Here is a 102,174-nt window from a genome sequence, read left to right as displayed (position 1 = left end):
GGAGTTTTGGCTTTTTGGCACGTCTGTGTGAGGGGTGAGCGGTTTTTCGTTTGTTGTTCCTTGTTGTGTTTTCACACTTCCGCGCGCGAGGGGCTGTTTCGTTGAGCGCGCCCCCCGCCCGAGTGCGCGCGCAGCCTCCCGCCCCGCCCCCACCAAGTGTTTGTTGGTTGGCTGGCTGGTTAGTTGTTTTGTTTCCCGCGCGCCGACTCCCTCTCACACCCAGGGGCGGGCGATGCATCTTCGCGTTGCGCGCGCCCGCCCGCGCGCGGATCCGTCCCTTGCTGTTTCCCGCCTTCCCCCGCCGCTCTCTCTAGCAGGGCCCCGCCCCCCAGCGGGCCGGGGAAAGGGTGCTGCGTCTTCATGTTTCACGCGCGCGCCGAGTCTGTGCGCGGGAGCGGGCGGGCGCACTCCTACTCCTTCCCTCGCCCGCGCGGGAGACCGGAGCCGTTGGCCGCCCGGGGCGAGGTACCGGGCCGGGGAGCCCCGTGCTCACGAGCTGTCCCCGCGATCAGGGCTGCACCCTGGAGGGGGAGGGGGTTGCCCTGCAATGGGGCGCCTTGGGGTGGGTTTGAGCCCCGGGGGGGTGTATCCCCCCCTCCCCCAAGGCACGTGGGTGCCTTCAGCTGGAGTAGAAGCCACCTTCAAATGTGTCTTGAATGAGGGTCCCTTAGCGTCCTTCTCCCCATTACACAGCAGGGAAGACCGAGGCACAGCAGGAGCAAGGGATTTGACAGAGGCTTGTTGGTGGCCCGCCTGGCCCAGGGTTTGGGAAGGCCTTTTCTGCCGCCCACCCCAAGTCAGAGGGGGGTTTGCTTCTCTCTATTAACCTTTTGCAGGAGCAGCACAACCCCCACTGGGGCGAGTTTAGGGGAGTGTTGGGGGTGATGGGAATTTTACAAAGAGATGATGGATTATATCCGTAGCAGGGTTTGGACGTCTCTGGCCGGTTCTGCCTGCGTGGGACGGGGGCCGTGGCTTGTGGCACTCGCCTTTGCTGATGCGCCCTCAAATGCGTCCGGTTGGGACATCTCCCTAGGAGGAAAAATAACCTGGGTGTTACATGGGCCCGGATTTGGAAAGCGGTTGGCAGCTCGATTCGAGACCGTTGAAACTGTTGTCGGACGTGGCAGGAAAAGACTCGTGTTTTATCTGCGAAATACCGTTTGGGCGTGATAATGGTTTTTCCCCACCCTCTCGTTTACTCTGGTGCCAGTCACTTAGCATTATTATTACCTGCAATTAGTACTGGTCACCTGTTTAAGGTACTAAGCTGCTAAGACACAGGACTAAAAGGACTTTTACTATATAAAGCCTTTTTTTTTTTTTTTTAAATAGCCTAAAATAGAATATCAACCACATGCTTTATTTAACTGAGCAGCGAGAGACATGCAGCCTGACGCTCCTGCCTACGGGACGGGAACCGCCTCGACCTGGAGTACCTTGCACGGTGACCCCGAGGCAGGAGGCACTTTGTGTCTGTCTTGCAGTGTTCGTGCAAATTGGTTATAGATTTTTTTTAAACTTAAAGATGTGCCTTGATCCTGTTTCTAAGCTGCTAATGGCGGTGCATTCCAAGGCATAATTGACAACTTTGCAGCTGCACGTGGGTGGTTAGCAGGTGGTTCACAAATGCCAAACTAAATGGGATGTCCTCAAATCAATCTGAAGTTGAGCGCGCCTTGCCATGTTAAACGGCGTGCTTCCCTGAGCAAATGGGGGAGCTTCATTTTAATCTTAAACATTTCCCTCACATGAGTAATGTGCTTATTCAAGCGGCATACCTGAAACCATCGCGCTTCCAAAAAAAAAAGACACTAGACTATTTTCAGAGCCATGTGTATGTAATGATTTTGCTTCGTATTTTTTGTTTCCCTAACAAAAACTTAATTGTTTGTATCGTCGAATGATAAAAATCTTGTGCTCCCAGCAACCCTTTTAGCCTTGAAGGTTCGGCGTAAATATAATTCTTACCCAGATTAGCAGCAAGGAATTATTCCAGTTTTGAAGTTGAGGAATTTGTTAGCAGTAGAAATGCAAAAGATGTTGCTGGAGGTGGCCCTGTGAAAGGTTTAATTTCCTTATAAATACATGCCACTTCCCTATATCGCACAAGAGCATCTATCCATTGGCAGATAGAAAATGGAAATCTCTTTGCACCTGAAAGCTTGTAAAGAACAATTTTCCCAACTAAAATAGTTGGTCTAATAAAAAGAGATCACATCTACCCAAGCAGCCTTATTTGCCAGTGGAAATTGTATGCACGCTTGTACTGTTCTTCTTCATACACAGTATATTCTTTTATTTCTTATAGCTCTAGAGAGAGAAACATGTAAAAGCTAAGTTCTTCCAGCCCTACTAGTACTGCCATTAATCCTTCTAAATTAGAGAGGGTGATTGATAAAGTAAGATAATGCTTGGTGAATGTGAGGTTTGGAGAATATGGCCCTGTAGAAAAAGACAACTTTATGATCTGAGTAAGTAGAAAGGCTTCAATTTCAGGTCATTTTACTTGTTTGCACTGCTGCTTTCTTGTCTTATTCTGACATGGGGAAAATATCCTGACTTGTCAACCCAGGAGAACTTTTACAATCTTTTCTCCAATGCCTGATGAAGGGTGTTTGTGCCTGAAAGCCTGTAATTAAAGAATTTTTATGCAAATATCTTGTTGGTCTAATAAAAGACATTGTCTCTACTATGAGTCCTGATTGTCTTATACATACTGTATTCTTATATCTCCAGTAAATTAAGTTTTTATTCTCAAGATGGAAACACCTGTATTTGACAAATCAGCATCACCATGCAGTACTCTAGAGGACCCTAGGACACCAGCCCCTCCAAAGACAAACTCAGGGAAACAGGTATGAAAATCTACCATTTCCTTAGAGAAGCTTTCCCACTGGGGCTATGTGTAGCAGTACCAATTTCATGTAAAATTGTTTCCTGTGGTCTCTGAAATAGTATGGGGGGGGGAAAAAAATCTATGCCCAGAATGTCAATACCTGAGACATGTTCTTTGTATTCTAGATATATTTACGTAGTGTTCCAGGTGCTACGTGCCCTAATTATTAAGAAAAGTAATACAGCTCTATAAATACCTGCACAAATATTCAGGGTATTATTTAAACTTACTTAATTTTTTAAAAATCTTTCTTTCCACCTGGACAACTTCCTCCTGTCCCAGTGCTTCAGGCTTCAGTTTATGCAGAATGCTGCTGCTGCCTGCACATGTACAAAGAAATGCAGCTCCCTAACCCATGCTCTGTCCCACTCCTCCCAGACCTGGTCTCTCCCTTTGCTCCTCGTCATTATATTCTTCCTATGGTCCTAGCTGAACCCTTTGTAGTTCCTCCTGATGTCTGTAACAGCTTTCTTAACTAACTTTCTATTCTCTTGGCAAAACTCGCCTAAAATCCAGGTTGTCTTGTTTAATTCTTTGTTTGGAACACAAATTATTTATACATTTTAAAAAAAAAAATCTCTATGCACAATGGAAGCACAGTATGTCTTCAGGACAGGATCAGAGCTCTATTTAATATCCTCTTTCATCTCTGATGTAATGTCAAATATATACTGTGTCATTAGTGTCATGCTGACCATGCCACACTATTAATGTGTGGTCTACGTAGGGTCTGATTAAAAAGATGTGTACAGCTATGCTGTTTGGATTCTTCCCCCAAAGTTCCCCCTAATATTTTGTAAATATATTAAGTATTGGATAAAGATCTTCAAAAATGACTTTCTGAATTACATTTTTTTCCTAAAGTTTATATACTTTTGCAAATCGCTTTTATTTTTATATAATACCTCTACTAGTTCAGGATCCTAGAAGTAATTAAAATATACAATTATGCACTAAATACATGGAGATAATGTCAAAAACTTTTGCAGTGGGATACAGTGCTTGGGATGGGGAGTAGAAAAACACCTTGCTTGCTTGGGACTACCAGTGAAGTTTAGGTAGTTACATTCGACTTAACTGAGTTGGAATATGGCCCTCACAGGCAAAAAAAAAAAAATGCCCTGGATTTATCTACCAAATCATAAATGGTCCAGACAGGTGCATTTTTAGTGGCACGGTATTCTCCATAGTAGAGGGGAATTAATGGACCTGTCTTCATAGGGAAGAGTATGGTCCATAGTGAATTAACATCTTTTTTTTTAGTAATTACTGAATCTAGAACTCAACAAATACAGTTTTTGGAGAGTGCTTAGCACACACCCTTTGAGTTTTAAGTCTTCTAAGATGTGTCAAATTGTTTGAGGCACTTAAAACCAGTAAACAGTTTGAAAAATCTCTGCCCTGGGTTTTTAATTTAAAAGCAATTTAATATTCTTGGCCTCAGGCTTGTTTCCTTTCACGTCTGGTGATGCTTAATAATGTTTCTACTGCGTCAGCTAATTTTCTTTTTAGACAAAGCAGGAATCTGAAGATTTGGATGCACAAGATAACTATGACAGCTGGAGAAATGAAGTAGGATGCCTGTCATGTACATTAGTAAATTCACATTACTTCAATTTAAATTCATCTTTACAACCTAGTTTGGCCACCATAGTCCTCTTAGTGGCACCCTCCTGCATTGGGAGTCTAATTTAAGATGTAATAAGAGTATACATTTAACTAATTTTCAAACCTGTATATGGAAAAAGTAATTTTTTTCTATTCAGTCAGTGATGTGATCTTCCATGCAGAGTAGAGCTGGAAGAATTTTTCTCATTGGAATGGTTTTTAAACATGTTGCAAAGCTACTGTAAATAGAATTTTATCATTTGCACTGTTTTGGATTACTTTAGGATGCATGTTGTTCTAGGAAAACAAAAAAAATAGAGAATCCTATAAATAACTTGAAATCCTTGTCTTTCAGCCACAGTTAGTCGTGGGAAGAGTTCCTTCATTCCTACTTTGCTTCCATAAAAACAAAGAAGGGTGTTTCTTTCTATCTATATATCTACCCACCTATGTATCATCTTGGCTTTGCTTCCCAAAATGTCTATTAGTTGTTCTTCTGCATATAGTGATTATACTGTCTTTAATAGTTAATTTATCTTTGTTCGTATGTTCTTGGGGTATAAGAATCATGGCTTTTACATTTGGAAAGTGTTTAATGCTGTTGATCATACCTGGAACAAAACAGACTTAAAAAAACCAACAACCCAGCATTTAGTCAATTCTCTGGAGCAGGTAGGTATCCTGAGTTGTAGCTGTGCAGCTCCTGCATTAGGTTTCCAAGCTGATATCTTACAAGTAAATAAATTATCGTCACCATGAAAGAGCCTTCCAACAGTAGCATGCTGCAGCTCTTCTTGATGGCTAAGAGAGTTGAACTAGAGTAAAACATACGAGTCAAATCCTATGGTCCTTAATCCAGGAAGATTCTCCTGCTGTCTTTAAAGCCTGTACTTCAGGGGAAAATCCTGCTGTCCTTATTTAAACTAACATGCCAATGAAGTCTAAAACACTGGAGACAGAACTCTTCCTATGTCCCCTAGCTCTGTCAACATACACACAAGATGAAGAAGAATCTTTCACACCCAGTCACCAGTTGTGAAGTTCCTATATAAGTGATGTTTTATATCATATGGGAATGGAGCTGGTAAATCCAAAACCTAGAATGACTGGCATCTCTGCTTATTTTTTCGAATACGATCAGTGTCTTTGCTAACACAAGCTATTTGTTGCTTTGGTGTTTTTTGTTACTGTTTTTCTTTAGCCAATGAGTGCGACACTTAGAGAGCGATTGAGGAAAACGAGACGCTCATTTAATTCCAGTTCCATTGTGGCAAAGCGTCTTAAGGTTGATGCTGAAGGAAAAGATTGTGCTTCTGAAGAAGTGGCTCAATCCATAAAGGAACCTTGTTCCACCTTACAAGACAGTTCTCAAAGCTTGGAGGTGAACTGCACCAAAAGTAGCCCTTTGCAGAGTCCTTTGCAGGAGGGCCATTCCTGCAGATGTGTTCAGAATTTGCCACGCACTGTGTCACTTGGGCCTGGCCTAAATCAACAGGATTTATTGGAGGAGAAGAGAAGACTTATGAAGCAGCTCCAAGAGAAGGAAGAACTGCTGCGTAGGCTCAGACTGGTCAAGATGTACAGATCCAAGGTGAGGAGAGTTTCTGAATAGGTCATAGTTTCAAAGTAGCTAGGGTCAGGAGGGACCTGAACAGATCATCTAGCCTGACCCCCTGCCATAGGCAGGAATGAATGCTGGGTTCACAAGACCCCAGACACGTGATCATCCAACCTGTTTTTGAATTTGCCCAAGGTAGGGGCGAGGACCACTTTCCTGGGAAGTTGGTTCCAGATTCTGGCCATCCTAACTGTAAAATATTGCCTCCTGATCTTAAACCCATTCTCCATCAGCTTATTACCATTGTTCTTTGTCACCCCGGGTGGTGCTGGGGAGAATAGGGCTCTTTCTATTTGCTTATGATCTCCCCTGATGAATTTGTAGGCAGCCACCAGGTCCCCCCTCAGCCTCCTCTTGCTGAGGCTGAACAGGTTCAGGTCCCTCAGTCTCTCCTCATAGGGCCTGTCCTGCTGCCCCCTCACCAAACGGGAGTCACATTATCTGGACTCTCAATCTTTAGTTTTCTGGGGAGTGGAAGCAGGCTGGCCCTTCCAGACCTGACTCAGCCTGGCCCAGAGCAGTTGTTGCTGCTTCTCCCTGGCTGGGCTGGGGCTGGGCCAGGGCCACTGCTGCTGCCTGCTCTGGAGCAAAGCTGCAGCAGAAGGTAAGTAGGGAGGGGAGTTCAGGGAGAAGGGTGTAGGGAGGGGGGTAGCCACACATGGGTGGAAGGTAGCAGGGGGCAGATGCAGGGGAGCAAGTGGCAGGTGGGACAAGTACAGGCATGGGGAGGACAGGCAGGGAGGGCAAGGGGTGGTGATCTGCACCCCCCCCCCACCACTGCTTTCCCTGCCACAGCGGAAGGGAGGAAGGGGCAGCCAATTTAAGACCCCCCCTTCACATTCTGTACATAGAAAATTATAACATATATTAATTTTCCACATATAGAATCTAATTATTGAGGGGAGAGGGAGTTATCTTAAAGTTGAAGTCCGTCTTGGATTTGGATAAATGTGGTAATTTTGTGTAACTCTGTAAATGTTCCCATTTCAGAACAACCTGTCCGATCTGCAGTGTTTGATAGCTAAATGGAGGAGTAGCACCCAGTTGATGCTTTATGAGGTTCAATCAGCTTTCTCTACAGATGGAAAGAAAGTGAGCCTCACCCAGTTGATAGACAGCCTTGGATTAGAAGACCAATTGCTACACTACAGCAGAACAGAGGAAGACTTTATAGATACATAATCAACAAATGCAAAGCTCTCGTTCCAAAAATGTGCCCTCAAAAACAACTGCATAAACTGATTGCATCAGATGTATTAAATCATCATAGTCGTCTGCTTCAGTACTGGTTTATTCTACTAGACTGTTCATAGAGCCATGTAATTAGATACAGTATGTGCTGTAAGAGGCAGTTATTTTCTGGGAAGATTTAACACATGTTGATGATTTGAGAAAATTACCATTGAGCGTGAAGAAATATGAAAATGAAATTAGTAATATTTTACTTAAACAGCTGGTTGCATCTTTTTCTGGTGATCAGTTTGACACATTACATAGCCTTGTTTATTATGAAATAATGGATTCAAGTTATCTGCTGCTTCTAGTTAGATTAAAATGTGAAGGAGCTCAACCTTTTGTTTGTAGTATGCATCCATTTTCCAAGTTTCTTCCTACTGCCAATCAACTGATGCAAGTGTTCTGAGCATTAAGTGTCTATTTGCATATGCTTAATTAGTAAAAACAATTATACTACAATAGAACTAGTTCTCAGCAGTACATAAACTCTAGTGTTTAAAAACAGAATAATTTTTAATAGAAGCCTTTAGATGTCTCGCTAACCTACCTTTCTGCATGTACCTGATGCTACAGGTAACCCACACTTCTCTTTGATATTTAGTCTTAATTTGAATGGTATTTTATTAGTTATCCTAGTTTCTCTTGCAAAGCTTCAAATTAGAGGTGCACTGATACGTCATTCCCATATCAGCTCAGCACCGATATGAGGAAAACTGAGAGTATTGGCAATCGGCTTTTTTTGGTCAACGTGGCCGATAAATGCCACAGGTAGGAGCACAGCCCGGCAATGTGGAAATCAGCGTTGGGCTGGTAAGTCTGTTGTGGGGGAAGGCACGGGGAGGAAGGAAGTGGCAGGGGAGTGGGGGGACAGATCAAGGCCCCCTCCCCCAGTGGGGGAGTGGGGTAGGGGCTGGGGCAGGCGCTGCACAGCTGGGGTGGGCATGGGATAGAGCCGTGAGCTGCTTGTCTAGGGAGCACGAGGAGGTGTGGCTCCTGCTGCTCTCTGCACCCTGGGAGGACATGGGAGGGTGTTCCCTGAAATCTGCGTATGGGGTGAGGGCAGAGTAGAGCTGGGGCAGTTCTAGGCTCTTCCTGGGGTGGTGGACAAGGCTGCACTTGGGGTGGGTGGCACTGGGATGGGGGCTACTGCAAATTTTGTGGTGGATGAATCCCTTCCCATAGCCCCACTCTCAGCACTGCCTCTGCCTGCCCAGAGCGCAGCCTGGCCTAGCCCCCAGTTCAGCCTTGGTTCCAGCCTGCCCTCGCCCTACATGCAGTGCAGATGGGGGCACACAGCTTCCACATACTCCTGGGGTGCATGCAGCAGCAGGAGCTGCCTCCATACCCCGCAGATGAGTCGCTTGCAGCTGTGTCCATCACCCCACCCCAGCTGGGCAATGCCAGCCTCAGCCCCACTCCCTCCCTCACTTCAGGGGCCTCAATCTGGGATAAAATATGGGATTTTAGATCAGGACTTGGCTGATGACTCAAGTACAAACATTCCTTTTTAATCTTTATGAAAAGTATATTTAAGATGCCTGGTATCATGGTATCTTAAGTACATTTACTAATATATCAACAACAAAAAAATCACCTCCATCTCTGGGCTGTTTTATTGATTTGGAATTTTTTTTTGAGTCAAAATGCTAAGTAGTTAAAAAACAAAAACAAACACACCTCAAGGCAAGACAGATTAGTTCATTCTAAAAAGATGCAAGTAAAGGCCCTGGGTTTTCTGAGCTGCTTCCATTCTGGAATGTCCCAGGATTGGGTACTGTAGATCACAAAATGCACAGAAAGAAGATGGTATTCAACTGCTGTATAACCAGACTTGTGCTTCTGTCAAACAATAACATCATTATGAACTGAATTAACAAGATTATATATAAAATATACAAACCAAACAAACTTGAAGGTTTTGTCCACTGGTGAAATTTTTTAAATAGTAAATTAAGGAAGAAATATTGAAAGCTCCTTTAGTTGAGAATTTTCTATCCACTCATGCAGGCTGCCTTGCTGCTTGTGTCTGTGGCAGCTTTTCTTGCTAATACTCTACTTGGTAAAGGGCAGGAAACGTTTTCATTCTCAGCCTTGCAACTTCTGCCTGAAGAATTGCAATCTCTTGGGCCTGTCCCTTTGCAAGATCCACTAATTGTCGTCGCTGCACAATATCCTGGTAATGCTCCTTAGCAATCTTTTCAGAAGCTGGTTGTGTGTCTGTATAAAACATAATATCAGGAATAGCTCATGTTAGTGAATGAATTCATTTTATGGTAGGTGCTGCCCCAGGGTTACAAACATTGTAGAACGTGGTTCATTTCAAAGAAGCTCGTGCTAGGGTCATTATTTAAAGAGAACTCAGTACCAAGGGAGAAATCCATTGCCAGGTATTCAAAATTGAACAATACCTACATGGAGTTGGCTTTTGAAAGCCTGTCTCTAGCTACTTTATTATGGGGAAGATCTGTACAGTGTTCCTAAATAAAGAAATACTTGCTTTTGCAACCTGATGTTGTTTTTCCTTTTCCAGGAACAAATGCTAAGGGGAGTGGGTTCAGTAAATCAATTTTTGCTGCTTTTTTTGCCCTGTTCTTTGCCAGTAAAAGTGTGACTTGAAGAGACACCAGGTTTCACTTGCAATAATCAATTGTCCTGTTAATACAGAAGCAAATCTCTAGTTCAGGCATAACCTATACACTGAAATTGCTCTTTGGGGCAGCAGTACCTACTGGATGTGTAACAAATCTGCTCTCTTAATCTCATGCTCCTGGAGGGCTCCCGCAGCAGCACTCCAACCTTGGAGATGTCCTTTCTAACTCTTCTTTACTTGAGACTGAAAGAAGGCTGCAGAATGCGACTCACCAGCTGCCTCAAAGATATGTCGCCTTTCTGAGACAGACACGAGCATTTCTTGCAGCTCCCGGCTGAGTTTGTAGTTTGCTTGCTCCTTCAGACTGATGCGCTTCTGCAGGTCCTTAATTATTTTCTGACATTTCTTCACTTTCTCCTTGTGCAGCTGTCCATTTCCAAAAGAATAAAGCAAATGTATGAGATGCTATTAAAGCTGTTCAGACAAATGTTATATGGAAATCCATCATCTGCAGCATTGCATTGTAGCTCAACTCATTTTTAGATTTGACTGCCAGTACACCATGACTTTGTCTTTCTTACAAGATGCATTCCAATAAGCTTTTTGTCTTCTGATATAACAAATGGGAGAGACAAGCAACTAAGGAGTACAGGCCTGAGAGAAACAGATTTTAAAATAAGATTTGAAATGAAGAAGCCAATGAGACAGTGAGAGGCAGGGATGCTATTAGCAGGCACTGCAGTTTAGGAAAGCCTGATAAGAGGGATAAAAAGAGGTGGAAAGGAAGGCAGCAAATGCTAAACCTTTGAGAAGAAAGAGGAAGAGGAGGAGGATATCGGTTACTGGGTGAGAGGGCAAGTCTACTGGAGTCTTATAAAAAGTTTGTTTGTTCAGTAACAGCGCATTAAAAATTTACCTTATCCATAACACCAAGGGTCTGCTCCAGCACCGATACCTGGTGGTTCACGCGGCTGTCGTAGTTTAGTACATTTAGGAACTGTAGAATTAAAGACAAAGAAATCTGACTGCTGGGTTTGAGTGTTCCAAGCTCCTTGGTTGACGGTTGCTACAGGACTCAAGAAAGCATTTATTTTTATCCTGTACAGTGCTAAGTGCTTCCAGAAACTATTAAGCATACTGTTCTGAGACAGTGCTTCAAGTAGAAGGAAATCTGGATGCTTGACTAGAAAGTTCTTTATAATGCCTTGGGTTGTATACATTAGAACTGGAGTTGGTCTAAAAATCTATAGTTTTGAGATCTCTGATTAAAAAAATAATAGCTAATTATTTTGGTGCAAATGGGCTTAAGTTCCTCAGGCTTTCTCAGAATGATGCAATCAGCTGCTAGTTCAGGCAGTGTCCTCTTTATACTTCTTTTGTTATGTCCCCTTCTCCTTGCTTCTCTCTCAATTAGATATCCTTATTCAAACAACCCCCAGCCAACCCTTTCCACCCAGAGCGCTCAAGTACCAAACATTCATGTATGTGTCTATTTTGGGCAGTGATAAATTCAGGTATCTCTTACAACTACCTTCAATGAAGGGCAGCAGCAACTACCCCTATCAATCAATGAAATTTCACCCTCCCTACTACCAGTTGTTGCTGTTTGGATTTTGCTGCACCTTTTTTGTGCACAGGCAGCATTTTTGATAAGCTGCTTTAGAAATAAGAGTCCTCTTGCTGCCCCTTCTGAAGTGGAAAAAAAAATTAGAGATAGCCTACTTGCCTTAAAAAATTGTAGGTGATGTGTTATTTCTGAGAGATACTAGATAGGGCCAACTTCAGAACTTTCTTGTAAGATCAATGTTTTGTTTAAAAAGAGTTCCTTACTTTAGGAAAAACACCATTCCTTATTTGATGTACCAGTATTGCTACTCCAAGGCTTAGGGCTAATTCTATGTGGCATTAATAACTTTAGCTTTGCACTGAAGAGTCAGAAGCAAATGTTTACCCCCTAAGGTTGAACTGTGGACATAATTTGAGCTAGGTTCACCTGCAGATGCAGGAAAATAAAGAACACAACTTTTCTCAGGATAAAAACAGAAGTTCGAGAGAGTAACGTACAAGCTGACGATCTTTTGACACACGCAGGGTTTGAATATCTCGAGCCTTCTGGTTTAGATCTTCCATCTGCATCTTCATTTTCTTATGTTCCCATTCCAGTTGAAATATCCCTTTAGAGAAGTCTTTACATTCCACCATACTAGCAATTTTCTTTTCTCCTTGAGCCTGAAAAAAAGCAGACAGATTAATTTTAATTAGCACAGTTTATGGGTTATGGAATAGTTATCTATGCAACAGAATAGGCAAGACTGCAAAGTCATAATCTGAGCAGGGCGAATGTAGCTTATTGCAATGACTCTCAGAGGCTTTGATCCAGACAGTAGTCTTATCGAATCTGCTGTTTTTTGGACACACTGCCACAGCCCTGCATCACAAAGAAATTGCAATCAACATCCGTTCATTCATGACCTCATAACAGCACTAATCATTTTACCTATACAATATTTGAGCTTGCTTTGGTATAAGAAATTTTGCTTCAATCAAAAGCAATAAAGCATTTTTGTATGCAGGTAGGCTGCCTGAGAAAATAATCTTTAATAAGCATATGAAAAATGAAATGCATTATGTATCATCCTAGACTCTCACCTTAAATGAGAAAGAGGTATTTAATTTTTGCAATGCTCAGTATAACCCAACATTCAATTGCCTATTGACATGATTGTACATTTGAGCTTGAGGGAGCTGTAGGATTGGTGGAAAAGATATTAAAATTCTCCATTTAAAGCAGGTGCATAAAGGATGTAGCACACAAGAACGCTGCCTTTCCATCAATCAGAATTCCTTTGATCAGACCTGAGGACAGCGGCCTATTACAGTAAGAGATGTTACAGGACTCATAATAGCTTCGAGGACCACATATTGGCAAAGTCTGAGCCCACTGGTGTAGGGTAGTGAGCTGAAACAGACTAGCCACATATTAGATGTCAAACTAGCGAAAAACTGCAGTCTTCAAAGGAAGATTATTCATTGAAAATTAGTAATTTCCTTCAGAAAATGTAAATTACCCGGATAGTGCAATTCAGTTCTTCAATAACACTCTTATTAATGAGAATAGCATCAGTGTAATCTGGTATTAGCTCACTGCTTTCCAATTCCACCTGTCCTTGTTTAAGCAGAAATTGGACAGTCAAATCCAATTGAAACCTCATCTTCTGTTCCTGTAACCTAAAATTGCAGAAAACCAAAAGCAGTTTTTAGTGATTGATAACATCCTCGTAGTTTAAATTTCCTCTATGAACATAGGGCAAGAGCAAGATGATAAAGGATGCTGAAAACAAGGAGAGGTCAATGCATTTTTGTATGTGTCAATGACTACTTTTACATTTGTGCGGGGGATGCCTGTCTTCTCTTTACTCCTACAGCGAGTGCTGAATAGTGCCATCCTACTCATTTCCAAACTGCCGTTAAACCCTGGATTTTGTTTTCACTGCAGATTCTAGCAGACGTTATAAGGGAGAGATGTCCTACTGAAAAGCAACACTAGGAATAATTGAAAGAGTGTTGAAAACGCCTTTGTATCAATTCTTCTCTTAGAGTTGGTTCCTCATTTCCAATGGTAGTGAAAAGTAATGCTGACTAAGTGATGGCATCAGAAAATAGAGCATTCCGGTCTGAACCAATGAAAGCAAGGTCCTTACAAAGTTGAGCTCCACACTGTAATCTGGAAGGGTAACTGCACCTGACCTGGCACACCTGAGATCACTTGAGTAACAAAAGCCTTGAAGATGCAGTAGCACATAGTGCAGCATATAGTGGACAAGCTTGCTGGAGACACAGGTGCTTGGGCAGCTGGCCTGTGCTGAAACCCATGCTGCCACATTTTTACTACTGCTGCTACCTGAGCCTTTTGGATTGAAACGATCTCGGGCATGCCTACACATGCCATAGTCATAACCTTCTAGTTTCAGCAGTCACAGCCTGCATCTTTTAGATAAATTGGGATACTAAAGTCATCTGTACATTTTTATGCGAGTGAGGTGCTAAAATGTGGATGAATGTGAACATAAGAATAACAAGTAAAATTACAGGTTGACTTCACTGAAGATGTTGTCAATGTCCTTCTTTATCTTCTCATCATCCTCTATTCTTCTCTGGAGAAAAGCCTGCATCTCCGCTAGTGTCAAAGCTTTCCGTTTCACCTGAGCAAACAACATGACAGCTCCTTGAACACATTCAGATTCATAACTGTACAGAGTCAAACCTTGTTTCCAAGAACAGATAGAGACAGATTTTTAGAAGAGATCTATGGAGAAATAGGCTGCTTGTATGAGTGTCATTAAAGTCAGTGAGTCACATGGTTACAATCACAGGATCATAGGAAAGTAAGGTGTGTGAAACAGGCATATTCAATTTGGATTTGGCCTGAATCAGGGACAGCGATTCGATTAATTGATTCAGATCACTGTCCCCGATTCAATTCAGCCAAATCCGAATCTGAAGATTTGGAGGATCAGCGATTTGGCCAGAGACACAGGTTTAAATGTTTTTTCTACATACCTTGAGGTACCAGGTGCAGCTCATGCACACTGTGATGCTGGGGCGCATGGAGAATCCCACAGGAGTGCAGGCCCCCCTCTCCCCCCTTTTGCTTGGCAGCAAACTTAGAACTGCACTGGAAGTACTTCTGGTCCACTTCCAGGTCCTCCAGGGAGCTCATGCGCCCCCCTGGCTGAGCCATCAGCCATGGGGGGACCCCCCCCAGACCCAGGAGGCACCAGTCACTGAGCCAGAGGGGTGCAGGGGGCACCCTGTGTGTTCCTTGGTGGGCCCGGAAGTGGATCGGAAGTGCTTTTGGTCCACTTCCAGGTCTGCTGCCCGAGCATGCTGGGGAGCCCCCTGTGCTCCCATGCGGCGTTCCTTCTGCTCCAGAATCACAGCACTCACACACCCCTGTTACCTAGAGGTATGTAGAAAAAAACATTTAAAGCTGTGTCTATGTCCAAATCTCTGAATCTCTCCAAATCGAATCAGAACTCTCCAAATCAATTCAGAGAGATTAAAGGGTCTCCTGATTCAATTCAGATTTGGAGATTCAGTCATTGAATTGAGCTGAATCTCCCTGAATCAAATCAGGGATAGAAGCTTTGCAAAGTCCTAATAAGGACCTCACAAGGTCATCTAGTTTGTCCCCCTATTCAAGGCAGAATCATCCCTGACTAGGATCATCCCTCAATAAGATCTTTAGCCTCTCTGTGAAGCTCCATCCCCTTTGATGCGTATTTGTTCCCATGTAAGGAAGCCTGTGTTTCCTTTTCTCAGCAATGCAAAATGGATCTGGGCTACATATTTGAATAGTTAAAGTTTAAATCTTGATCATCTTAAACTAAACCAGTAGCTTAACAGAACTTTCTATCAACAAACGGCATTAGGATTTGCTCTTGCAAGGGAGGAACATGCAGAGTTGTAAATGCAAGTTAAAGGTGGAGGACAGCATAATATTCCTTGATGGTTTGCTTTTGTTTGGAGGATGGGGAGGGGAAAAGGAGTCTGAGGAGAAATCCTATGAGGCTATTCCAAATCTCCAGTCATTTTTAGTGTCCTTTCTCCCCTTGTTTTCTCCAAAGGAGAGCTGGGCATGGTTTCTTTTGAACCTATTTACATTACTTTTTATCTGGTGCTAGAGAAATTAAGCTAAAGAGTGATGAGTATTTTGCTGACTCCCAGAAGCTGAGTACCTTGAGAATCAAATACAAGTCACCTATACTATACTATCATTTTGCTACCATCCTCTTTGCCTCCCAAAAACTGATCTACATAAAAGGTAACAAGAAACTATATTCCCAACAATTAGCAACAAAATAAATCTGTTGGAAGGCACTTTACATACCAGCTGTTCACTCTCTACTTTTGTTCGCCGAGCAGAACAGAAACGTTCCCAAACAGGCAAGTCTAAACCCTCAGGCATGTTCTCAGGGTTATCGAGTTCATTCATGGCTCTCATTAAATGGGCAAGTGCATCTTTGTAAGCTTTGGCTGAGCCTGGTCTGTCCCCGTAAGGGTTAGCAGTGTCAAGGTGCATCTTCATCTTCTGGGCTCTAGCATCAAACACAGCACAGAAAATACTGACTTTTAATTGTGTGGAAAAGCAGCATTTCATGGTAGAAAGAACAAGGCCAGGTATACTAGAGTCATTTCACACCCCATCCTAACTTCCTCTGGTGAGCTACTGTAAAAAACTCTTTATGTTATAAAGGATAAAAAGGCAAGCTTTATTAGATATTAATTATTTTGGCTACATTTTAAGTAACTCAGTTGGTGTGAAGTGAAGAGATGGTTCATCATCCCAAAGGTACCATTTTAAAAGTTGAGAAAAGTTGTCTCTTGCTTGTAGGTAAAATACCTTGCATATTTTGGAATTTATCACAAAAGCAAAGGTAATCAGCTGTAGGATATGGTCCAAATCAAAGGGGGATTTTACCTTGGTCGACGTTTGTAAAGTTTGAAAAGCTGATCTATAAGATGCATAGGAACATCAGAAAATTCTTTTCTAAAGCCACGTTCCAGAATCTGGCAAGAAAATAAAATGCCTCTGGTCACTGAGATATTATTTTACAAAGCATCAGCCTCCATATCTCCCAAAAATACCAAATTATAAGAAGGGAACGTGTTAGGAAGTCCTGGGATCTACCTTCCAATCCATTACTTAGGTGAGTTTAATTTTATTTTAAAGCTGTCAGTTCTGAGAGAGGCAAGTTTACCATGACAAGCATACTTTCTGAGACCCAAGAAGTATCAGTGCAAAGAGAAAGACCATCAGGTTAAGGCACTGGTTTCTGTACTCTCCAAGAAAACCATCCATGCTCCCAGAAGCCTTTTTTCAACAAAGCATTTAAGCATGGCTTAACTTTTAGCGGGTGTATATTCTCATTGCCATCATATTCCATTAACCTAAATGGAACTTCTCACATGCTTAAAAACAAGTGCTTTGCTGAACTGGGACCTAAATACTACATATTCTGGTGGGTGGTTATTTTGTACTGAACGCCACTGTTTTCTGTAATTCTACCTGCTTGAACATAGGTCTAGAACTCTTACCTTGTCTTCAGCTACCAAATTGTCATAGGTCTCTCTGTAAGCATCAACCTGTCTTCTTGCAATCTGGACTGCTTCTGCGGTACTGAGCTGTAACAAAGACTGATTTCAGTAATGGCACTAAAAAATAGCAGAAGGGTATAGAGTAGTATTCCAGCATATGGAAGTGTACTTTTGATTTACTCCACACAAAAACAATTAAGCTAATTTATTTCCAGTGCAACTGCCTCCTGAGCAGGTCCCACACTGCAAGCAGTGAGCACAACACATCTTTGTGAAATTTAGACAGGATCCTTGCAATGCTTCCTACAGGTGGCCACATGCAATGACCCTTCAGAAGGGTCAGCAGGTGTAGAATTCAGATACCCAAAGTGCTTAATGAGGTTGATCACAGGAAGCACCTTACACCAGTGCACATAGAGAGTGTGATGGCTTCTTATGCAATTCTGGATGCGATGCAGTATCACCTGGATGATAATTTAGTGTACACTTATTACATCTGTAGCCAGTAGCATCCTGGGTTATATTAACAGGAGTGTCACTTGCAAATCAAGGGAAGTGATTCTTCCTCTCTATTCAGCAATGATGAGGCCTCCCTAGGAGTATTGTGTACAGTTTTGGGCCCTACACTTCAAGAAGGACATGAGCAGTTTGGAAGGAATCCAGCACAGAGCAACAAAAAGTATCAGGGGCCTGGGAGACAAGATTTATAGGAAAAAGCTGAAAGAACTAGGATTACCTAGCCTAGAGATGATTGAGGGGGGATTTGATAACAGTCTTCAGATACCTGAAGGATACAGAGAGGATGAAGATGGGCTTTAATCTGTGGCAGTAGGGGCTAGGAGCAACGGCCTCAAGCTGCAGCAGGGGACACAGAGGATGGAGATTAGGAGGAACATTCTGTCTGTGAGGGTGGTGAGGCATTGGAATAAGACTACCTAGAGAAGTTGTGGAATCGCCATCCTTGGAAACTTGCAAAAGCAGGACAGGCATTTGTCAGGGATGATCCTGTCTTGATCAGGGGCGCTAGACTACATGACCTAGCGAGGTCCTTCCCAACCCTACTTTCCTGTGATCCTGTGGCACCAAGATGGGTGATGTAGCAGGAAAAGATGGAAAAGTTGAGATTATTTACTCTAGAGAAGAGTAATGAGGATTTGATATCAGTCTTATTATAAATTTGAGGGGGATCATTTGTTTTCTGTCTCCACAAGCAATAGGACAAGTAATGGGTTTAATGGGCAATAAGGGAAATTTAGGTTAGACCCTAGGAAGAACATTCTAATTAGGAAGATAGTTAAACACTGGAAAGGATTACCTACAAATTGTGGAATCTCCATCAGGGAAGGTTTCAAGTTCAGGTTAGAAAAACACTAATTCTGGATAGCTACACAAAAATGATCCTCTCTTGAGCAGGAGCTGGCTTAAATGCAACTTTCTAAGGTCTCTTCTATCCCTAATCTTTTATGATACTGGTTCCCAGTTAGGTAAGAGACTGCCTCTTTCCCTGGACAATGTGAAAGGTGAGATCAGCTAGAGGTGTCTAAGTGTCATCAGGCTATCCTCAGTGGAAGGTTCTTGACTGGAATTTGATTTCCTTATGGATCTGATAACGTGAATTTGCCACGTCATGGTATTGTGGAAAGCTCACCTGTTTTACCCAAGCTTTTGTCTAGCTAATAAGGAAGATTTATACTCTGTTTTTCTCTGAAAGCAAGGCTTGTTTGTTATATTTTAATTTTAATGTGGGCAAACAAATATAATAAAGGGCTACTTTTAACAATAGAAAAATAAAAAATATTTTGAAAAAAATGGGCTAGTATAGAGCTGGTTACATGACATCTTAACAGATGAACTTCCAGGGAATAGGAATCAACACTTTCATTGTAGAACTGTTGTAAGCCTGTATATACTTACATATAGCTCCAGACATGTTTGTTTTGATCTCTGGTTACTAATCCACTCATACGTGGCTTATCGGTTATGGGCAAACCGACAACTGCAATTTCAGAAGATTTATTCTGCATTTGTCCTAATTTATCATTTTGTTTTCTAAAACAGACAGCAATATTCACTACCTATTTGTTCAGCTTCTTCTAGCACAGGCATCATCAGGACCACGAGAAAAGTTACAGTGGATACTAATATATGGTGCATTTGACAAACAGCAGCATGCTTTTCTCAGTACTTGGATATTTACAAAATTATTTCTGAAAGAACTGAGATGAATATTCATCCCAAAATGCACACCTTTCTAATATTGGTCAACTGCAACCGGCAGTGGTTGGGGAAAAGGTGGGGAGGGTTATTTGTAGAACTTTGTATCTTTGTGTGTAAATACCAGCTTCTGTAAGAAAATGGTTGGCACTTCATCATCCAGATACTACATTCACCTTCTCTTTCCGCTTCTTCTCAAGAAAATAATGCAGTCCAGCTTCTCTGGTGCTCAGCTCTTCATCCAGGAGTAACGAATAAAGGAGGCTGTTTATTTTGAGTTCTTCCTGTGGAAAGATTGTGAAGTAAAAGATTAACAGTCCTGTTGCATGGAGTTGGAAATAAGCAGCACAGAATCCTTCCCTCACCTGGCATATGACCATCTCCGACTTCACCTTCTTCTCGAAGAGCTTGCATACAGTGTCATCGAAACTTTGCGTTGTTTCCTGAATTGCTGTTTGCAGTTTTTTCAGTTCAGTTTCTAGTATCTGGTGGAGGAGAAGAAGTATTAAAACTTCAGGGAAACAAGTAATTTAGGAGTTTGTGTGGTTTAGTGGTGGGTGGGCGACTGCCCAGGAAGTGAGCTTTTTGGGGCTTTTTGTGACACTATCTTGTTTTGTATTTGTAGACTGCTGGCCTCATTCAGAACTGGGGTCCCCAGGCACTGCTGCAGTTCAATTAATAAGTAATACACACACACAAAGGCTCCTAGATAGGGTCTTATATCAAAATAGGAAATAGGGCTGGAAGAGACCTTGATCATATCTAATATATCATCTCTATCCCAAGACAGGATCAGCTATGCCTAAATCTAAAGAAGGGGATTTTGTTCCCAAAAGTTTATCTAACAGCTCTCTAAATTATACAATTAATATAATAAAAAGACATCATTTAAAAACCCCTTGCTTCTTGCATATTTCTTGGATCATCATGCCTACAACAACACTCCAACCCTACTAAATCATTTCTGACAGATGTTGTTCTTAAGACTTGCATAAACAGAAACCCCTCTCTTTTTATCAAAGTGGATAATATTTCATTTGGTATCCCAACTGAGTGAAGATCATTTCCCTTCAGAGGCCATCTTGCCAGCTTTACTACATTCTGCTCAAGTGGAAACTCAAGACCTATAAAAACGAAAACATTTCATATGTTTGTCTAACAATATTGTGTAATCAAAGGAAACATCTTTTCCAAGTGCTGAGTTCCTTCAACCCCTTTCAAAAGTAATGGAAGCTAAAAATCAGACAAGAACACACCAATTTAAATGAAAGTGTTTGGGTCTGGATATAATTTTTGCAATTATTTTCTTTATAGCTCCTTTAAAAATAAAAACTGCTTTGATCGTTGACTGTCAATAGGAGTTACAAACCTAAGGGTGTGGGCCCATGAACAAGCGCCGTGAAGTAAGCTACAGTGTGATCTTACAGAACATCAGTTACTCTGCGCTAGCCAGATGCAGCTGAAAACGCTTATTCCTCAGTGAGAGCAGGATAAGGTAAGAGCATGCACAGAAGCAGTTACCACAGGAGGAGCTGATGTGCCATAAATTCACATCCTGGCTTTCCTTGCAATAGCTTAGCACAGACTTGTTCAAACCAGCTCTGACAGCGTAGGGGGGATTCAACCCATCATGGGGAAAAGGCTATATTTCTACCATCAGATAAATTCTGTACTTGGATTCAGGCATCACAAACAATGTTCTACATGGGGTGATGCTTTCACCAGATGCCAAACAAGCTCTGCATTTGAAATGAAGTTGCAGCGAAGCTGATAGGTCATGCTGCCCAAATTTGAACTGAAGGATACAAAATAGGATGTTATGTGTCTAATACCACTGTTCCTGGCAACTCAAGCAAATGAATTCTAAATGGTGTTTTAGAAACTATATGTACATTTGTGCTGGTAACCTGGGACCATCACAAATGGTTGGTGATGGGAAGTGAAAACAATTTTGTCAAGAATGGCATGTCCGAGTTATCACCGGTAAACATCGCTGTTTCTGTTCTAAATTGGACACCACTGCAGCTCACCATATTCTTAATTTACCACACTTGTTAGAATTTCTGATCTGAAAGAGATCAGAAACTTTGTGGATGAAGACAGCAAAGAGAACTACCGTTTCCCATTTTATTATACCTTTCTATGTTTTTCTCTTTCTTCATTCAGCTCCTTGACTTTTTTCTCATACTCCTTAAATATTTTCTTTTCTTCTTCATTCCAAAGGGTGTCGGGTTTGGATATAAAAGGAGGTGGGGGTATCTCCTGAAAACATTAAAAGAGCAAGATATTTCAAGAGCAATGCCAATTTTCCATTTAGACAATGTTAAAAAGAAACTACAGAACTCACAAAACTGGAAATGCACCTTCAGAGTTTATTGAAAGCTTTCTCTTCAGGACAGGTTGAAGTAGTACTCTGACTTGGACCCAAGGAACATAACATATTCTAATCAGGCACTATTTTATGTTTCCTCACTTCCTGGAGTGATGCCAGCATTTCCTCCAGAGCAGTAGCTCTCAACCTTTTTCGGACTCAAAGCTCCCCTCATGGGACTTGAGGCCCCTCCACAACTTCTGCAATTTGAGTGGCATCCGATTTCAAAAACGTATTTATATATTACAGTTCGAGCTTCCATGCAGACAGGCCCTGCCATAGGGATGGAGGATCATCCAGGAAAGAACAAGCCTAAGTCCATGTTATCTATCTGCTTAGTTCACCTGCTTATCTTCTAACATCTCACTTACCTCCTCACACCTCACAGCACCTGTCAAAAGATCTGGCAACACCCCCGGGTACCCCATCACCCTGATTGAGAATCACTGCTCTAGAGCATGTGCCATGAACAGAACAAAAACTGCATTTTCCTGCGGCACTAATGGTTGTCAATATGGTCATTTTTGTTTTCACTCTTTCATAGACAATCATTATCAGATGCAATAAAATGCTGGTGTGACTTTACGGTGGGGTTTAATAGTAATACTTTGACTAAAAGATGAGGCAGTTTTTTCCATTGCAAATCCCCAAGGAAATTTAATTCCTGCTTAAACTAAAGAAACCAGCTTCAGTGAAAGCATTTGCTCTACCTTTACATCCTGGGGCAGCCTATGAAAACATAGGCCTCTATCTTCAACACAAGTCTTCTTTCTGACAAAAAAAGCCTTATTTTGCCATGTCCAGCCTCGGGAGAGAGTGGTTGGCTGGGACTGGAGGGAAAGTAGGGGCTAAAGGAATTTGCCACCATTCCTGGGGGGGTTTTGGGAACATCTGGGAATTCTAGTTACATTGTAAACTACTGAATTTTATTCAGTTCTTGTCAGTGCAACTTTTACTTAAATCCTATGACAGAAACAAAACTCACCATTTTCAAGATGTCTTCCTTTTTGACCTCTAGGACCCCGTCCATCATGTCATTAAGAGCACGCTGTCTTGCATTGTCCTGAACAAGAAAAGGGAAGAAAGGGAAAATGCTGTTGAGAAACAGGACTTAGATGCTTTGGGGAACCTAACAGGGTGTATCACCTCTAAGATTCCAGTTTGAATCCAGTGTCCTACTAGTGAATGAAACACTTTTCAGTTACCTTATTTATGTAAAATAAGCTAATAGTTTTAGCCCACTTCCTAGTGGGCAGACACTCATATGCCACATTACTATCACTATAATTGGAACAATAGTGGTTTGGGGTTGGGGGGGGAGGTGGAAAAGCAAATACTACTGTCACGGTGGTGTTCCATAAACACTGTGGTTTTCAACCTTTTTAGACTCAAGAGACTCTTCAGAAAATACCAGCTCTTAATTTTCACTTGTTTTTGACTACAGAAAAATAACAGAGTAATTTTTTTGTAGCAAAGAACTCTGAAAGACCACAACTGATCCTAAAGGATCTCAAGGCACCCCGGTGTGCTACAGCACCCTGGCTGAGAATCACTGGGTTAGCAGAAGAAAAGCAGCTCCCATCATCATCTGTGTCACATACATTTGTTCCATGGTCCAGTCTTTCTTCATGGCTTTCATAGTTGTATAGTTTCAGAGTTTTTAAAACTAGACGCGGTCATTATGATATTCTAGTCTGACTCCAGCAGAATACAAGCCAGAGAATCTTATCTGGTAACTGCATGGAGTTCAAAACTTTTAGTTGAGTTATAGCGTGTTTTTAAAATGATATGTAGTCTTAAATCTGTCAGTCTGGCCCCTTTCACCAGCACTAGGCAAATATAAAAGAGCACCTCTAACTGAAACCTTATTTGCCCTAAAAAGATCTTTATAGTTCTGATCACAAAGGATTATAAAAGAAGATGGTACTTCAAAAACATACCTGAGCAGCAAGACGCCTTTGCATTTCAAGCTTTGCCAGCATTTCTGCTTTTGCTCTCTGCTGTGGGGTTAGGTATTTTTCCACTTTAATCTGTGGAGGAACAAAAACAGGACAGATCAGCTTTCTTCTCTAGACAGTTCACTTGCAGAACAGTCAATGAACTTTTGGAAAAACATAGCAATAAAGATCTAGAGTGCTTATTTTCTTTTAAACTCTGCTGTACGATAACAATCAAGAAGGAAATTTGCTTGCTTGTTAATGCACAGATTTCTTAACATATAGACCAAAATCCACATTCTAAGCTAGTAAGCATTATTTCTTCTTATTTTTCTGCTAAGGGTCATATTTTATGTGTTATACCTCTGGGTTTTGCAGTATTGGAACAGTGTAGACTGGTATACTGGTATTTCCCTCCCAGAAATTATTTATGACCAGATGGCTAACATAACTCTTTTCCTTGCAGGTCTTCACCAATATCTTCTGTTGCAGATTTAGTTATTTCGCTACATGTACATCAGATAACAAGTTCAAATTTTGTTTTACATATAAAAACCAATAGGTTTTGAGCAGGTTCAACATTTGGTGAAGAAAAAAAAGTTTTATTACCTATACTACAAACTTGGCACAAAATGATGTGTGTGTTTCTAGGAGGCATGTGTTTTAGAGAAAAATGTAAAACAGAGGATTAGGCAATGAGAGCACATTTTGAAAGAGCAGGAGTAGGAGGAAAATTAGGAAGCCAGAGAGAACAGAAGGGAAAGAGCAGGTCAGATGAAAAGAGCTGCACGTGCTAGGAACTTGGTTGATATATAAATTACCAATTGAATTTGGAGGTACTATAGTATCAATGTTCTGATACCAAGGTTATGGATGCCTTAAGAGTGGAGGGATACAAGCACCAATTAATTCTTCCCTTTTGAGATAAATTCAGATACTGTACAGAAGGCAAGTGACTGCCAGGAAAGATGTTCCAGTCTAGAAACTTTTGCTACTGGCAATTTAAATATCAGATGCTACAGATTTCTTTCCATCTCTCTATCCAGAATTATTCAGAATGTTCCACCAACACATGGAAAGATCAAAATCCAAAAGGTAAGGCAAAGCACGAAAAAGAATGAATTTGCATACATATAACACATCAGTTTTATAGTTAGTTTTTTATGCTGACTTGAAGAGGGAGAAGGAGAGAACTAGGTTTGCACAAGTAGCAGATGAAAGAGAAAGCTGTGTTCTCCAGCACCTCAGAATCCTGGACAGTGAGCACACGCTCTGGTATCTCGTCATCTGTAAGAGTCGGTTCCCAGACTTCCTCTTGGAGATCAAGCTGTGTTAAGATTTCCTGGATCCTCAGGTTCCTTTCCTTGACCCTTGCTATCTCCTGCTCCTTCTGTCGAGCCACTATGTCAAATTCCTTGTTAAAGGCAGTTTTCACTCTGTAAATGATGTCCTGAAATACCATACGAGGAAATGGTGACAGCATTATGTTTCTATTTCATGCCTGTACACTGCTCACCAACCAACCGCAAAATGAAAAACAAAGCACATGTGTGAAAACTAGTAAACCTCTTTTAACCCTAAAAGTAGAATTCTGGTTCTGTTAAGCATGTGAGTGCAAAAATAAGGAGGACATACTGGCAAACTCTTTTATTATTTCTTTCTGTTGTTATCCTAGAAATAGTCCATTTCTTTTCTGGTATTTCCTTTTTGTCTTTTCCAAAGTTCCCTATGAAAAAAGCATTCTCTTAGTTTATATAAATTAGATTAAAAAATTAGTCACACTTTGCTTCATAGCATGAACTCTGAATGAAGTAGCTGTCCTGAAGAAAAATATATAATTAAAGATGGTATCATAATGCCAGATACAAAGAAGCAGAATTAAGGTCATGTGGGCAACCTTTATTTAATTATTTCTTGGATTTTGATTGCTTCTGCAATCTTAATGTTCTGGCAATGTGATTGTCTGACTGGAACAGCATTATATTGCACATATTTAATGTACCAATGAAATTAATAAGTATGGCAAGATACAAGCATATGAAACAAACCAGAGCCCTGATAATCATTTTATAAGGTCTGTAATTTAAATAGGTATATTTTTTCTTTAGTCTAAATGATTTCAATAAGGAGAATTGGATTATTGAAAAAGAAACACATGCACCTGTTCTGTTATGTCTATTAAAGAGAATGAAATATAACTGGGTTGAATTAAGTTATTAAAGTCCATCTTTCAAGATGTCTACCTGCTTACAATGTGTGTCACAATAAGTACTTGTATGCATGATTGCTTAACCTATTTCTGAAACCACTGGTAATAGGGCAGATGAGATGTAATGCAGCAGGAAGGGGGAAAATGGCTGTACTCATTTACCAAACTCCTATAATTCATGTTAAACCCACTATTTTCTAATGACAGCATGCCAGATTCATATATTGGGGTGGACTGAGCTGGAACTGCTCTTCCACTGAATCTTTTTGGTATACAAATGCCAAGGTTAAAAAATGCAATGATGTTTGACTTCACACTGCTGTCCAGCCTCTGCTCCAAGGCTGAATTCAGCTTCAGAGAAAATGAACCTCAATAAACAGAAATGCATAGTGTAGCATGCAGGATACATAAGAGGCCTATCTTACTGCAGTGCCAAATGACAATGGGAGTTCATCCATATTTTGCATTAATATGGCATTTTGCCGCACAAAGGATCCAAAAACACCTTATAAACAATGCCTGAGATCCTGCAGTTTGATTCCCTGCAGGCAGGGTATCAGACTGTGCCGAGATCTACATAGCACAGCACAGCACAGATGCAGGGGTATACTTATGCCAATAGTGTAGGGATTCTGGACCTTTGCTCTACTCCCATGAAATGCAGCAATGGCACTGATGTTGGGAGGAAAGGACCAAGGACACTGCATCACTTCCAACTTAAAAAAATACTAACAGCATCTTGGAAGCCCATATGTAGCAGAAAAGGACTTGTTCCTTCAAAGGGCTGGTGCCAGGGATACATATTCCATGTTTCTTCCCCATTTATTTTAAACCCCAGGGATATCTGCTGATTTTATACTTCTTGTGCGATTGAAGAGCTCTGCCTCCTTCAGCTCTGGGTAGACAAAATTGAAGGGCTCAGTTACCCTGTATCGCTCTGAGGATGTGCTGAACCCAGTACAGTATTCTAACCAACTCCAACCTGGCACAATGCAGAACATCCTCAGACACAAAACTATTCTGTAACTTTTGTTAACTTTTATAAAATGGCTGTGATAGCAGGAATAGACCTGATGGTAGGGAGAGGAACTGATGTTTTTACTAAAAGATGAAGATAGGGCTTTAAGCAAGGAGAGAACAGTGAGTCAAGAGCAATGGGATACTGTGGGAGGGTTTATCCTTTCTTTCCCTCAGCAGGACAGTACACTGCTGAAAAAAAAATCCAACAACAATTCTGACTGGCCAAGAACCTGTATGTGCAATAGTATCAATGTAGCAATGAACGTTTATGGAGAGATCACCTGCAGTAAAATTATCTGATTAATCTTCTGCTCTCGGGTGTGCAGATCCATTTGGGGATACAGGACAGCTGTATCTCCACCATACTGAGCACTCAGGCTCCCTATCAAGGCAATGGGTGTAGTCTCATCAGCCACCACGTCTTCTTCTACTTTCTCCCCTTCCTCTTTCGATGATACTGTTGGAAGCTGAAACTCAATAATCTCCTTCCGAATCTGAATATCCAAAAACACAGTAGATTAATCACTTAGACTAATACTCCTATCTCTTTAGGCAGCGTTGTTCAGCTGGTGGCCTAAAGGGGTTAAGTTGTGGCTCTGGGCTCCCAGCTGGCTGCCACTCCTCCTATTGTTGCAGCTGGAGTCTTCAGGTTTTCTCTTCCTACTCTGGTGTAGCCCGGCCAGGGCGCAGTGCAGTGTCACTGGCACAGGGCAGGGCTCTCAGGTTGAAGTCATGGCTCCACAGTGTGCAGTGCTGTGTTGGAGGGGAGCACCCATGTGGGCGCATGGTGTAGCACTGGGGAGCCATGCAGGGATGCACTGCAGCACTGGGTTCAGGAGCCCCCACGGGGTTACTGGTGTGGTGGGTTGGGGAATGTGTGCAGGTGCCTGCTGCAGCATGGAGAGGGGCTGCGGGTGCATGGTGCAATGGGGGTCATCCACGTGGTATAGAGCCCAGAGACCTGTGACCCTCAGTGGTACAGCCTGCAGGGCTTGCAGCCCATGAGGTATGTGGCCCCTGGCTGCTTAGAAGTTGGACAGCCTTGTCCTTAAGTCTGGCTAAGATATCTGTGGAGAAGACCCCAAGCTAAAATACACTTCTACAGAGCAGGAATTGTTGGACACATTGCACCTTAAGATCAGCACACTCAATCTTCTTTAACTGCAGGACCTTCTCCAAAGTCTCCAGCTCTTCTTTACCACGTTCCTTCATAGGATAATTCTTTACCTCATAAGCTGTATGGAAGGACTTGTAGAATGGGAAGGAATTAAATAAAAAGTTATACTTAAACATTGGCCACCTGATTGTTCTGTACCTAGACAATAAATGGCTACAGTAAGTCCCTTTATTGTTATGAATAAAATTGAGGAATAATCATGAGTAGGACAATATTGTAAGGTCTTCAGATGTTATCAGACACTTTATTTTAAATATTTTGAAATTTAAAAAAAGGAAAACCTTTTCTGAGTGCATGATCTTGTCCACCTTAGTGAAATTAGGGTGCAGAACTGAGGCTGGCATTATCCTTGGGGTCTTTCTGGGTGTTTCTGACACTCCCTTCCTTGTATTTTTGTGCAGTAGTAGTTACACTAGCTGCATTTAGAAATATAATAGATTTTTGCTTTGGTAAATACTAACCTGAAGGAAAGGCCAATATGCACCTTTAGGGACTAACTAAAAAAGATACATATCTAGAGCACAAGCTCTCATAAAACCAAGTTCATTTCATCAGATGACCAACACTTAACGTGAGAAACTCTGTATGAAAGGATTTTGTAACAGCATGGTATTACATGGATGCTTTTTATCAGAAAGAAACATTTCCCTTGAACTCAGAGCTATCAGGGTTCCAAGCTCAGGTTGCTAAATGAAAGGCTCATATGTGCTTTGCGAAGCAACAACTTCTTTCCCAGACACTCTGCAAGCTAGAATTGTAGTAACTTTTCTCCATACTGAGCTCCAGTACTTTTATGGCTCAAACTATTGTTGGGAAAAGCAGGAAATGAAGTGGTGGTAGAAGTTACCTTAACTGCACGTCCTTTGACAGACATGGAGTCCCAGCACTGCTGCTTGAGAACGTCACGCAAATAGCAGTTGGCAAGGTTCTCCATCTCAATCTCCTTCCTTACCTTTAAGGTATATAGGAAAAAAGGAGGGGATGTAAAATAAAGCAGTTTTCAGTGGGTCCCCCAACAAAATCCCACAGATATAACACATGCTCCTGCTCTGCACACTACAAAAGGGGAACAAAGGTGGAGAGTACAGAAGTTGAATGTAGACTTTGCCATCTTGGGCTTGTTGAGACATGTGCTCCAAGCAGTCTCTCCTGTGGATGGACCACAGGGATATGGACAGACAATCCAGAGAAGGTTCCACCAGGGGCACCTATTACCTTCAGTAATGGTGGTTGTGAGGGCTCACAGAGCTCAGGTCCAGCTCCCATAGACACTGTCCAAAAGGAATTTGAACTGGTGCACACTGGGATATGCTCAGCTACCATGGAATATGTATGGACAACCACTTGAGGAAGAATAATTGTATTTAGTACAACAATAAATAAGGATGTCAAAATATAGTTGCTCTGCAGGTGCTCCACTCAGAACTATGACCCTCTATTCCACTGATGGACATTCATAAGTAAACAACCAAATTCATTCTAGTGAGATAACTCCAATTATTAATATTTTAATGGTATTCAATCACATTTGAACTGCTTCTCAACTTAATGTACTGCAAATATTTTTGGTCTTTTCTTATTATTCCTTCTCTTTATTTCACTTTTATCAATTTAAACTTTTCCATCTTATTTAACCTACCCTGGCCACTTCCTGTTCACTCTCCAGTTGCAGCCTTTCTTGTTCTTCTGCATCCAGATTGAACTCCTGCTGATCTAGTTTCTCAATCTCAGGCACCTGTTCATTTTCATGCATCATTTCCTGAATCTTTTTTTTCAAAGAAATGCAAGGCATAGAAGTTATTATTTACAAAAGTAGGAGAAATGTCTGTCAGAGAAAAGAGGTTCAGTACATTACCAGATTTTTACTTGCCTTCATGTGAGTTTCAGTATTTCTGGGTAAAGGCCTTGTATAAAGATAGGGGTTTAGGGGTATGTGACTTTTTCCTCTTCTCTTTTTAAGCTGATTTGGTTGCGATATTTTAAATTAGTCGCTGGTTTTCTTTTAAGAATAATGATACATTATATAGCATTTTTAGTCCTCTGTTTGTACTTTTGTATGGTTGTCTTAGTTTTCCTCTCTACCCTGGGGCCTCTCTGAATTTATAAGATCATAGGATCATAGGAAAATAGGGTTGCATTTATAAGACCATAAAGTAGAACAGGAAGAGACTTCATGAGCTTATGTAGTCCAGCTCCCCTAAGTCTTAATTTATGTAAGTCAAACACCTTCCATAATGCGAGTATGAGTTTGCTATCTTTCTGTAGAGGGAGTTGTTTCATTATGTTACATTAATGCTACGTGTGTAAATGTGATCAACAATAAATACCTATTTAAAGACACTGTAAAAATGACAGTCCCAAAATGTAACCTATCTAAAAAGTAAAACACCTTTGCTAAGAGTATGAACAGATGAACAAGTTATGTCAAGTTAAAAATGGGGACACTTACTACCTGTTCCTATCCCATGCTAAACAGAAGGTTAACCAGGACAATGACTAATTCTGTGACTTTGGGAAAGCCACTTCTGTAAAATGCAGATTGTGGTACTAGTGATTCAGGATCAAAAAGCTACATCATGGACAGAAGAACAAACTATACAGAATTAACAGACCTCCCACTCAAAGTCTTGAGCTTGACCAGGAGTTCGCCCGGGAACTGACTGAGGCCGCTTGCTCCAGGATCTTGGTCGTCATGGGTGTCTTCAATTACCCGGACATCTTGTGGGAAGATCACTCAGCAAAATCCGACCGGTCGCAAAGCTTCCTCTCATGCGTGGATGACCTCTACCTGACTCAAGAAGTCTATGGGCCAAAGAGAGGCAAAGCGCTGCTTGACCTGGTACTGGCTACGGGGGACGACCTAATCGGCGACCTAGTGATCGATGGGAAGCTGGGTGACAGTGACCACGAGCTGATCACCTTCACCATCCGCTGTAAAGCTGGCAAGCCAGTCAGCAACGCAGAAGTCCTTGACTTCAGAAAAGCCGACTTTGACAAGCTCAAGAGGCTAGTCGGTCAGGCCCTCAGGGACCATGACCCCAGGGAGATGGGAGTTCAAGAAGAGTGGTTGCTTCTCAAGGAAGTGATCCTCAGTGCACAAGCTAAATCTATTCCAACATGGAGGAAAGGCAGCAAGAAGGCACAGCAGCCCCCCTGGCTCTCCAGGGACCTAGCGGACCTCCTGCGGCTAAAAAGGAAAGCCTACAAAGGATGGAGGACGGGATTCACCTCCAAGGAGGATTATTCTGCACTGGTCCGGTCCTGCAGGGAGCAAACCAGGAAAGCCAAGGCTGCAACTGAACTCCAACTAGCTTCAAGCATCAAGGACAACAAAAAGTCCTTTTTCAGATATGTGGGGAGCCGAAGGAAAAGCAAGGGCAATGTTGGACCCCTGCTAAACCAGATGGGGCAACTGACAACTGACGCCCAGGGAAAAGCCAACCTATTAAATAGGTACTTTGCGTCAGTCTTTCATCAGTCCCATGGGACGCCCATGCCTGCTATGGGACAGGGAGATCCGGGTGATGGGGATCCCCTACCCTCCATCAATGCTGACCTCGTGAAGGAACAACTTGAGAAGCTGGATACCTTCAAGTCAGCCGGCCCTGACAATCTGCACCCCAGGGTACTCAAGGAGCTGGCGAGCGTCATAGCCCAGCCCCTGGCACGGGTCTTTGAAAACTCCTGGCGCTCTGGTGTAGTGCCCGAAGACTGGAAGACGGCCAACGTGGTGCCGATCTTCAAGAAAGGGAGGAGAGTGGATCCGGCTAACTACAGGCCCATTAGCCTGACTTCTATCCTGGGGAAGATCTTAGAAATGTTTATTAAGGAGGCCATCCTTGATGGACTGGCCCAGGCTAACATCCTAAGGGATAGTCAGCATGGGTTTGTTGCGGGTAGGTCTTGTTTGACCAATCTCATTTCCTTCTATGACCGGGTGACCTATCACCTGGACCAGGGAGAAGAGATTGATGTCATATATCTTGACTTTAAAAAGGCCTTCAATGCGGTATCTCATGATCACCGCTTGGCAAAACTGGGTAACTGCAGCCTTGACCTCACCATGATCCGCTGGCTGGGGAATTGGCTCCGTGGTCGGACCCAGAGGGTGGTGGTTGACAGAAGTCACTCATCACAGTGTCCTGTGACCAGTGGGGTCCCTAAAGGCTCTGTCCTAGGGCCTATACTGTTTAACATCATTAATAACGTGGACATTGGAGTCAGGAGCGGACTGGCCAAGTTCACCAATGATACCAAACTCTGGGGCAAAGCATCCACACCTGAAGACAGGTGGGCGATCCAGGCTGACCTGGACAGGCTCAGCAAATGGGCAGATGAGAACCTGATGGTGTTTAACACCAAAAAATGCAAGGTGCTGCACCTTGGGAGGAAAAACGTACAGCATGTCTATAGGCTCGGCAGTGCTACTCTGGCTAGTACTGCAGAAGAAAGAGACTTGGGGGTCATCATTGACCACAAGATGAACATGAGCCTACAATGCGATGCTGTGGTTAGTAAAGCGACCAAAATGCTGGCATGCATCCATAGATGCTTCTCGAGCAAATCCCGGGACGTCATTCTCCCCTTGTACTCGGCCGTGGTGAGGCCGCAGCTGGAGTACTGCGTCCAGTTTTGGGCTCCACAATTCAAAAAGGATGTGGAGAAGCTTGAGAGAGTGCAGAGGAGAGCCACGCGCATGATCAGAGGTCAGGAAAACAGATCTTACGATGATAGGCTGAGAGCCATGGGACTCTTTAGCCTGGAAAAGCGTAGGCTCAGAGGAGGTTAGAAAACCTCTTCATACCTTGAGTGCCTCAAAGTACTGCTTCCACTTCCTGCATAGTAAGAGCTGACAGAAAACAATTACTTTTGGAACAACTAATGCATGGTAACTCCCTTCTCCTTTAACTTGATATAATTTGGGCCTATGCTATTTGACAGTTCAAGACCAACATATTTCAGGGTGATCATATTGATCTTAGTCTCTGCAGGGCACTAAGTTTCCAGTATCTTCAACACTCATATACTTCAAGGAGAGGTGAGGGGAGGTATACACTTCCAAGATAACATTGCTAGGTAGGGGCCTTCTTTGTGAGCTTAGTTCTCTATTCAGTCTCTAAGGGCATTTGTATTGCAGTGCTCTACAGTCCTTGTAGTGAAAAGGCAAGTAGAATGGTGTACATATATACTAGTGAATCAAAGTGAGACCAGTTTGTAAGGCACTACCTTACTCCCCTGTTGGCAGCAGCCCAGGGGTATAGCTACATCAGTATGTGTGCAGTGAGCAAACAAACAGGAGCTGGCTGGTGCACTGGGAATTTGGCTGCACAAGATATAGAGCTGGCATAAATTATGCTCTCTCTAGTACAAGGAGGAACAAGGAACACCTCTGATACCTGACTGATTTACAAACTGGTTCCTGGTATGTGCCATAGATGGTATACCTATAAGTTGCCCTTTGCCCAGAGCGCTAGAGTTCTGGGGTAGGTTTAATCAAACTAAAGCTGGCAGCCTGAACCAATATCCCTGTGTAAGTGACTTGTAAATTATTTCAAACACTCACAGTTTTACGAAGGCTTTTAATTCCTTTTTTCAGCTCTTTTTTCTTGTCAGCAAACTTCTCCGTCTCTTCTTTGATAGCCTGACATATAATAAATATGTTACTGAAGGATGAAAATAGATGGGGATAATAAAAAAGAATCGAGTAAAAATAACATTTCTGTCAGGAAAAACAAACTGAGTAAAAATCCCCAAAGGGGTTATTAATTGAAACAACAAATGATATTGCCCCACAAGTATCTTTGTGGGCCCAAGCCCAATATTCTTATTCCCAGGAATCTTCCTTCTGAAGCCTACAGGCTTGCTCAGAGGAACAAAGACTCGGCAAAAGCAACTACAAGAGCTCTCCAAGGTGGAGGTTATATTTACAAATTCAAAGTTTTGTTGCTATATATTTCATTTGGGCTAATTAAAAAGAAAAGGAAAAGAATAGGTGGTACTGATTCAGGAAGAGATGGAGACTTTGAACTGTCAGGGTACGGAGCAGTCTCACTGCTGAGGCAATACATATTGCTCACCTCTACTCTGAGCACATCATCCCCAGAAACGAGCATGTCAGAAACACAGGTTTGGTACATGGTGCTAGAAATGACCCTCCAGTGTCTTCATCACCTCATTTTGGGGGTTCATGTACACAGAAGAGGAGTGGATGGATAGAGCTTACTGCCTCTGCAGTGAGATGGCACTCTGCTCCTGTTGCCACCTACCCATGGGCTCCAAAGTCTTCCTTGTTAAACTTTCAGATGAAATTTTACAGTTCCCCTGAATCTCAGTGATTCTGGATTTTGTTTCTTCCACTCTCCTTTACAGCGAATTCACAATTTTATGGTGTGCAGCTGCCCTGATAGAAGCTGAATAGGGATGACCTGGAGTTTCTTAAGCTTTTAACAAACACAGGTAGGGAATGCGCTCTACCCCCAGGTGCCTCAGGCAGCCATTCCCAAGATCATCCCGGGAAGATGATGATATATACAGACATTTCCTTTTCTTTCTTTCCTTGTCCCAACCCAAACACAGACAGTATACACAGTAATGGTTAATACCAAAACCATTTTAGAAAATTATACATACTAACAATAAAAGCAGTTGTTCTAAAGAACACAGATCTCAATCTCCTCTCTTCCCACTCTCAGGCTAGGGAGACATTTTTGTTTTCCAAAGTTTGATCCTTCAGTCACATTATGAGTGTCCCCTCAGCCTTGGCCTGCTATATACCTCCAGGAACTCTTAAATTTTACATCAAAATCCTGAAGACTGATTTAACAATACTGTGGAATTTAGAATGACCCATGTGAACAAGGGGATTCAATTGCTTGGTTTGCTATTGATCCACATATGTGATATTTTGAAAAATGGCTTTATGAGCTTGTGCAGCAAGCATATTTGCCTGCCAGATAGCTCCAGTTGTCAAAGTCATGTAACCATTATGGTTGGTAGTGTTCAAACACAGAGCAAAAGGGTAGTTCCTGTCCAAGGGAGCTTGTAATTATGAGCCAAGGATTTCAAAAAGCAATGAGTGATTTTGGTTGGGTTGCTTAACCAGCAACTTGGTTTTCCAAAAAACTTAGCATGTTATGTCTGAAAAATCAAACCATGAAAGAGAGTCAAGTTTGGCACCCAGAAATTGAGTCTTCTCACAAGGCACTTGTCACTTTTGAAACCCTTTGCCTTGGTTAGGTCCCTGTTCTATAAAAGCACCTTCTGTATTTTCTGTTTCATCCATGTCATTTCACCGATGATGACGGAATTCAAGTTAATGAAGCTTTCATCTTCATCTGTCAACTCCACACTTGGTTGCTTCTGTAGTTTTTCCTGAAATGAAACATTTCTGAGAGACATTTACATATTCATGTCCACAATGTCCGGTGCTGACAATACACATTCCACACGTACATTTATTCATGCATTTTGGGCCTTTTATAGAAAATTGTGTCAACTATATGAGAATTCAGAGGAAAAAAAGGAAGTGTAAGACTTCAAATTGAAGAATTCTGGTAAATAAAAATTCATAAGGAATCCTTTGCCAAAATGGATATTAAGTAACTGTTATGTTGGGGCTTGATTCTGCAAAGCAAACAACTACTACTGTAAATAATCCCAGTGAATTCCAATGCGATTTTTTTGTGCCAAATTGGAAAAACTTTTATTGCATTATCATCTCTCAAACTCTGGCTAGGAGAAAAGCCACAACTTCACACCTCTCATGGAAAAAAAATGATGTTAATAAAAATTAACGGTGTATGGCAGATTTGAACAGATCTAGTAAAACAATGGTGCTCATTTTCATGACAATTCTGTTCCAGGATAAGAACTCAATTTTGACTATAGGCCAAACCTCAGGGGATCTCCCCTCCTTCTCTGTTAGCTTGTTTAGAGGCAGAGACCTTGGTCAGGATACAGCTACCTTTCCCTCTTCATAATGGTGGATCAAGCTTTGCCTTGAGCATTTACATAATTACATTTTTTCCTCATTTCTTTTAAAATATTTTCTTTTATGTGTTTCAATTTTTTATGCAGTTTAAACACCTTGTATCCCTTTTCAGAGGATAACGGCAGCATGGATTTTGAAGCAGCATGCCAGTCTCTCATACATTTTAGAACATTATTTTCATTGTATATGGAGTTGTTCAGAACAGCAAGAGTGGATTGCCAATACTCATCAGCTTCCTTAATGTCATCGTCTCCAGTCATCCTGGTAAAAAAGGGGGAAATGGACATGGTTTATTTCTGTATATTATGCAAAAGAATGAAGAACTTTAAACCCCTTGTTACAATATATTAATCCGGTAAAAATAGAGTTGCTATTCCATAGGAAGTTCCAATATTTCACCATTTTTTCATCCATCTTGGGACAAAAGTCAAAATATTGACATTTGTCTGAACAATTTTGACCTGAAAATTTCAATTTTGTTTCGACATTTTTAAAAATCAAAATATGATGTTTTAATATTTCCCAAATCACATTTTGGTTCACGTTGGGTCAACCCTAATCTCTGCATCTGCCTGAGCAGTTATAATTCCTTATCCTTCATATTGCAGTGCTCTGTTCAGGAGCCAGCTTCAATTGACAGACTTAATTTTTCAAGAGACACTGTGGTTTTGCAGTGCTGCACAGGATTTTTATGTGTCCATATAAATATGAATCTAGTGGGCTTCTGACTAATTTGGGGCTATTAGGGAGTTTGTGTGTAGTACTCATTGGAGTATAGCGATCTCTATGTGATTCCCGTGTACAGGTCTTAAATGCATTCATTAGGAGTATGAGTAGGTTCCCTGTTTTGAGGTATATTTCAATCCCAAACTTTTAATTGTAACCTTTCAACACCATCACATTGCCTTCTACATCACAGTTGCAACCACAGATTACTGCAAACAGACACTTTACTTCAGCTATATCACAAGTTCTCAGTACAGAGAATCAGATTCCTATTGGTTAAAACTACTCTCCCTTGCCTATATCTGGTTGGGAGAGGGATCCTTGATTTGACTGACTTGCAGTCATGCCCTAGAAAAAACCAAGAACCAGTGAAAAATTTTAATCCTTCCTGAAATATATATTTTAATTGCTTTAATGCTAATAAAATGATTAAACTGCAGCACTGGACAAAATGAGTATTTCATGATTAGATATGAATATTGATATTTAGAAATTTAACTGCTAACAGTGCACTCACACTAATTCCAGAATACCTACAGGTAGCCTAAGGTCAATAATTTATTTCCTTATCTTGTTTTCCTTTTTAAGTGTTTAGCTTTTTTATTCTTCTACAAACATCTGCCTTCTCCAGGGTTTTACATTTTATCCTTAAAGTGCCCTATATAACTAATCTCAAAGATAGACGTAAGCCTGAATTGTAGGCATAGCAAGTCCGATCAGCTTACTCAGGTGATGTCAGCTGTCCGCTGAGCGTTCAAGTTTGGTAACTCAACCTGCTGTTCCAGATTGTATATTACAGTATTCAATTGTAGAAAAGATAATAAAACTGTCACATTATGAAACAGATTCTACTAAAGACATTTAACTGAATGCAGAGATTAGCCTGTTAGTCACTAGTATTTACACTGTCAGTATTTTCTATCATCTTATACGTACTTCCATTTCAGACACACAAGGGCACCATCCTCTACACCATTGGTGAGCGTGGACTGGCCATCCTTTGAAAATGCCAAGAATCTGATTCCGCCTCCCTGATATGAATGGCAATGTGCCCGAGCAAATGTTTCCTGGAAGAGTTACAGGTGCATTATCATGTCAGGAGCAAATAGATTGTTACTGAAAAGCTTTTCTCTAAAATGTTATTGCTGTGCTTCCTCATCTAACATGCTCCTCTGTTTTAGGATAAACCTTTATCCAGAATGCCATTAAGAGCCACACACAATAGCAGAACATGTGGGTTTAAACATTTGACCGAGTTTTGCCTGCAGCTTTGAGGTGAGCTGTTGGGATGGAAGCAGTAGGCTGATTCTTCAGATGAGTAGCAACATTATCTATCCCGTAACTTACTGCGTAAAAATGTAAGCAGGAAGTGATCATAGACAACTTCTGAAAACAAAAGATTGGCACAAAAAAAGTCACATTTGTCATACACATAATCCCATTTCCTTTTTGTTCTTCAAACTCAGCACACATTTCTCTGTAAGATCTTACATTTGCTTTCATTAAATGATTCCATGCAGTTTAGCAGGAGAGCTGTTAACATTTCTCCACCGCTCTAATCAATACAGGTGTAATGTGTTGATGCCTACCAAAGTAACAGTATCACGGATAAACAAAACTCCATCCTCCGCCACTGAGGCCAACCACTGGTTGTTGGGTGACAAAAAGAGGAACCCTCGTCCAGACTGATTGCTTTGTATCCTTTCCTCTGAGAAAACAACTGTTGGGTCTTTCAAGATTTTCTGTCAATACAAAAATATCAGACAACAAATCAGAAAGCAGAAGTACAAACAGCAAGCCAGGTAAAACTGAATGACAATAATGACAAGTAGCTTATTGCAATGTGAAGGGTTTTGCAAAAGGTATAGGCTAAGGGGTGAGAAAAACTGGTATTGTGATACAGTTCTCACCCTCTGTCATTACCAAAAAGGCTATACCAGATGTTTTAGGAACTGTAATCAAGGGAGATACCGGACTTGAAACCTCATCGCTCAGACAGGGAGAGGCTACTTGCAAGCTTTTCTTCTTAGAAGCCCTCAACTTCGGAAATGAGCTTTTTACTTGGTTTACAGTAATGTGAATCTGTTAGCCTGCCAGGACATAGTTCACAGGTGTTTGGATAGGTGTGGGGGGAACTGATGGCTAGAGTTTTGATTGGAGAGGGTGTTATTTTTGTGGGGGAAAAGGCCCCATTTTCTTTTCTGTCTGATTTTCTGAATTGGAGGAACTGTTGAATTATTCTCATTTGTGGCACATACCTAGAGATCTGGATAGGCACCTTCTCACTGAAACTGAATTAGAGTCCAGGATCCCGACAAAAGGAAGAAAGGAAAGCAATAGAGTATGGACCCTGGACTTCAGAAAAGCAGACTATGGCAGGATCCCCTGGGAGGCCTCTTTGAGGGGGAAAGGAGTCAAGGAAAACTGACTGTATTTTAAAAATCAGGTGTCAGTCATAATGCAGGTACAGTATGTACTGTTTAAAACATACACAACACTGAAATGATCTCTCTGGGAAGGTGATAGCCTGTGATGCATTTCTCTTGAGTTGAACTACTGCAGTAAGCACCACATAGGCTACCACAAAGGACTGACCTGTTACCTGAAGGTAGCGAAGATGCAATTTGAATAGATTTTGCTTATTTGCTGTGCTATTCACTTCACCCAATGCTTTCATTGGAAGATAACAGTATTTTATCACTACCCAAAAAATGGCATGAGGAACATACCTTGCTGGCAAGATTGTATTTACAGATGAAAGGTGCATGGCTACAGTAGCCATATATGGTGCCATCCTTCTGCCTGACTGCTGAGCTCAGTGGGTAATCCAGTTCGTACTGCTGCTTCTGAATGACCTTCTCTTTTAGCAGGCCTCTTTCATCAACACACTCATCATTGTCTATAGGATTAAAAGAGAGAAAAGCTGGAAGCGAGACACTATCAATAGAGTAGCTACTTCCTCCTTTAAAAGAAAATAGTGGTTATGAAAGCCAGCTAATCTCAGCAGGGGGAAGCATTATCTAATACTCCAACCAGAGGGCTGGGAGCCAGGATTTCCAGTTTTAACATTGTCTCTGCTACTTTATCTACACTGCACCTGTCTAGGACAGGGTTGACCTGGGAAACACTGATGTTAGGTACACCTGCCCCTGAGCTCCCACATCACAAAACAGTGTTTTAATCCACAAACCAGACAGAGTACTAACCTACCTGTTGTCCCTAGGCCACAAAACAGCTGAGAGAGAAAGCATCCAGGCAAAAAAAGGAGAACAAGTCCTGTTAAGATGTACATGTCTTCCTCAGGCATAGTAAGACGGACACAGAATTCCAAGTGGACAGAGCCATCTTAGCATAGTTAAAATTCCCTACTGGAATGAATGGAGACATGCACCAGCTGTGTAACAGAGGCTCTGCTTCTGGATGTCTAAGAGCTGCCCACTGAAATGAACGGAAGATTGTGCAGTTCTGCAGAGCAAAGTGGAATTCACCTCCAGGGGCACAAAAGCTGGGTATAAGTCCCCACTGAAGGCATAACAGGACTACATGGCTACCCATATGAAGTAGAGATGCCTCCCCAATTCTGACAGTGTATGCCAAGACTTTACCAGCAGCCTATTAGAAATCTATTGAGTGAAAAAGAAATAGGGTTAGCCTTTAAAGTCAATTCCAACTCCCTCCTTTTTCTAATACTGTACATTTTATCAGTACTTTTGCTGTAATAGCCTTAAGTTTAAATGCTTTTAAAATACTGCTTTTTGTGTACTCCAGTGGATCTATGGATAGACAGAAAGTCATTATTATTCATTATATATTAACTGCTAATGTTTCCTGTAATAATGTAGATGGTCCCTAGTAATCCACTGTAAATCTGGTGGGATAGCAGTAATTCTTCTTTCCCATCTCTGTCTCTTTTTGCTGCCCAGAACTGATGTTTTGTGTTATGTGTTTGTATAGTGCCTAGTGTGACATCTCCATTTGTGGCAGACCCTTGGGCACTACCATAGTGAACACAATTAAAAATAATAATCATTTGGTGGTGGCGTTGTGATACCAGAGATAAATTACCTCTCCCTCTCTTCTCTCCCTACTTATTGCCTTTCTTGTCTCCTCAATTCATCATGAATCATGTGATTTAGGGAAATCTCCAGACAATCTTATTAGAAATCCTGTAGAAGGATGATGCATATAGTAGATAAAACTAATTAGACTGGTAGCCTTTTGTGCAAGGGACTGCAGTAGCATGTGGAAGTTTGAAAGGAACACCATAGAAAAGATGCATTTCATTTACCTATTGTGAGTGTTGATGGCAGACAAAAGATTTCCAGTCTTGCTCTTCTGATATCTGCAGGACAAAGAAGTGCCATCACCTCAACTGATTCAGTGTCCTTATCATAAACTGTAGAAAGGCCAAGGACTTCACTGCTCAACACTGAAAGCAGATGGAGACCAACACTTAAATTAGTTTACTGCATGAAATTTGTTCCCATTGGGGAACCATATAAAGCAGAATAGGAACACTTAACTGTCTGATTTGCAAAGGTGCTGAATGCTCAGATCTGCAGATGAAGTCAATAGGGACTGCAGATGCTCAGCACCTCTGAAATATCAGATTTTTTATGCTATAGGAAATTTTGAAACAGGAGCTCCTTTAATGAGGCTAAACTACCTCACATTTCAGTACTGACTACTCTGAACAGGACTGGTTGAAAGCCTAGCAGGGCACTGATCCAGCTGGAAAATATCTGCCAGTTATTTAGAACCATAACTGTGCAAATTTGGCAAATATTCACTTTATGCCATTGCATACCAAGTCTAATCCTCAGGGATGTTGCAATCAATGAAGCTTCATACATCCAAATATGACCATGGAAGTCAAACAATAAAACAACATATTTTAGGCTCCAAGGATAAGTTAAGACAACTCTTAGTTAAGACAAGGATACATACTACCCATAATGGATCCAGCATTTACTAAAGGGGGGAATGGCACACTGCCCCTCAGAACATGAGGAGGTGAGGATTAGGCACAGCTAGAGCCCCAGGGAGAACTGGGCAGGGCACAGGTGTGCAAAGGGGGGATGGAGACAACCACCCCCACCCCCTGATGCTTCCAGGAGTGGGAAGGCAGATCCAGGGCTTCTCAGACTGTGGGCTGTTGAGAGTGGCTGTGTGGGGTGCTGGGATCAGCTGGAGACAGAGGCAGTAGCATGCAGGTTCCTCCTTCCAGCACCTGCTCCCCACTTGCCCCCACCAGCAATGTCCCCTGCTCGATGAGAGCAGGTGCTGGGAGGAGGAACCTGGGTACTACTGCTGCTGTCCCTTGGTTAGCCCAGTTCCCTGCACAGCTGCTCCCTGCAGAGCAAGGCCTGAGGAGCCCTGGACATCCCTTCCTGCCTGTGTCAGCTAGGGACAGGGACAGTGGCAGAGCAGAAGGTCATCCTTCAAGCCAGTGGGTTACACCTCCAGCGGAGGAGTAGGCAGGGAGCAGATGCTGGAAGGAGGACCCCGCACATTGCTAATGCTACTCCTTTGCTAAGCCTGGGTCATTTGGAGCAGCAGTGGTGGTGGCAGAAGGGGGGTGCGACCCAACTGCTGCACCTCTACATCTGCCCCGATACTGCCTGTCAAAATTAATTATTATGTTACATCATTTTTATCTCTCAGAAGGATCCTTGCAATTAGTTAAGAAGCCTGCAGTTGCATCATTTTGTCTTCTTTAATATTGACCAGCAAAACTGACAAACCTAACGGTCCCCAGATTAGGTTCATGTGATGGAGCTTTGTGACAGTACTCTGTTAATGGGATATAGAGTAGTAAAACTCAACATCAATCTCAGCCCCTCTCAGAATGGACCTTGAGGAGTTCTGGCAACATTTTCACTTTCTTGGGCAGAAAGATAGATCAAATGATTTCTTTTTCTTCCAATGGCTCGTCTGGCCCATAATGAGGAAGTAGTACTGGTGCTGCCTTCAGCAAAATTTTAAGAAAAAAATTAGGGCCAGGCCAAATTCTAGATGTGAACCATGTTTGAATGACAACTTTACATTGAACTGCCCACCTGCAAAGGGAAAAAAAAAAAAGAAATAAAGGAGAAGGGCTGAGTCCTGGCAGCAAATATATTTATGTCTGAAACCCAAGACAGCACCAGCATTTACTTGGGAAAAAATAGATATAACCAAGACAGCCTCCTTTGCTGCCACCCTTCACAGCCATTCTCTCCCAGTATTAAAAACTTTGGTTTCTAATTGACATCATTTGTTAAAGAAAAAAATTTAGAAATCAACTGTGTCACCATTAAAAGTATTCTAATGCCAAATACAGAAAGTACAAAAGAATGAACACTCCTACATATATTACCTAGGTATCCAAGAACCTCAAATAATTTTGAGGGCCGGGCATCTAAAATAAAGATATGTCCTTCTGCAGCTCCAGCAATGAGATATTGACCACCCTCATCATAACTAGATAAAAAAAAAAAAGTCAATCTGCTTAAAACAGTTTTTTGTCTGCGCGTGATTAAATACAGATTACCCACCAAACAATTCAGCAATTCAATAATTCATAGGGCCTAATTCTGCTTTCAGTTACACCACCATACCTGTGCACATTTTACCCGGGTGCCTGGACGTAACTGAGATTTAGCCATAGGATTTACATGATGTGGCCTGATCAAAAGCCCACTGAAATTACAGTCTTTCCATTGACTTTAGTGGGCTTTTGATCTAAAGCTAGAAATGTAACAGAGCAGCTTTTTAGCTACATAATTAAATCTCTCATTCCTCTCAGTCTGCCACTTCAGACTTTATTACATGAATCTCTCCCTGTTTGTTTTATTAATAATTTATCTGTGATAATAATGCAAAAGGATAACATCCAACTTCTCACATGATAGGTTGTTTTATTAATGTTTAACAGATTCAGTATGAATTCTATATATAAAAATATTGTAGACTGATAATTATCATCTCCGCTGGTGCTTCTCCAAATGTTTACATTTATTTAAAATCACCAATAATATATTCATATGATATTCTGCTAACGGATCGCTACGGCTATTTCTACAGAAACCAGTACATTTGTGAAATGTTAAGAAAATAATAAATAGTAAGTAACTGACATGCATCATGGGAAAAGCAATGGTTTGGAGGTTTACACAGTAGGTTTAAAATACCTTGATTCATTGGAACCTTAGGTTTAAAAATCATCTCAGATTGTTTTAGCCCACCATCTACCTCTAATAATAGATACCATGATTTCTATGCAATTACAATGCATGGTTGATCTGTCAGAAAAGAGCTTATAAATCAATACTTTAATTGCTCTCTGTAGATTTTTTCATCAAATATGGGTTTATCTCATTGTCCTCAGTCAAAGTCTCTCTTCACTACTGCTGTGTAATGTGCTATGCACCAGTTATCTGAGTAATTCACTTCGAACTAGAAAGGTGGCCAAATTCAAAAGAAGTGATTCCTATCTTTTTGTTGTTATAAAAAGATTATTTGAGAATTTTTTGATAAAAGGTTTTTGCCAAAAATGCTACTCTGTCAAAACCCACACTCTGAATAGAAAAGGGTCACAGGAAATCCATTGAAACAGAAGATGCTGCTAAAAGTTTTGAAATGGCTTAAGATAGATCGCTTTGACATTTTCAGAATGAGTCATTCTTATTTTTCTTGTCTGAAAGTTTTTCATTTTGAAATTTAATATAATTATAGAAACAATTAATAACGATAGACACTGAAACAAACTGTTTTGATTGACTTAAAACATTCAGATTTGGTGCTTGTGAAATACTTTTCGTCCTATTTTGGTACAGAAAATTTCTTCAATATCTTAAACATTTCCATGGGCTTACATTTCCTGGTTGACTTCAGTTTAAACCACTTAACAGAAGAGAATACTCTAGCAAAGTAATATTGTTATACGTTGTTCTTATCATGAATTCATTCCACAATGTGTCACTTGTGTTCACACATCTCTTGACAGACTCAGAGTTACTTCTTTTCCTGCACTTTGCCATTACATACTTACTTCAAACAGAGCACAGAAAAGTGGGTAAGAAGAACTCGGTGAACCACCCGTGGGGTTTTTACTTTGGTAGCATCAATGAAATGGACATGACCCGTTTTGGTGCCTACAGCAACACTGTGTGAGGAGGGGCAGCAAACCAAAGCAGTTGCCTAGTTGGACAGTAAAAAATATTAAGCATCTCCACAATTGCATGAGATGGCATTTTAGTATATAACCTGCTTTGCTACATGAATTTTCTCAAATCAAAAAAACAACTGTTCTACGTGCATAAAACTTCAACTTGGGCAAGTTCATAGAAGTTCATAAAAATATTATACTTACAGTATATTATTATACTATAGATGTTGGAAATTTAAAAATCACTCTTATTCCCATCTAATGATTTACACATACATATCCTCCAAGTTCATCATTAATCCTTTTCTCCACCTTCACCCCAACCTGGCTTGGAGTGAAATTAGTTAGCATTCAACCAAAAACTGTTGAGAAGTTTGCTGATGAGTAGACCTGCTGAGAAAGAATATTTTCTGTGCTGCAAAATATTTCAAGATTTTGATATTTTTCTGTCTTTCAAATCACCTTTCTACCTTTCATATCAGGACAGAACAACTACATTTTGATATGTTTTTCAAAATAAAATTCCAATAATAATTTATGTCAGATTAATCAGACGGCAGGATAGTTTTGTACCTTATAGATTAACTAAATCAGAGAGCTATATAGCATAAGCTTTTGTGAGTCCATGCTCACTTCATACAAAGCTTATTAGATATATATCTTACTAAGTTAATCTATACTGTACAAATCTACCCCGCCTTCTGCCTGCCTTCAGATTAACACAGCTGACTACCTCTTTCTGTAGGTTAATCACCACATGTAAGATTAATACATTTTAAACTTTTTATTTCAGTTCTGATACTTTTTTACATTTTTAATCTATATTTTCCATTTCGAAATGGAAAAAAAATCATTTGGGAATAGAACATCAAAACTTTTCATTTTGAAAATGTCAGAATGGGTTTCATAGATTTCATAGACATTAGGGCTGGAAGGGACCTCGGGAGATCATCGAGTCCAGCCCCCTGCCCAAAGGGCAGGAAGTCAGCTGGGGTCATAGGATTATTCTGATATTAAGAAAAAATAAAGTATCAAAATCAAAAAGATTTAACAAAGAATGAGATCATGATACCATGACTGTCTAGACCACATAGGGGATTGTAGTATTAATAAGGTTAATGGTGTCTAACAGCTTTTGACCCCATTATTAGAAATATTTGTGGCTAAGTTAAAAACTTTGGATAGTTGTTGTTTGAAATTATTTGCCTAAAGACATATCATGAGGGTATAGGTTCAAATATGCTGCTTTCACTTCTGTTGTTTGCTGAGACACAGCAGGGACTTGTTAGCCTGAAGGAGTCATTTTTAAAAGTGAACCTCTTCCCAATTCCTTTCATTTTGCTGTGTAGTGACATGAACCAGGTTCATCAAAGACTTACCGATCAAGCTTTAATATACATACTGCTACCGTCTATACAAATGTTCCAGCTGAACTTTTCCTCTGCAATTTCTAAGTATAGGCCTCCATATTTTATACCTGTTTTGTATGTTTTAATGCTGAAAAAGAATATTTTGTTGCAACTGGTTCACTTTTGTTTTGTAAATACAGAAAAGGCCATTTTTGGCATGGTTTAGTGGACCACTGTGGTCAGTATTTTAATTATTATTGGAAATAGCAGCAGTGAAAGTTATTTCCAGCAGCATCCAAAATAGGTTATGTACTTTCCAAACAAAAAAGAAGGTGAGGTCTTTATCCAGAGGGGTTTCAGATTTAACAATTAAAAATGTAAGTATGTTAAGTAAAGGTAAATTCAAAAGGTTATTTTTAAAAGACAAAAGCTGTTCTGTGAGGTTTCAAAAGATTTAAAATATCCATTTTTAAAATGTTATCATCAGTGTATAATATTTTAGAATATTAAAGGTAATCATAATCTTGAAATTCTAACAACTGTTGGACTGGAGATTTCCTGGGGTTTTTTGTCAAGAAATATAACATCAAGTACAAAACAAAGAATTTAATTCAACCTTAAATCGTATAAACTTTTAGTTAACAGCAAAAATTCTTTGCTTATTCTGTTTAAAGAAGAGTGAGTTTTTCTTAGTAAAGCTCCTTTAGTCTCATAAAATGTACAGGTGGTCCTCTGTGCATAGTAAGTGTTTTGTACCAAGTGAGAACAATTAAGATTCTGATCACTAATGACCATGGCATGCGAGTTTATGTCCCTTATCAAACCTGTGTGTTCAATGCTAAGAAAAATTTTGGTTTTTTATTTTACATCTAATGAACTGATTTATATTTTTCTTTCAAAAGGCCCTTCTGGTGTCTATCAGCAAGGACACAATTTGGCTGCATGGTGGCACAGACGCTCAAGGTTAAACTGCTGCTGACAAATAGCTTTTTGCTTTTCAAATTATTTTATAAAACATGGTTAACGGGATCAAAATGATGGAATGCACCAGCCAGCTCCTCCACTAGCACTCAGTAGAGACAATTTAACATCCTTATTTTACGTTTGGAGAAACCAAGGCACAGGACAGAGTAGAGATGTATCAAAGTCAGTTGGCAGGCTAGTGGCAGCCAGGAATGGAACCCAGGTCTCCTGAACTCCAGCCCAGTGTGCCATACACTAGGCAGCACTGGCCTTCGGAAGGGGACCTCATTGTGGAACATCTGGAAAGATGTGGCCCTGAACTTGGTGAAGTGACTGGAAGGTGATGAAGTACAGTCAGCATTTTAGAGGTCCTTCCCTTTGAACTACATTGAATAAAAAAACAAGGTCATCTCTGAAGCTGAGAGAGCTGGGTGTGAGATCCACGATTTTCCTGATCCATTGGGCTCTACGCAAACAAACTTTCAGTACTCCTAAAATGTTAAATTCCAGGCATTTTATTTTTTGACAAGTGTTTTGCAAAAACATATTCTTGTGGACTGTTTTTTTTTAATTTGATGGCTGTGATTGTTTCAAATGTAAACACTCAATTATCTGTACCTGTTTATTGAGGCTTAGCTTGCTGATGCAGGTCCCATCCTCCAACAACCAAAAGTGCACTTCCCCTGAAATTGCTACAGACTGTTCAACAAGAGAGAACACTTTGATTAGAGGTGGTGGCCGGGAGGAAGAGGAGAAGGAAATAAACAGGAAATAGACAAGAAGCAGGCCGTGACTTTCTATGGAAAATAAATGCAGTAGAAATGACCTACAAGAGAAGAACTAGTCTTCACACAAGAGGATCATCTCCACCTTGCAGGACTAATCTAATGAACTCTTTCTTCAGGGTCATGTAAAAATCTGTAACTCACCCTCAGCTCTTCTAGAAAAGCAGAAACATTTTGTCATTGCCATACTCAAAATGTGGAGGCAGATACTTCAGCATCCTAAGCTCCTTTAGGTTGGCAACCTGGGACCTTCCATACCTGGTGAAGAATCAATACACCTGGCTCTAAACCAAATCCTGTAGAGCACCCTGATATAAAGGAATGTCAAGGTGTTTGCAAATCAAGAGACATACAGCAGGACATTTCCATGTATCAGATGTCTCTTGCTCCTGGAAAAATCCGTAGAGGCTGCATGAAAGTAAGCGCATGATGTAGCGATCTCTCTATTCTAACCTGAGTGCTGGAAAAGCCAGTGAGAGCATGGCAGTAAGGGCACCTATACACACGACGGACCTCTGCTCTAACGCATGCTATTTAGCACGTGTCAGCACAGACTTGATTAATCGAGTCCGCTGCGAGTCTGCTGGCACATGCTAATTAGCATGCTCTAGCAGCCTCCGCATCATGTATATTTAGTGTCCCCATGTTTCAAAATGGCAGCAGGGGCACTTTAATTAAAGCTCATCAAGCGACCTTTACTTAATGTGCCCCTGCCACCATTTTGAAACATGGGTGCCATAAAGCCACCTAATTCAGCTTTCATTCTCTGTACTGAGCCCAAATCCAGCACCAGTATCAACCTGGAGCTCAGAGTGAGCCAACAGCAGAGCCAGCCTTAGAATTTACTAATCTGTGGTTTAACCATTATGCATCCCAGGGCTAGATTATAATCTCAGTCATATTAATTTAAAGATGAAATAAGCCTTGCCATTTTACACTGGCATGACAAAGGATATGGACAAACAAAATAGATATGAATGAACTTCTGAATAAAAGAGGGCTAGATTTAACCTAGTTAGCATGGGGATGGATTGGACTGGAGAAGACAAATGAAACCATTACAGTGGACTAGCAAAATGTACATTCATGAGCAGTAAGTCTACCTCGCTTTCAAATCAGTAATGTTGTTTGCATGCATAGATCATAATGTGAGTGAGCCCCAGTCTCTAGAACACATCTGCCTTTCTTCCACAGCAACATTTTCAGTATTTGAGAATAACCATTATTACAGTTAATAAATGAGCAGGTCCCTTACCACACAGTATTTGTTTCCTGGAGTAAGAAAATCAGCTGACAGGAAATGACTGCTGGATGCATCCAAGAGCTTGACAACTTCCTCACTGGAAGTAGGTTTATAGCTATAGACTGATCCCTGACAATTGAAAATGATAATTCATTATTTAGCTATAGAGTGTTCAGTAAAAGCCTTCATATGTCCGCTAGCTTTCTGAATTTTCTCTCTAAGCTTTTACATGTGTCTGATACAAGAAAAAAAAGACAACCAGAGACTCAGTGAGGTAAGCAAACTGAAGGCCACTGAACTGAATTTACAGGATTACGTCAATTTACACAAACCTGATTTTCAGCAAGTGCACTTCACTTGGATCCAGCTGGCCACAAAGCTGGATTTACAAAGCCTTTAAGACAGCAAGGAACCAGTCACAGAATCAGCAAGAACAACTGAACCCAGAAATCCAGACCTGCAGTCTCTTGCTCCACCCTCTACCCAAAGATGGTTTTTTCCCTCTCCTGAATTATCATGGAAATTATGTGTAAAATGCAAACTATCAAAACATTAAAAAAGCCAAATGAAATGATACAAGGATAAGGAAATATAGAGCTTATAAGGAGAAAGAGAATTTAAATTTCCCTTTGCCCTACCTCTTTGATCTTGATACTGCAAAGATTTATTATGTACATGCCTACATTTACACTTAAGAGTCCCATACTTTAGCTCTTACCATTTTACTGCAGGATCAGAAATAAGACAGCGGTAACAATTATATGTACAAACCACCATCTAGATGATCAGAAGACATCATTTTGTACTTCATAAAGGTTATGTTTTATACTAGTGCTGGTCAACCTTTTGGCCTCATGGGTCAGATGAGTCATAGAATCATAGAATCAATGAGTGGGAAGGGACCTAGACAGATCATCTAGTCCGACCCCCTGCCATGGGCAGGAAGGAGCACTGGGAGTGGCAGGGGTCATAAGACCCCAGCCACGTGCCTATCCAGTCTCCTCTTGAAGATTTCCAGGGAAAGTGAGAGCACCACCTCTCTGGGAAGCCTATTCCAGGCTCTGGCCACCCTTACAGGGAAGTAGTTCAGAATGACACAGAGCTGGTCTGCAGGTTGGATCAGGCCCCACATGCCAGGATCAGGGCCTGTGTCCTAGGATCAGGCTCTGGCACCCCATACACCCCCACCCAACCCTGCATACCAGGACTGGGTCCTGCAACACCTTTGCACACTGGGACCCGGCCCTGCACCACCCCCATGAACTGGGATCAGAACACGTGCTACCCCCCCACTCAGTCCTACATGCAGGGATCAGGATCAGGCTTTTTGCCACCCTGCTTGCCCAACTTAGCACGCAGGGCACACTATGAGGCCCTTGGCACTCTCCATGGATCCAGAAATTTGGCAGGAGGGGAGCGGTAATTAACACTGGCACTGCTCCCCACCCTGCCAGATTTTCAGATTCATGGAGCCCCACAGGCCAGGGGACAGATCTGGCCTGTGGGCTAGGGGTTGAGCACCCCGGTTCTAGAGAGACTGGTCCAAATTCACTGTGGGTAACAGTATTGACTTCGATGGGATTATATTATGGGTGAATTTGGGCACAGAGATTCCAACAGTGTTGTGCAGCTTCTGCAGCTGGCATGGACATTTTGTCACTTAATATTATTATCTCACATACTGTACCTTTTCTGTTTCTACTAGCAATCTGGAGTAATCAGGGGAGAAAACAAGGCTGGTTATAGGTTCCGATACATCCAGGTAGTTTTTCATTGTATAGAATGAGCCTTTGGTCTGGTACATATGCACAACGCCATCCTAGGTAGAAAAATACAAATCCAAGAAAGATACAGACCATTTTTCCTAACAGATACAGCAAAACTTCACTGAGAGACCTTCTGAGAACTCCACCTACATCGGGATTCCAATGTTCCTTGCCACAGATGGTCTTATTAACTTTTATCTTGTCTGTACATAGGAGATTCCCAGGTCAAAATAGTGAAAGACATTCCTTAAAAATCTAGACATAAGAACAGCCCACGTTTAATTTTAATGGGTCTGATTCTGTGACCAGTTAACGCTCAGGCACCCCGATCTGATTTAACTAAGCCAGCACAGGAATTTTTCCCCCTTGGGTTTTGAAAGAGAACAACCAAGCAAGATTTTTACTGTTAGTTTGTGTCATGCAAAAAGGAAAGAGCTGGACTACTAGCACAATTAGCAGGTCAACTATCTTTGTAATTCTGTTTTTCTACATCCATTCCCATTCTTTTCCATTTCTTTAGGCCCCTTAGTTCTCATTGGAAAGCTCTTTATCAACTGCTTTTCACCAATAAACACAGGAATCCTAACCACTACTTGCACTTTCAAAACAATGGCATTTTCTCTCTATGCATGTTGTTTCAGATTGTAAACAGCAGTATATGTGTAAGACTAGCAAGAAGTCTCCTTTCTACACCTCTTTGCTTCTGTCCATAGTGGGCTCCACAAACACACTGCATGCAGCTGTTCAGGGAGTAAGGGGGATTTCTTACCCTTCCCGCTGCATACAGTCCATTTTTATGAAAAGCCATAGCGAGCACAACAGACCGCTCCATGCCCTCCTCTTGACCTTTGGGGAAAGCAAAATCAACAGAAGATAATTAAAAAAAACCCCAGACAGCCCATCTCTGCTCCACACACAAATCTGGGGGGCACGTGCCCCCCATGCCCTCCCCAGAAGTCCACGCAGCTGTGGGGAGCCACACACCCCATCCCTCTGGATAAGCCACTTGTGGCTCCGTCCCATGACCCATCCTGGCCCTGGGGCCCCATTCACTCCAGCGCTTGCCCCTGCCTGGCTCCTTCCCTCACTGTGGGGGCCTCGCTTTGCCAGGGCATGCAGGGACCCCACACTCTCCCCAGGCTCCAAACCCCACCTACACACCCACAGTCCCCCACACCTTCACAAATTCTAACCCCACACACACCCGACACCATACAAAGGACCTGCATAATTTTGTATAATTTGGAGCTTTTAGCTATGTGATTAAAATTGCAATTGTGATTAATTTTTTTAATCGTGCAACTAACCGAGATTAAATTTTTTAATCATTTGACAGCCTTAATTAAAATTAACAGAAATAACTCCTGTTTCCTGGTCTATGCTGAGGCTATTCATAAGCATGTTCATCAGCACCAATTCCATTAATGATTTGTGATGTAGAGATAAAAAAGTGCCTCAAAGGCCTACAACAATGGTTTTCAAACTTCCTACAGTCATGAAACCTTCTTATATCACTTTTTCTGCTACAGAGTCCCTACCCCAGAGATGGACAATTATTTGGGCCCAAGGACCACATAGGCTGTTTTGGCGAGCTATCATGGGCCAGGTCAGCACCTCTCCCCACACAGTTCACCAAAACTCCCTATATGGGATGGGGACCCAGGCAGCAGTGTTCAGGAGTGGGACAGATGGGTGAGGCTGGAATCACAGGGTGGGGTTTTGGGGCAGTAACAGCACAGGCCTGGGGCCAGGTGAGAGCCATGACCCGCTGTCTGCATGCCCCTGCAACAAGTGCGGGTTCCATGGCAGGAGCGTGCAGGGAGCAGATTGCAGCTCTGCCCCACCCTGGCCCTGCACTGTCACTGCCCTATGGTCTCAGCCCCAGCCCTGGGCATAGCACCCCACTGACCTGAGCATCCTGTCCATGTGGCTTTCTAAAACCACGTCTGGGACTGGGATCTTCAGGTGGTGACAGCGCGGAGCCAGGGCAGAGCTAGAAGCCACTGCCAGGCCTCATTGGGGGGGACTTCAGTACCTATGAGTGGGAAAGAAGAGCTGCAAGCTCCACAGAGGAGGCTTGGGAGGGACTTAGCTTCCCTCCCCTGGTCTGGGGCACACTGCTGGCAGGCAAGGAAGGGATGGGGTGGACCTGGCAGCCACTCCATGCCCCGCTACATACTTGCAGCAGTCAGGACCAGGCATGGGCCCTTCCATGTGACCCTTCCAGATAGGGGCTCCACCTGATTTTGAGTCATATTGATGTACCTTGCAGCTCCCAGCAGCCACTGGTATTATTTACACTTCAATTACTTTAATTTAAACAAATAAGTACCTTCCTTTTTCAAATTTGCTTCAGATATCAATGGTGAGATCTGAACAATTGTTTGCCTTCGTTCTAGATAGAGGAAAAGAAATAAATATAACAGCTTCAATTATCCTAAATGTACCTAACAAATGCATGTTGACATTCTGACAAGTTATAGTTTAGCACAGAGCTGGGGATCAGGAGACTGGGATTCTTTTTGGTTTCTGTCATTTAACTCCTCAGCGTAACTGTAGGCAAGTCACATTGGTTATTTGACTTAATCATCCCACCTATAAAATAGGGATAACAGTACTTACCATTTTGAAATCTATGAGTGAAATTTAGTTTATTTTGTAGGGCAAAGCATTGTTATTTCTTATAATAACAATTTATGGTTTCTTAATTTATTTGCTCATGAGAGAGGAACTTCATCCAGCCCAAAAATGGCCCCTTGAAATGTCGCAGCTGTTTCAGTTCACAACATGCTTAATATCTTTTTGATGAGAATTCAGCATGTGCTTAAGTATGATCATGTATATAAGTGCTGTGCCAATGTGGATGTTTTAAGTTAAATATATATTTATGTGCTTTGTGAACTGAGGCTTAAGAACATATACGACCACAACACAGCACTTTAGGACAGAAAGTAAAGATAGACACACACCACAGCTAAATGAAACCCCGAAGTAATCCACTTACAGCATTAACAAAACCACTTCTTGCGGGGGGCGGGAGAGGGGAATATTCAAGTACTGATCTTGTTTGCTTCTAATGTTGACAAGATAAGTTTATCAGGGGTGACCACCAGGATCTGAGGGAACATTTGTTCACCAGAGCGCCCCAAGGGATGACGAGGTCGAACGGTTATAACCTACTGCGAGACCATTTCAGGCTGGACATAAGGAAGAATTTCTTTACTGTCCGAGCCCCCAAGGTCTGGAACAGTCTGCCAGCGGAGGTGGTTCAAGCACCTACATTGAACACCTTCAAGAGTAAATTGGATGCTTATCTTGCTGGGATCCTATGACCCCAGCTGACTTCCTGCCCTTTGGGCAGGGGGCTGGACTCGATGATCTTCCGAGGTCCCTTCCAGCCCTGATGTCTATGAAATCTATGAAAATCTATGAAAGATTAACAGACAATTTGTGGAGGATGCCCACCTGAATCTGATTTTACCACCATGCTTGCAGCAAGTACCCTTATTTTTGCATGTCAGCACTGCTTGCTGCTGCCTTAAAACTAGTGTATATTATAGATAAAAGAACAAAACAAGGTTACTGCTAGTCAGTTGGCTCTGGAATTTCTAAACCATTATTTCTTACTGACAGCCTTATCAGGGGCCACCAGCAGGGACTCGGGGAAAGTCTGTTCACCAGGGCCCCCCTTGGAGTCACCAGGAACAATGGTCACAAGCTGAGGGAGGATAGGTTTAGGTTGGATATTAGGAAGAACTATTTTACTGTAAGGGTGGCCAGAGCCTGGAATAAGCTCCCCAGAGTGGTGGTGTTCTCACCTTCCCTGGAAATCTTCAAGAGGAGACTGGATAGGCACGTGGCTGGGGTCTTATGACCCCTCCACCCCCAGTGCTCCTTCCTGCCCATGGCAGGGGGTCGGACTAGATGATCTATCTATGTCCCTTCCCACTCATTGATTCTATGAGTCTATGAACAATGAATTCATTGTTCATTTAAAGTTAAATAAAAAGTAACCCAGCTTTGCTCTGTGATGAATCTCCTTTCTGTGTGCATTCACAAATGCCTGCTCTTTGGGACAGAGAATGAATTCGCTGTTGTTTCGTCTTCACAGGGGCTTGAGAAATCATGTTAACTAACATTATGTTACATGCTATTCAAGTCTGTAGAGACTGCAACTGTTACCACAAGATTAACCATGACAAACTGATATGCTGTTCAAAAACACCTTGTCTGCAGAGTCCCAAGTTCTAGTATCATGGTAGTTAACATGATAGAATATGTTTTCTAGTGCAGACATCAAACATGTTGATCAATCAATCAGTAACAATAATATGAGATTTGTATGCCTGCCCTATAAATGATTTTTGTCAGTTCTGTAAGGTTGCTAATGAAACCTGAATTACTGGCATTTTGTTTGTAATGAACTAATGCACTGAAGCACTTAGTGTTTCTGTCAAAGAAGAAAATGTGTTTAGGGAATTGGGGCTTAAAAATAGGTTGAACTTTTTAAAAAACTGAACAATTATACTAAGAAAAGAAACATGAATCTGAAAAATGATGTAGTGTATGTACATACACACCCCACCTTAATCCAGCTGTTTCTTACCAGTTGGAAATTTCTGATGAAGAAGAGAAGTTTCCAGTGTCTCAGAATTAATCACCAAAATACACCCTTCTTCACAGCCCACGTACAGGTCAGAGGTTGCACTCCAGCAGTGGACAGTAGGGTGCACTGAAGGCTGGATGTCATCTTTTGGCTTCAATATAAAAAAAATCAATGACCTTCAATTATTGGCAAACATTTCTGTTCACAGATACATAAACATGAATTCAGGAAAGGTCATTAGATCATCTTGTCTGAACACTTGTAAAACACAGGCCATAGAATTTCACTCATTTATCCCTTCACAGCTATCTAATAACTTGTGTATGACTACAAATTATCTACCAGCTGGCCACCCAGTCTTAGTCTGAAGATACAGACAGCCCTTGGTAGTTTGCTCCAGTCATTGCCATCCTCACTGTTAAAAAATGCACCTTAACTTTTATTTGGATTTGTATGGATTTAATTTCTCATCCTTAGTTCTCATTATACATGTGTTCTCTAACAAGTGGATGAGTTTACTATTGAGCACTTTCTCTTTAAAAGTATTTACACACCATCAATTTAACTCTCAATCTTCCAGTCTTTTTTTTGAGAAATTCAACATACTTAGCTCTTTAAGTTGCTCTATATAAGGCATTTTTCCAGCCCTTGAATAATGTTTTTGTGGCTCCTTTCTGTACCCTCTAATTTTTCAATGTCTATTTTAGAATGTGGACGCTAGAACTGGATGCAGTGTTTTGCCTCAGGCTCATCAATGCTACATGCAGATATGAAATCACTTTCTGATTCTTATTCATTATTCCTCTTTATATACACCCAGAGATGAGATCAGCCTTCTTTGCCCTCCATTGCCCTAGAACCGCAGGTCCATTTGTCCATTATGACCCTTAAATCCTTCTCCAAGTCTTAGCTTTCTAGCATACAGTCCTCCAATTCGTAAGTATAGTCTGTATTCTTTGCACTCATACATATGATCTGGCATTTGACTGTATTAAAATATGTCTTATTTGTATGGTATTAGCTTACCAAACCATCCAGATTGTCCAGTAAGACTGCCCTATTACTATTTATCTCTCTATCACTCTTTGGGACAAAGTTACTTATCTTCTCTCTGCCTAAATGTCCCATCTGTAAAACAGGGGTAATAGCTCTTCTGTATGGTATGGGGCTTAGTTCAAATAAATGCATTAACAATTGCAAGGGGCTGAGATACTACAGAGGTGTTGGTTGTAGCTGTGTTGGTCTAAGGACATCAGCAGATAAGATTCTTTGGGCAAATCTGATATTTTTTATTAGACCAACTAAAATAGTTGGAAAAAAAATTTCTTTGCAAGCTTTTGGGTACAAACACCCTTCTTCAGGCAGAGAGAGCATCTCCAGTCATTCTGTGCTCTTCTTGGATGGGAAAGAAGCCAGGAGCCAGTATGCAAGAATGCAGGTCAGTGAAAATGCAAATATGAGGGTCAGAGGGGGTGAGAAACAATGGGATGCTACAGAAATGTTCTGAACCTTTTTAAGGTCAAGGCAGCCATCCATAACTGTTCTGAATTTAGTAGCATCTTGACTGAGAACCACTGTTGTACTGCCTCAGCTTATCAGCTATCCAAATGCAAGCAGGAGCAAACTCAGCTCCTAGTGTGGCCCTGCACCCATCTCTTGAAACAAAGGTGTGTGGCCTGGGGCAGTTTCCTGTGGCTGTGGTAGTGTGGCAACCTGGAGATAAATCTATGGAATCAGGGTTCTCAAACAGCTGTCTCCCCAGGCTGCCAAGCCACCATGGTGAGGTGAAACCACCCCATGCCTGTTTGCAGGTGGCACGTATGGGGCTGTGCTGGGAAATGACTGCAGCAGGAGGGCGTGCTCTTTCCTACATTAGGATTATCTGATGCAGCCTAGCTGAGAATATTGTGCTAAAGTAATTGCAGCCTTACTAGTACCATAGCTAGAAAGAAGAAAACTGATGAAAATTCTGTGAAGAAGCAACACAATCTTTAGAAGAGCTCAAAGGAAAGATTAAAAGAATTCAATATGAATAGCTTGGTGAAGTGATGGTGAGATGTGGGATGGTAGTTTGGATACTGAAGGTGAAATAATTTACAGTTTGTAATTTTAGAACATTTCTGGAGTCTTTCAAGAGTCTGCAGTGACTCCATATGCTGGAATCACAGGACATAGAGTCAGAAATAGCCCAAGATTTGTCAAAGACCCCCCATGTGATTTTAAGTCACTTAGTACCAAATCCTATGCAGCCTTTAAGATACCTCCATGTAGGTGCCACAGGGCTTAAATTGCTCAAATGGGGAAGAGCAGATACTAACTGGCAGGGTCAGGCATTTACGCTTCCTACACAGGTGTCTTCCAAGGTCAATCCAGGTCACCCAGGCACTCAGCAGAAAAGTGGCTGCAGCTGCCCTGTGTGACTGTTGGGTCTGGCGTGCATCTAAACTCCCACTTATCCTTGGAGCTCTGCCAGCTGATGCAGCACCTTGGTTGAGAACCACTGTTGTACTGCCTCAGCTGAATCTATTTTATCAGATACCCTGCACAGATGGTGTTTCCCTTGGGATCCAGATAGGTCAGAGGGGAGATGCCTACCTGAACCAGAATCTAAATAACAAGTGATGAATTCAGAATAAATCCACAGCACCTCCATCCACTCTTGAATACAGGAGGTGCTTCCCTCCTTTTGCCCAATAGCTCTTCGGCAAGAACACTGGCCCAGGAAATGGGAGACCTGGTGTATAGACCTTTCCCCCCCCATGACAAAATGGGAGAGTCAGACCCATTTCTTTCTCACTTTCCAGAAGACTGCCCTGACCACAAGGCTATAAGCCAAGCTGGGTGGAAACCATCTCTCAACTTCCTGCTGAAGCTGAGCCACCAGGAGTGCAGGATACAAGGGCCAGAGGGACTGGGACTCTATGGCCTAGTGGTCCCCAGACACCTTAAAGGTGGAACAGGATCATCTCTCCTGGGAGAAGGTAACAAAGTTTGCTTATGAGATGAGGCAAGGGGCAGCCTAGAGGAGAAATAGGATGTGGGCCAGTATTTCCTTTCATTCTGCTGCCCCATTGTGGTTACACTAGGTTAGATCTTCAGCCACATTGCCTTGTGAAGCACCATAGGAGCAATGGATCTCCAAAAATACAAGCATAAAACATGTTCCTCAGCTGATTCAGACGTAGGGACAAAACATGTAAATTTACTTTTCTATGGAATTCTGTCAAGACCAGTTTTGTCCACAGCACATTCCTGTTCCCATTTAATTCAGCAGAAGAATTCCCATTGGCTCCCACAGGAAGGGCAGCACATCCTCCCTGAGCCTTATTAAAGTATACAAGGCATAAGGGAAGAAAAAAAACCTATTTATTTGTCTGTGTAAAGATATAAAAGGTCAGAGAATGGCTCATGTCTTTTTGTGATGCTAGCCAATTAATTAATAATAATAACTACTCGCTGGTAAGGTGTGAAACCAGCACAATGCTGATGTGGAAGAGGCAGCAAAAAGCCCAAAGAGCAGTATTTACAATACTTTTCTTCCTGAAATGCCCAGGATTATTAAATAGATCATAATCTGCAGTTCTCTGGGTGAGCAAAACACTCTGAGCTTGCCGCCTAGCATTGCATTTGCCTCAACAAAAGGTTCTCAATAAATCTTTTCTTCAAAAGAAATACCTTTCACAGGCGTGCTAATCAATTTGTGCAGGGGTTGGCTTGGCAGTTTAAACTGCTAAGCAGTAGAAGCTGAAAATAGATCAGTTATATTTTCTTCCTTTAACTAGTAAAAAAGGGCATTGGCTTGATTGTGACTTGGACAACACAAGCCTGCAGAGAGCTTCTCCCCTACCTCTCCACCCATGGAGAGCTGTGCATGTTTTCTTCTTCCTTGGAGAGGGAGGGAATATTGTCAGTAATAACTATTTCATTTTTCCCCATGAGAGCTCAGTAAAAAACAAACTATATTTAATCTACACATAATGCTACAATCAAGAGCTTGCAAATTCAATGCAAAATACAAGAATTCTGTAATAGGTGCTGCCGTTGGATTAGAGGAGTACCTTTGATATATACAGGCAGAATATAGGGATTGGACTAAATGCCCTCTTGGGGGTCTTCTGTGGTTTTAGGTTTTAACAGGATCTAGGACAGACCGGAGAAACACAGACCAACATTAGTTGTTGATTTGAGATGGAAATGAAAATTGCCTGAGGCTGGGAATGAGAATTTGAGAGCACTGATTAAGTTACATATCCCTTCTTCCACTGAGGGATACAATATCATGGATTAACTTCCATTTAGTGCAGGTGAAAATCATCCACACAGGAAGTGCCCATAGTTCTTTTTTATGCCCATGCTCTTACATGAGTCAAACAGTTATGACAACATGGGCACGTCTACACATGCACTTTAATGCGCAGTAGCCTATTTTACTGTGCATTAAAGCATTGCATAAAATAATGTGCGAATATGCTAATGCACAGTAAAATAGGCTACTGCATGTTAAGCATCACTTAAAAAGTATGCGCTTTCAGTACTACACATTAGGGCAGCCTAAATGTGCATATATTTAGTACATCACATTAGAGGTACTAAATTTAATGTGCATTAGGAAAAAGTGCATTAATGCACATGTAGATATGCCCACTAATATAATGTATAATGGAGACCAGACTATTTAAATAATATACTGTGGTCCCTAATCCTGAGCCCTGTGTGCTGGACCCAAGTCACAACCAAAAAAAACTAACCCATAAGGATACAAGTACATGAGCATACGTGAGATGTCAGAGCTAAGTTAGCTCAAGAGTGGACCCAAGAACCTCAGAAAAGAATGAATGTCAGGAAAATAAGAACTAAATCAAATCACCTCAGTGGGAGCCCTGGACCTTGGCACTGCATGAACAGTGCTAGAACCTCAGCACCATATCACATCAACCTAGAAAACTCAGGGATTTTGTTCCTGAAACAGGAGACTTGAGAGAAGCCTGGGGACCTTGGAATCACTTTGATGGCATTTACCCATCACAGATATTGGGACCAGATCCAAGAAAGCCAGTGCAGAGTCACTTAGGTTAAAAAATGTCCAGAGTTAGTGCTGAATTTATACTTTAGTTATTTGGCCCTGAGAAGCCTTGCCAGGTAGTAAAAGGGTGTGAGGAACCCTTCCACCATTGTATATCACCCAGGTGATACCACTGCCTGCTAGGAAAAATGTGTTTGTTATGTCTCCAAGTGGAGAAAACATGTGCTAACTAACTATTAATCTAATTAACGAGAAAGAAAATATTCCCTAGGGGCACAATTAAAAGATGATGAAAAAGCAGCGAGGACATGCGTGTGATTCAAGCTCACTGCTCTTACTGATAATGAACTGAAAGGTATCTGGGGCCACTCTCCTTTGTATACTCTGGTAAGTCTCTGAGAGGCAAAAAGAATGGAGAGTGGTCCCAGTGGAATAATTCCACAGCTTAATACCACAAATGGGAACAAACGGAGGCCATTCAAACAAGAACCGCATATTAGCTAGTTTTAGCTCCCTTTGAAAACTTAGAAGTGTGAGGTTAAACCTCCTGGAATTTAACTGGGAGACTGTTTAAAATACAAAACCATCCATGAGACTGTAATTGTAATGTTAATGTGAGTATCAAATAGTGTTGAGAGAAGAGACTCTTCTATAGGACCATGCCAGCTCGGCAAGCTTTCAGCCCTGGATTTTGTTTATATCCATCAGCAGTGTTACAATCATAACATTTTGCATTACCAGTTAGATACAGAGCACTAGTTACCCTGAATAGCTCTGCTTCATCCCCAATTAGCCCAGCAATAGCAGAATTTGGCAGTACAGGGCCATAGTATGCATCTTGGGTATCAGGATGTGAAAAAAAGGGATTCTGATTAAAGGTCTGTGACCCATCTTCAGCAGGAAGTTGCACAGGCCTGCACAAAAAGAAGAAGAAAGAAGATGAATAGCACATGAATTAAGGAAGTACTTATTAGTAGTAAATGCTGACACAGAGCAAGGAGACACTGATCCTATGCTACTATCCTAGTAGAAAAGACTCCATTTTATTTCAAAGAAATGCAGCTGTAAATAACCATTTTACATGGCATGTATGGTTTCATTAATATTGTAAATAACAGTCATTTGAACTTCCACATTCTAGCCCAATATCTGCTCCTGGTATCAAATCCTTCTCGTCTTGGGCAAATAACTGTTCTGTGTCTCAGCTTTTCCTGTCTGTAAATAGGAGTTAATAATGGCTACTTATCTAACTAGCAATCTTCAAAACATTCCTACTATTGTGTGTACAATGCTTTAAAAATGAGAAATGCTCTAAGGAGAAGCATTTCCTGGTTGCATTCTGCCTGGGATTCAGTTAGTGTCAGAATATTAAATGCAGAGGGGTGGGTATATGTGTAGCTTAAGAAACATGCTGATTTATGACTCAGTGAAATTTTATGTAAAAATTGATAAATCAAAAGATTCCTCAAGCCAAGGCCAGCCCCTGAAGACTGGAATGAAGAGAGAACAAGAAGTATAGCAACATATTTTCATGTGGACACCATAATGGTAAAAGGCAGAAAGAACCCAGCTAGATTTTCAAATCCTACTTACAGTTTTTACCAGTATAATTCTGATATTCTGCTTATTTAGTTCTGTTGTTAAAAGCCCTGGTATAAGCGCAGTTATACTAACAGAAAGATACCTGGCATCCGACAGCTTATTTTAGTTCCCAACTGGAATTAGATATAACAGATATACCATTATTACATCAGCATAATTAAAGCAGCAAACCTTTTAAGTAGATGATCTCTAAGTCTGCAGCGCTCAGTGAATTACACTGATAGTAAAAACATCTTTGCACCTCTACATTGCTCACACAGAATATGGACACCACAAAGAAAACAGACATGAGACCCTAAGCAGTTTTTCTGCAGAGCCTATTTGTGACTACAGCTACACTCTAAAATAGATACATTTCATTCACAAGATGGTCTTCATTTGAAAAAAACTCTCCAGTCATAGTAAGCTCAGGCAACAGCAGCAGAGTGAGCTCCCTTGCAATGCCCTTGGTTGACCTATAGCAGAACCACTTGCAGGATTGGGAAGGATGTCTAGCCTCTCCGATTCAGATCTATGCCTTTTGGTGGAGACTGCTACCATTGTGCACATAAGCCAATAGGGAGATTTGTACTGGATGCGACTAAAGTGGCTGCGTTAATCTTAATTAGATCCAGATTCTTTGTAAACTAAGGGTGTCAAACTTTTCTGGCTCTGCAGGCTGGATGAGTGGCACACAGCCAGTCCATGAGTCAGGTCAGGCTCACAAATTTCACTTCTCCCACGCCAGATCCAGCGCAGGTGGTGCAGGACCCATGGTGTAGGCAGCACCCATCCTGAACCAGCTAAGGCAAGCACCACACACAACACAGTCCCCAGTCGTCCCCATACGGGCACTGCATGCAACCTGGATCCCCAGCTGACTGGAGCAGGCGCTATCTGCAGTACAGTTCCAGGCCCTGTGTGGCCAATCAGGCACACACTATGGGTGGCATGTGGGTCAACTCTGAGACCCACAGGTAGCACCAGGGGATGGATGATGGGGCTCTGCAGGCTGGATCCAACCCACAGTCTCTATCTTTGACACCCCATTGAAAACAAGGTCACAGGCTCTAGACACAAAAATAAAGCTGTCTCAGAAATTTTCTTTTAGCCTGGCAGGACTGTCCCTTACTTTGGCTTGAGATGATGCTCTTCATCACTCCTTTCAATATTCCAGATAGTGATGGAACTCTCACTAGACATACACAATTGGTGCCAACTCAGAGGATTAAAGCTCAAGGAGGTTGCTGTCATACCCAACTGAGATTTGCTGCACAGAAGAACATTTTCTTGCCAGTTCCTTCAAGAAAGAGAAAAAAAGAAAAAAACGAATGTATTAAATATCTCAAGAAATTCAGACATTATCTGAATTTCTCCAGTATCTCCAAATCCAGCCATTTGGAGTTGGTCTGCTAGATGATCCTGGGGATAAAAGATGTCCAACGCCTCTCAGGAGTCAGGCCCTTTGTCACTGACAAACACGTTCTATAGTTAATCAGGTTAATTCCACTGGATGGGAATGAAAAGAGATACTGAATAATTATTGACATATACAGTGAATATCATTGCTACTAGGAATATATATCACACAAGCATTGAAAACAGACACTTCTGAAAGAGGTGCTGTGCAAAGCCAATTTAGATTTAATTTATTTATATTATATTCTGTAACATGGCATTAGACAAAAGGCAGGACACAGGTATTGTTCCTGGCCTTGCCAATGATTCCTTGTGTTGCTCTGGACAAGTTACTTCCCTACCCCACTTTTGTGCTTCAGTTTTCCTCTTTATAAAATAGGGATAGGATATATAAAGCTTACAAGCTTGAGACTTGTGATTGAAAAATGCTACAATGATTATTATAAAAAATAAATGTTTTCTTTTTATGCTTATACTTGTTGAAGGAGAACTATAAGCATTATTTTGTAATATCCTGAACAGTATATTTGATTGCAACATACTGAACATTTACATTTACAATTTAAAGCTAATGATAAAGCATGTCACCGGAATCTGGAGATAGAATTATTGCTGTATTTTGTACCACAAAGGTTGGAATGAAGAAGTACTGTAGTGTATACATGTTGCTAAAATTGGATTTAGTATAATCCTGATAGAATAGTTTGTGATAAATTCACTCACAGGCACCTATCAGGAAGCAAGACAATGGTTAATATTAATAGCACCCTGCAACAAAAAAGGCACAAGTCTTCACACATGTTTAATAATTTCCATTAATAAATTATAAGCTGAAATTCTGACATAAAAAGTCAATGTAGGTCTCTCCCTAAAGATCTGCCATTATGTTCTGAACTCATATAGAGCAAGCAGTGCCAAGATCTTTTTAAAGCGGTTAATTTATTAAGATCTGAAATGATATACTGCATGCATCTGAAAAAGAATCTGGCACCGATTTGGTTAGATGAACACCTTGCTGGTTAGATGAACACCTTGCTAGGGTCGTTTGACCCCAGTACTCTTTCTTGTCATGGCAGGGGGTCGGACTAGATGATCTGTTCAGGTCCCTTCCGACCCTAGAAACTATGAAACTATGAAACCAAGTCACTGCTTTGAACAAAACAGAAGACAGATCTAGGGATAAAATATCTCCCATGAAAAGCAGCTTTTATTATCCATAGGCTTTCTATACTTCAAGCCTGAGTTAACTTCCAAAACATTTCTTTTATCTGTGCATAGCAAACAATGCAAGGACTATACTGCATAAAATACAGACTCAGACATTGTGCAAATAGCATATTGCAATCACAGAAGAACAATACTTCATATTCTGCTGTTTTCCATCCTGCAAATATGCTATTTCTATAATAAATGCACACTGTAATCAGACAGTATAGATGAAAGCCCTGATCCTGCAATGAGTATCAGGCATCTGTGAGAAAATGATTGCAGAATCAAGCCCTAGTATTGTAAGAATATCTGGAGTTCATAATAAATTATTTTAAACTTGAATTGTAAATCATTCCATTCCTGAAATCACATTCATTGTGATTGCTTTGCTCATGAATAGGCTTGTAGTGTGGGTGGTCTTGGAAATTTGGACAACTTCAATATATTTCACCACTTCCAGGGGCATTCGCTGTTTTAAAGATATGGAATGTTTCTTGGTGAGGGGAATCTTTTGAACTGGTGGAAGTTTTAAATGTGCATAGACACTGGGTCAAGCATGTTAATTTTGTTCTGAATAGTGGGTATTCACAGCTTTAAACTGGTAGAAAGTAAGTTAGGGTAGCACCTTACAAACTAACCAAGTTTTCATAGGTCACCGCCTACTTTGCCAGATGCAGCTGATGAACTGAGTTGTTGCCTCATGCCTCTCTGAGCCAGTTAGTCTCCAAGGTGCCACTCTGTCTTACCTGCTGCTTGACCTCTGACTAACATGGCTAACCACCTCTGACATTTTAGATTGTAAGCTCTTCAGGGAAGACTCTTGTTTGGCTGGCACATTTTATTAGCTGTGAAGTACATTTAAACCTAAGTCCTGGGCTGCTATGCACAGGCACAGTACTTGCTGAATGTTTTTATTCTCCATCAGGCACTGAGAACTGGCTACAGCGTTTTATTTACTCGAGTTCTAGAGGTGGCAGCAGCCTCCATATTCCTAACCCACTCCTTCACCGGCCAAGATGTCTGTAAAACTGAGCAGCAAACAAGATGCACATGTTGTCTCTGTGCAAACATCCCCAATCCCAGCTGGAAACTGCAGCATAAGACATCAAGAGGGGGGATGTGTTAAACAGAAACAGTGGGCATTCTTAAAGAGACTCAACAGGAGTGCCAAGTACTCCCAAGGGAAAACAAATATTTAGCACTTTGTGTCTTCAATCTGCTTTACACATTTTAACTAATTAATCCTTACATGAGCCTGAAAGTCTTAGGATTTATTATCCACATTTTGCAGTGATTAACCTAATAAGAGTTAAATGATGTACCCAAGACAACACAGATGGTCAGTGTCAGAATTTAGTGGTTCCCAGCTACCAGCACTATGCTTGGCCAACAGACCACCTTCTTATCACAGTTACCTCTGTATTCAGTTTCCAAGACTGATCAGATAGTTAACTTGCTGCCCATGGCTTGTTTTCATTGTCTGTACTCAGCATTAAAGAAATGTGTCTGACACTTACCAGATTGAAAGGGCAAATTCTGGAACTGATGAATAACTGGCCAGGTATGGACCCATGTAACTGAATGCAAGTAAGGTGTAGTCTAGCTGAGCTTGACCTAGAATATAGAAATAAAGACTTCACAGTGGACATGGACTTCACATGTTCACGTTGGACAGTCATAGATCTAATTCTAATGCTTTGTTCCATCTGTACCACAGGCTTGATGCTTGATCTATTCCTGCTCATTCATTGTGTTGTGACCACATAAAGCCAATTTTCATAATGAGTTCTTAAAAAATAAAAGGCGGGGGCTTTCCATGTAGTTTTAATAATGCTTTGGACTTCTACGGTGCTTACTCTCCGTGCATCTCAAGTGCTTTGTGAAGTTTGGTTCATACATTGACTTCTCCATGAAGTAGAGAAGAAATACTTTACAGATGGAGAAACTGTGGCACACCAAAATTCAGATACTGACTTAATCAAGGGTAGACAGGAAGACTGTGGCATGGACAAGTAAATAAATTCAACCTCCAGGCTTTGAACCACAGGAAATATCTGTCCTCCCTCATCTCAGATGTCTTAGAAGATAGGGTTTCCACCGCTTTCCTTGGGAGACTACCTAGTCTAGTAACTCTGGTAGGAAACGTTTCTCTTATTCAGTCTATATTTTCCTTTAATTTAATTACATTTGGGCCCTTCTCCCTCAGCAGCTCCATTCCCACATGCTCGGTTGATATACTCTCCCTCTAAACCACCTACTACTTACTACTGTTGGAGGCAGGATACTAGGCTCGATGGACTGTTGGTATAATGCAATATGAAGCCTTGTATGCTCTTACATTAGGTGCTCATGCTCTTGAAATGCTTGTTGTCAGATTCCCTCTCTTTTACTGAGGCTATACATTTTTCCTCCCAAATTACTGATGACTTGCACCTGTGTACTGCACACCAGGTTTAAAGAAGAGTCTTTAGGCTGCGGTGTTTTGCTTTTTAGTGAATACACCTTCCTAATTCAAGAAAGGCACTTTGTCTTTCAAAGGATTTTGTTTACCTGATCTTATTTCTATTGTTTAAAATACAGTCTTGTGAGGGAAGACTGACATCATTCTTCAAGTGTTGAATTCCATTTAAAAGACCAAAGTTATGTAGCCAGCAATTAAACTACTGAGAACCAATCTAAACCAACTTCTGCTTTCTATGGAGTAAGACTTTCTGTTTCATAGAGAATGGTCAAGGAAGGACAGGTCTGACAGTTTACCGCTTCAGAAGCACAGGCCATAAAAACATCAAATGATATCTTTTTAGACTATTACAAAAAGCCACGTGCATATTTGTTAAATTCCATTTTCTGACAGAAAAGAAACAGTATTATTAATGGGTATTTTATTAAAGACTGATCCGGATGATGTGAGCAAAGCTGCTAGCACAGCTGATTGGGAGCCATTCCTGTTCCCATGGCAGTCCATTGCAACAACAGGACTAGCCCTTAATACTGCCGTAGCCTTCAGATATTGGCTGTGCTCACAAATCCAATGAGATTTTTGTTCGTCTAAAGGTTGGGACTTTAACTGAAAGCAGCACCAAACTCTTTCACTGCTTCCTGAATCCCCTGCCATTAAATAGCTTCCTACCACACTACTTCAATAGGGGTCTAGTCTCACGGGAACACCTTTCAGGTGCTCACGATTTAATACATGCATAGAATAAGGACAGAGAAGGATACTCCCACCAGTACCTTTTAATTCTCTCCAGTTAACCAGTCCTGGAAAAGTGTAGATATAAATGATGGGGTTGAGCTTCTGGTCTGAGAAAGCCACCACTCCACTGGCTCCATTCACTGCAAAGGCTCCCACGCGGCCGCCCTTACACTGCAGCACTGTCTTCTTCTTGGTTTCGATGTCAACAAAAAGGATGTAATTGCCGCAGGGGTAGCAGATGGTCTCGTGATTGACAAAACCAACGTTCCTGTTTGTGAATCCCTGAACCCATCTTTGGAGAAAAACAAGTGAGCGTTCAACAACGGTTTTAACAATGCGTTTATTTTAAAAACAGTATGACACCATTTGCATAAACCAAAGGCCTGGGGCTTACAGTCCACCTTGGACTGACGTCCCCGCCCCGCACCTCACTTCCATACGCGCCACCGCGCTCGTGAGGAGCCGGCCACCGCCGTCCGCCTCGTCCGGGCTGCTCGGCTCCATGGCCGCCCGGCCGTTTACCTCGGTCGCCTAGGAACAATAACGCGCTCCGCTATTGGCTAGCGAGAGGCTTCCGCCTAGCCCGCCGACTAAGCGGGCCGATGATTGGTTCCGCCTGCGCTCCGGCAACCAATGAGAGGCCGAGAGGGTTTTAAAGGGCCAGCGCGGGGTCTCTATTACCTGGAGCCTTTCTCTCCCCATTCAGTCTATGATGGGGGTGGGGATGTGCTGTGCAGCGTTTTGGGCCTGAAGCCAGCCCTTCTGAGTCCTGCTTTCTTCCTGGGAGCCCATATATTGGGGGGACCTGGGTATTGTAGTAATCAATTGATTAAATAGTGAATTTTTTTTTTTAATTATTATTTTTAATCCCACTCCCACTGGTGGAATGTGCAGTTCCTCCGACACCAGGGATTCCCAGCTGTGGGGAGTGCTGCATCACTCTGGAGTCCTATGAGATCCTCTCAAGGGTGCCTGGGGGGTGAGCTGCAGTACTTAGGGGCAGCAACACCCACGTGCTACTCACACGGTGAATCTTTTTGTGAACAAAATCTGTCCCGTTATGGCCTTCTGGAGTTGTTTTTTTTTTTTTTTTTTTTTGGGGGGGGGGGGTTGCAGCAGGAGAACTGTTCTATTGTTTCTTTTGTTGAGGGAAAGTTAAGAGCTGGCACTTCCCAAGGGGTGCCTTGAGTCTGACTAGGAGCACCCTGAGTCTAAAAAAAGGTTGAGGATTGCTGCCTCACACATCCTACCAGCTCTTTTAACAGGTTCAGAAATTCTTGCTTCCTCCAGAAACCGGATAGCTCCCCCCGGGCAGAGAGGTAGCTAGGGCTCACGGAAAGCTTAGATTTTCTTCCTGCTTCAGCATTGTTGCAACCATGCGAGCGCACAGCCACTCGCTTCCTTGCTCATCCGAAGAGGGATTTAGGGTGTCTGTCACCTACCAAGATAATTGCACGGCTTCTCTTATATTTATTCTCCTTTTCACAAGAGAGTGTATCTAGGAGAGATCTGGTCTGGCAGCATTTTGGACAACGACAGCCACTGAAAAATGAGCCACGGGAAAGTAGAGGAGTTACGACGTGTAGATCTGTATCCTTTGTATTTGTGTCTTTCCATCATTATAGCATTAAAAGCCAACCTAGTCTTCAAAAAACAGGAGTAACCGTAACAATCTCTTTCTGATTCTTTCCTAGAGGGAGAAGTCGATGGATTAGTTTGATAGGGCTTGGGGCTTGTCTGTTTTTCTTCCTTTTTTACTATTATCTATCTGTATTACCGAAGTGCTCAGAGACCCCTAGAAAACCGAGGGCCAGCTGTGCAAGATGGACCCACAGCACTGTGCAATCATGGTGGGAAGAATGGAAATTCTGGTCAAAGCTAGCAGGACAAACCTACACCTTATACCGAGTGTCATGAAGATGCAGGTCGCGCGGCAGGCTGCACGTACCCCCATGGGATGAAGAACTGGGTTCCCCCTATGGAGATTTCATCAAGGAATTGGCTAGGGGTTATACACCTGAAGCTATGATGGTTAAAGCAACCCTTGGCTATGCAGTGCTTCACATGTATTCCACTTCCACAGGTGGCCAATATTAGATACCATCTTCAAAGCTGCTGGGTAGTGGCTATATATAAGTCAATATACAGATTTCATGCTATTCCCCTGTGCATTCAGATTCCTACTTGCCCTTTGTATTTCATCCCGGGAGTGATCAGGCTGCCTGTGTCCTTGCTAATTACTTCACACATCAGCATTCAACAGGCCAAGTGAAATCATTCAAGTGAATCCCTCTTCCACAGCCATAAGTAATACAGTACTTCCATATTTAACCCTCAGCCTGGAAGGCAGACAAGCTAAATGGCAGCACCTAATGAACAAATACTTCCCCTAACACAATTGCTTTGGTAAAATTGAAGTAGAAGGTGGCTGAAAATCCCGTGTGAATGCAGGAGGTCCCGGGACAAGAAATAGCTCATGTGTGGCTTGTTTGCCTTGGACTCAGCATGCCTGGGCAGCAAGTGCCGCACCCTCTTGCTGGAACATGGTTGACGGACAAGAGAAGTTAGATAACCAAACAGCAATGACTGAGCAAAAAATGCAGGCAGGGTTTTGAATGTGAACTGTAGGATTCAAACGATGGTACTAAAGGATCCCAGAAGTTTCTGCTCTCTGAGCTGATACGGATCCCTTCACTGATACCTGCCTTTCCTGCTCTTTGATCCACAGCAGATGAAGTTGTGTGTGGCACCGTGCTATGACTGAGGGCCAGGTCAATGGGAAAATGAAACAAAGGGATGTCAGGAGACTAAAAACTCCCCATGAGGCATACCCAAGGCCTAGGCTGGCTTACAAATGTAAGCTTTCACTGGTTGCCCCAGTGGGAGTATTCAGCGGCATTCAGTCCGCCTCAGGGATCACAGTGCCACCTGGTCCTTCCCTGAATCATGTAAAAGGAGGGCTCCTCATCCCCTCTCCTGCTTGCATTGTGCACCCACGGCAAGGCCAGGTACAATCGTCCCCTTACAAGTGCCTACCCTGACAGAACAGAAAAAATGAGGTTACTGTGATCGGGGTCATGTCACTTCGAGCCGCCTTGTTTTAACCCACTTTTCTCTGCTGATCTGCCTACACTCCTGTTCTGCCGCAGCTCACATCTGCACCTGGTTTACTCGGCATGAACCTGCACATATTTGCCAAGCTATGATCTAAGGAAGCCCACCCCAGATCTACCGTGCCCCCCTCAATTGTTGAGCTCCTGGTCTCTATTTCTACCACGAAGCAGAGCTATCAGCATCCAAGGCTGCAGGCAGCATCAGTGGTATCCCCTGTGTGGAGGGCTGGTGCAATCCAACCATCCCAGACAAACCATTCAGGACTCGGCTTGAACCACGATTATTTGTTTCCTAGAGCTGACAGCAGCTCTGAACACCCAAATCCCATCCCCTCTCCCTCCCACCTGGGCAAGCTGCGCCAGTAAGACCACACTGCACCCTGCCCACCTTGCCTGTCTAAGGGACCCGGTCAACACAGGTGTGGATTACGTGCTCTGAGCTCCTGCAGTGGGACAGTCTTGTCCCAAGATCATCCCCATGAATGCAGAGCTGGGAAACACCCTTCTCCCAAGGACCCAGGTAGACAAAGCGCTGCCTGGGGGATGTCCTTCCGGCTGGTCCTGCTTGGAGCAGGGGGCTTTACTAGATATGACCTCCTGAGGTCTCTTCCCACCCAACTTTTCTGTTGTTCTGCGATTTCGAGCCCGCTCGCAGCTGGAAAACCGGTGTCCGGGTGGAGACGCAGAGCCGCGGAGAGGCGACAGAAGCCGCCCCAGGCATTGCAGGGCAGAGCCCAAGCCCCTAGGCTCCCGGCTCTGTACCACGGTGCCTCTAGCACAGGAACGGGGGTCCTCTGGGCACGGGAAGCACGCTCCCCCGCGGCCTGCCCGGGGCGGCTCGCAGCCCCCACCCGGGCGCAGGGCAAGGCGGCTGGCTCCTCCTTCCCCTTTAACTGCCCGCTGCAGGCGGGGGGGCACCCTGGCTGCTGCGGAAGGAGGCGGCCCGGGGCGGCAGCGCTGGAGATGGCCGGAGCCATGTCCCGGAGCCGGGGGAAGGGTGAGTGCCGCGGCCGGGCTCTGCGCGGCCATCGCTGCCCGGAGCAGGGCGGGGAGGGCAGGAAGCGGGTTGCATTGTGCTGTGTGGCCCGGCCGGGCCTTGCATGTATTGCATGGCATGGCATAGCATAGCATAGCATATATTCTGTGGCACATATTGCATTGCACGGCATGGTGCATGTATTGCACGCCACATATTGCACGGCATATAGATTGTGTGGCATTGCATAGGTATGTCCCTTCTGACCCAAGAAGTCTAAGGTATATATGAGATTGCACGGCATTGCACTCTCTTAACATCTCTACTGAGTGGTGGCTGCAGCCCCCCTCCTCCCCACACTTGGAGGGTCGCATTGCAGCATGAGTCCACGGTCGGTCTGTCTGTCTGTCTGTATCTTCCCCGGTGCAGGCGATCCCCGGCCCTCTGCAGGGCAGGTCTCCCCTGTGCAACCCCACCTCTGTAAAGCTGCAGACCCATCCCCTTGCCCCGGATCTGTGGTTGCATCTGTCTGGATGTGGGTGCCCCTTTTCCGGGGCAGTGCGTTTGGGTCTACGCCCCAGAAAGGGTCTGTGCTGTGGTGTGTCTGAAGCCTGGGGTTGTGTTGCCCCTGCCAGCCGGGCAGGGCCGTGTTAGCCTCTGGTCCTGCCTTGGCCTGCAAGGAGGTGGCCCCTGGGGCAGGCAGGGGACCCCTGTCTCCATGCAGGCTGCACCCTGGCGCTCGGCTGCTTCTGCAGGGCTTTGCCATCTTAATAGAGCCCTTCTTCCCCTGGCACCTGCTCCCTAAGGAACAGGCTAATTAAGAGGGCAAGAGAGGCTCTCACAAGCCCCGTTACCCTACAACACCAAGTCCTCTGAGAGCAGCTTTTGCTCCCGGGTTCTAGTGAACACACAGAGGCAGACCAGGTTCTTTGGGTAGATGCGATATCTTTTATGAGACGAGCTAAATAGTTGGAAAAATTGTTCTTTGCAAGCTTTTGGGTGCAGACACCCTTCTTCAGGCATAGGGAGAGTCTGCTGGGGTGTTGTATTCTCCTGGGTGGAATAGAAGCCAATATTGCCTCTCCCTCTGCCACAGAAAGGTGCTTGTGCCCAAAAGCTTGCAGAGAACAACTGTTCCAACTATTCAAGTGGTCTAATAAAAGATATCACGCTTACCCAAAGAACTTTTCTGCCTAAGTCGTTAGGCCAACGTGACTACAACCAGCACCCCTTGTTACACACGTGCGCCATTTCCCACCCTTGGCCCATGTGTGGGTTTCTTTTTATCCCTGTTAGGGGAAAGCATAAGAGCTTTTCAGATGAAGGTGTGTGAGCCTTGAATAACCAGAGTAGCGTTGTTGTCTTCCAGGAAGTGCTGCTCCAGGCCCCGTCCCAGAGGGACTGATCCGTCTCTACAGCATGCGCTTCTGTCCCTTTGCAGAGCGAACCCGCCTCGTCCTGAAAGCCAAAGGCATTAAGTAAGACCGGGTGCATTATCCTAAGGGTCCTCATGTGTCCTTGACACAAGTGGTGGAGACTGAAGCCATTTCTGGTGTGGTCTCTAGGGTTTTTTTTATATTCTTTTAAATTGCTTTAGTCACAGTGTTCTTGATTTGTCTACCAAGCTTAAATCTTGGGCCAGCCATGGGTGACTATTCAAATGGGCATGACCTTCAATTCCAAGAAACTTTCAAAAATTAGTCAGAGTATTCCAGAGGGCTGACCTTCCTTTCCAGCTGATCTCTTTGTCCTCATCCGTTATTGCAAAGGTTTCTCTCTTTGTTTAAATGATTATTTTGTCTTCTGCTCACGTGTGAAAGTTTCATCCAAACAAGAGGCATTAGTTAAATTGACTGTATTGAAGACCAGATGAGCGAACTGAAAACTCAAAGCTAACACCTCTTTTTTTTTTTCTTTCTTTCTTTCTACACTTGCAATTAATGTGACTCAGTAAACTAATTTGTAATTGGTTAACAAATCCAGGTGCAGTGTCTACACATGCGTTTAATTGTGCTAATTTACTCCGCCATAGGGTAGTACTCGGTTCTAACAGGACTATCCGACAGCAGGGTACATTAGTCTACTCCGGCCTAATAGCGGTGCGCATGTAGATTGTGATGCTTTACTGCACAGCAAATTGGTCTACTGTGCAGTAAAGCACACATAGATGTGCCCACTTACGCTAATCATGGATGTTAGTACCTTTTTTCCCATAGGAAATGTACAGGCACAATTTGTTTCTTTTTCTGAAACAGTTTTGTAAGCACTAATCCTAACAAAACTCCTTTTTGAGATAAGGTAATTCTGATTTACAAAGGGCAAAGTAATATGACAAAGTTCACAACTAGAAAATAGTTTTTATCTCAGGCTTGGAAGGAACTTCTAGGGCCATGCAGTTCAAACCTTATCATCTACCTCTGTTTACCAGGTCTGCAGCTCCATCTAGATCCATATTGGATTTTGGATCCCCATAAATACAGTAAATATTTGTCCATTCGTGTTTTTCTGACTCCAAGATCAGAACTGTCCTGACCAACCAAAGGCGTTAAAACTCCAGATCATTCCATCTACTTACTTTTCTGTATCAGGAAAATAATTAAAATAGCTAGCTTTCAGTTGGCCGCTCCTGAATGAGTGTTTTTATTGTTGTTGTTGTTGTTGTTGTTGTTGTTTTAAAGGTGTTGGTTGGTTTTTCAGTAAGGGGAAATGACTTATCAGGTGATCAAGAGTCTAGCTAGCCCTGGGGAATTTTCTGACTGAGCAGAAAATTTACATATTTTAAATACTGGATTTTTTACTCCAGTCAAATTGCCCTTTTTTCTTGGGCTGCAGGTTTGGAAAAGGAATAGGGAATTGCTTGCCCTCCCGATGGGTCAAACTAAAATTCTGTTGCAGGTTCAGACTATGGCTTATACTTTCTCACCTCTGCGAGCTTCCTTTGATTTGTGTGAATTTTCTTTCACCAGGATTTAAGTGCTCTTAAAGTGGCTGCCTCTCTCCTGTGACCAAAAGGCTATTGGCATGTCCAGAAAGCCTTGTTAAAAAAACAGGCCTATAGCTTGGACAGCCGACCTGCCTTCCCCTGCATTTGCAGTATAGCAGGTTTGCCTCTGGCTACAACAAGCAGCTTCAGTGAACAGGTGGGGCATGGGGGTTGGCTGGTCAGTACTATACTGTCATCGTTTTTGGAAGGGTCTGCCTGGTAGTAAAGATAGTTTCATAGTGCTTGGGGCCTGAAGGGACCTAAACAGTTCATTAGGTCCAACCTCCTGCCCTGGGCAGGAACGGGTGCCGCAGTCGTATCACCCTAGCCAAATATCTGTCCAGCCTCTTCTTGAAGACTGCCGAGGTAGGAGCGAGAGGGTTGTTTTTAAGAAGCAAAACTGTCCCCTTACTCACCTTCCTCTTGCCCTTGGTATTTCTAGTGTGGTACGTGTCAGATTTGGCAGTGCTCTATAAAGAAGCTCCATCAGACTATTGGGACTTCTGAAAAGACAAGGGCTGACAGGGAAATGGGTTCATTTTCCTTGCTTTCTTTCTATCCCCTAGGTACCATGGTTGGTTTGGGGCAGGGCACCCCCCCTACCATAACAGAAGCGATGGTTTATTTTTGGGTGTTTTTTTTGTCTTGAACTCTTCAGCCATGAAATAATAAACATCAATTTGAAGAACAAACCTGACTGGTTCTTTGAGAAAAATCCATTTGGGTTGGTACCTGTCCTGGAAACCAGCAAGGGTCAGCTGATCTATGAGTCTCCAATCACATGTGACTATTTGGATGAAGCCTACCCGGGGAAAAAACTCTTGCCTGAAGACCCGTATGAGCGAGCATATCAAAAGATGCTCTTGGAGCACTTCTCCAAGGTACTGTGACGTGAGACGGGTGGCGCACCCTGCTTGAATGCAGCCTTGGGCGTGTTTTGCAGCACTCCAGACACGACTTTGACGTTCTTGAAATGGCTCCTGTCCTCAGTAGAGGCCTCTTGTAAAGATGTGGGATGATGGAGCCACCTGTTTGCTAAGTCAAATGCTGCTTAGCTCTTTGCAACCTTGATAGCTCTTGACAAACAGAATAAGGGGTTCATGGCCTCTACTGAGCTAGCTAAAACCTACATGACTGAGTGCACAATGGGAAAACAATGGCAAAATGTTTACGGTCACTGGCTTTCTGCCTAAGTCTGGTACCTGACTGAATTTGCAATACTGCTGCTTTCAGAGCCTTTGTTCTGAAACAATAATTCAGTTTAGGACTAACTTACTTGCCTTTCTGTAGTATGTAGGAGCTATTTTTAATGGATAGCTCCATAAATACCAATGTATTTTAAATGATATACAAATGGAGAACAAAAGACCCCGTGCCTCAAAGCTTTTAAGTCTAAGACCAAAGACTAGAGATACAGGCAGGGCGCGTTTTACACGTGTGCCCAACTGAGCAGTTGTTACTGTGCAGTCGTTTAGTAGCTAAACCAAGTACTTTAGCTTGTACTAAATGACTGCACAGTAACCGCCATTAGCGTGCAGTCTCGGCAGCGCACGGGTCATTTCCGACCCTACTGCGCAGTAGCGTTGATGTCACAGTTCATGCCTGCTGACACTACGCTGCCATAGCAATGAGCTATGTTGCTGCATCGCCATAGCGATGAGTTACGGCATCTCATGTAGAGACATCTGCAGAGAAGTACATTGCAATGCTGCTGGTCAGCGTGAAAGGCAGTGGTCTTGGCACTCGCAAGAATGTGATGGAGGCTGGCTTCGTTGTTTGATCTGAGGTCGAAGTTGACTTATACACAGCAAATAAGAGATGACTGGTAGCATGATCGCAGGCTTCGAGAGTGAAGATGGGGAGCTTGTGCTATTTGGAAGGTGGGGAGGAGTCAGTGGAAGGCGGGGTTTTTAAAGCAAAATAATATGATCAAAGCAACAAGCTAAGAATGAGCTTTGCTGCAGCCTTTTGATGGGAGAAAGAGTACACTGGGCAAAGCCAGAGAAAAGGAGGCTATAGGATTTGAGATGTGAGCTAGGAAAGGCCAGGTCCCAGGAAAATGGTGCTGGAGACAAAAAGAAATGTTAAAATGCTAAATAAACCTATGTGTAATAACTCTCCTCAGACTTTCTTAACATTGGAGCGTACTTGGACTAAACCTAGAAAAAGAAGTTTTTAAAGTACATTGGAATTTCAAATGTGGCTCTTTTCCCCCATAAAGAGTATGACAGAACTTGCATTTCACCATTGTTATTGCTGGTTGTTTTCCGGCATGCGTTCAACCTAACCAATGGAAAGGAGAGTGAGTTTCCTTCCAGCACTGTTACAATCCTGCAACTTTCTGTTCTGGTTATTATGGAGAATTTATTCTAGTCTCCTCTGAAATGTTGTTATTTTAAATATTAAGCTTTGTATATGGTTTGGGTTTTTTTCCCCCCTGCCTTTAACAACCTAGATTCTAGATGCTGGTATTGCTGTAATGAGATTATTTAAAATCTCTTCCATGAGAGGTTCGGTCCTTGGTAATGGGGTATTCTCTGCTTTGTTCAGCTTACGCCTCTGGCCTACAAACATTTCATGGCCATTCAAAATGGGGAGGACAGCACTGCGCTGAAAGCTGAGTTCAGTGAGAAGCTTGGCAAGTTTGAAGAGGTAAGAAATGGAGCTCTGGTACTGAACAAAAACTGACCTGTGGCAAACATGTGTCCCCCTTCTCTATGCAGACACTGGGATGATGGTTTATCTTAGACTTTTTTTTTTAAATGTTTCATCCTTCAGCTCACTAAGGTCTACCTTGAGGTTTTCTGTAGCCCCTTTGTAGCATAGCTTCTGAACAGTGTAGGCAAATCGGATCTGAACGATGAGTCCTTTTGTGGACTTAAAGGATTTTGCTCTTTGGTCTTCAAGTTCCAGGTAATACTGCTGCTGTTCTAGATGTATACAGTCTATTCTTCTGGCATGGTTTGAAGCAGTGAATCCTGCTTCTGTGCAGAGAGTTGGATTAGGTGATCTGCAGGGTCCCTTTCCAACGCGTGATTCTAGAAAGAAAGCAGGCAAAAAAATTACTTCGTAAAAATCTGATTTGGAATGGGAAGAGGGGACTGGGTTGCTAGTAACAAAACCAAATACCAAGCAAGAAACTGCATCTCCCCAGTGCTGCTCCTCTGTAAAAACCCATTGAGATTTCCAGACTCCAGCTGCCTGGTACCTGGCTGATTTGCTTCACCTCCAGGCAATTACTTCAGTATGGATGACACTTGAATATACTTATCCCCTGATACCTTTTGTCTGCTGTTTCTTGTCTAATGTGTTGAAGCATCCAGCAACGAGAGGTCAGCTTTAGCATATCTGATTGGGTATTGCTGACGGGGGACAAATCTGGGTCCTGTGAGCAGCAGCTGTTTCCTAGGAGACATCTTGCAAAACAAATGCCTGGGGCAGAGGGAATGAAAGGCATCTTACAGCTACACAGGGTTTTGAGATGCCAGTGTTTTCCAGGGTCCGGGCTGACAGGTGTGGGATTGCTCCTTTCCCTCCTGCAAGGGCTGAGAGCCCAGCCTGAGAGTGAAGGACACAGCTTGATGAATTCCCTTCAGCCTGCTCTTCCAAGGGCTGCTTGCCAGAAGAGCCTCGAGAGGGCTGAAATGCTCTTGTTCTCCTTGCTGGGAACCGACAGAGGGAGCCACGTGCACGTTTTTTGTGAAAGTCTCTTTGCATCTGGCTTGGTTTTTTTTTTTCTTTTGGACACCTGGTAACTGAAGCAACTCATGAGCTGCTTCTGACTGATAATTTTAATAGGCAGTTGGGGGAAGGGAGTTGACTACGCAAGGTTGAACGAGGGGGGTTGCTTTTGTTGTTTTTTAATTTCTGTGCAAAATTAGATGCCAACCTCCCCCAAAATGAAAAGGCAAAATATAAAAGAGCCCCTCAGTGCCTGGCATTGGATTTTCCTCCTTTCAGAACAAGGGCTGGGGGGACCCCAGTTCTGATGCTCGTCCCCTCTTTCTTTGTATTCACTCATTCCAGTAAATGAACATGAAAGTTTGTATGCAAGACAGGAGTATGTGGGAGTAGAAGATCTTGCTGGAACTAGCTCCAGATCCTTCATGAGACGGGCAGGGGCCTTCCAAACACTTCTCAGCTTTTCCTTCCCTGTGGGAGATTTGAGGGCTGTTGCTGTTTTACGGTGGCAGCAGTACATGGATGCCCCAGTCTGCTCCTGTTGCACTTTGTTTAGCAGCATGTACTGGGTGCAGGCAGCTCTGTCTCGGGGTGTACGTGTCCCACTCGTTTGCACCCCCTCAGCTGCCCGGCTGGCCCCAAGAGCCGAGTTCTTGCCTCTGAATATTCAGTCTGGTACACTTCGGACCAAGTAGAACTGCGTTCCTGAAAGGGATGCAATAAAAACATCCGGCTGACAACTTGGATATCCTAGTTTGACCAACCTTATAGGCATTGTCATCATTTGGACGATAACAGTAATTGGCAAAAGACATATTGTGACTTTTAGATTGCAGTGACAAGTCTTAAAGATATTGTTAAATCTCAGCTCCGCCAGTTGGATTCTTTTGTCTCCATAGCCCGTGCATAATTGCTATGGCAACACTGGTACTTGAGCCCAGTTGGCAATGAACAAGAGGGGTTAAATTAATGTTAGAACACGTTTAGTGACTTATTCCCTCAGTCTATTTTAATCCGGGGGAAAAGGGCACTGTCTCTGTGTTTGGCATGTTGCCTATTCCCTTCCCCACGCTCACTTCCCACGGCGGCACGTTTGTCTCACGCGGGGCTTTTTTATGCAATTCCATTTTTAATGGCAAACACTGCCTTACCTCCTTTGCAGATTCTAGCAAATCGCCGGTCTGTCTTCTTCGGTGGGGACTCGGTATCTATGTTTGACTACCTGATCTGGCCTTGGTTTGAACGTCTGGAAGCTTTCCAGCTGTATGAGTAAGTGCTTGGATGTTTTATGGACCTTTACATATTTTCAAGTATGTTACAGCTTCCAATTACACTAAGTTATCCCAGCCAGGAATATTCCTCTGCTTAGCAACTGAGAATGTAATTTCCCCTGTCCAAATGGCAGAATGATGGGTTGTATTTAGGTATTGCTGGATAAAGTGTGAAAAGAAGCTTAGTCTTTGGAAAATGGATTTCCAAAGGCAAGATGACAGCTAGTAGGATGAGAGCTTTTTTTCAGTTGGAAAATGCTGATTGTTTCCACACACAGCTTGTTGCTGTTATACGCATCTGGTTAGACAAAGCTGGAATTTGGGGTCCGAACAAATGGGCCTTTTTCCCCGTCTGCTGATACTCGTGCTGGAGTAGCTGTTGTCAGGGGATCCTGGGACTCGCTTCAGTTCCCTGCTCTGATTCGAATCGGGAAAACGAGTCCCTTTTAAATTGACTTCCCACGTCCCAGGTAGGCAGCCCAACCGCCTGGTTGGTCAGGGGTAAGTGGGCAAGCACACCTAGTTTGTTTTTTTAGCTTTGAAGAGTCTTGGTGGGGCTGTCTGTTGTTGCAGGACAAGGAAAAAGAAGAAAGGTGAAAGAAACATGGTTTTTCCATCATGGTTTTTCCAATTTTGTGTGGTTTCAAGGGAATTTTCTTATTTTCCACCCAGCTTATTTCCATCTTATTTTCCATACAGCTTGTTAAGACCCCCTTTTTTTTAGACCGGGGACCATCCTCAGTAAATAAACCTGGGTTATCCTGGGTACTTTTGTATGGCTCTCATTTACCCTAGTTTTGGGGTGACTAGTTTTGGCTGTCATCCTTGCAACACCCCAGCGAGTTGGGGCAGCACTTCAGTCTCCATTATGCATGTAGTTTAGTGTTTGTTACCACTGCTGTATTTGCACATGGCCCTCCTTTCCCACCGCCCCCCTCGAAAATGGGTAGCTTCTGGATAACTCCACACTTGCATTCCCCTTGGAGTGGCAAATTAACCAGAGCTTACTGTGTTCTCAAGGGGGAAGGCAGAGTGTAATCAAGCTGCTGTAAAATGCTAGATCACTGGCACAAGGAGTACCGACTTGTTTCTTTAGACTAGCACTTAAGCACTCCAATCAAGAAGACTTGATTGCTCTGGAGATGTCCTTATCTTCTGCTCTTTGGTCTCAAAATCTATTTCCTGCACCTGTCTTAAACTTAACCTTGTGTGGAGGGGAGCGGGGAGAAAGCAAAACAAACAGAACCTCGTTACATATTCAGCTTCCTTGATATCCTCCCGGTTTCCCCTGTATTCTAATTGCTTTTCCTCTTCCTATAGCTGTCTAGGCCACACTCCAAAGCTCAAGTGCTGGATGGATGCCATGAAGCAGGACCCTGCAGTCAAGGCTACAATGACTGACTTCCAAACATTCAAAGGCTATCTGCAGCTTTATGTCAAGAATAGCCCTGAAGCATGTGACTATGGGCTCTGAGGTTCAAATGGGCACCTCCCATTCAGAAATCCATCCCTGCTCTCCTGGTGTGCCTCATTGTGCAGTTTTGTGTGCGTCTTTCTTGAGGGGGATTAATCTGTTCTGGAAAAGGATGAGTGGACTTTTGTGAACTCTCCCTCTTCCTGTCAGGCGGAGGTTGTGCTGGCTTCAGGCAGAAGTTGGAAAGTCACCAGCCCTTGAGCACATCCTTCAAAGAAACGTGCTGATGTAACCCTCTGTGCTCTCTATCTTCCTTCTTTGTACGGGTAGGGATGTGTATTTGCTCTCTCTGTCACTTGGTTTAAAGCAAGCGATTCTGATGCTGTAACAATAAAAGGAGAAATCTTTCTTTAAAAATAGCAACTCTCTTCAATTTATGCAGCAGCGAGCCAGATGTAGAACTGGATGGAAATTAGATCAAGGCCTTCCGTACTTGTTTCTCAAGCCTTTCAGTCCTGACCAAGGCAGTAGGATAATATCGATACTGAATCATTCCCCTAGTTGAGTGTGAGGTGCTCTTTGACATGGCCAACTCTGAGTCAAGATGAAGCTGTCTAGTTCTGAAACGCTCCCCTCCCGATGAGACTAGAAGTACCAAACCTAATGTCCATCGCATCCTGAATGGCTTGAGTTCGTGAACATGTCTTCCTACCCCCAAAATGCTCATGGAGGAGAGAATACTGCAGCAGCTTCTAAGCTGGGCCAAGTCTTCTTGGGAAGTATGACAAAGAAAATGACCATAACCTGCATTTTATGCTGGTTTCATTTTTAGACCTTTAACCTCAACAGGCCTAAATCCTATACAAGTCAAAAGTAACTTGATCACAGGCCTAGCTGTGCCTGGGACCTGATTGATCTGTGCTGCACTAGAACTCAAAGTTTCCAGCTCATGCATTGAAACATAGGTGCAGTCTACTGAAATGAGCAGCCATCATTTTGCCCGTGGGACTTTGTTCCGCCTTCATATAAGTAGGGAAGTTATAAACGTGAGCTGGACCTCCCAGGTGGCTATTCAACTGGAAGCAGATTCACAGCTGTTTCTAACTGTAATCAGGGAGTGGTGACAAGTGGCACATCTTTTGAGGAGGATGGAATGGTGGGAAGAGTACAAATGCTATCCTTCCTCTATAGCTGAGAGTAGAGCGGTATCTTCTGATACCTCCCCCAGCCCCTCTATTCAAGAAAGAAGGATCCAAATGGAGTGAGTACAAAGAAGAGTTACTGGGTTGATTATGGGCAATGAAGAGTTAGTCGTACAAAATGAGCCTAAGGGCTTGCCTACACTGTCACTGAGAGGCATACTTAGCTAGCCTAATCCACTCATACCTTACTTGGCAACTTTCACTAAATCTATCCATACTACAACCAGGTTGGTGAACCTCCTTCGGCGGGCTTTAAACTAGGCTCGTTGGGGGAGGGGGAAGATGAGGGCGGAGGAGATGATGAACTACCAGGCCCAGCAACAGCCAGCGAGCCCAGACCAATGGTCAAAAAGGAGAAACAGGTAAGTGATGGGGGATGGGGCATTGCTGAGACTAGGGGGTCAGTGGGCACAACCGTTGGAGGCCTCAAATGCCTCTACACGAATGCTCGAAGTATGGGGAAGAAGCAGGAGGAACTCGCCCTCCTCCTAGCTGTCACCAGCCCTGACATAGTAGGGATCACAGAAACGTGGTGGGACTCATCGCATGACTGGGCGGTGAGTGTCAAGGGCTATAGGCTGTACAGGAGGGACAGGATAGGAAGGAAAGGTGGAGGAGTAGCACTCTACATCAAGGAGGAATATACTTCCTCGTTAATTAGCAAGGGGGTAGAGGGGGGGCACTCTGAGGTGTTCTGGGTTAGAGTAAAAGGCAGTCCAGGGGAGAGAGACTTAACGGTGGGAGTCTACTATAGACCTCCCAACCAGGGAGAAGAGCTCGACCAGGAATTCTTAGGTCAGCTCACAGAGGCAGTGAGGACTAAGGATGTGGTCATCATGGGGGACCTGAACTTCCCAGACATCTGCTGGGAGGAGCAGTCAGCCAAGTCTGATCGCTCACGTCGGTTCTTAGCCAGAGTGCAGGACCTCCATCGAACCCAGGAGGTGCACAGTCCCACCAGGGGAGACGCCTTGTTGGACCTGGTGCTGGCCACGGGTGATGGGCCACCTGGGAGACAGTGATCATCGCCTGCTGGGATTCACCATCCAGCATAAGGTGGCAAAGGGCTGCAGCAAGGCAACAGCCCTAGACTTTAGGAGGGCTGACTTCAACAAGCTAAGGAGAATCGTTGGGGAAGCGCTGAGGACCCAGAGGGGAAGGGAATCAGATGTCCAAGGTGAGTGGTTGCTCCTTAAGGAGACGATCCTCCATGCCCAAAGGGAGGTAATCCCAACAAGGGTCAAAGGGAGCAGGAGGGCACATAAACCCCCATGGCTCACTAAGAGCATCCGGGAATGTCTCCTTGCTAAAAGGGAGGCATATACCCAATGGAGAGATGGGGTCATCACCAAGAAGGACTATGTTACAGTCGCCCGAGGATGTAGGGGGGCAGTCAGGAGGGCCAAGGCAGAGATGGAGATAGGACTAGCTTCCTGGATTAAGGACAATAAGAAGTCCTTCTTCAAATACATAGGGGGTAAAAAGAGGGTCCCGGGTAATGTGGGGCCCCTGCAGGACACGATGGGCGACTTAGTCATCACGCCAGATGATAAAGCTAACATATTTAACGATTTCTTTGCCTCTGTCTTCCTAAGTAGGGACCAGTTCAGCCACCTCCCTGCTGGGCCCCCCTCGGGCCCCGGGAGAGACACGCCTGGGCCAGGGGTTAGCGAGGAGTTAGTTAGGGTACTTCTGGAGAGGCTGGACGTGTTCAAGTCCGCTGGTCCGGACGATCTTCACCCTAGGGCTCTACAGGAACTGGCCGAGGTCATTGCGGGACCCCTGGCGCGGCTCTATGAGCACTCGTGGTGCTCTGGCGAGGTGCCGGAGGACTGGAAGAGGGCCAATGTGGTCCCTATCTTCAAAAAGGGAAAAAAAGAGGACCCGGGAAATTACAGGCCAGTTAGTCTTACCTCAATCCCGGGTAAGCTCTTTGAAAAAATTATCCTGGCACACATCCAGGAAGGCCTTGCGGGGGAATGCATGCTCAGGGGCAACCAACATGGGTTCATCAGTGGCAGGTCTTGTCAGACCAACCTGGTGGCCTTTTACGATCAGGTCACCAAATCATTAGACGCAGGGGTCGCTGTGGATGTAGTCTTTCTGGACTTCCGGAAGGCTTTCGACACTGTCTCTCACCCTGTCCTCATCAAAAAGCTGGGAGACTGTGGTGTCGATGCCCACACGGTCAAATGGGTCGCCAACTGGTTGGAGGGCCGCACCCAGAGGGTGGTAGTGGATGGGTTCTTCTCGACCTGGAAGGACGTGGGCAGTGGGGTCCCCCCGGGCTCGGTCCTCGGGCCCGCGCTGTTCAACATCTTCATCAGTGACTTGGATGAGGGGGTAGAAAGCACCCTGTTCAAGTTTGCTGATGACACTAAGATGTGGGGGGATGTGGGTGCACTAGAAGGGTGCAATAGGCTACAAGCTGACCTTGACAGGTTGCAACGGTGGGCGGATGAGAATAGGATGGGGTTTAACACTGATAAGTGCAAGGTGTTGCACATGGGGAGGAAGAACCGGCACCACACTTACAGGTTGGGGAACTCCCCTCTTGCCAGCACGGAGATGGAAAAGGATCTTGGAGTCGTCATTGACTCCACGATGAACATGGGCCGGCAGTGTGGGGAGGCAGTCAAGAAGGCCAACCGTACCCTGTCATGCATCCACAGATGCATCTCGAGCAGGTCCAGGGAGGTGATCCTCCCCCTCTATGCGGCACTGGTCAGGCCGCAGCTGGAGTACTGCGTCCAGTTCTGGGCGCCACACTTCAAGAGGGACGTGGATGATATGGAAAGAGTTCAGAGGAGGGCCACTCGTATGATCAGGGGTCAGCAGGGCAGGCCTTATGAGGAGAGGCTACGGGACCTGAACCTGTTTAGCCTCCACAAGAGAAGGTTAAGGGGGGACCTTGTGGCCTGCTACAAACTGGTCAGGGGGGATCAGCAGGTATTGGGGGAGTCCCTGTTCCCCCGTGCGCTGCCAGGAGTGACCAGGAATAACGGTCACAAGCTGGCGGAGGGTAAGTTTAGATTAGATATTAGGAGGCGCTACTTCACAGTCAGGGCGGCTAGGGCCTGGAACCGGCTTCCAGGGGAAGTGGTGCAGGCTCCTAGCCTGGGGATTTTTAAAAGGAAGTTAGATGAGCACCTTGCCGGGGTCATCTGACCCCAGTGCTCTTTCCTGCCAAGGCAGGGGGTCGGACTAGATGATCTACCTAGGTCCCTTCCGACTCTAGCTACTATGAAACTATGAAACAACACTTGTCTTTAAAACAGAGTCCAACTAGGAATTGGTCTGTAGGCGTCTTTCTCTCATGGCATACCTGGCTCTAATTATGAGTGGTAAAAGGAGGAATTGAGGTGCAGAAGCCTGGAAATCCTCAGCAGGAAGTTACAGGATCGATGCTTCCCAATGTCTTGTGTTTGTAGCATACAACACCCATGTACCCCCCAGGAAGGGGAAGCTGGGAGATTTAGTCTCAGAGCTGCTTGGACTGCACAGCTGCCGGGGCTTGAGTTTACAGGTTTTCAGTGTCAACGACCAGTGCCTTTGGGTTTGAGAGAGGCCTAAAGTCAGCCATAAGTAGCATGAAAACCAGACTAAATAAATTGTGTTCTTATAGGCTTAGGAAAATGAAAGCAGAAGGGGGATATTCCGATTACTCTGGAGAAATGTATCAGGGTAGGGGGCGAATACCAGGGAAGGAAAAGTACTGTTTCAGCCGAAGGGTAAGTTTGGCACATGAACAAAGCTAACTGGCCGAGTGTATTTGGGCTGGTAATTGAAAAAGGGTTTGTAACTCGAGATACAGCTGTCTAGGCTCTGGAAGAGCCTACTAAGGGAAGCAAAACTCTTAGCTGGAGTTGGGCTGGAACTTGATCTACATATGAAGGAGACTATAAGATGATAGTGCCTATGCTGGCATGGGACTGGACTCAGTTACCCAGGAGCTAAATTGTTAAACAGCCCTCGCCGCCTTCAGCATATTAGAGCCAAACACTGCCAAAACTTGGGGAGTCTTGTGTCTGGATTACCAGAGAAATTGGATCGGTGAACCCCTTGATGCTGTTTAGCAATTTAGCTAGTAGTCCGTCTCTGCGGTACAATGCCTTCCTCATTGTGTCGGGGGAGTGGAGCGGTACTGATTTCCCAAACTCAACAGCTGCCTGCTTAGCAAAGCTTTGTTGCTTTTCAGGCATGGGTAACCAGGCAAAACCCTGGAGTGAAGCTGTAGCCCAAGGCTTCAGAGATACTTGGCTGCATTACTGGATGACCTGGCTTGGATAGGACTAGTGTCTATGGTGGCCCAAGTTCCAATTCAGCATCATTTTCACTATATTCTCCCTGGGGCCTTGTATTCCACTGACACCCCAAAATGGGTTTTTTTGGTATCTATAATATTCTTTATAAATACAATGTCTACTTTCCCTGTGAGGAAGTTAACTGTCTCCATTTCACAGATGGATGAAGCTGAAGCTTATGGAAATGATATGGCCTGTACTCCAAAGCCCCTGCAGAGTTGAAGGGGGTAGAAGCACAATTCTGGTGCCTGAGTCTCTGTCTAGTACTGCAGATAAGTAGGTAGAAAATTGCTGGTTTCCCTTTGCTGGCCAATTCACAAACTGATGCAAAGCACAGTCGGTGTCAGTTGTTAGCCTAATTTTGCTTGCTGTGAGCCCTTTAACAGCAGATTTCTTCTTGAGGTATGGGGGAAGAGGGAAGATTGTATTTGCAGGGAGATGATAATGCACTGACTTTCTAACTGCAGCTTCTTGCACATGATAACACCCTTTTCCTGCCCACTCGGATGGCGTTGGTAAAATGTGTGCATCTTCCGTTTGAAAGATCAACGTTGCCAATGGTCCTTGGAAGTAAAGCCAAACTCAACCCTGACCTAGTTTTGTGGAATAAATGTATGGTGGGATAAAGCCAAAGCAAGCAGTGCATTCATGTGTTGAGACTGTGCTGGAGGTCCAGAAGTGAGACAGGCTGCATGAGATGTATAGGACAGTTTCTATGGCTACCGCCACAACTGGGTGAGCTGTCAGGATGTCAAGGTGAATCACTGTTTTCCACTGTTTCTGGAAGAAGTGATTTTTCCCACCCTAACACATTCTGCCCTGGCCTACAGCAATGCTATACCTTTCTGGGCCAAAGCTAGAGGTGGTGTAAGCAGAAGTGTAAGTTGTAAGTTGGTCGTGAGCTGATCACCTTCACCATCCACTGTAAAGCTGGCAAATCAGTCAGCAATACAGAAGTCCTCAACTTCAGGAAAGCCAATTTTGACAAGTTTAGGAGGCTTGTTGGTGAGGCCCCAAGGGGAGGTGAGTTCAGGAAGAGTGGTTGCTCCTCAAAGGAGCGATCCTCAATACACAAGCTAAGGCTATTCCATCTCGGAGGAAAGGCAGCAAGAGGGCACAGCAGCCCCCTTGGATCAGCAAGGAACTAGCGGACCTCCTGCGTCTAAAAAGAAAGACCTACACAGGATGGAGGACGGGATCCACCTCCAAGGAGGAATACTCTGCTCTGGTCTGGACCTGCAGGGAGCAAACCAGAATAGCCAAGGCTGCAACTGAACTCCAACTGGCTACTAGGATCAAGGATAATAAAAAGTCCTGTTTCAGATATGTGGGGAGCCAGAGGAAAAGCAAGGGCAACATTGGACCCCTGCTAAACCAGATGGGACAACTGACAGCCGATGCCCAGGAAAAAGCCAACCTACTACATGGGTACTTTGGTTCGGTCTTTCACCAGTCCCATGGGACGCCTCTGCCCACCATGAGACAGGGGGGCCTGAGTGAGGGAGATCCCCTGCCCTCCATCAATGCTGACCTCCTGAAGGCACACCTTGAGGGGCTGGACACCTTGAAGTCAGCTGGCCCTGACAACCTACACCCCAGGGTGCTCGAGGAGCTGGCGAGCATCATAGCTCAGCCCCTGGCCCGGATCTTCGAGAGCTCCTGGCGCTCTGGTGTAGTGCCCGAAGACTGGAAGAAGGCCAATGTGGTGCCGATCTTCAAGGAAGGGAGGAGAGTGGATCCAGCTAACTATAGGCCCATCAGCCTGACTTCTATCCTGGGGAATATCTTAGAAAAGTTTATTAAAGAGGCCATTCTATAGGACTGGCCAACACCAACATCCTGAGGGATAGCCAGCACAGGTTTGTTGCGGGTAGGTCTTGCTTGACCAGTCTCATTTCCTTCTACGACCAGGTGACCTATCACCTGGACCAGGGAGAAGAGATTGATGTCATATATCTTGACTTTAAAAAGGCCTTCAGTGTGGTATCTCATGATCACCACTTGGCAAAACTGGGTAACTGCAGCCTTGACCTCACCATGATCCACTGGCTGGGGAATTGGCTCCGTGGTCGGACCCAGAGGGTGGTGGTTGACAGAAGTCACTCATCACAGTGTCCTGTGACCAGTGGGGTCCCTAAAGGCTCTGTCCTAGGGCCTATACTGTTTAACATCATTAATAATGTGGACATTGGAGTCAGGAGCGGACTGGCCAAGTTCACCAATGATACCAAACTCTGGGGCAAAGCATCCACACCTGAAGACAGGTGGGCGATCCAGGCTGACCTGGACAGGCTCAGCAAATGGGCAGACGAGAACCTGATGGTGTTTAACACCGAAAAATGCAAGGTGCTCCACCTTGGGAGGAAAAACCTGCAGCACCCTTATAGGCTCGGCAGTGCTACTCTGGCTAGTACTGCAGAAGAAAGAGACTTGGGGGTCAGAATTGACCACAGAATGAACATGAGCCTGCAATGCGATGCTGTGGCTAGTAAAGCGACCAAAACACTGGCGTGCATCCATAGATGCTTCTCAAGCAGATCCCGGGACGTCATTCTCCCCTTGTACTTGGCCTTGGTGAGGCTGCAGCTGGAGTACTGCGTCCAATTTTGGGCTCCACAACTCAAAAAGGATGTGGAGAAGCTTGAGAGAGTCCAGAGGAGAGCCACGCGCATGATCAGAGGTCAGGAAAACAGATCTTACGATGACAGGCTGAGAGCCATGGGACTCTTTAGCCTGGAAAAGCACAGGCTCAGGGGTGATCTGATGGCCACCTATAAGTTTATTGGGGTGACCACCAGGATCTGGGGGAACGTTTGTTCACCAGAGCGCCCCAAGGGACGACGAGGTTGAACGGTCACAAACTCCTGCAAGACTGTTTCAGGCTGGACATAAGGAAGAATTTCTTTACTGTCCGAGCCCCCAGGGTCTGGAATAAACTGCCGCTGGAGGTGGTTCAAGCGCCTACTTTGAATGCCTTTAAGGGAAAATTGGATGCTTATCTTGCTGGGATCCTATGACCCCAGCTGACTTCCTGCCCTTTGGGCAGGGGGCTGGACTCGATGATCTTCTGGGGTTCCTTCCAGCCCTGATGTCTATGAAATCTATGAAGTGTATGTGCTATGCAGTGGGATTGGTAGAAATGGCTAACAGGAGTCCCCTGGATTAGCAATTTTTATAGCACATCTACAGCTTGCATCCCCTTTGCACGTGGTAGTGCTACAGTTGTGCGCAGTACTAGAGCCATCAGATGGGCTGGCTTATGCTATTGGCAACTTGATCTAAATCAGAAAGTGCATAGTCTTTTGGAAAGACTGAGAGATCTCTTTAAGTATTACCAGAGACCCCTGTTTTCTCTTCATACCCAGGGCAGTTTCTTTCTACTTATGCAGAGCTTCTCAAAACCTGAACATAATATAGAAACCCAACTTTTTCCAATGAAATATGACATCCTAGACGTTAATGGCTGAGCTTAACGCAGCGGCCACTCTGGGAACAGACTGCACCCATTGTTCTGCCTCCAACCTCAGCAAGTGCCTTGCTGCCAAACATGGATCTTTTAGCAGGCTGCTTGTCTTAACTTGCTACTCCACTTCTCAAACAGCCACTTACTTTTTTAATTTCTGCTGCATGAGCAACTTTCATCTTAAGTTGCCCCTGTAATAGGTTGAACTTCTGAGAGGCTCTGCTTAGGCTTTAGTATAACCTCAGGGATACTTTATCCTAGCGAAGGAAGACTTTTTGTATTGGAGACCCTGACTGCTTGAGCCATGCAAAAGTAAGCAAAGCCCTAATGAAACGTGCAGAAGGGAAAAAGGTGGCTGTCTAATAGAGTCCAGAAACACTTGACGTTGGAGTTTTAGAACGGGAAGTTTCAAGTAGCCTTTTTAATATAAAGAGAAATTAGCCAGAAGCTTGTTACACAGGTGGAGTTTGGGCAGCTTGCACACTGGGGTTAGCCTTCCCACAAAATGAGACATGATGGTGTGTTTCATAAACCTTTATGTTCAGGATCCCTGCTCCATCTCTCTCTGCACTTTTAATAGCAAATTGCTCCATGCTGTATTGGGCCCTTGGTTCAGTGCTGATTCAGAAGGGAGCATGACCCAGGCCAAATTATCCCTCTGCTTCTTGTTGCTCTGATCTATTTGTTTTGGGGAACAGAGTTTGAATCTAGACTATCCCTGCTTAAGTGTGTGAGATGTGTTGGGTAAGTTTGTGGGTTTTGACTATGTCGGGTCTCTTTTTGTTTTGTTTTTTAAACAGGTAAATGGGACTGCTTCGCTTAGGGAAGCAATCTGAAAAGCTAAAGGAGGTAAGAAGCACTCTCCTCCATGTGCAGTATGGAAAGTACAGTTCTGTTTTGGAAAGTGTTTGTAAAAATGGTGAACATATTACATTGTGGCTGAAGGATCCCCATGTCCAAGTGCAGCTCGTTCCAACTCACGCCCCGCCGATGACAAAGACCCTACACTGGAACATAAATATTTGGTAAGTCCAAAGAGGATCCATCCCCTCCTAGGGCTTCCTGAGCTGCAGCGATGGACTGGGTGCTCAGTCTGCCGTGAGATCCCTGCAGGACTGTGGAGAACTACTGCCTGCACAAAGGAGACTCCACGAGGACAAAGGGACTTACGGGTGTGGATCTGACCGGGGCTATAGCTACATACGCAGAGGAGCCGGGTGGAGCACATGCAAAGGCTTACAAAGGTTTAAAAGAAAACAGATGCTGGTGTATGCTATCTGGCTGTACACAAGTGGCGAGTCGTATCTGGAGTCTGATGTGACTTGTATCCTCTGTCTTGCCAACATGCAGGTCCATTTGGGAACCTGGCCTGGTGGCAAACTTCCAGGAAGTATTCAAGTGCAGAAAAAGTAGTTTCGTTGAATTCAATTAACAATGTAATAATGTTTGAATATTCGGCCTTGTGGGCAGCCTTTAGGTTGCCTCAGACTTGTTCAGATAGGTTGGAAGTGGTCTGCGCTTCCACAGGTGTGATGAGCAGCCTTCGTCCTCCCGGATGAGAAACAGTAAGAGATGCTGCATCAGGAGAGACCATATCAGTGGGTTAAAAGCTCCAGCATTCAAAAATGTAAGTGGCTACATCCAGACCTCAAGAGTTATGATGCTCTGTTCTTTGAACAGATAGATATTCACGTATGTTCCCTGCTTTTTTTTTTCTCTGTTTGCCTGACTCCATGATGTACTGTTATAAATATGCTACTTCAACCAAAAAAGAAAATTCTGCCCTGTAACTTATTATTAAGTATCAGCCACTCATCTAAACCCACAGGCAGATGGCTAGGGTCCTGGGTCCTGAGCCCATTATGGTAGGAATGCTGGTCTTACGCAAGAGACTGCTGAATATTAGCGGCGGTAGAGAAAGGTAATTGTGACCTTCAAGGAAAGGAGGAGGAAAAGGGCACAAACTAAGCCTCCTTCTCATTCTTGATGGAGACAGAAAGATTTAGGGTTAGGCAAAAAGGAAGAGGATAGTCTGTGTACAGCATGGTAAGAGATGCACTAGTCAGGACAGGGACTTCAAGAAAGACAAATAGCACAGGGCTGTGTTCTGCCCTCGGTTGCCAGTACTCCCCTACAAGTCCACTGAAGTCTTTGGAGCTGTGCTGGTGTAACAGTGCAGAATTTGACCCGCTGAGTTGAGTGCCAAATGAGTGATTTATTTCAAGGCCCACTGCAAGGATGCAAAATGTGAGGCTGGGGAAGCAGCTGGAGTGCTGGGGTACATCAGGGATATGGCCCTGCCCTGTGCCTAGACTCCGATCCGGAGAACGCTGGTACCTTCCTACGGCAAAACCCTGTTGTTGCAAATCATCTAGTAAAATCCTTTGAAAGGGACTTAGAGAGACGGGTACCTTGAGACCAAGCAGAATGGGATATTGGGGTCAGGGCTTCTCTCCAAAAAGGAACCATGCCTCATGGGCCGGGGCTACCGAAGCATTTGGACAAACTCTAGACAGATACCTAGCTGGACTGGTCATGGTTTTGTGGCTGTGGAGGGTCAGTTAAAACCCCATGAGGGGAAAAGGCCTGTCCTGCCTAGTGCACAAAGTTTGTAGCGGTCTCCTTTTTGGAGCTGTTAGGTGGTACGAGGAAGATGTTGCCTGTCCCTCTAATCAGACATGCACAGGTTGGTGTGAACCATGTGTCTAGGGCAGTGATTCTCCAGCAGGATGTGAAGGCACACTGGGGTGCTACAGGATCTTTTAAAGGGTGTGGATTATTAGCATGGTTAGGTGTGCAAACACCTGTACACGATTCGCCCGATGAACCTAGATCCCAAGTCAGAATTCATGGTGTCAAAACCACTCTGACCTGTGGTGGTCTTTCTGAGTTATTTGCAACAGAAGAATTGCTCTCTTATTTTTTCATAGTGAAAAAACAAGTGACAGCTAAAAGCTGACAGTTTCTACCAGGTGCCTTGAGTGTAAAAAGGTCTACAAGCACTAGTTTAGAGGCATAAGGAGTATTTTAATGGCTGGTCCTACGTTCCCACCCTCACTATGGTGGCTCCCTATAATGTTCCACCTGCACTGCCAAAGCTATGGCTATGGCTCAGCACCTGCACCGTGCCACCTTTTCTTTTTGTCTGCTGTCCCTCTCCATTACAGTCAAAGTAGTGAAATAATTCAGGCTGGCTGGGCCTTGGCTCACTCTTTCTACAATCCCAGGGTACCTAAAACTGATGTAATTTTGCAAGGCCTCCTCAGTGTTGGCATATAGTGATATAATTATTTTTTTTTCCCATTGCTATCAATGTGCAGCAGGAAGAGGGTGCTACAAATAAGTGGGTTGGCAGCTAGTGCTGGCTTTGCTTAAATGGCTTATTAATGTCATGCAATTATGTAGCATTTTCCTACTCACAACATGTTTACTAACCTTTTATAAAGGAGACCTTTAACTTGCCAGTGAGATGCAGCCCCAGCTGGGGTGGAAAGCAGGAGCTGCCTAATGGTAGACAGCAACACTAACACTTTGGGACAGAAAATAAAAACATACCCTATATGCGTGCACCTCGCATAGTGATCTCTTGCATTCTTCGTAGTCGTCTTACGTATTCAGAAATAGTAGGTATAGTTTGCTGCAAGCAGATCCCAGAACATAGTGTCATAAAGTCCAGTAGCTCCCATTTTTACTCTTTATCTGAGTGAGGCTGCAGAAGAAAGTCATTCCAGCACGGAAAATAAGGAGCAATCAAAGGAGGGAGGATCACTCTGCTGAACAGGGGGAAGGCAGAACTTCCCGGAGTCTGTGAATATCAAAATGGGAGTTTGTATGGGTCATCTTTGCACTGTTCATAGCCAAGGAAGGAAAGTAGGCTGATAGTTACAGTGGAAAAAAGGAGGAGCCACTACCCCCAAAAAACCACATCTAGTTGTCTCCAGGGAAGAGCTGATGATTAGGTACTGATGCGTAAAGCTATCCAGATTGCAGCTCCCTACATATGAGAGCCCATAATTGATACCCAAGTGCTTTCTTCCATAGCCTACATAAAGCCCTCACCCTAAATTTGTCCCACCAGAAAAGAGCTTCAATATGCTCTATTCCTGAAATTAAACAAATGGAAGTACTATGATGAGGCCCTTTCTTATCACATAGTGCTTTTGGTTGCATCCTTGTCTATTTAGGTTTTAAACTCCTGGGGGAAAGAGGCTGTCTCTTCTTGCCCACACTAGCTAAACCAGTCAGATTATGCAGCCACTGCTAGCTGTGGGAAGACAAATCTGATTACACAGTACATGCCGGCTAAACCACAAGACTAGATGACTGCTGCACAAGAAGGAATGCACTTATGTAGCTTGGCTGGGCCGTGCTGGTGTGTCAGTCCTGACTGTAAGAGTTTCACTTCCATCTCTCTCAGTACGTCACTGGGTTGATTCTTTGGAAGGCAAGATCAAGATCAATTTGTAGATCAGCTGTGCATGCCATTCAAAGTCCTACATCTCCCTAGCCTGGGCACACGCGAGCCTTATGATGTTGCATCAGTGTGACATGCTGTCGTAACTTGTTTGTGGCCCTGAAGGTGTGTGACATTGTAACTCACAACACGACAGCCTTTTTCCTACGAGATCACAGGCAAGTACAGTGGTTACCTGTGCAACACTGCCCCAGAAAGGTATGGGAACAATGCCAAAGCTGCCCTGCCCAGTGACTGTGAGTTGCAGAAAGTTTTTGCAAGCTACCCAACAGGACTCAATTGTTTTAGGCCTGGACTGTTTTACTGTTAAAAAAGGAAAGCAGTCAGGAAGGAGTTGAGACACAAGCCTGAATTGTTAGAAGTGACCAAACAATCTTGCAAACTGCTGCAAAGACGCACATTAATTCACCACTTCTATGTTTTGAACTTCAGGCTTAGGACAACTCTAGACGTGGCTCGGGCAGTAGTTTGTTTGGATCCCACTGTGCGATCTGCATACAGGCAGGGTATTCAAACAGAGGTAGGTACTAAGGCATTTATCTGCGTATTCGAGTACCAAAATACCTTGATGCACTCGCTCAGTCAGACACGCTGCAGTGCAACTGTCTGCTAAAGAGATTATCTTGTGGGTAGAGATTTGGCAGCTGGGCAAGAATGGAACTAGAAGGACTCTATTCCAGGAAAGCGTGGGTCTGTAAGCACGTGAATGGATACCGGGAGCTTTCCCAACACAGGACTTCAGCAAACTAAGTAGTGCTTCAGACTAAGAACTACAGGACAGCGCACCTGAAAGTTCATGAAAATGAAAATCCTTGCGTTTAAACTGCCCTTACCACCAGCGTGCGTTTTGCACGCACGCAAATTTGCAACATTGAAAATGCACTTTTGGGGTATTTCTGATGTTGCTATGTCATTGGTATTCACCGGTAAAGCAACTACGCACGGTCAGTGATAAATCATGAACGCAAGATATGGGAAAGGTATGGAGAATGCTGGGCTTGTACTACTGATCAGGTGTGCACCTCACAACAACGTTTCCTCGTGGTATTATCTTATGGTATTACACGGGATTATTGGTCTCAAGAAGTGCTTTGGAAAAACTGGAACCTGGAAGTGTAGCTGTTAATTGCAATGTAGGAATCGCCATGTTTAGGTTCCTTTAGGTCACTATCCTGCCTCTAGTATAGGCCACTAATAGTTGTTTCTAAGGAAAAACTCCCTGCTCTTAGGGAAAGTTTCTTTCTCAGATGCTGGTACATATCCCCACCAGCTTGATGTATTTTTTTTTTTCACATAAAGCATGCCAAAGTCTCCTGGCACAGAGAGGTTAACCTTTTTAATTTAAGGTTTATTTCTTTATATGAAATAGTTAAAATTGGGGCAGCTGCAATTCCAAGTTACATGGTCATAGACAACCCCCTTCTCCCCAGCCATATTCATATGAACCCAACAGTATCTCTGAGTGTCAACACTCATTTCTGCAACAGAGGGGATGTGTACGGGAACCTGTTGAACAGGATCCTGTTGTGCTAGGCGTTGCATGGACTGGAGTAGACGTGGGTTTTATGCCCCGAAGAGCTGAGCATCTGAACAGGTAAGACGGCCAGGGGACAGGGATGCAGCAGGAAGCAGACGGAGCATAGGGGAAGTCAGCAAATCCAATGTTGTGCCGTGATTAAAGAGGCCTGACTTTGCTAGAATCACCTGGCGCGCACCTGGCATCGAGGGACTGCCGATAAGTTGCCAACCCGCGTCTGTCTATTTGTTGTTTTCAACAGCCAGTGGCTGATACCCCCGCAGGGCTCAGCTAGCCTGCGGCAGATTGATCTATTTATCTGCTGTTATTATTTACTATTACCTCTTTAATACTGTATTATCTGCTTGTCGCATTTCTCTTCCTGTAACTGTTGTGTGTGTGTATGTGTGTTATAATAAACTTGCCATTGCTTTACTCCCAACTCTGCGTCCTCGATCCCGAACCAAACAGCCTAGTGGCTAAATTGATATACTCACAGTGCCCAGCTGTCCTGTGAGTCATAACCAAACAGATTTAGCCACAAAACACAGTTGTTCGTTAATATAAGTACGTCTGTTTTGTACGACTGCCTCTTGCAGGACCCCCAGGGCGGCTTTGCAGCAAACAGGAGGGTACTTCTGAGCGGGCAGCGCCACCTTCTCTGCCAAGTGAGCAGGAGGCTCCTATCCATTATAAACTGAGCATGAGAAAGAAACAATTGAGGAGAGAACTTGCTACCAACCTCAAAGCCCATTAGATTGGCAATTAAGGGTTACATGCTATTACCTGGATAAAAATAATCAGCTCTTCATAGTGGGTCAGATATTCTGTGGGAGGAATATTTTCCTTTTCTGGCTCTTACATTTGTTTAACTATTCATAACAGGCCAAGTAGTGAGCAGTTTTAATTGACCAAATTAACCAAGTGAAAACCACCCCCTCACCCTCTTGCTGTCTTTACAGTAGTTATTTAGCAAGGCTAAGTGATATTATTCAAGCTGTGCTTGCATGCGTAGCATTATTTCCAAGGCCAAAATGACTGCAGTTTACTTATAATGAGGAAGAACGTCAAGACTTAGTGGGAAGCTTTAATGTTTCTGATAGAAGTTTTATTGGCCATTAAGGGAGAAAGAGGTAAATATATTAGTTGAACTCTTGCCCCACATGAAAAACTGTGAATGTCTAAGACCAAGCCTGTAATTGCTGAAGCATCTTAGTAATTTTCATATCCCAACACCTAAGAAATTCCACCGTTAGTTGGTTATCAAGGACAGAAAACGCCTGGATCTTTACCACCCTGACCTTTACTAAATTAAATAAGTAACAAATATATCCTGGAATGTATTCCCCATTTCAGATTTAGTCTTTTTAATATTGTTTCCCATCTAGACTTGACAGCCTGAGAAGAAAGAGCCTACCGCAGGTTTCAAAAGCATCTGGCTGATTCTGCTTTCTTTATATCACTTTCCAGAATTTACCTCTGCAGCTCTGAACATTTCAAAGTATTTGACCCCACCAGAGTTAGGATCCATCTCTCCTCTCCAAGATTATTTTAAGACAGAAAACAAAAGGAGGGATGCTGCCGACTGGGAGAAACGGAGATTGTTTTTTCTCCGTGCAAATTACTTTTAAAAACCAAGTAAAAATGTTTTTATAAGTTTCTTCCCTGTTTCTGTTCTACCACAGATTGCTTATGGGAGAAGACAGGCAGTGGGACTTAAATAGAAAAATCCTTATCTCCATGCCATAGAGGAGAGTGACCTTGAAGAAACACCTGAGATGTGCATTAAGAGCTCTCTTTTTAGCATGGCTGCTTAGGGCTCCCTACACACCAGCTGTCCCACTCCTAACTGTATTGCAAGTGCGTGCACTATAGGAGGACTCCAGCCAGGTCTCTACCAATCTCACATCCCTATTGCATATACAGCCCAAGTCATCTACCACAGCCAGGTTGTTGGGCTCCGTGGTTGGATCCAACACACTGAAGTCGCAAAACAAAGGACCCAACCAGGGAGACTTTTACAAGCCAGGATGGAGGAGGAGAGCGCAGTAAGCATAAGGCCGTTGGCAATCTGTTTCTTCTGGAATTTGGGCTGCATCCCGAAAGGTTTATCCGGGTCTCCAGGAGAGCAGGCAGAGATCACCAAAAGGGCTGGGGTCTGGTCTTAGGAGCTGGGCCTTGGTTTAGAGCCAAACTTTTTGCCTGCCATGTCACAAATTAGCCCCATGCTGCCTGGGTGCCACTCCAATCCTGTTCCCCTACCCGATCATCTGCTCTGCTTTTTGCTCCCTGCCCTGTGCTGATTAGCTGCTCTCTTTTCTGCCCCTTGCTATCTGCTGCCGTTGTGGCCTGTTCCCTCCCATCGGCCACGTGCCATGCAGAGACTGCCGGTGCCGCTTATGGCAAACCTGCTACAGGTTGGCCACCCCTGTCTGCGGTTGTCTACTAAATACAACAGCAAATAGGTCTCCCCCCGGCTGAAGGATGGGAAGATCAGGAAACCAGGCTCATCCCTGGTCAAGATGGTGGCATTTAGGGCTTGTCTATGGATGAATTTAATCAGGAAAAATCTACAGGAATGGTTATTCCAGAATAATTACATGCATGGACACTTGTTCTGGGACAATTATGAGTCCTTGTCCCTGGATTTATTCCAAAATAGCTGTATTATTTTAATCTCACTCCCAATCTTATTCTGGAATAACTCTCAGGAACCCTAATTCAACCTCCTGGGAGCTGACTGTATGTCAGGATCCTACCCACCGTGCTGGGATCCCAGCTGTCTGGGTAGTCTGGGAAATGCACAAGCCTTTAAGAGACTAGTAATAAATGGACTTCACTCCTGTACAATTCATATGAGTCTTCAAACACCACCTTTATTTTAAATAAAGCTGCACAAAAATATATACACATTTCAACTATGTTCTGCTTTTCAAGCAGGACTTTAATATAGAAATTGTTCCTGGCATACCTTTTAAAAAGTTTAAATGGACTATATTATGGATGTTCTAAAAACTCAAGGAAGAGCTTGATCTGGAAGGTTTTGGGTGTTGTGTCTTAACCCAACCCTCACTTATTCCTGCCAGGTCAGCTCTTCAGAGTACAGTCTTGCTTTCAAGCTAACAAAATATTACAAAAGTGTCCGTAAAGAAGGCTAGTAATAAATAAGGCTATTTACCACATATGGTCCCAGAAGAAGCAGCAACCAGTCAAGCCCACTGTCAACTAGGCTGTGAAAATCAGGTTAAGGTCTTTTGTTGCCTCGCTCCCGCAACAGAAAGTTATACAAAGTCTATGTTAAAAAGTCCAGTAGAGTAATTGGCACATCCTGCTTAAATGACAGAGCAAATATTTGAGTTTCTTATTAAAAAAGCCAAAAAAAAGGATAAATGATCGGTATGTGGAACAATGGGAACAGATGCCATATCTCACGGTTGATGCAAGTTGAGGACTGAACTATCCAAAATGAAGAGACTGCCTTAAGAGACATTTGGCTCCTGAACGACAATAGCTTTAATAACGGCGTTGCCTGCACATGAATAGCCCCCAAGGCTGTGTTGATGGCTCTTATCAGGCCACAGTGATTTCCCTCACCTTGATAGAGCCTATAGTGACATACTGAAACAATTAAATTGCTTTAGGGAAGGTGGTTGGAATATAGGGGGACGATGCTAGACCCTCCTGGCTGAGTTTCCCTGGCTAAGGGTTAGCAATAACAAGAACTAGTAGAAGAAAGGATCCCCACACAGTTTGAACTTCCTTGGGACCATTCCTGCAGTGATTCACTGCATATCACACAGCACTTTGTTGCAAAAGAATATTAAAACCACAAAAACCCATGAGTTTACTCTCGAGGAATTCCGAGTAAGACTCTGGATATTGTAGACTTCCAGATACGTTAGCCAAACATCTTTACACACAGATCTAGCTAGCAAAGGACATTTTGACTAGCCAGTGTAGACTGCATGGAAGACTGATGAAATGCTGTAGTCTTTTGCAAGTAAGGGTGGTGTCTGGCTAACTGTATTCTAGTATTAAAATTGATAAGACCTGACTGTGAAGGACCATTCTTCCACTCTTTATACCCTTTCTTACTGCTATGGTGATAGTAAGATTAAGCAAGTTACTCAGTACCTAAAGGTCTGAGCTCTCAACGCACGTCTGTATGTGCAATTAAGGCAAAGCAATAAACTCCAGAGCGTATTGCTCCCGGATACGCTGTTTGAATGTGCACCTGGGACTGCAGCACGTCAAGCTGGATCAAAGCAGCCCTGGCTGGCAGAGGGTGCCAGGGGTTAGCCTGCCAGGCCGGGGCTGCTTCCCCTCCTGGTCGACGTGCTGCGCAGGGGCTGGATGGGGCACGAGGGCGCTCCAGCGCAGGGCCAGCTGACAGGCAGCCGCACACTGGAGCACCCTCGTGCCCCAGCCAGCCAGGGCAATGTCTACACGTGCACTGCTGCGAAGCCTAAAACTCCAGGGCAGGATAGTACTTGTAAATTAGTACTATCCTGTAAATACAAGTACTATCCTGCCGCAGAATTAATTCATTGACTCCAGCCTAATAGGGGTGCATGTGTAGGCACACGTTTACTGCAGAGCTAATTAGTCTACTCCGCAGTAAGCATCTTGTGTTGAAATGCCTGCAGAGTGATAGCCATAAGGAGAGCTCTCCCGTGGGGTTTCCTGAAGCACGGTGGGTGTGCTCACACACAGTGCTTTCCCCTGAGTGGAGATGTATCTGTAGGCTCCCTTATAGCCTGAAGTTACAGAGTGATCAGCAGAAAAGCCTGAAGCAGAGTAAGCATGTCACGTTAAACACTTAGTGGAGCAGTATCTTGTCCAAGAAAGGGACTGAGGCAAGACATGTTTCATTAGGAGTCTCTGTTAGTGTGCTACAGTTCTTCTATTACCACCAGACAAGGTCCAGAATTGCCATGGGACAATCCAGCAGGTTGAGAAAAAAATCCCTAATGCCCCTACTCCTATTTAACATGTTGCTAACATAGTGTCATTGGCAAAGTTTACTTTCCCCACTACCTGTTTATGGTTGCAAACTCAACTTCAAACAATTTCCTAAAACCAGCAAGCGTCAAGCCACCAGAGAGGAAATCCATGCTGGATGAAAGCACCTTTGTTCCAAAATTTTGCACAAGGGAAACGAGAATTTTTGTTTATAAACAGTCTTTTACTCTCCCTTTCCCTCATTTTATATAAAGGCTCAATGTTTTTTTTTTCAGCCCAGGATGTTTCCTGCGTGGCCTGGGTCACGGGTTTATTTCTGTACTTCTCGTGTGCTAAATTTAGGCTCCTTGCAGGAAACAGCAGAGATTTAAATTTGTCCATGGCAGCAACAGAGTGAAGAGGAACCGAGGCCACAAGTGCTTCACCATGATCTGCACATAGTACATCTGTGTAAATATAGGTCTGGTGTAGAGACGGTACAACAGACCTCAGGGAGTGAGAAACTCAGCAGCCGGAACGTTGTTGCTTTAGTTTGAAAATAGTCTAGACTTATGAGAAGCTCCAGATCCCCATGGGTCTCAAACCCTGCATTTTACTTCTGCCCATCACTGTGTGATTCTCCCAGAGTGCCTCAAGCCTGGTTTTTATTTCTCTTAAAGGGGTTTAATAGCTTGTGCTGAAAGGTTAATCTGACAGCACCAGTGAGCTTCACACCTGACCTCCAGCAGTGAGACCTTCCCTCTTGCTTCTTCAGCTATGAGGTTCTCCTGAGCACAGAGCTACAAGGGTTAGTTTGGAGATGGAGACAAATATCTGCTTCCTGCAGGACCCAA

At 43.5% G+C, this 102,174-nt stretch overlaps 3 protein-coding genes across 7 annotated transcripts; 2 read left to right on the top strand and 1 right to left on the bottom strand.

Moving 5' to 3' along the window:
• The first annotated feature begins 289 nt into the window (after window positions 1–289).
• Window positions 290–8,183, top strand: SFR1 (SWI5 dependent homologous recombination repair protein 1). Of its 4 annotated transcripts, none has more exons than XM_090057654.1 (4): window positions 290–465; window positions 2,763–2,858; window positions 5,709–6,098; window positions 7,116–8,182. In XM_090057654.1, exons 1-4 carry the CDS (start codon window positions 361–363, stop codon window positions 7,305–7,307), a joined length of 783 nt encoding a protein of 260 aa, XP_089913780.1. In that variant the 5' UTR covers window positions 290–360; the 3' UTR covers window positions 7,308–8,182. The 4 variants fall into 4 exon arrangements, with proteins under 4 accessions (XP_089913780.1, XP_089913782.1, XP_089913781.1 ...); XM_090057656.1 differs by having other exon boundaries at window positions 331–465; window positions 2,740–2,858; XM_090057655.1 differs by having other exon boundaries at window positions 432–465; window positions 924–2,858.
• Window positions 8,184–9,392: 1,209 nt separating this feature from the next.
• On the bottom strand, window positions 9,393–68,498 carry CFAP43 (cilia and flagella associated protein 43). 2 transcript variants are annotated; one of them, XM_090057651.1, is made up of 39 exons: window positions 68,410–68,498; window positions 68,021–68,274; window positions 66,304–66,400; window positions 63,291–63,458; window positions 61,341–61,491; window positions 55,555–55,705; window positions 53,281–53,343; window positions 51,718–51,794; window positions 50,870–51,001; window positions 49,195–49,311; window positions 47,773–47,853; window positions 44,726–44,874; window positions 43,052–43,155; window positions 40,982–41,122; window positions 39,423–39,592; window positions 38,283–38,435; window positions 37,630–37,760; window positions 36,063–36,228; window positions 35,235–35,348; window positions 33,541–33,618; window positions 29,617–29,742; window positions 28,825–28,929; window positions 27,932–28,048; window positions 27,082–27,294; window positions 24,815–25,021; window positions 23,575–23,664; window positions 22,620–22,697; window positions 21,400–21,525; window positions 19,629–19,748; window positions 19,440–19,547; window positions 17,050–17,136; window positions 16,433–16,521; window positions 15,842–16,049; window positions 14,041–14,153; window positions 13,020–13,179; window positions 12,016–12,180; window positions 10,868–10,948; window positions 10,224–10,377; window positions 9,393–9,578 (listed from the first exon to the last, which is right to left on the bottom strand). In XM_090057651.1, exons 1-39 carry the CDS (start codon window positions 68,484–68,486, stop codon window positions 9,406–9,408), a joined length of 5,094 nt encoding a protein of 1,697 aa, XP_089913777.1. In that variant the 5' UTR covers window positions 68,487–68,498; the 3' UTR covers window positions 9,393–9,405. The 2 variants fall into 2 exon arrangements, with proteins under 2 accessions (XP_089913777.1, XP_089913778.1); XM_090057652.1 differs by lacking the exon at window positions 53,281–53,343 and having other exon boundaries at window positions 68,377–68,498.
• A 3,151-nt stretch (window positions 68,499–71,649) lies between these two features.
• Window positions 71,650–81,837, top strand: GSTO1 (glutathione S-transferase omega 1). The gene is made up of 6 exons (XM_090058255.1): window positions 71,650–72,092; window positions 73,441–73,549; window positions 75,713–75,935; window positions 77,605–77,706; window positions 79,898–80,004; window positions 81,327–81,837. The coding sequence occupies exons 1-6, from the start codon at window positions 72,059–72,061 to the stop codon at window positions 81,478–81,480; spliced, it is 729 nt and encodes a 242-aa protein (XP_089914381.1). The 5' UTR covers window positions 71,650–72,058; the 3' UTR covers window positions 81,481–81,837.
• Window positions 81,838–102,174: the final 20,337 nt, after the last annotated feature.

The sequence above is a fragment of the Crocodylus siamensis genome, chromosome 7, assembly GCF_052110815.1.
Source record: "Crocodylus siamensis isolate JL-2025a chromosome 7, ASM5211081v1, whole genome shotgun sequence".
In the NCBI taxonomy this organism is placed as follows: Eukaryota; Metazoa; Chordata; order Crocodylia; family Crocodylidae; genus Crocodylus; species Crocodylus siamensis.
This window is presented reverse-complemented; position numbering and strand designations above follow the sequence as displayed.

Excerpts from the sequence above, each read along its gene's own strand:
- SFR1 (XM_090057654.1), top strand. The coding sequence starts at position 361 with ATGTTTCACGCGCGCGCCGAGTCTGTGCGCGGGAGCGGGCGGGCGCAC. Across the intron at positions 466-2,762 it reads CGTTGGCCGCCCGGGGCGAG|ATGGAAACACCTGTATTTGA; the intron begins GTACCGGGCCGG and ends TTTATTCTCAAG. Across the intron at positions 2,859-5,708 it reads AGACAAACTCAGGGAAACAG|CCAATGAGTGCGACACTTAG; the intron begins GTATGAAAATCT and ends GTTTTTCTTTAG.
- CFAP43 (XM_090057651.1), bottom strand. The coding sequence starts at position 68,486 with ATGGAGCCGAGCAGCCCGGACGAGGCGGACGGCGGTGGCCGGCTCCTC. Across the intron at positions 53,344-55,554 it reads TCATCAGAAATTTCCAACTG|AACGAAGGCAAACAATTGTT; the intron begins GTAAGAAACAGC and ends TCCTCTATCTAG. Across the intron at positions 19,548-19,628 it reads CGGAGATGGTCATATGCCAG|GAAGAACTCAAAATAAACAG; the intron begins GTGAGGGAAGGA and ends ATCTTTCCACAG.
- GSTO1 (XM_090058255.1), top strand. The coding sequence starts at position 72,059 with ATGGCCGGAGCCATGTCCCGGAGCCGGGGGAAGG. Across the intron at positions 72,093-73,440 it reads GTCCCGGAGCCGGGGGAAGG|GAAGTGCTGCTCCAGGCCCC; the intron begins GTGAGTGCCGCG and ends GTTGTCTTCCAG. Across the intron at positions 73,550-75,712 it reads CTGAAAGCCAAAGGCATTAA|CCATGAAATAATAAACATCA; the intron begins GTAAGACCGGGT and ends TGAACTCTTCAG.